This window comes from Eublepharis macularius, chromosome 1, assembly GCF_028583425.1.
Source record: "Eublepharis macularius isolate TG4126 chromosome 1, MPM_Emac_v1.0, whole genome shotgun sequence".
NCBI classification, from domain to species: Eukaryota; Metazoa; Chordata; class Lepidosauria; order Squamata; family Eublepharidae; genus Eublepharis; species Eublepharis macularius.
The window spans coordinates 150,864,692-150,974,560 of NC_072790.1; the positions used below are offsets into that span (position 1 = coordinate 150,864,692).

At 40.4% G+C, this 109,869-nt stretch overlaps 3 protein-coding genes across 4 annotated transcripts; 2 read left to right on the forward strand and 1 right to left on the reverse strand.

Moving 5' to 3' along the window:
- Positions 1-14,460: 14,460 nt before the first annotated feature.
- On the forward strand, positions 14,461-30,095 carry EDARADD (EDAR associated via death domain). 2 transcript variants are annotated; one of them, XM_054987345.1, is made up of 7 exons: positions 14,461-14,515; positions 17,433-17,562; positions 19,836-19,894; positions 21,103-21,142; positions 23,464-23,552; positions 27,762-27,813; positions 28,881-30,095. In XM_054987345.1, exons 2-7 carry the CDS (start codon positions 17,532-17,534, stop codon positions 29,255-29,257), a joined length of 648 nt encoding a protein of 215 aa, XP_054843320.1. In that variant the 5' UTR covers positions 14,461-14,515; positions 17,433-17,531; the 3' UTR covers positions 29,258-30,095. The 2 variants fall into 2 exon arrangements, 1 of the variants encoding a protein (XP_054843320.1); XR_008597545.1 differs by lacking the exon at positions 14,461-14,515 and having other exon boundaries at positions 17,443-17,562; positions 28,881-29,451; positions 29,731-30,095.
- A 4,538-nt stretch (positions 30,096-34,633) lies between these two features.
- On the forward strand, positions 34,634-52,147 carry LGALS8 (galectin 8). Its single transcript, XM_054975151.1, has 10 exons — positions 34,634-34,781; positions 37,158-37,243; positions 40,117-40,205; positions 41,035-41,245; positions 42,665-42,784; positions 43,373-43,429; positions 43,512-43,538; positions 45,598-45,686; positions 48,307-48,472; positions 51,245-52,147. Exons 2-10 carry the CDS (start codon positions 37,202-37,204, stop codon positions 51,392-51,394), a joined length of 951 nt encoding a protein of 316 aa, XP_054831126.1. The 5' UTR covers positions 34,634-34,781; positions 37,158-37,201; the 3' UTR covers positions 51,395-52,147.
- Positions 52,148-52,973: 826 nt separating this feature from the next.
- Positions 52,974-109,577, reverse strand: HEATR1 (HEAT repeat containing 1). The gene is made up of 45 exons (XM_054994363.1): positions 109,519-109,577; positions 107,248-107,400; positions 106,417-106,633; positions 105,906-106,047; positions 104,380-104,481; positions 103,709-103,849; positions 102,472-102,683; positions 101,394-101,527; positions 100,795-100,903; positions 100,301-100,411; positions 95,309-95,426; positions 93,803-93,910; positions 92,796-92,891; positions 92,017-92,111; positions 91,176-91,387; positions 90,390-90,511; positions 89,028-89,228; positions 86,950-87,133; positions 86,584-86,732; positions 86,184-86,376; positions 82,341-82,513; positions 81,345-81,512; positions 79,781-80,023; positions 78,436-78,567; positions 77,674-77,780; positions 75,970-76,113; positions 74,611-74,726; positions 73,875-73,996; positions 72,792-72,920; positions 71,829-72,062; positions 71,611-71,737; positions 70,473-70,639; positions 68,467-68,513; positions 65,940-66,063; positions 65,234-65,374; positions 64,515-64,807; positions 60,510-60,660; positions 59,641-59,799; positions 58,936-59,070; positions 58,547-58,651; positions 58,198-58,366; positions 56,419-56,573; positions 55,797-55,955; positions 55,336-55,444; positions 52,974-54,113 (listed from the first exon to the last, which is right to left on the reverse strand). The coding sequence occupies exons 2-45, from the start codon at positions 107,387-107,389 to the stop codon at positions 54,025-54,027; spliced, it is 6,486 nt and encodes a 2,161-aa protein (XP_054850338.1). The 5' UTR covers positions 107,390-107,400; positions 109,519-109,577; the 3' UTR covers positions 52,974-54,024.
- Between the last annotated feature and the right edge of the window lie 292 nt (positions 109,578-109,869).

Genomic DNA, 109,869 nt, shown 5'->3' on the forward strand with positions numbered 1-109,869 from the left:
CAGCCCCACCCACCTCACAGGGCGATTTTTGTGAGGATAACACACTTCATAAACCACTCTGAGTGGGCATTAAGTTGTCCTGAAGGTCAGTATATAAATTAAATGTTGTTGTTGTTGTTATGAACTACTGATTTTTAGGGCTACAGGCTAGAAAATAAAAAATAATCCAACTTGCTTCATGATAAGGAAGTCAAATTGTCTCCCATCTTTCTCCCACTTATCTCCATAAATGTGTGTTTCCCATCCTCAGAGCAACATTAAGACTTTATAGTAGGTTCCAGATGAGTGCGTGTTTCCCCTGATGCAAGTGGCCCCTCATTCTCTACTCATATCATATCTTAGTATAAATGCTAGGTTCTTTTTGCCACATTTTGATAATGATTGTGAGTTTTTTTTTATAATAGATTTTTATTGGATGGGTCAATATGTAATCAATTTCAAATACAAATACATTCCATTTCAATTCCCCTTTGTATATTTCCCCACCCCCTCCCCTCCCCCTTTTCAATAATGACTTCCAACAGCACTCCCATCCCCCGTTATTAATGATACCTTATTTCTATGCTAAAGTTGTTCTTTTCTTATTATTAGTAAAGATCTTATATCTTATTTTACTTAATTTTTTTAGAACCCCTCGAAAGACCATAATTGTCCCTTAACATCCCATTTCTTTTCCATATATTTTTTCAACTTTTTCCAATCTTCCAAGAATACTTCTGGATCTTGCTCCTTCACATTTCTTGTTAGTTTATCCATTTCAGCCATGTACAACAATTTCCTTGTCCATTCTTCAATTTCAGGTATTTCTTCTCTCTTCCAATACTGAGCATATATTATTCTAGCTGCTGGTATCATATAATATATCAATATCTTATCATTTCTATTAACATCTTCCAAATGCAATGATAATAACAACATTTCTGGATTTTTTGCAACATTATAACGAAGTATCAAAGACATCTCAGTACATATTTTGGTCCAAAAGTCTCTAGCCTTACAACAAGTCCACCACATATAAAATAGAGAACCTTCATGCTCCTTACATTTCCAACACTTATTAGATAGCTGTTTGTTGGCTATGGCTAATTTTTTCGGTGTTAAATACCATCTATATAACATTTTATAGCCATTCTCTCTAATACTGGTACATGTTGATATTTTTAAAGTATTTTTCCATAATTGTTCCCATGCTTCCATCATTATGTCATTATTACAATTTATAGCCCCCTTTACCATTTGCACCTTGACTGTCTCATCTTCTGTAAACCACTTCAATAACAATTTGTACATTTTAGAAATTATTTTACTATTATCTCCCAACAGTAATTCTTCTAGCTCTGAGTTGTTTTTGTTTCTGAGCCCCTCATTTATAAAACCATCTATTCTGGAACACCATCTGTATATAAGCTTCAGTTACTTGAATCTCCTTGTTATGCAGAACCATTGTAGTCCCCAACGCATAACCAATTACACTGAAAATTCCCTCAAGTGTAGATTTATACTTATATAACAATAGCACAATCTCAATTATCTACTTCACAGGAGAGGCTACAATAATGAAGGTTTGTTAAAGCTCTTTGAGCTTTAGATCTAAAACTGTATAATAGTATGAAATTATTCAAAGTTGAAGTAATATCTGCCTTTTATTGAGACAGATATGAAATACTGCTGAAATTAGAGATGCTAGGTGCCTGCCACTGGCGGGCAATCTCCTGGCAATTCCTGCCTTTGTCTGCCAATTACCAGCTGATTGGCAGGGAGAGGCAGGCCTGGGAAATTGAGGGAACGTGCTTCATGGTGTCTCATAGTGAGATCACTTTCAGTGTGACCTGGAAGCAACAGCATTGCTCAGGGGCCAATTCTTAAGGTAGTGGCTCCTAACATAGCAAAAACCCTTTTCATGGATAGACAATGCTATTTTTTCAACACTTGGGCCAAAATTGCCTCCCCCTGAGCTGGAAGCATGCAGCTGTTGGTCATCTTGTAGCCTCTGCAGATGTCTGGTACTGCACTTTCCTCCTTGATTTACTTTCAGCTGTTGCTTGTAAGCACTCTCTCCTTTGTATGATCTTAGGTTTCATAGTTAGGTTTTGTTATTCTTCCAGCTACACTTTTTAGTGTCTTATTTTCTTCAACATATTGGGTCCTGTGTAGCAGTATTCTGCATTGAGTTTTCATACTCTCTCTCGACTCAGAAAAAGATAATTAGCTGTGATACTTTTGCAAAGTTTTTTGTTGATAAAGTATAGAGAATACACTCTGATCCGGATGTCACTTGTAACATCAGCCTGCTAGAAGAAATACCCATACAACGTCTGGTCTGTTTATGGACCATTTTTATTCAGTTTCTACCATACATGTTGACAGATTCTCGGGATCTGTAAAGGCCACTATTTGTGTCCTGGATTCTTGCCCATCCTGGTTACAAAATCATGTAAGGACCACATAAATGAATCCTTAATAGCTATCATAAATCCCAATGAGAAAGGCAGTCTATAAAATAAACCAATAAATACACAAACAAGCAAAATTACAGGTTTGGAAATGCATGTTAAGTGTCCTTTCCTTGAAAATTTTAATAATACCGTTGCAGAGGAGGAGAATCTATATATCCTTCTGTCTAAATTATATGTGCATGAAGTGTCTAGTATGAACAGAATATGTTGCATAAGTTTTTTTAAAAAAAAAAATTAAGGGTCAGAAAAACTGTAATACACAAAGAATCTAATACAGACATATCTATAGATAGCTCTAGGCTTTCACTTTTTACAGGTATATTCAAACTGCATTTTCTGATTGAATTCACAGATGAATTTGCAGGAAACATATTGGTGAAAACTCAGTGGGGGAGGGACCCCCACCTGCTTCACTCTCCAATACCTGTTAATATTCTAAATGAAAACACATGCACCAAAATAAAATAAGCTATAGTATGTAAACCAATAGAGGTTAGCTCTGAAATAAATACGTTTTAGAGCTCATTGCAGTCTTTAGGAAGGGGGCAGCTGTATTCCAGGGTCACCTGGTTTTTATAATGTGTATTGCAGTCAGCCAGAAGAAAGTCAGCATGGGATAATGCAATCTTGGCAGATCTTGGAACCTAAGCAAGGTTGGTACTTGGATGGGGGACCACCAAAGAAAACTCTGCAGAGGAAGGCAATGGCAAACCATTTCTGCTTCTCTCTTGCTTTGAAAACATGGAGTGGGAAAAGGTAGGAGTCTTTATAATCCAGGGAGAGGGTGGGAGGGGTACTGCAAAATATAATATAGCTGTAAATATGAATATGTTCGGGTCACTATAAGTCCATTGCGACTTGAAGGCACTTTACCCAACCACAAACGGCTGTCAGCACTGCAAACAGTTTGAATAGCCCAACTGGAAAGTACAGCAAAAGACCACACTAATGGATTCTTGCTATGTCTTTTTAGAAGTAGAGTGTCTCAATGTTCTTTTGTAGTATTTGTGTTCTTTTACAATATTTGTATATGCTTTTATTCAAGGATTGCAGTTTATTGCTTAACATAGTACATTGTACATCTGACGAAGAGAACTGTGATTCTCGAAAGCTTATGCTACAATAAAGTTGGTTAGTCTTAAAGGTGCTACTGGACTCTTTTTGATTTTGCTACTACAAACACGGCTAACTCCTCTGCATCTAATTTAATACAAATCGATTGATGGACTATTTTTATCTTTATTAGGTTGGTAGAAAACCAGTCACTTGATACAGTTAAGTGCAGCTGCCAATGAACCAGTCTTCTTCAACTCTTTCTAGTCCCACCACTTGTGGGTCCCTCCAAAGAACTCTTGCTAGGAGCCTCTTCACCTCTCTACTCCATCTGGGGCATCTCTGATCCAGAGACACATAGGTAATTTCTACAGCACAGACCTGTGCTCCTGCTGCTCTTCTGCGCCACAACAGAGCATAGACAGAAGTTGTACCGTTAGAAGTTTGTGCACCTCTCTCTTCCTGGGATGCAACTCCCCAGCTGTTATTATCAAGTGCTCCAAACAACATGGAAATGTTAGATCCCTAATCTTAGTTCACCAGTACATAATTTATTCAAACCTGGAGATTCCCTCTCAAAATGTATGTACTTAGTAGCTTACCACTATGAGAGTATCAGAAAAATACTTGTCTTTTATGGCCTTATCAGAGGCCTTGGACTCAGTTTCTGATGCAAATAAGCTATTGATCTACTTCCATTTATTTGTCCATGTTTCGGTGTGTTTGACCTTGGTTCATTCATTGGTAGATAATGATATCTAATAACAAAGTAACTGGCTTCCTGTGCCTTTCATGGAAGCAGCAAAACCAGGCCACGCAGAGAAAAAATAGAAAGTTCTTGACAGTATGCAGGGAAAAATGATGAAAGGCTGCTGAAGATCAAATATGCTTCAAGTCAGGGAATCTTGAGAGCAGCTTAGTCAGTTAAAAATGAGCAGCTCAAGCCCTTGAGAGCTCACTGAATCCTGGATTCTCCAAACTCAGGTCCAGATTCCTTGCAGAATTCCAGACTCACTGTTTTCTCTTTAATGATCTTGTTTTTATTTTTCCCTCCCAAGAAACATTCCAAGCAGAAACTCTGTTTAACAGGATGCTGTTTAAAATTAATATATTGTTTCAAAGTATTTTCTTGCATTCATGCAGCATAGCTTCAGTAACTCAGTGAAGATTCTTGTACAATTGTTGCCAAAGCAACTTTTAAAAAATCTGTACAATCAGATCTCCAATGGTCAGTTAAAAGTCCTGCTACACAAAAACTCCACCCACTTTGTAAAAACATTTGGTAGGCACCAGGAAAGATGTCGGCAGGTACCAAGGCACTCACAGTTGCCATATTGGTGACCCCCAGGTTAGGCAGAGAAGATGACTGGCCCAAGGTCACCCAGTGGGTTGTTCATGGCAAGTAAGGATTTGAGCCTGGACCTCCCCAAGCCTAGTCCAATACTCTAATCAACACAATCTGTACATACATTGAATTATCTCCAACAATACACTAGTTAGCAGAATTTCCATGGCTATTTTACTCTGTTATGGGTAAATCTTACCAGATTATTTACAACATTTTTGGAGTTTGTATTATGTACTTGTGAATTCTATATATAAAAATGTATAGAATTCTGATGTAATTTTTAATAGTTTGTGATCTAATTCCATATTGTTTTATATACCTTTGAGATATTGGTTCATTAAGATTAGTGTAAGAGAAACAGGAATTTTTAGGATACAGCCCATTGTAACTAGATGTCAAACATACAAACACACGCACCATTTAAAAAGTGATTGGCATCCCAATCCTATGCATGCCTACTCAGAAGCAAGCACTACAGTTTCAAGTATTGCAACTGAACAGAGTGAGCCTAAACATGAGTACAGTATGATATACAGTGGATGTTTACTCAGTTGGCCTTATTTTTAGGTAAGCAAGTATAACATTGCAGCTTTAATCTCTTAGCACAACAGACATTGATCAAACTGGACTGGTGCCTGCCACTGTATACTCAGGTTTAATGACCTCATTAGACAAATTACCTGCATTGTTTAAAGACGTGCATTGCACAGTTAAATAACTTTCAAATGTTTATTTTGTAAGATACAATCAGATTAATAAATAGATCTGCCTCATAATGGCTGGTTTTGTTGACTTGTCAGTTAACAAATGATCAGCGATCTATACAGATAATAGTAAGCTGAAAAATGACACCTTACTTTTCCAAGTTTGCAAGTTTTGTATTTGAAATGTGGAGAGGATTTCTAGTTGATCTCTGTATGAATCTGGTTTATAACCCTACAGTTTACTATTTCTTTCAACAATGGGCAGAATCTAGACAAATTTAACCATTTTAAAACTTTTCCTGTTTTCAGCAAGGAAGTTAAAGATGTATTTATCTTCCTGCCATTAAAATGAATGGGGGTCTATTGCTGGCTGAATTGTATCCAGTTACTTTTAAAGATTCTTAATTGTATATAGATTGTTCAAGAAACTATAATACAATTTTAAATCCTCTATACCAGAATTGCCCACGTGAACAATTACTCATAGAATGCTGAATAAATTCATTTTAATGGCTAATTTTAGCAAATTCCATTCCTTTCTTTTAATAGTTAAATTCAGTGTTTCCTAATCTGTGGGTTGGACCCAAAAGTGGGCTAGCCATCCCTAACAGTGGCTCCTACTCTTTGCAACCTTCTTTTTCTCTCCTTTTTTTCTTTTCTAGCTTCTCACCATTTGGTACAATAATGAAGAGGGGAAAGCTGTCTGGCAACTAGTAACTTTATGATAGTAGGTGGAAGAAAGAGAGAGGCTGGAGAGTGGGCAGAGGCTGTTTAGCACATGGCCAAGTGAGACAGAAAGTGGCATGCATGAGCATAGGCTCTGCCTTGGTGCTGCTCCTTAGCAGCCCAACCTCTTGACCAGCCCCTTGCAGTGCTTCACTGCCTTCTAACTGCTGTGGGGGATGTACTGCACATAGGCATAAACTTTGGGGGGGATGAGGGGCTCAAGTCCCTGGATTTGGCCGGGGCAGCTCAGCCCCCTCTCCAGGCAACCAAGGACACACGAGGGACTCAATTATACAATGGCAGCTGAAGCACAAGACTGCCCACCCTTCCTGTTGTATCATATTACGATTCTGACGATTCTTTGGGGCTTTGTTCCTGTTTGTTAGTATTAAGAATTTATTATTAAGCATTTATAATAAAAAGGAGTCATGATTTATATAAACAATTTACAAATAAATATTACAGAAGAATTAAGAGACACTGCAGGAAGATACATGATTTTGAAACTCTTGTTCCTGGAAGGCAAGATTTACGCACTAGCAATCATTTATGCCCCAAACAATGCAAGAGAGAAATTTTATGAAAATGTTTTCCAATCCATTTTAGATTTTCAAGGAGAGATAACAACCTTCAGATACATGAATGGGGTATTGGATCTAAAAAAAGATGTGTAGAAAAAAAACAAAGAAGGCAAGCTCCCCCCAAATGTGTTTAATTGTATGAAAGTGTTATAATTGGATGATGCTTGGAGGATCAAAAATCCGAATACTAGAGACTGTACTTTCTTTTCTAAGAGACAGCAAACATATTCAAGGATTGATATGTGCTGAATATCAAAAACCTTAGTTATTAATCTAGAGAGTGCAAATATACAACCAAAAAACCTTTGCAGATCAAAATAAGTAGTTACTTGGTAACAAAACAGAGGCAGAAGGGGAAGATGGAGATCTTTTATTACAAGAAGACATAGTAAAATGGTTATTATAATTTTTACTGTTTACAATATCCTTGTTTGCTATATATTTATTCTTTCTTTTTTGATGTAATTATAATCGCGATATTTTATTTTTCTGTTCTATTTATATTTATAGAAATAAAATTTTACAAAAAGAAAGAATTTATACACTGTCTTAAAATACATGTGGCTATGGCCCACACAAAGTAGCTTACTCTTTAAAGCCATGGCTGTCTCCACCCACTTTCAATGTAGCAACAGTCAGATTGCAATGCTTCTGTTGGGCCCAGCACAGTTGCTTGGCTCCTATTTACATTTGGGGAATTTTAGAAGAGCAGGACAAACTAGAGAGTTAGAAAAATAAAAAAGTTAGAAAAATATCACAGTAGGAGTCTCAGGATACATGGACTCTATCCTCAGGCCCTATGCCACCAGCACACGCAGCTACTTACGGGACACCACTGACTTCCTCAGGAAAATACAGTCCATTGACAACCTACCAGATGACACCATCCTAGCAACCATGGATGTGGAAGCTTTATACACCAATATCCCACATGCAGATGGACTACAAACCATACAGAATATTATCCCGGACAAAACCACAGCACACCTCGCCACTGAACTTTGTCACTTCGTACTCACTCACAATTACTTCGAATTTGGTGACAACTTATATCTACAGATTAATGGCACAGCCATGGGCACACACATGGCACCACAATATGCTAACATATTCATGGCAGACTTGGAACAACGCTTCCTCAGCTCCCATCCACTGGAACCACTACTATACTTAAGATTCCTGGATGACATCTTCATCATTTGGACCCATGGGAAGGAAGCCCTTGAGAGATTTCATCAGGACTTCAACAACTTTCACCCTACTATCAACCTGAGCCTGGACCACTCTACACAACAGGTACACTTCCTGGACACCACTGTACAACTACATAATGGACAGATAAATACCACCTTATACTGGAAACCAACAGACCGATACTCATATCTACATGCCTCCAACTACCACCCTAAAAATACCACTCGGTCTATTGTCTACAGCCAAGCCTTACGTTACAACCGTATCTGCTCCAATGCTCTTGATCGAGACTCCCACTTAAGAGATTTACAACAAGCATTTTTGGAGCTACAGTACCCACCAAATGAAGTGAGGAAACAAATCAACAGGGCCAGACTAGTACCCAGAAACAGTCTGCTCCAGGACAAACCTAAAGGAACTAACAACAGAACACCGCTGGTTGTCACCTATAGCTCCCAGCTCAAACCCATCCAACGTATCATCACTGAGCTACAACCCATCCTGGAAAATGATACCTCTCAGAAGCCCTGGGTGGAAGACCTTTCCTTGCCTACAGACAGCCCCCCAACCTTAAACGACTTCTCACTCACAATCATGAATCTGCCAGCAGAGTCACCAGCACAGGTACCAGGCCCTGCAACAGACCCAGATGCCAGCTCTGCCCCTATATCTACCCAGGGAATACAATTACAGGACCCAATGGCATCAACTACACTGTCTCTGGCTCTTACAGCTGCTCATCCTCCAATCTGATATATGCCCTCATGTGCCAACAATGTCCTTCTGCTCTGTACATTGGACAAACCAGCCAACCTCTACGCAAAAGAATAAATGGACACAACTCTGACATTAGAAATGGCAACGTCCAGAAACCAGTGGGAGAACACTTCAATCTACCAGGACATTCCATCAAAGACTTAAAGGTCGCTGTAGTTCAACAGAAACCTTTCAAAAACAAAATCCAACGGGAAGCTGCTGAATTGGAATTCATATGCAAATTTGACTCTGTCAAGCTGGGACTGAATAGGGACTATGAATGGTTATTTCATTATCACAGGTAACTGATTTCCTTTACAGAGGCGGGGTCGGGGGGAGTCCAGTGGCACCTGGCGTGGGCTTTCGAGGACCACAGTTCTCTTTGTCAGATGCATCTGGTGGGGAGGGCTGTGGTTATCGAAGGCTTGTGCTGCAGTGGAATTGGATAGTCTAGGTGCTGCTGCTGAACTCTTTTTGATTTTGCTACTACAGACTAACACGGCCAACTCCTTTGAACCTTTACACAAGCAAACTGATCCCCACACCAAAAGGAGCTGTCTGCATCTCCATATCAAAGGAGTTGTTTACATTCCCCTCTCCCCCTCCCCCCTCCCCTCCTCTATATTTGACCAGTTTCCTTATGCCCTCCATGCATCTGAGGAAGAGAACGTGATTCTCGAAAGCTTATGCTACAATAAAATTGGTTAGTCTTGAAGGTGCTACTGGACTCTTTTAGAAAAATAAACAGATCAGAGCATCTGTTATCTGTTTACTCTTTTATTGCCCTGATCTGTCCTTTGATGTGTAGATAGCTAGTCTTACGATTTCCTCTATGTGACATTCTTCTCTTTCTTCCTTTGTCACACAACTACCTCTTCTCTCCTTATTGCACCATGGATGCAGGACTTCTGCCATCCATATCCATCTTTAGACTAGATAGGTAGATAAGAATCTATCTCTCCATTTTCCTATCAAAGTATGGAGTTCCTATAAGAACTCTTACTTCTTTTCTAAACCTAAGGCAAGTGTGTTCTTTTCTCTCTCACATACCTGCCAGCACAGTACAACCACCCATCACATTTTCTCTGCAATTGATGCTACTCTCTTAAAAGCCAGTTTCTGTTCCTTTTAAGGGGGAAAAGTGAGCCTCTATTTTATTTTACGGTTACATTATCATTACATTGTATTTTGGGAATGGAATACTGGGGGAGGGGAGGGGCTATGTTTCCTTGTTGAAATAGCTTTGTTTATTTGCTTGCTTGCTGCTGCTGTTTTTTGCTAGCTGTGTGATGGGTCTATATATCCTTGATTAAGAACAGTTATTTTTTTTTATGATGGTGGGGGCACTGCTTCAGCCACTCCTAAGCTTGCTTTCAATTTCCATTTCATTTTTAAATGGTGAGGTGATATCTATTGAATAAATGGACAATTCCTAAAATGGCAGCCTGAGTGCTATCTCTCTGAAGCAATGAGAAAACTCATCTGCATTAACAAGACCAACGGGGGGGGGGGGGTGTGTGCAGACCAGAGGCCTTTTAAAAATTTCCTTTTGCCCTGTGTGCAGCCCAGAGAGAAAATTGGCAACAAATGTGCACTCCGTACATGTTCATGCTCCTCATTTTGCTGTTACTTAAAATGGTGTGGTACAGTTTCAAAGGGGTATTCTAGCTAATGCTTAGAAAAAAATTTGAAAAACACAGTTGAGTAGCACTTTCAAAACTAGAGCAAATGTATTGCTATAGGATTTGGGGATTCTTTTGGTATATAGATATTTTGTGTCTTCTTCAAACCTGTGATTTTCTACATTTGCTGAAGTGGATACTGAACCAATTCCTTTTTTAAACCTGTTAAGCATTCTTTTTAAAATGTCTGCACTCTAAAGAGTTGGTCAAGTAGCCAGTAGGTGTATATTGGCAGTTGTTCACCACCTAGGCAGCTACTAACATGAACTGGCTTCATGCATATAATAGTATTATTGTACTGTTGCTTACTTTGCATGGTGGTTGTTTGGATAAAAAGCTATAAAACACTTTGGCAACTTTGAAATGCGATTACAAAAAGTTAGAAGCTGCAGGGATTACACCTTGCCTGCACAACCCAGGTAAGTCTGTCCCGGCAGACAATCGCACATATTTGCCAGGAACCTAAATATAACAACTATTGTATACAGGCCAGAACATTCAGACTACCTACAAGATTCCTTTTTATTTAATTTAAAAATAATAACAATCACATTTATTTCAAAATAAAATAATATAGTATATATATTATTTGTAGACGTGCTTGTAGTCACTTATAGAATATGAGTTTGAAGTAAGAAGAAGATTGCTACTACTCTGTACATTGCTCAGAAATTGAGTGCACAGCAACTGTTTGTATTCTGCCTTAACTCAGCAACTTCAACCATGCATTTACCAAATGAAGGCATCTGCGATGCCATAATTTAGTAAATTTCAGTACTAAGTCACCCTTATGAATAAGGCAGAAACAAGCCTCGTGTAAATGAATGTCCAGGAAAACTTAAAAAATGTTCCCCTACAGGCTTTTCTGTGTTGCCTTTCTTAGTGTCAAATTTATGACCATTAGTTTGTCCTTTGACATGGTATGTATATTTGCAGATCTTAAACTGACTATCCTAAAAGTGAATTTCAGAAACTGGACACAGCAGGAGATTGTTAAGATATCACTATAACCACTGGCCACCTTCTACCTTTTCCTAGGTTTGGCCCAGCCACGTTCTTAGGGGGTGGCCAGGGGTGCCCGGGCCCCGCAAAATTTCTGGGGAGCCCCTCCCTAAATCCCACATGGTCCTGCCTTCATAGATAGTGGCAATGGAGGCACCTTCCTGTGATGTCACTGGCTCCTCCCTATGATGTAACATAGATCTAGCATAGCAATGTCTTTGCCCCCCCCCTGGAAATTGGAAAGTCTACGCCCTTGGTACTGCACTGAGCTACTTGCCACCCACCTCTTTGCCAACATCTGCCATCTCCCCGCATCTCCCCAACTTGGTATCCCCTACCCACCCCCAGCACCTTATTGATCTCTTGGACTAGCCCAGGATGGCTCACTATACAAAGTAAATTTGGACTTGGGTGTCACCATACCAAAACAGTTGGAAACTGCTACGCTTTGACATTATGATGTGCAAACCACAAGAGGGCACTATTTCTTTTTCTTAGTCCATGAACTTTAAAGACAATCAGTGAAGAGATTTTGCTTTGTATTGGATTTGTAATAAAATTTCAGAATAAGATAAAACTATTTGATAGTCAGGTACAGAATATCCACCTGGAATTGGGGTCTGCTGAATGATACCTTTATGGTCAGTACGTTACCCACATTTAGTGACAAGTATGAACAGTATAAATAAAATGCAGTTACAATTCTATAATGCATATCACTATAGTTACCACCTGGGACCTGAGTGATAATCCAACTCCAAACCATGAACATCATTCTGTATTTAGCTGGAGCATCTTCTAGCAGAAATCTGGTAAATGTTAAGCAAGTACACTACATGGCAATACTTTGGCCCAGTCTACTCTCACTACTATTATCAAGGCAAGTATTTAGGAAGCCTGGAATCAGAGTTGGAGTTTGACTTCACAGAAAGCTCAGAATGATCCTAACTACTTGTTACTGAGAATATATTCTAACAAGCTTTATCTAATCTTTTATTCTTTAGTTTTGATTTTTTAAAAATGTGCTATCTCCAGATAACTGGTTGGATCTATTCGCGTATTTCCACAGGTAGAATGGTTCCCACCTATGCAGTGTGATTCTCTTGCCTCCTCACTCCCCAAATGCTCTCCTTCCCAGATGCTGAAGAAATAGAGGTCATGTGCCTTCCAACTGCAATGGCAAGTCTCTCTTGTTAAGATTAAAGACATAACAAAAGCAAGGCTCCTGCAACAGTTAGCTTGATTACAGCAAAAGCTAAGCACTTTTAAATCCTACTGAATTCAATGAAACATGCTTAACCATGTGGTTAAGGCTCCAGTTAAAACCATGAGCAAAGTTCTTAAGTTTGGTTGGATTCTGCCTTGTTTAATCTATCTAGTTAATTATATAGTTCTGCATGTACCCCTCAAGTTATCAGCAAGTTACCAACAGTTAAAAATAAACAAAACTCATACAATAAAACAAAATATGCAAACCTTATAAAGATGATGATGTTGGGAGATCTTTTTTGTCTTGTCTGAAATGTCTCAGAATAAGATTGTGTTGTTCACAATTATATACCATTTATTTCATTAAAAATGAAATCAGATACCCAGTTAAAACTAATTCATGCTTGCTTAACTCTGACCGTTGGATGTCAGCTGACCCCTCCCCCCCCCCCCCCCAGGTTTACAGCTCTTCCAGAAAGTATCCAAGCTCATATTGTGATAAACATCTTAGGAAGGGAATTCCACTATAGCTATAGGGTAGCTGCTAGGAACATGCACTTAATATGTGGATTTGGTATGCAGATGGCACAGGCAAGAAGGTGCTGTAATGTCTGTATTATCACAGCAGTCTCTGAAGTATTTAGAGTCCAAGTCAGTAAGGGTTTTATAGGTTAATACTGAACTATAAAGGCAAGCACCGAGTCATTACTGACCCATGAGGGGATGTCGCATCACAACGTTTTCTTGGTGCACTTTTGTTATGGGGTGGTTTGCTATTGCCTTGCCCAGTCATCTACACTTTACCCTCAGGAAACTGCGTAACGTAATAGCCCAGGGCAACTTCTGCACAAGCTAAGATCAATCCTGCATGGACAGGAAGGTTGAAAAGCAATAGTAAGTCAACCTTCCTGCATGTCCATCAAATGATTTAGAAAAACAACACAAGGCCATTTAAAACTGCCTGTTTTTCACCCTTCAGAAACGACGTATTTAGAACTGCTTTCCTGTGGGTCATGTGTGCACATCAACAGTAATGTTTTAGTAATGTTTTAAATGTGAATTCTGCTTAAGGCTTCTCGTGCTGGGTCTTGGATAGATATAAAGAACTGAAATGTTTCACAAGGTGGAGCTTTAGGAAAGGCACATCAGACACCAGTGATGGCTGGGCTTCCAAACTGAGCAGTGGGTATACTATAAGCTACACTACACTACACTATACTATAAGCAGAAACAGATGGCCATTTAACCATAAACATGTGCGTGATCCAGAGCACTTCCTGGAGGATGCTGATCTGTGAAGTGACAAAACCAGGCTGTTTGTTCCAGAGGACAACATTGCAAACAGCATCTTTTGGTTTTCGGAAGCTCTCAGAGCATCCATATTTTCTGCGCTGTCCCACCTCTACGAAAACCGGTACTCTCTTTCTACACACTATCATCAATCCCGAGAGTATCACAAAATTGCATGAGTTTCTAGAAAGAGCCTACTTCTTCAGGCGGCGTTTCTACAAATGAACCGATGCACACGGTGTTGCCTCTGAAGGTGCCCACCCCACACGCGGTTTGCAGGGGATTTTAAAAGTTCTTCTGCAAATCCGGTTTCGGATTAGCGTTATAAAAAATCCCGACCGACTCAGAGCAATCTGGCAGGCCCGGGGCTTGGGGGTGGGGTGGGGAGAGCATGCCTCCCCCGCTCTACGCAGGCTCCTTCCCTCCTTGGTTCGGGCTTTACCTGCAGCTTCCGCTCCCTCAAGAGCCGCTTCGCCAACAGGAGGGAGAGGCAGGAGGTGCTGCGATCCATTGGAACATAAGAACATAAGCATAAGAACATAAGCAAAGCCATGTTGGATCAGGCCAGTGGCCCATCCAGTCCAACATTCTGTCACACACAGTGGCTAGAAATCCAGTGCCATCTAAAGGACTGTCAGTGAGGCCAGGACACCAGAAGCCCTCCCACTGCCTTCCTTCCAGCACCAAGACAACAGAGCACCACCGCCCCACAAAGAGAATACCATCTATCTCCTGTGGCTAATAGCCACTGATGGACCTCTGCTCCATATATTTGTCCAGTCCCCTCTTGAAGCTGGCAATGCTTGTAGCTGCCACCACCTCCTGTGGCAACGAATTCCATGTGTTTATCACCCTTTGTGTAAAGTAGTATTTTCTTCTATCTGTTCTAACCCGACTGCTCAATAATTTCATAGAGTGCCCACGAGTTCTTGTATTGTGAGAAAGGGAGAAAAACACATCTTTCTCGACCTTCTCTAACCCGTGCATTATCTTGTAAACCTCTATCATGTCTCCCCTCAGTCGTCTTTTCTCCAGGCTAAAGAGCCCCAAGCGCCTCAATCTTTCCTCATAGGGAAAGTGTTCCAACCCTTTAATCATTTTAGTTGCCCTTCTCTGTACTTTTTCCAGTGCTATGATATCTTTTTTAAGGTGTGGCGACCAGAACTGTACACAGTACTCCAAATGAGGCCTCACCATCGATTTATACAGAGGCATTATGATACCGGCTGATTTGTTTTCAATCCCTTTCCTAATAACCCCTAGCATAGCATTAGCTTTTTTTATGGCAGTCGCACACTGTGCTGACGTTTTTAGTGAGTTATCTATCATGACTCCAAGATCTCTCTCTTGGTCAGTCTCCGCCAGTTCAGACCCCATCAACTTGTATTTATATTTTGGATTTTTGGTTCCAATGTGCATTACTTTGCACTTGGCTACATTGAACCTCATTTGCCACATGGATGCCCACTCTTCTAGCCTCGACAGATCCCTTTGGAGTGCCTCACAATCCTCCCTGGCTTTCACCACCCTGAACAATTTCGTGTCATCTGCAAATTTAGCCACTTCACTGCTTAATCCCAATTCCAAATCATTAATAAACAAGTTAAAAAGCATTGGACCCAATACCGACCCCTGTGGCACCCCACTGCTCACCACCCTCCACTGTGAGAAGTGCCCGTTTATGCTCACTCTCTGTTTCCTATTAATTAGCCAGTTTTCGATCCACAAGAGGACTTGGCCCTTTATCCCATAGCTACTGAGCTTACTTAGGAGCCTTTGATGAGGAACTTTGTCAAAAGCTTTCTGGAAGTCAAGATAAACAATATCTATCGGGTCTCCCTTGTCCACTTGTTTGTTCACTCCCTCAAAGAACTCTAACAGATTGGTGAGACAAGATCTTCCCTTACAGAACCCATGCTGAGTTTTCCTCATCAGCTTTTGGTCATCAATGTGCCCACTAATTTTATTTTTGATAATAGTTTCCACCAACTTACCCGGTATTGACGTCAGGCTGACTGGCCTGTAATTTCCCGGATCTCCCCTGGAACCTTTTTTAAAGATGGGGACAACATTAGCTACCTTCCAGTCCTCAGGAACAGATGCAGAGTTTAATGACAGATTACATATTTTTGTGAGGAGATCTACAAGTTCACACTTGAGTTCTTTCAGAACTCTTGGATGTATGCCATCTGGGCCCGGTGATTTATCAGTTTTTAAATTATCTAGCAGTCGCATAACCTCCTCTCTCGTCACCTCAATGTGACTCAGGTCTTTCAAAACCCCTCCCAAAGTCAGTGCTTCCGGAGTGGGCATGCACTTCTTATCTTCCACAGTGAAGACAGAAGCAAAGAACGCATTCAGCTTCTCGGCCATTTCCCTATCACCCTTTAGTAATCCTTTTACGCCTTGGTCATCCAAGGGCCCCACGGCCTCCCTAGCTGGTTTCCTACTTCTAATATATTTAAAGAATTGTTTATTGTTTTTCTTTATGTTCTTTGCAATATGCTCCTCATATTCCCTTTTTGCCTGTCTGATCACAGACTTGCACTTTTTTTGCCACAGCTTATGCTCCTTTTTATCAACCTCACTCCGACTAGTTTTCCACTGCCTAAAAGAATCCTTTTTACCTTTTACAGCTTCTATTACATTGCTTGTTAACCATGCTGGCCTTTTCCTAAACCTATTTGTGCCTTTCCTAACCAGCGGTATATATTTAATTTGAGCTTCCAGGATTGTAGTTTTAAATAGTCTCCAAGATTCCCCAAGTGTTTTGACCTTTTTTACTTTCCCTTTCAGTTTCTTCTTCACGTACCCCCTCATCTCAGAAAAGTTACCCCTTTTGAAGTTAAACATGGCTGTGTTGGTCTTATTTGGCAATTTCCTATTTATACATATGTTGTACTCAATAACATTATGGTCACTGTTCCCAAGTGGTGCAATCACATTTACATCTCTCACCAGGTCTTCAGCATTACTGAGGACCAAATCCAGGATCACCTCTCCCCTAGTAGGTTCGGTAACCATCTGTTCCATAGCACAGTCATTGAGACAGTCTAGAAACTCACTTTCTCTCCCCCGATTCGAACACCCATTGGCCCAGTCAATGTGTGGGTAGTTAAAATCACCCATTACAACACAGTTTTTTTGTTTAGCAGCCATCTTTAATCCTGTCATCATTTTATAATCCTCCTCTATTTTCTGATCTGGAGGGCGATAACAAACTCCCACAGTTAAGTTTCCATTTGGGCCCATAATTTCAACCCATAGCATTTCCAGAAGCGAATCTAATTCAGTTACCTTCTCAATCTTACTGGAATGTATACCTTCTCTGACATATAGAGCCACCCCACCACCAACCCTTCCCTCCCTATCCTTCCGATATAATTTATATCCAGGAATCACCGTGTCCCACTGATTTTCCTCATCCCACCAAGCAGCAGGAGGAGAGACAAGCCGAAGCAGCCGGACCGCAGAGCCTGGAGCGCCGAACCCGGCCGCTGCCCTTGGCTCGCCTCAGCCTCCCCCTCCCGATGGCTTCTCCCGGGGAGCCTCTGCCTGAAGGTAAGAGCCGCCTGTGCTGCGAGGGCGCCTGCCGCGCGTGGTGGGGGCGCAGGCGGCGCAGCGTCTCCGCGGCAGGCAGGGCTGTGGAGAGGCGGGAGCCGGGGCTGGCCGGGCTAGACGCGGATCCTCCCAAGCCCCGCCGCGGGCCGCCCTCGTTGCCCGCTTCGAGGCAGGAGGCGGGGCAGCCACGGCCCGGGGCTTTCTCTGGCTGTGCGTTCCTGGCGGCGGCGGCGGCCAACTTTGGGTCACGCTTCAGAGCGCCCGTCAGCCGTTGACGGCGAGTTCGTCCAGCTAGCGCGAAATATTCTTCAAACATACGATTTTGTGCAAGGTCGACCCTCCCACCTCCACGATTTGTGTTAGAAAAGAGATTTTTAAAAAGCCTTTCTGTTGCACCTCCCTCCCCCTTGAGGGTCTCGAAGCGCTTGATGAATCATTCACGTAAAACACTGAATAAATTAAGCCCTGCAGCATCCCTCTAAAGACAGCAAAATTGCTTATAAAAAATTGCCTGATCAAAAAACTTGTGAATTCCTCCGTGTCCTTCAACAAGACAAATTTCTACCTATAATATAATTGTACATGTCACATGATTTTGGCATGGGTGACCAGCATTCACTTAAAAAAATAAAAACAAAGTGTGAGAATCCAGCTTTAGACATGTGATAACAATGATACTTCTCTTTTGTAATAGGGCTTGGCAACTCTATTGTAAATCCTTTAGGATAACTCATTCGTAACTGGAAGTGGATGCCATCAATATGCAGATAACATCCAGTTCTATATTTCATTATCCAAGTCACCACGGGATGCAGTAGAGATCTTGGGTCACTGCCTGTCAGCTGTGGTCAAATGGCTGAAATCAATGGCTGAAATCAAACTGAAACTTAAACCAGACAAGATGGAAGTGATGCTGGTTGGGAGAGGCAGAGATCTTGAAGGACATTGTACTCCCCATCTTCAATGGAGTTCCTCTGACCCTTGCAGACTCCTTAAGAGCCTAGGGATTATACTGGATCCAGCACTACTGCTGGAAAAACAACTTAAGGCAGCTGCAAAAACTTTCTACAAACTCAGTCTAGCCTGGAAGTTGGGCCCTATTTTGACACAGTTGATCTGGCCACCTATATCCATGCCATGGTGACATTGAAACTTGACTACTGCAATGCACTGTACATAGGTCTTCCTTCTGTTAACTCAGAGACTCCACTTGGTGCAGAATGCTGCAGCTTGGTTATTATTGGGAGCTAGGAAAAGCAGGAATATTACTCCTATTCTGCAGTCGCTCCTATCAGCTACCAGGTTCAATTTAAAGTATTAGCTATCACATACAAAGCTCTTCATGGCCTTGTTCCATCTATGGGACTGCCTCTCTTCCTATGTTCCTCCATGGCAGCTTCGCTCATCTGAACAGGATTTTCTGCAGGTGCCACCTTGCACATGGGCAAAATCAATAGCTGCCCATACATGTGCATTCTCTGTGGTGGCCCCCACCTTATGGAATACTTGAAAAGTATTAGGAATGAGTATGTTGTGGCAACACAATAGCCCGGAAACATACACAAATTCTTACAACTTTTACATGATTTCTACTGGATTCCAATGTGAGATCACGTAACACAGCAATGTCCATAGGCTGCACCACAAAAAAGAAAAGGATCCAACACTTTATGATGCTGCAATAAATGTGAATGCATTTAAATACATGGCTGCTCGTGGATCTTCATAATTTTTGCATGGACTCCACCAAAATAAACTAAAATCACATATCACAAGAATCACAAATCATATATCACAAGAATTTCCAAGGACAAGACTACAAAAAGTACAGCTCTTTATGTCACTGCCATGGTACAAAAACATTGTTCTGATTCTTTATGGCAGAGTGTGGATATGCTTTCTTATTTGTCATTTAATTTTGGAATATTCCTTGCAGAAATCATAAGGATCCACAGGGTTTTTTTTTTACAAGTGTAAATATATGTGATGTGTTTTTTACCTAGATTTTGGTGGTTCCATGTAAAAACCATGAGGATTTGTGCCTCAGGTAAATATTTTTCCTCTATGGATCCATGTTTTCATGCCATAGTGATGCCACAAAGCATTGGATTCATGTTTTATCTGGGACAGTCCATGTACATTGTCCGGATGTGTGCGTTTACAGTGGGCTTTTGTGGAGTTTCTGTACAGATTATAAGGGTCCCTGCATGGTGTTAATGCATTTTTTGCACCATGGTGGCATCCCTCTTAAAGCCTTCATTTGTCTTTAACAGGTCTTGTAGCAAAAGAACCCGTGGAAGATACTGACCCTAGCACTTTATCTTTGGAAGAAGTAGGTAATGTTTGAAATTCTTGCAATGTAGGTGTAATAGTAATATTTGCTCATTTTAGAGGTTGGTTATCATTTTTTACCACAGAATAAGTTATAGTAATAATAGTGTGTTTATATACTGCTCTTCTAGACATATTAGTGCCCCACTTGAAGCGATAAACAAAATCAGTGTCATTATTATCCCTGCAATACAGCTAGGGAGCTGGGGCTGAGAGCAGTAGCTTACCCAAGGCCACCTGCTGAGCTCAGGACAGTAGTGGGATTTGAACCAGCAGAGTGCTGATTTGCAGCCTTGGATGTAATTGGTTCAAATTAGAAATGTGACCTTCTGGTAATTTTCACTAATATATATATGTAGATGATGTTATGACAATTGCTTCACTTTCACTTAAGATCATTGGCCAAAGAAACAATAGTATGCTTCAGATGTAACAAGACAGGGGAGTGGTCCTTAGGTTTACGTGAGTGTTTCCCAATCTCATTCCCTTGTGCACAACTCAGTAATTAAAGGCTTTCATGACAAAAGATAGTTTGTCATATATTTGAACTTTAAACTCTAGTTTGCTCTCTTCCCTACAAGCTAGGCTGCCCAACTCCAGTTAAATCCTGTTTTCTAGGAAGGACAGCAAACCATCGTATTTGGTTTGAGTGTAATGGAAAACTTTGATTTGCTGCAAAATTAGAAGTATTTCATTCCATGTAATGCTTGAGAGGAGAAGTGATGGAGAGGGATGGAAGCGTGTGAACTTGAGAGTGCTTGAAGCTTATTCCCATAACAGTAACCATGGATTGTTGTTATACGCAAAGCATACAAATATGCAAATATGTCACAGTGCTTTGGGGGAGAGGTAGGGGTTTGCATATGCAGTTCAGAAACTTAGGTGTAATTACTGCACTTTGGGCTCCAAGCTTTTAATGGAGTGATGTCTGTAGAATCGTTGTCGAAAGATATATTCCATTAACTTCCCATCAAACCCCCATGTTGTGTTGTATTCAGTGATGTAGACCTCTTTTATTCCTTTTTTGCCTGCAAAATAGGTGTATTGTTGAGTCACAGTGGATGGCTGGGGAGGGCTGTGATTTGACTTGGTGGACTACAAGTTGTACAGACCTCAAATAGAGGAATGAATTAAGGAGGCTTTACAGGGCTGTCAAATGTGTCTGCTGCAATGATATTGTTTAAATAAGTGTCTCTGTTTTCTGGACAGACAGAAAAATATCCTATTCAAGACACAGGGTTACCAAAAGGTAAGTACAGAAAATGGCAATGGCTATTACATGTGTCCTTTTGATGAAGTGCCAGAAGATTGGTTCTTGGAGAACAGGTGAGGTGCTAGAAGATTGGAGGTGGGCAAATGTTGTCCCCATCTTCAAGAATGGGGAAAAGGAGGATCCTGGTAAGGACCAAGCCATCAGCTTGACGTCTGTACCCGGAAAAGTTTTAGAACAAATCATCAAACAGTCAGTCCTTGAGCATTTAGAAAGGATGGCTGTGATTACTAAAAGTCACCATGGGTTTCTCAAGAACAAGTCATGTTAGACTAACCTTGTCTCTTTTTTTGAGAAAGTTACTATGTTGCTAGATCAAGGATATGCTGTAGATGCAGTTTATCTTGGTTTCAGAAAGGCTTTTGATAAGATTCCACATAATATCCTATTGACAAGTTAGTAAGATGTGGTTTGGATCCTGTTACTGTTAGGTGGATCTGTAACTGGTTTAAAGATTGCACCCAAAGAGTGCTTGTTAATGATTCCTCATCCTTTTGTAGAAGGGTGACAAGTGAGTGTCTCTGGTAGCAAATATGGTACAAGTCAGGATGCAGGATGATCTTGACAGGCTGGAAAACTGTTTAGCCTGGAGAGGAAATGACTGAGAGGTGATATGATAACCAAGTACTTGAAGGGCTGTCATATAAAGGATGGTGTGAAGTTGTTTTCCACTGCCCCAGACGTTCGGACCAGAACCAACAGCTTGAAATTAAATCAAAAGAGTTTTTGGCTAAACATTAGGAAGAACTTCCTGACAGTTAGAGTGGTCCCTCAGTAGAACAGGCTTCCTCAGAAGGTGGTGGGCTCTCCTTCTTTGGAGGTTTTTAAGCAGAGGTTAGATGGCCATCTGACAGCAATGCTTATTCTGTGAACCTAAGCAGACCATGAGAGAGATTCTATGTAATACAAGCGTGAATATCTTTTTAATGATGCTATATGTTGTATTTCTCTCAATTCTCTTGTAGAAAAGTTCTGTTTTGAAAAGCTAATTGGCCAGGGTCCAAACTGCTATATGTAGAAGGCCTTGCAGGTACTGGTTTCCTCTTCTGTCTGCAGCACTTTGCAGCACCCAAGAAGCTGCACAAAGTGATGCAACTGAAGTGAATATCAGCAACCCTTTTATGTGCAAGCAGACATGCTTTCTACTTGTACATGGGCTGTGGTGGAGGGACAGATAGATTCCAGCTATTATGTTTTTAGCTTGGTTATCTGTTAGCTAAACTCTTGTTATTAAAATATGAAACCATTTAAAAAGTATTTTTAATTTATTTAAAATATATTATGTCACCTTCCTACTCAACTTAAGAACCCCAAGGAAGCAAAAATAAAAAAATACTCCAATCTTTAAAAATATATATTTTTAAATTAAACCAGATAGATAAAAGGGAATGACAGTAAGCCAAACAAAACAGAAACGTCCTTCTCTGTTAGTGTAAGACAATGATAAATTTTGGTGGCATCAGCAATAGTTCTTTTGTCTTGCTTTGAAGTAAACGATAATGGACATATAAAAAGGAAAAATATGTAGTGTTCAGATTAAAGAGCGGTAATGATTTTTAGGAGGTCCCCAATTTGCCTGCAGCCAATTCACCTGGAAAACTTACAAAGCCCAGAAATGTCAAATGAAAATGAAATGAAATCCTGCCCTCAAGTCATAGTTGACGTATGGCAACCCCCTGGTGGGCCCATAAATGTCAAATGAAAATAGATAATGCTAATATATTAACAACTATACACGTCACCTTTCTTCTAAGATGGAATAATGTTTATACAAATTATGCTTTATTATAATATATTGATATATTATTTACTTGTGAGATTACTTGACATTTTCTTGGAATGAAGCACAATGCAGGTTTAGTTCAAAGGAAAAGTTACAAACATACAAATGGTGGGAATTCCTTTGACTTTATTAAATTTTTATCACATCCTTCCTCCTTGAAGATAGTTAGACTGAGAGAGAATGACTGGCCTATGGTCACACAATGAGCTTTCATGGCAGATGGGACACTTGAAACTAGGTCTCCATTTTCCTAGCCTAACACTAACCCCTACTCCACACTGACTACTTGCTCCTTATATGCATCCATAGGCCTTCATTTATGGCTCCCCAGTCTCATCTCTCTTATCAGGGCTCTATGCAAATCATCAGTGTTTGCCCTGTCCTGATTATTATACGTAAAACTGCATGGCTGTGTACAACTGCACAGCTTGTGCAGACAACATGATCTACCTAAATTTTAGATGACATTATCTTTTTTCCAAGAACATGGAATGCAATAATTTGTTTTCTCTTTTAGTTGAGAAATACCAAACTGAAAAAGTGACATTGGAAAAAGCATCTATTAACATTCGGAGCCTAACATCAGATTCAGGCCTGATACAACAGGTAAAGAAAACACTTTTAAGCTACCATTTTGGAGGATCTTTGATGCCTAAAACTCAAGGTGTCATGCACATTTTTTATTAGTCATATATGTTTCATGTAAAGGTAAAGGTAGTCCCCTGTGCAAGCACTGAGTCATTACTGACCCATGAGGGGACATTGCATCACAACATTTTCTTGGCAGACTTTTTGTTACGGGGTGGTTTGCCATTGCCTTCCCCAGTCATCTACACTTTACCCGTAGGAAACTGGGTACTCATTTTACCGACCTCGGAAGGATGGAAGGCTGAGTCAACCACTCTGCACCATGGGGCTACTGCAGCCCAAGCAGCCCAAGCTCTGCAGCCGAAGCTCTGCTCACCACCTGAGTTCGATCCTGGCAGAAGCCGGGTTCAGATAGCCGGCTCAAGGTTGATCCATCCTTCCATCCTTCCGAGGTCGATAAAATGAGTACCCAGTTTCCTGTGGGTAAAGTGTAGATGACTGGGGAAGGCAATGGCAAACCACCCTGTAAAAAGTCTGCCAAGAAAATGTCCTGATGCGACATCCCCCCATGGGTCAGTAATGACTCGGTGCTTGCACAGGGGACTACCTTTACCTATGTTTCATGTATGCTTTTAATTGATATTGGGTGTGATCATCATGGGGACAAGGCTGGTTAATGGATATAAAAAGGAAAAAATGTTGCTGTAAAAACTGGGCCAGGGAGGTGTTCTAGCCTTGGATATTGGGCTTGCATTTTCAGTCAGGGGAGGGAGTTGCTAATGAGGAACTGGATTCCTATACTAACAGTGCAACTCTAAGAACACTTCTGGGCGTGTAAGCCACATTGAATAGATCTGACTAAGATTTTGAGCAGACCTGTTTAGGATTACTTTCTCAGGCTCACAACTGCCAAATCAGGAGACTTTTAAGGAAGGAATGCTTTTGGTCAAGCACTGTATAATAAAAAAAAAAATAGAATTCTGCCTAAAAAAACAGTGAAATGTATTTCCCCAAACAAATGTTTCACTGTATTCAGAGTTTCAGAAACCACATTTTGCCTTTAGGATATACTGGTTTTTCTTGTCTTCCATCATATGCAAGACAAATGTATAATTTTGTCTGATCTTGCCATTTATCAGCAGGCAATACAAGAGACTTGTTAAATGGTTTGTTACATTACTTGAACCGTACGTACATTAGTGTGCTACAGAATGGACAATCTTATCTGTGAATAGATGTTTGAAAAGTATTTGCATGTTATACAGGGAAAATCTTTATTAATCTATAATGTTAAAGCTTGGGTGGCCAACATACTGCACAGGTGCTACAAGTGTCATGCACAGTGGGTATTTGTGGCATGCCTTGACACAAGCATGAGGGCTGGTGAGCCTGGCTATGGCATGCAATCAAGCTGACACTCCTGCCTGTCTCCTCAGCACTTCAGCATTGCTAGTTTCCTGGCTCCTGTTGTTTCCTAGAAGCAAAATTACCTCAAGACATAGTGATGTGTGTGTGTGTGTGCTGCACAGGTGCACTCAACTTGTGGGTCATTCATGGTAAAAGGGTGAGCTCCTCTGATTTAGAGAGAATGGTTTTCGGTATTCTGCCACATTTGGTATCAGAATATGAAACCAAACAAATCTTTTTGAAATTTGTTCTGAAATCCCCATCCAGCAAATAGAACAAAGGTTTATCTATCCCATTTATTACTTTCACTGACATGATTCAAGGATCACTTAGGTAGTTTCATATGGTGCATAAACAGATCTTATTTATTAAACAAATTGGAAACCATATTCATTAAACAAATTGAACCAGAAAACATATTACTTGGGAAAACTGTTAAAAAAATAAGTTAGATGATGCATGGGCAACTCCTCATCTAAAATAGGATTTCCCCCCCCAGGCTTCAGTCCTATGACACAGGGTAGGCACCTGGCTGCTGTGCCAAGAAAGTGGGAGTGTTTATCTGATGGGATATTCTTGAGTTCCTGGGTCCTGAGGGAGAGCTGCTCAACTTTGCTGCGTTCCAGAGGCATCTAGTAGCGTAAGAAAACAGATGATAGACCTTGGACTGATACAGCAAAGCAATTCGTAGGGAAGAATGGATATTGTTAAAAGCATTTTTTTTGGTACACAACTGATTCAAGTTCAGTCCATGGTATCTTCATGTAAGAGATCTCTGGTGGCAAGTACTTGGAAAGACTCAGAGTATCCATGGTTATTCAGATTAGATAATAATTGTTAGACTAATGGTATTACTTAATATAAACATAGAAACATAGAGCTGGAAGGGATCTCAGGGGTCATCTAGTCCAACCTCCTGCACAATGCAGGATATTCACAGCTACCTCCCTGCCACTCCCCCAGTAACCCTTGCTGTATGCCCAGAGGAAGGTAGAAAACTTCCAGCATCCCTGGGCCAAACTGCTCTGGAGGAAAATTGGCATTAACGATAGCTTCATATCCTAGCTGAGTGATATCTGAGTTCTATGGAAAAGCAACTGCAACAATATAATACCTTTATTAGGACCTATTGCAGTTTAATAATACAATATTATTAACATATTAATTGATCCTAATGATAAAACATTGTTACTGCTTTAACACTGGAAAAGTGTTAAAAAGAGGAGCCTGTTGTAAGAAATAGATGTAAACTTCTGTTTAGAATGTAATACTCAGGTTTTAGATGAACACCAGATAGAAGAATGGTCTTTAATCCAAACTAGACATTTTGCATCTGGGTTCCCCTGATCCAACACACATTACCTGCAGCTGGATGGAATCTGGGGGGAACTAATTGGCTAAGCACCTTAGGGGCCTGATTCAGATCAGGATCACAGCATGGGGGGAGTAGGGGCTTCAGCCTCCCCCCCCATGTCATTTTTCTGGACCCCAAATGGTCCTGGGGGTGTTTGTATTTAATACATATACAACTCCCCAATGGGGCACATAATGTCCTCCAATGCCATTTTGTGTTGGGAGAACAGCTTGGTGAAAGGTGGAAGCCCCTCCTTTCCCTATGCCATGGTCCCAAATTGGGCCCCTGTGGTACTTAGGCAGTTAGTTCCCCATAGCTGCCATGTGCCTGTAGAGAATATAGTTGGGTCAGAGAAACCCAGATATGACTCATTAAAAAATGTAACATCTAATCTGGCCATTATTTGGCATCATAGAATCATTGAGAACAAAGGCTGCCAGCCCAGCGCCAGTACCTAATTGCGGGGTTGGGGACCTACCTGATTGGTGTCTTGCCAATGCTGTGACATCACCTCTGGTGCAAATCAGAAGTGATGTCATTGCACTGGCACAATGCTCCAGGATTCAACTCAAAGTCTAGGTGAATCCCACAGCATTGCTCTGACACCATGACATCACTTTAAGTTCCTGCTGGAAATGACATTGTAGCCAAATTGTCCCTCCCTCTCTTTCCTCCTGCTGTCCTGTCAAGCAGTGGTGGAAAACAGTGGTCCAGGGTGAGAGGTTTCCCGCTGGATACCTGGCTGCCTTAATGTCTACAATGTGGTAAATGCTGGATATAAATTGAAATGGAGGTGTATGAAATTCTCCTTATTTCTTCTGTCAGGACTCTTATCTTCTGAGAATACAGATTAGATACTGTGTTCCTTTTTACCAAGACTATAATTCACAAATTGTGTAGTTTATTAGGAACTGATTTGCTGTTGCACTTAAGTGTAGGTGGTTAAAGGTGTCTGGTTACAGTGTTATTATATAACTGCATAGTTTACTTGTATTTGCATGCACAGCTTGTGATCTTCTCCAGACCTGATGATCTGAAAGACATTGGGGTGAATGATGTTATACAAAAGCCAACTGTACTTAACTGCAGCTATCTAAAGGGAAAATCCCTTCTGCTTTCATCTTTAAAGCTGTAATAAAAAGATACTTCAGCTGAGCTTACGGCCTCCTGACAAGAGCAAGAGCAGAAGCAAGAGTTTTTTTGAACCTCCTTGCCCTTCACCACATGCAGGTTTTCTGTGCCTCAGGAATTATGCACTTCCTTTTTGTGCTAGCATTTGCTCCCAGGAAATTGATCTTTTTTGCCTTATTGTTTAAAATGCTGCATAAAATGGTTCATTCTCCCAATCTCTCATTAAATAGTCCTATTGATCCAGCCCCTTCCTTGATTCCAGCCTTGGAGGTTGATATTAATTTAGATAATATTCTTTTAACATGCTTTTAATGCAAGATTACTTTTGGTTGCAGCCAGAAGAGGATGATGATGATAACCAAGGTAGTACTGGTGGATCATTCACAGGTAATCAGTGATACTATGATCTTTACAAATAACTGGTTCAAAAGTCACATTTTTCCTGGCCACAGTGCCCTTTTTGAGTGTTTTACAGAGATACTTGCAAGCTGTTCCAGGTAAAGCATAGGTCTTTGCTCATTATTACAATAAATGCATTGCCTTGTACTTGAAGATCACATCCTTCTTTATTCTTCAAGTGATGTTTAGAACTGTCATTGAGTTATGTTGATCTACAAAGAGTTATCTTGCATGGTTGTATTTTGAATTGTGCAGTTCCTGAGATGGGTTCTCTGAGCCACTCTGGTATAGTGGTTAAGAGTTTTGAACTAAGATATAGAAGACCCAGGTTTGAATCCTCACACTGCCATGGAAGCTTGCAGAGTGACCAGATATACACTCTCAGTCTAAGTGTCCTCACAGGGTTGCCATGAAGATAAAATGGAGAAGAGGAGAATGTTGTAAGCTGCTTTGGGTCCCCATTGGAGAGAAAAGTGGGATATAAATGAAGGAAATAAATAAACGAGTAGGTAGATGCAGAAAATTGACAAGGACTTGCTTGTCCACATTGTTTGGGGATCAGTCTATGGTCAGGATTTCATGATCCTGCTCCCGGCATTTTCCTGTAAGAATTATACAAATAGCTACTTTGGACCTAATTTGTCAAAAGCATTTGGTTACAAGAGCTGCTTCAAAAAGGCATCCTGTCATCCCTAAAGAGCAGAGTGGAGTCAGGCTTTGCTTGATTCTGTGGGATTCTCTCAGCAGTAGAGCACAAGCTTTGCGTGCATAATGTCCCAAGTTCAATACCTGGCATCTCCAGAACTAAGAGAGACCCTTACTTGAGATCTTGGTGATCTACTGCCAGCCAGTGTAGACAATACTGGGCTAGAAGGACTAATGATCTGACTCAGTAGACAGCAGCTTCATATGCGTCCTACGGTTTTTCTGTAGAGCATGAGAAAAATGTCTACTTCAGCAAATATTCCTGCAGCACACTAACCCTTTAGCATTGCAAATGTTTGGCTTTATGTGACAGGAAACAAAGCAATAACTCTATCTAACTGTAATTCTAGCTCTCAAGAAATCATACACAGAAAATGGCACCTGCTCCTTCTGTAACTCTCGCCAACCAATCATCAGTGATTTGCTCAATGATGAGGACTTGTTGTATATTTTGAGGATAAAGTTGGATCCCTCCCACCCAACAGTGAAAAACTGGAGAAATTTTGCAAACAAATGGGGAATGACCTATGATGAATTGTGCTTCCTGGAACAAAAACAACAGAGTCCCACCTTGGAATTTTTGCTGCGGAACAGTGACAGGACTGTGGAGCAGCTGATTGATCTATGTAAATTATACCGAAGAGCTGATGTTGAAAAAATGCTACTGAATTGGGTGGAGAAAGAATGGCCAAAGAGAGGCCATGGAACCTATCAGAATAACTTCTAAAGAAGAGAAAATGTCTAGTCCATATTATTCCTGTGGTGGAAAACTGAGAGAGCTGCAGGGTTTGATTTGCTGGTGAAAGGAACCACAAGATCATTTTTACAGCAGAACACGTTTAATATATCTTTGTGTACTTAGCCTTGTAACGAAAACTATAAAGTCTTTAAATGTGAACCAAAGACAAATGTCTTTTGCAGGTACTTTGAATCTAATGTTTGCTTCTTATAGGTTTTTTCCCCCAACACATTGAAAAATGAGTCTCACAGAATGCTATTCAGGCTGTTATTTAAATCTTAAACTGTTATCTAAATCTTATTACTGTTAAATGCCTGTACTGCTTTTATTGAGAGATGAATTAAAATGAGGAGGGGGAAGCAGAGTTAAGACTTCTCTGCAGTGAACAGTCTGAACCTTCCTTGCAATCTGTTGGTTTGTGTCAGTCATACTAAAGTAAGGCTTGTTCTGTTCCTTCCCAGGCTGCCACTGTACTACTTTATAACATGAAGAAAGCAAACCTGAGCAGCTTGCTGGGATATCCCTGTACGGTTTCCTTGTATCTGTTCATTCGTGCCTACAGATGTGCGTGTGTGAAATGTCATGTACTTCTGGATAGTCACTACAGGAGAACCTTGTTTGTGCTCTTTGCCTTTTTAAAATAGCTTTGATGCTTCAGTTTCACCACCTTCCTCTTAGAATGTCAATTTCATTCTGCCTTTGAAACTTCTGATTAGCAAGAAAGTTCCCTTGAAGGCTGGATTTTCTTTTGCTGTTGTCTAACTATTAGATACCATGTAGATCTTTCATGTTCTGACATGCTTAATGCAAATAAACTGTGCTCTGTATTAGGAATGTTTGGATTCGCTTAATATTTGGATATTCTACTTGGAGAAATTAATTCAGAGAAAGTATCATAAACAACATAGGTTAATTTGTACTATGTAAAACATTCCCTTGCAGGTACAGAGCCCTTTATTGTTAATGGAATAACATATTTAGCTCTCAGAGGATTTTTCAAATCACATTTTCATCTTTTTTTCAGAGTATCCAAATTTGCCAGTGGATCTAGTGCAGGTAATATATTAAAAACATTTTAAGAGTGATTACCTTAATTTGAAATTGCTCTTTCCCTGAAGCAATTTGAAGATAGGTTTGAACATGTTTTCTGAGACAGTTTCAGAACTTGCACTACAGCAAGTTGTTACAAATCACTTATCTTTACAGTGTTATAATCATAGTAATGAGAACCCTCTTAATAATCTTTAGCTTCACAAACAGATTTCAGTAGTACCACTAATGTTTAGATGAATTAGAGTCACAGTACAAAATATGCATTGGTTTATGTAACAAGACACATTAGTGTGCAAGGCACAATAGTGGGCAGAGCGCTGATTAAATGTTTTAAAAGATGCTGTTTGATTTACATTATGGATTGCCACAAATTTAAAGGGATTGCTACAAATCCAAATGGAGGTGAGAGAGGTTAATGAGGATCAATCTTGTCAAAGAGCTTCATACTCCAAGCTCCCATCACAGCTTCAACAAAGAAAGTGTTAGGAATTCTAAAATCCCCCAAGCATTTTGGAATCTCAAGAGATCCATGAGCCTCCATGAATGGACCATGTTAACTTGTACCCCTCTTTTGCAGGATGTTGGGGCCATATTCACCCTTGCCTTCAGTAGATACTGCTGAAAGCAGACCTCCTCTCTAAGTGCAACATATTAAGTCCAAGGTGTGACCTCTTTCATGTGTTGGTCTTGTCACTATTTGAGAGATGTCAAGGGCAGCCAAAGAAGCTATAAAATCCTGGGCTGGCCCTAACAAAGAGCATTCAGCATAGATGTTGAACACAGAATAATCACCATGTCTGACAGCACCTCTACCAACTCAGAACGGGTGCCAACTGGGCAACTAGATGGCTGGTAAACAAGCAGAATACCTGATGTATCCTGAGTTCCCAATAAGAGGAGCATACTGTCAGTGCCAGCTATAGTTTGTACTGGGAGTCTGCGGAAATTGAAAGATTCATGAATAATAGCAACCCCTCCTCCCCAGTCACCTGGGTGAAGTGGGTGGAGGACTACATAACCAGATGGAATTAGTTGGGACAGACACACCACATCATGTTCTTCCAACCATGTCTCTGTTATGCAAGCTAGGTCAACTCTCTTCCTGCAACAGCCCAGAGAGGTGCACAGTTTAGTGCCTCATTGATCTGGCATTGTACAATATGAGCAAGGAGGTGGGGGAAATGGGGGCCCTGCACTGTCAGCTCTCAGGATGCTATGGAGATTAGTTAGGCAGTGAGATGGCCTGATACTGGCCATCTTTGATAAATCCTGTCTCCATATCTACCAGCTCCCATCTGCACTGGAATAGTGCATTCACTATGCATCCTGCTCCAGGTGGAGATTGCCCACACCACCACAATGATATGGTACAAATACCTCACTATGCTCCCTTTAGCCTTCTTCTCTCTAGCCTAGGGTCTGAAAGTGGGACCACACCCATTGCCAGAGTCACCCAGGAGTCACAGGACACCCACTTGGGAACCTGTGGTGCCAGCATCAGGAAAGCCCACCAGGACAGTGGCAACAAGGAGGAATGCTGCAACAGTAATGCAGTATGGGCCCTAAGGCTCCACTTCAATTGCTACCAATAGCTGTAGGCAGTTTAGCCCAGCCAGAGCAATGGGAGAGGGAAAGAGGCTGCAGGTTCTCCCAAGACTTCAGGGGAACTGACTGAGCACATGCAGCCTCCTGCCTTAACCTCATAAGGGGCTTAGAAGTAGGTCAGTCAGGAGGTGGCTGGATTCTCTCTTTAGGTCAAGCCCCAGCCCCTACTCCTCCCCTTCTCCAGTTCTGAGGCTCTGCAAGCTCAAGCAGGTCAGAAAAGAGTGTGGTGGCTAAAGGAGCTGATAAGGGCAGGGGCATGGATGCCCCTGAGCTTCATAGTTAGAAAGGGAAAGGCTAAATGCAAGCAGTCCCCCAGATTTTTCTTACAACATATGCAATACACTTCAGCATTCTTTCTACTTTGTGCCTTAAGTACCTGGAAAGAAACACTGTGTTCAGTTAGGCTTTGCCTCTATTCCAGGACTCTCAGGGTTGTAGTCTGCTGATGTATGCATGAGGAAAAAGCATTGTCCATAGTCATGCCATTTTTCTCATAGAAAATCATACACTTCACACACTGAGGGCACCTTGTGGGACTGTGCCAAATTTTGTATGGATTTCTGCAAAGTTCAGATGTGGTCAGTGCAGTCAGCCAACATAACATTCCAAATGACAGATTGCCAAAGGACTAGAATACACATTCTGTGTAATCTTGTATCTCATTTTTGGGCATATTGGTCCCCACACTTCCAGCTTAGTGATAAACAGCACAGCCTTTCTCAAATATAACTAACCTCTGGAGGGTGGAATTATGTTCCTGTTATCAGACACATTTGCTACCAGCTTGCAATAAAAGCAGACCTATGTGTATTCTGTGACTGCAAAGGACAAGCTTGTCATTTACCTCAGGGTGCAGCATTCACCTTCTTAAGAATATCTACTTAGATTTTGTTTTAAAGTATCAATTGTCTAGCAGCTGTTGACAATAGATTTGAATGGATATGCAATTCCTGGTGAAACTTCAGAAGTTTTAGGGGAGTAGGAAAGTGCTAAAGAGGAATTCCGGTGGTCAGATGGTGGGATTTAGTTCCATGTACAGGCATTTTACATAACAATCCTATGCAGTTACTCCAGTCTAAGCTCATTGAAATCAATACTAGAATAACTCTGCATAGAATTACTGTTACTTTCCCAGGACACACTGTTGCTGATATAAAACTGATCATATTTTTAAAAAAGATTGTCAAAGGAAGATTTCACTGTGAAATGGCTGAATTAGACTTCAATAAATTTGACTGCATTTTCCAAGAAGAGCAGATATTTATTTTATTTACGTCATTTATAGTCCACCTTTCTCACTGAGACTCAAGGGGGATTTCTCACCACAAATATTGTTCGGCAAGTATTAGCGAAACTACAGAGCCCTGTAGCCCTTTCCAGATATTATGGTATGTCTGTGTGAATACACATGGGGGAGGGGGAAGAGTGGGATCAAAGCAGGAAGTTCTGCCCCAACCCACACACATGTATTGGAATGTCTGTGCAGAGCCCGAGCATCCTTTTTCACAGTTCTCAACTGATTATTGCGTACTTCAGTTACATGCGCTCTATAAGCATTCCAACGTGTACACATAGACCAAGGGTGGAGCTGGCTGCCACAAACCTGCTTCTTTCCCATGATGAGGTTTTGCTGAAAGGGAATAACCTGGCCATGATCTCTGTAGTCTGGAGATCAGTTGCAATTCTGGGAGATGTCCAGCTCCACCTGGAGGCTGGGAACTCTTATCTCTTGTTTATTTTCTGCATTACTTTTGGAAAACAAGCAAATAGTACTCATGTTAAAAAAAGTAGGGCAAATGAACAAGCTATAGACTGTTGTGCTCTAGAACAGTGGTTCCCAACCTTTTGGGGGTATGGTGGCCCACAAGTCCAAATTTACTTGGTATGGAGATCTACTTTTAAAAAACAGCATGTACAAATGAAGAAAACTGCAAAAGCCTGGGACCCTCTTTCACAGGCTTCATGACCTGCTTTTGGGTTGGGGCCCACAAGCTGGGAAACACTGCTTTAGAGCAGGTCTGCACCGGTTGTAACCCAAAGGCCACCTGCCATGTTCCTTCTTTTGGAAGCAGAAGGAGATATTGGGATTCTCATTACTTCCCCTGTTTCTGGCACTCTGTTGATCCTGCTTTGGGAACGCCTTTAGCTCTAGCCAACAGACTTAAGAGATAAGATGGGGGCTCTTCCCCATAAGGAAATCCATATTCAATCCTTTTTGTACTCAAAATAGTGACTCTGAACATACAGAGCACATTTCCATAACCACATCTCACACCTATGAGGACAGGGTGCAGAACTACATCACTAAGTACAAAATTCAGGCAACTGAGTGACATTAATATTTGGGCACAATCTAAAGGAGACTTTTACGACCTGAGGTTTACCATACGGGTCTTCTCATCTTCATTAAAACTGCGCTAACTAGTATGAAGCTACAAGAAATGAACTGGCCGGATCCTGCAGTTAGTAAAATTTCTTCAGGAAGATCATTTCACGTAGTTAGCCGTGTTGGTCTGCAGTAGACCAGCAGGAATTTAGTCTAGGGGCATCTTGGGAGACCAAGAAGGTTTTCAGGGTATGAGCTTCCGAGGGTCAAACCCTTCTAAAATTTCCTCAGACACTGTTCCTTTAAGAGAAGGGACTCCCCATTACCGGATGAGAAGGTTGGTCTGAGATGACGTCAGTACGCCTCTGCGTGTGAACCAGGAAACAAAAATATCGCGAGGAACCATTTTCAATAATACAAGTAGCGGTTGAAATAGTGTAATAAGTTCAAAGTAAGAGCCAAAGATGCCGAATGGCCCCTGAACCCTTTAAACGTGATTTCTGTTCGAAGGTGCCGTGTAATTAAAAGGTAAGACGAATATATTTGTTCGTTTAAAAATCTAGTCTAAGAAGAATCGGAGAAAGTTTGAAAATAAGTGAGTTTTGAGGATGAGAGTGAAATTTTTTTGGCTGTGAAGAGGAATAGGAATGGAATGCTTAAAAAGTAGCCGGCAAGTTTTAGCAGCATTTAATACACTTTAATGAATACTTTAAGAAGTTACTAAGGCGAAAATCGTATGCATCCTTACTTGGAAGTTAGCGGTACGGAACTCCGTGAGGCTTACTTCAGAGGAAGGATATATAGGCTTGTGCTATACTTTCACTTTGTGTCTGTCATTAAATCCAGTTTTGCGTTAGTACAAGATCTCAAAAATTAGCTTGCCTAGATGTACAGCCTGATCCTGCTGACAGTACAATCCTAAACAGACCTACTTCGGTCTAAGATCACTGATTTCAATGGGTTTAGACTGGAGTTCTGTTTAGGATTGCATTGTGTATAGCACCGTATACGATAGCTCTGTTTGGGTATTTATTATATTAAGCAGGATTTTAAAAAATGAAATTATTTTTGTGTGATTAGATTGAACTAACAGTATGTATTGAAGAATATTTAACTTCAAATTTAGATCAATAATCTGGGTTTCTGTGGCTTTCGAAGATTTCATAGTGTCAGATTGTCAGTGAAGTTAAATTTCAGTCTACTTCTTGGACAACAGCCATGGGCCGTTACCTGAATGCCTTTGTGGTAATTCAGTTTCTGGACTGCATTTAGTACTGTAATAAGATTGCAATCATATATATATAGAGAGAGAGAGAGATGCAAGCCTTACTGGAATTATTTAGAGTTACTTAGGAGTAAACAAGCTGTGATCCACAAACCACTTAAGCTGTTGTACTTCTGTCTGTAGGACACCCAGTAGCAGCTAAAGTGTTGAACTAGGGCCAGGGCTGAAATTTCCATTTAGTGATGAAGTTGTGTAGGTCACCTTGAGGTAGTCTCTCTCTCTCTCTCTCCCTAACCTATCTTATTGTTGTAGTAAGGGTAATGGGGGAGAATTAAACTTGGAGGAAGGGCAAAATGAAAATGAAACTGACCTTAAGTAAGTTTAGCTGACCCATTAGAAATACTTCTATTGTTTTATGCTGGAACCATCAGTTTTGGTCAGGCTGATAAGGCAGCTGATGATCTGGTCCTCAGATTGGGGCAGTAATAGAAATCAAGTGTAGAACCAGATAGACTGTTCAAAGAGCTGTAGTCAGATATGATTTCCCCTGTTGCCTCTTTTGCCTTATTCATAATTGTATTTCTGTACCTTATGAGCTCAGTCCTTGGAAAAAACAGGCTGAAGACAATCTCCTTCCCACAGAGCAGCTGGCCTCACAGAGCTAAGCTTGAGAGTCCATCTGGATTTTCCATTAGAAACTATAGTTTTTGGGTTAAGAGGCAATATACCTTTCAGTGTCAGATGCTGTGGCTTAGCAATGGGGGAAGCCCATTGCTTCCAAGCGGATCTAGTTGGTCACTGTTCCAACAAGACAGCTCTTACCTGATCTTACTAATAATTATGTATAACATTTGTATAGTGTTTTCAAGTGTTCAAAATGCTTTGGGTGTATGGAGTTCTTCTTACAGCCGTTCCAATATAGGTGAATATTTTTCATATATGTGCATAAGTAGAAGCGGAGAATGGGAGCCTTTATTTATAACAGTCTCCTAACTGCTATGTTACACCCCCTCTCACCTGAGCAATAAAATCCTGAACTATATGGCAGGCACAGTTAGCAACAACTTCCCCTATTAAGAAGATGATGCAAATGGTTTATATTTTATAACAGGGGTCACCGAGTCTTTTGAGCTTGTGAGTACTTTTGGAATTCTAAGAGGGGGTGGTGAGGTCCACCCCAAAATGGCAGGAGGTGGAGCCAAACCCCAAATAGATGCCACAGGATGCAGAGCCTCCATTCTAGTTTTGCAAAATAATCACAGAAGGGGAATAAAAAGAAATGAAGGGAAACCCAAGGAGGGGGGAGGAAGAGAGAAAGAGAAGGGAGTATAAAAATAAGGAGAATTTGAAGGGGGAATGGAATCACAGATCCAATTGCTTACCAGTCCTTCTTTTCATCCACTGACATTCAATTACAAGCTCTGTTTATAATGGCCCATCCACTTTTTGAAAAGTTTGGTGGGTTCCTGGGGAAGTGCGGGCAAGCACTATGTGGTGCCCGCGGGCATCAAGTTTTATAACATTGAAGAAAATGTAGCATTTGATAGTGTAGAAATACTGTGCCAAAGTGGTTTAACTTGGATTATTTCTCTTAGTTATTATTTCAGTTAGAGCCTAGCCTCTGGCTTAAGTTTTTTAGAGATTGTTTGCATTTTTATTACAAATGCACATGTTGTTAGTCATAGAGAACCAGAAGACCTTAATAGATAACAGAAGAAGGAAGATGATGTCATTGGACAAACTACAGAAGACGATAAACAACCCGGTAACTATTTGTCAATCATTTTGTTCCAAAAGTAACTAGTAACTACAACCAGGGAATCACCCTAAGAACCCACATACACTACTAGGTGTGTCTAATCATATTTAGTAATTAAAGTGCCAGTGCTCATACATATTATAATATTACATGATAATTACATCACTATTTCCGGACTCATTAATTATAAAGTGCTCAGTCCCATGTTACACTTTCAATCTTCAATATGTAGGAGTGTCCCGTATAAGTCCAAGGTTCACTGTGATGCAATGAAACTCATACACAAACAGCAGACAGCTCTTAGCTCAAAAATTCCGGGTAGTGATGAGAGCTCCCAGAAGCCAAGAGTCCCCCGTTGGTAGGCTGAATTCAAAGTGGCGGATAGCTCTCAGCTTGCAGTTCTGGGGGGCAATACAGGCTCCAAGAGGCTGAAAATCTTCTGTTAATTGGCTGAAATTCAAATGTAAGCAACAGCTAGTTCTCAGCTTGCAATTCTGGGGAGCAATGGAGGCTCGAAGGAGCCAAGAACCTCCCGTTGGTTGGCAACGAGCCTGCTAGCAATTAAATATGCTCGTTTCGATACCTCTTCATCTTGGCCAGCGCTCTGTGGAGATACAGAATACAACTAACTGGCAAAAATAGCACTTGATTAGGAGGACCCGAAGTCTGTGATTCAAAAAACTGGCCAAGATGAAGAGGTATCGAAACGATATTTGAATTCAGCCTACCCATTGAAGATTGAAAGTGTAACATGGGACTGAGCACTTTATAATTAATAAGTCCTGTAATTGTGCTGTAATTATCATGTAATATTATAATATGTATGAGCACTGGCACTTTAATTACTAAATATGATTAGACACACCTAGTAGTGTATGTGGGTTCTTAGGGTGATTCCCTGGTTGTAGTTACCAATAGATTTTTACCAATGGATTTCATCTTAAAAGTGCACTTGGACATGTTAGATTTGTGAAGCAATAACCTTGTCAAAAAACTGGATGTCTTTCCATTACCAGGTCCCTTTGATCTTTTTGGTTTGTTTGGACCTTTTCTTCTGTCTGACAATACCTTTTCAGTGGTGGCACCTCTCCTGTGGAATGCCCTCCCGCTTGAGGCTAGCCTGGGGCCTACCATCCTCTCTTTCTTGTACCAGGCCAAAACATTGTACCAAGCCAGATTGGTGTAGTCATTAAGAGCGGTAGGACTCTAATCTGGAGATCCGGGTTGATTCCCCACTCCTCTGCTTGAAGCCAGCTGGGTGACCTTGGGTCAGACACTGCTCCTCTCAAACTGAAATTTGAACTAAATACGAAAAATATGCTCTTAAATATTTTACCAATTAATGTGAGAAAAGAACAAGGAGACTTCTTCCGTTATATGGTGACGGCAGCGAGAGTTGCGGAAAAATGGAAAACTGATGCCAGTCCAAGTCTTCCAGAATGGAGAGATAAGATTCATGAATACACTTCAATGGCTAAATTGACTACCTATTTACATAATAGACTGTTAAATGAGTTCTGGAAAAAATGGAAGGATCTTTTTGATTGTTTAGGTATAATTAATTGATACAGAAACTTGGAAGGAGGGAGGGAAGGAGAAATGTTATGTATTCAGGCTAAGGGAAGTAAAATATGCAACGTTTTTCTTTATTAGATCAAAGAAGCTTAAGTGAATGAGCATCAAGTTGTCCGGAAGGGCAGTATATAAATAGAATATTATTATGTTATTATTATCCAAGCTTTTTTTAAGGGATTTGATATTTTAAAATTATTTTTACAGTCTGCTTCTAGCCTGAGGACTGTTTTATGAGGATAATTTTAGACTGCTGTTTTTATGTTATGGCTGGCTTTTCAATAGCTTATTAATTTTAATGTTTTTGGTGTTTTAATAACAACAACAACAACAACAACATTTGATTTATATACCTTCCTTCAGGACAACTTAACGCCCGCTCAGAGTGGTTTACAAAGTGTGTTATTATTATTCTCACAACAATCATCCTTTGAGGTGGGTGGAGCTGAGAGAGTTCTGGAGGAACTAGACCAAACTGGATAATGATTTTATCATGTTTTCCTTTGTGAGCCATCTTCAGCAAGTCTCGGGAAAGGCAGCAAATACATTTTCTAAATAAACACATAGTAAAATTAATGAGTTCATGCCTGCTACACAAAGACAGGCAGTGGCTAACCAACTCTGAAAATCTCTTGCCTTGAAAACCCTGTAAGCTGGTTGTGTCTTGAAGGCACTTTACACACACATATAGAATTAGGTATTTGAGTCTCTATTTGGCAATATATTGAGCAGAAATGGGCTGCATTTATAATATGTGTGTGAGTGTGTGCAGGTGTGCATACATACATGGAAAGCCATTCCTGTTTGTAAATACACAAATGGGTGAAGTCTTGCTGCCACCTCTGATGATTACAGGAGTGATAGGGCTCTTGATTAGTCTAATGATTCCTACCTTAAATTAGAGACTGAAATGTGAAATCAACTTGAGGGTTTGGAAAGGAGCAACCATGAGGAAGCATGAAGCAAAGACTTGTTTGTGTGGATGTCCTTTTGAAGAGGAAGAAATGCAGGTTGTGTCTCCTGTCCATATTGATTGGCAGTACACCACACAGAACTGCTCTAAGCCCCAATCCCTTGTTGTAGTGGGAGCAATGTGCAAATTCTTGACCTATTGCTACTCCAGTGCATGAATAGTGATATGCATACCTCATGGAGATCTATACCAAGGACTTTTTCTTCAGAGACTCATGTCACAAAAACAAGAAGCTATAAGCTGGCTATTTTAAAAGCAAATAAAAACAGAATGCAAATAAACACTTGTTCTTATGTGTCAGGCACAGTAACTCTTTCCCCCTTTACCTTTATAGGTTATTCCATATACTGGGACTATCCTTGGTGGCCTTCTTCCCCTAGATGTAGTGGTAGTGCGGGGATTTGTTCCAGAAGATGCAGATAGGTAAGGGTCAAAATTAGATATTTCCAGAGAATCCTCTTACAGTAGATGTTGCAGGCTAGCTGGTAAATAAATAACAGAAGTATATATTTGATTTTGCTTGGAATGCTTTTACAGGAAAAATATACTTCTTTGCTTTACAAAATTAAGACTTCTGGGAAGTGTTTATACTTGATTTGCCATTGCACTGAACCACAGGTTCTGTGAAGGAAGATAGTCCTGGTGTGAAATCAGTCCCCAGCCTTAATTTCAAATGCGTATGACTTGGAAGTGAAATAGGTTTTATCTTTTGTTTCATTCTACTTTCTGCTTAAAACGTGAACATGAAGATAACGATAAAATGAATGGCTATACAAGACTTTCATGGCGTTCTATTTGGATATATAAGGAGGTTTCGAAATGTTGACTAGAATTTCGAAAATGTGGGTTTTTGAGGAGGGGATGTTGTTGTAACTTGGATGAAATGTATATTCTTCTTTTAATAGCAATTCATTAGATCTCTGTCAGGGACAATGCATAGACTGTGGAAATCATTAATTTTGTTGTAACGAACAGTACCAGTACTTTTCATGCTCAGGAGTGGAAGCGGTAGAGTTTAAGTTTAATGTATCTGCAGCATATTTCCAGCTGTGGGTTCTGAGAATGCCCAGGCTATGCAGATGCAATGATATTATTAGCCAGGTGAAGGCTTGGGCCTCCTGTTGATCTGTACCACACATAGAAACTGGAGCAAGCATGGAAAGCAGTCATGAGACTGCTTGGGTAATGAGAATTGTTTTGCTGCTGTTGTCCAATAAGCTGAGTTGACTGCTGTGTTTCAATTTCTGCCAAGGTTCCAGGTAGACTTCCAGTGTGGGAATAGCGTGAAACCTCGTGCTGACGTTGCCTTTCATTTTAACCCCCGGTTCAAAAGGTCTGGTTGCATTGTTTGCAACACCCTGCTGCAAGAAAGATGGGGCTCGGAAGAGATTACGTATGCAATGCCTTTTGAAAAAGGAAAGTCATTTGAGATTGTTTTTATGGTGCTGCTTGATAAATTCCAGGTGAGCTGCTTGGGTTGATTAAAGGGTTAAGCAATCTATCGTGCCTTCAGGCTCAATTGTTGTGATGGATGTGAAGGCCTGTTGCTTTCAAAAGGAGAGGGAGGTAAGCATAGGCTTAATTTTTCCACTGAAATCAGTGTGACTTTTATCTGGATTGTACCATTTCAAACAACTTGTATATTTCTGAATCATTCTCTACATGCACTGCAGGTTAATTTGCTTTTACTGGAGCAGTGTTGATATGAATAAAACGTGTGCTTCAGGAGGTGATAGAGTTCTAAAACCTTATAGATGGCTCTTCCATTGTTCTTTGGCACTGATAATGAAGACCAGGAGTACAGCTTTCAATGTTCAGGGTGACCTGAGAAGGATCTGGGTGAACCTGTGGGTCAAACTGAATGGTACATCAAACTCGTGATTGTGACAGGTTCGCTGTCGCCATTTTAAAGTGAGCTCTTTCCCTCCCCATTCTGTGCCTTTTCAACTGTTGAAACAGCAGTGCGGTGGGACTGTTTCAGCACTTGAAAAGGTGGGGGGAGCACTGTGCCGTAGGGCTGAGCAGGATTGGACCTTTGCAGCATTTAAAAATCATTTTAAAATGGTGATGGCGAACCTGTGGCAACCGTGAGTTTGCCATTGTGTTTAGTTTGGCTCTGAGCTGGTATTCTATCTGTTTGTTCAAAGTACATGCAGCTAGGAGAGATAAGGGGTGGCTGGGGCTTTGCCAAACTTTAAACTGTACTCTCCCATCTTGTACTTTGAGACCTACTATATTATATCCTGTTATATGATTTTAATGTATAAGTTCCAGTAAACAGGGGAGACATGTGAGGCAGCGACGTCCTAATGGACAAACCTTTGCTGCTGAATGAGGGTACCCTTGGAGGCACAGTTAATTCTGTGGCTTTTATATGAGCAGAGAAAGATTTAACATGAAAGTTACCAATTTTTTTTTAAAGAATACAACACATCTCAGTTCAGAACTTGTCTGTTCACTTGGACTGTGTTCATACAACACACTATTCATTTATGTTTTATTTATCATTGTTGTTTAAGTAATTGTTGCTCTTTTCTCATGTACACACCCTGCCTCTTCTGGGAAGTGCATGTTTGGGCTTTTAATTTTGGATTAACAAATGCTGACTTTGTGCAATTACATCCATGACTTACATGCACAGTTCACCAAATCATCTGACCCCTCTGACCAAATACTCGGGAACTTTGATTGAATGGTTGCCTTTATTTTCAGAACTGTTTTTTAAAAAAGTAACTGCCAAGCTCTCTATTTACTTTCCATGTGACAAAAGCTTGTTTGAATCAGGTAGAAGTACAAAGTCTAAATACAAGTTTAAATACTAAGTTTAAATTGCTAATGTGGTGTAAAATTCCTGGTGTGTGTGTGTTTTTTTCCCCCAATAGGTTGCCATAAATGGAAAACATGTGTTGCTCTACAAGCATAGAATTGATCTTGGAAAAATAGACACGCTTGGGTTATATGGAAAAGTACAAGTCCAGATGATTGGTTTTATTTCAAATAATGTAAGTTATTAGTTTTAGAACAACATTTTCTTTTAAAAGTTGTTTTGACTTGTTAAAATGTACTGAATTGGAACATGAAGGGCTGGTTCACAGCAATGAACAAAATGAATCTAATATTCAAGAGGAGGGGGGTATTGGCCTGGAGCAGCAGCTTGCACTTTCAGTGGAGAAGTGTCCAGTGACTCTCTTGTCTCCCATGGCAAATTGCGAGCTGGAGAGATGTCCTCATGTTGTTACCAAAGACAAAGGAAATTCATTTTTTTTAAAGTAATTGGCTTTGGAAAAGTAATATGATATCTTGTTTCTCTTTGTAAATTAACAGATTAGAAAAGGCAAATGTCTTTGTAACTCATTAAGCATACCCGTCCAATTTATTTTACAACTATACTTCATAATTGACCTGTAGCCCACAAAGGATATCATTCCCACTATATTCTCACTGCATTGCTAATGAGCTTGAGGATTTTATTTGAAAGCAATGTAAAACAAATAACTGTTCCATTTAGCTTGTGAAATGTTAGCAGTTTGATACTTAAGGATTACAGATGTCCTGTGAATATTCATGTTCAATCTCTCTTTTCTTCTCAGTCTTTGCAAGGCTCTCAGCCATCCTTACTAGGGGCAACCAAGGAAAAGGCAGGAAATGTATGTATTTGTATTCTGTGGCTAGCTTCACAAGTGATGTTTGTCTTATGTTCTAATTAAATATTCTTTTTCTTTTTAACAGGAAAAAAGACCTGGGAGATCACAGTTTGTGAGTATATTTCTAACACTGCACTCAAACTTCACATCTAAACGAGGTTTGCCCACAGTAGGCATAAACACAACCTTTCGCCCTTCATGTCTTATCTTTCCTCCACCCCTGTGCCCATCACATACAGAGTGTGGTCGCAACTGAAGTTTGGGAAATAGTCAATTGAACTCAAGTTTGCTGATACTTACTAATGCAAGGGCAAATTGGAGCTTGTATCTTTCACACAAACTGGGAGTCCAAACTGGCATTAAACTACAGTTTGGGATCACATTTTTTTTTGTGGGGTTTGTGCGTGTGGTGACAAACTCCAATCCACCAGACACTCGTGGACACTATGGCAAACTGGAGTTTGAGTCAAGGCTTCCCAAATTCAAAAGCCTTCAGTCATGCTCTGTGCACCATCTAATATCCAAGAGGAGGGGTTTATTGGCCTGGAGCAGCAACTTGCACTTTCAGTGGAGAAGTGTCCAGTGACTCTCTTGTATCCCATGTCAAACTGCAAGCCAGAGAGATGTCCTCACATTGTTCACAAAGACACAGGAAATTCAATTTTTTAAAAGCAATTGGCTTTGGAGAAGTAATTTGATATCTTGAGAAGTGGAGGAGAAGTATGAGCATGGCAGTGAAATATGTTCATTTCTGTTGCAGACAAACTTCTGTTTAATGTAGTATCTGAATGTAGCCACAATGTAATTTACATTTGGAAATATAATACTAAAAGTATTAAGGGAATGCATGCTTATAATGTTGCATGAGTAAACATGTACCCATACAGAACTCCTCAGTTTAATGCTAACTCCCTCCCATTGCCTACTTAAAAAGGGGGAGTGGGGGAGACACAATATCAGCTTAAAGATCTCAGTGAATTTGTGGCTTGTCACCTGTGTTCAGACTGGCTGCACATAAGAATCTTTTCTCTTGCTGTTCTGTACAGCAGGGCAGTCCTTCTTTATACTCACTTATGGGTTCTGAACTGCTTTGAAAACTTGTAGTTAGAAGCAATTTAGTAAAATAATTACTGACTTAGAAGCTTTCCTGCCTTAGCCTGCACTAGATCTCTTATAGTTCTGTCTGAAATCTCTTACATGTGTTTAAAAATTGTGGAGCAGCAAGTAAGTGTCTGTCATTTTGGGGACTCTGAAATGTTAAAAAAAAGGTGTGAGATGCAGATATGAGACATAGTTTTCAAAGTGCTGGGATTTCCTGCTGGATTTGCTGACATCAGGGACCCTTACATTTCTCTGTAAAGCTATTACTCGCATCTCTCTAACACAGTTTTGAATTTATTCTCATGGGCTGTGTGGAGCTCTGGAGGAATAATGCAATTAAGATAATCGGGCATGGACTACCTATATCTGATTTACAAGCAGACAAATATTTGAACACATTTAAAGCTCAGCTGTAGGCATTTTATGACTGGAAATCTTGAAGGAAGCAGTACTTAGTGTAGAAGGCCACGCTTGTTTACAAGAGATATTCAAAACTTGTGATCTTGCGGCATTTGAGAAACATTCCTGGTCCCAATCCAGAGAAAGTTAGGTGCAGGAGTGGTTTTAGCTACCCTTCTTAAAATTGCCCAGGTTAATAAGCATGTGGATGTTTAGTAAATCAATTATGTGCACAAATAATGGTTTTATAAGGTAAGGTAACCACTGGTTTCCCCTCGTTTTCTGGATTTCACAGTAGGCTGAAGTTCTTTTAGCATTATCCAGTTGCAGGACACAACCACACTCAAAATGGTGGAAACCAATTAGAGCATCCAGCAAGGAACCACCAGTGCAGCAGAGGCAAAAACTACTGTTGTGTAACATGTGCATTGACAGGAAAGTACCTCTTCAAATACTCTTTCAAACATAAAAAAATGAAAGTGTGCTCAGGAATAGGTAAAACTAGGAAGGGTTGCTTGAAGTATTTCTGAAACTGCTTTGTTCTCGTGTAATTGAAAGAAGAGAATGAGGTGAGGATAAACGTTCATAATTTTCAACAATTTGTACATTCTGACAAAAGTTCAGCCCCTTAATTTCAGATTAGGGTTAACTGAAATTGATTGCATTTTCAGGTAATTCCTTACGTTGCACAACTTAATTCTGCGGTTGAGCCTGGGCAAACCATTGTCATTAAAGGAGAAGTTAATGAAAATCCAAATAGGTTAGTAAACTTGATCGGTGCTCGTAATTTTCATTAGACTTTGTAATGTATTGCTGTTTGTGTATCTGTTTGTTTTCATAAGACACTCTCAGTTAATTCTTAAGTACAGTTACACCTTCTAAGTTCATTAAAGTCAATCATCTTAGAAGGGCAAACTCTACATAGGATCGCACAATAAAACTTCAAGCACCTTCCTGGCCATCAGTGGTTTAAATGCAATAATGTTTGTGAATGTTCTGTAACTTGCATACTGCTAAAGAATAAAACTTGCAAGCGGTTTCATTTTTACAAGGGAAGAAATAGGTTAAAAAACTTGTTTGGTTAAAAACCTAACAAGTGGAGATGGGAGGACCTGCACAGGCAGGCAGGAAGCTAAAGGCTGGGAAAGTAAATGAGAAATGAGCTCCTGAAAGTAGGGAAGCTCAAAAATTGTGATCAAATACATGAACAGAAATAAAGAGACAAGGTTAACAAGGAGATTGAGAAACAAAGATCTAATGTAAAGAAAAGAGACTGCATCCTGTCAAAACAAAGTTTAATGTTGGTGAACAAAGGAAGTCTCACTGTGAAAGGGGGGCTGGGGGAAATGTTACTGATGATGGGGGTGAGGAGCTTTGGGCTGTGGGCAAGAAGGGAGTAGCCAAAGAGCTTTAGGTGGTGGGAATATGGGGCAGAGCAGCCAAAGAGGTGAGGGGAATGGGGGCGGGTGGGGGGGAGGCTGCATTTCATATTGATCAATTTAGCTATATTTGGCTGTGGGTCTCCAGGTTTCTTTTGTACACACACATTTAATCTTAATAATAATAACAACGTTCGATTTATATACTTCAGAACAACTTAATGCTCACTCAGAGCCGTTTACAAAGTATGTCATTATTATCCCCACAACAAAATACCCTGTGAGGTGGGTGGGGGCTGAGAGAGCGCCAGAGAGTCCCATCACTCTTAACCACTACACCAAACTGTCTCTGTCTTCTGACTGCAAGTTTCTAAGACACCTATACTTTCACAATCTGTATTCAATACTATGTAGAAAGTCATACGGATATCTTTGTATCAGTCTAGCTCCCCTTTCAGTTTTATGTATGAGAAGTCATAGGCTGAATCCTAGCTTATTCCAGTAAAAGAAGTTCAGAATGGTTCAGGGTTATGGATGCTTGGGGCAGGGTCATATCTTTTATACACCATGCTTTTGAATGGTAGCAAATGTTTGGAATAGGCCTTTGCAGGAACTGTTCAATTTTGTAATTGGATTTTAAAATAACTTCTATGGATGTCTTTGGAAAATAGTGGTCAGCAAGACAGCTTTCTAGTTACAGCTGCAATCAAGTCAATTCGGCTTTGTAAAGAAAAAACGTTATGTTTAAGAGTATGGGAAGCCCTTTTGAGAGTTGGTTTGGAGGCTTCCTTGGCTGGAGAAATTCCCTCCCCCCTTTTTGGAGAGGCTTTTCGCTTTTGTTAGCAGTAAGTTATATTTGCTCTGTCCTTGTGTCAAGATAAGCTGTTCTTGCTGGCTAATTGGTAATTAACTTCACACCTGTAGATTGGGGTCGTGTGCCAAGAGCTGCAGACACGTCCCTTTTTGCATTTGTCAGGTGATGTAGTCAAGCTAGGAATGGGTGTGGTCAGGCCTGCCTCACTGTGGTTCCAGCTTGAACCAATATAAACCGGCTGTTAACCAACATGGAGAAGCTTGTGGTGGGCATCTATCTCAGACCTCTGCCCGTGCCCTTTTGCTTTGCTTCTGGCTCTATCTGATGAGAAGGACTGAAGCTCCATCTTTTGCTTTGGCTATTTTGTGGACCCTGCACTAGGGATTTTTGCTTGCTATGCTTGAGAAACCAACTTGCTTTGCCTCCTAAGAATTCAGTGTGATATGTAGAGCATACTGCTGTAGGGTTTTTTGTTTGTGCTCACTTTGTGTCTTATGTGCGATAACCTTGCACCTTGAATTAATAAATCATTCTATTTTTACCTTGTGTGGGTTATTAAGACTCTGAAGCCTCACTGCTATAAAACCTTTGTTGAACTCACCCTGTGTGTGCTTGAGATCCACCTACCAAACAATTATTCTTTTGCTGTGAACTATGCCTGCAAGCTTACCCTTATAAGGTAGACTTTGCTGTGGCTAATTCCCTAATGGGCTCTGGAGCTTTGCTCCCTAACTCCTTAGCCTAAAGATAGACTGGGGAGCTGGTGGCAGCTTATCTGGTTTTCTGTTTGCAACAGGACCTTCCAGACAGTCTGTGTCCTTTCCCCTTAGCTGGGCTGGGCCCCAGGGGTCTGGAACTCCTTGACAGGCTTAAAGAAGTTCCACTAGTGATTTCAGGATAGAGGCAGCATCTTAAGAAATCACATCCACAGTAATAGATTGTATCCACAGGAATTGTTTAAAAATCCACTTTGGAAATAATAATAAAAATTCAGTCGACAATTTCTAACCAGAACTTTTGTAGCAGTTGATACTTGTAAACCTTAATGTTGATACTTGCTAATTTTCAAAAAACTGAGCCTGTCCACTGTTTCTCCTTACTATTTAGCAAATTCCTTTTCCTGCCCCCAGCTAGCTGGCTGATAGTCCGATTGCTGTACATTAACATTGATTTTTTTTTATTTGCAGTTTTGCCATAAACCTTAAACCCAGTGAGACATCAGATATTGCTCTGCATCTGAATCCTCGAATAAAAGCTAAAGTTTTTGTGAGGAATTCCTACCTGCATGATAGTTGGGGAGAAGAAGAAAAGAGCATCAGTCACTTCCCTTTCTGTCCAGGAATGTATTTTGAGGTAACTAATTAAACAAGGCCAGTGATCTACACAGTATATTTATTGTAGATGCTCACACCAATTGTACAATTCATACTTTTCTAAAAATTAAACTATTAATAATACATTCATAACATGATAAGAACAGGAACAAGAATGAGAACATTAACAACTAAGGTGATGTGCTATAGCCATTAACAATCATACATCTGATAACTGCTTTCTTAAGAAGAGTCAAACTAAGATCCATAAAGTAGGTATTCAGGGTAGCACCTATGAATTATCTAAAGAAAGCCTGATCAAGAAGAATTAAAAGTCCAGGTTAATAATCATTTGGTGTGGAAGCTTTGGTAATAACAATTCATTATTTGACGGAAAGTCCAGAAACGGTTTCCATTTTGCATAGAAATTCGTTGTGCAGTGTGGCCTTTCCCTTTGTTGCAATCTATCAGTTATTTTCTCCATAATTAGTTGCTCCCAGATTTTGTTATACCAAGTATTCAAACTAGGAGACTTCCAGTTAAGAGCTATAGAGGTTTTTGCCACAACCAGCAACGATGAGATTAACTGTCTAATAGTGGGAAGTTCTCTCTCTTTCCAAATATCTAAGAATATTAATTCTGGCTTTAATGGTATATTGTATGATAAGAACATAAGAACATAAGCAAAGCCATGTTGGATCAGGCCAGTGGCCCATCCAGTCCAACATTCTGTCACACACAGTGGCTAGAAATCCAGTGCCATCTAAAGGACTGTCAGTGAGGCCAGGACACCAGAAGCCCTCCCACTGCCTTCCTTGATGTAATGAGTACAATTTGTCGCTGAATTGTGTTCACCACCAGCGCCAAGGTTTCTGGTGCCTGCGGCGATCCCCACATGCGCGCGCGCCCCGGACTGCGTGATGACATCATCGCACAGCAAAAGCCAGGCCCATTGGCTGGCGGGTGGCGGCTGCACGCCGCCCCAGCGGCAGGCTTGCTGTAGCAGGCACACCAGCTCTGGCGCCCGCCCTGATTGTGGTGGTGCCAGCCCTGATTGTGTCCCAAAGGTCTGCTATTCGTGGACTTTGCCACCAGCAATGTAAGAAGGTACCAATCTGTCCGTATTCTTTCCAGCATAGGGGAGAGCTGGTGGAATATATTTTAGACAGCCTATGTGGAGTGAGATACCAATGATTTATAATTTTATGCGATTGAAGTCTTATGTTTATGACTGGTTTACTATGCTTGATTTCCAAACCTGTTGCCCCTCTTCATCAGAAATGCATATCTCGCAATCCTGTTGCCATTTTAAGTGAGTGGCGTCAGTTTTCAGTGTCACATCCTGCACCAGTCTCTCACATATTTTTGAAAGCAGCCCCTTTTGAGTAAATACAGGAGTTTCTAGCAATAATTCCAGTTCCATCTTGGGTTTTTTCATTATATCTCATGGTTTGATATCTTTACAAAAATGAGAAAGTTATAAATATAGGTACCAAGGAATGGAACAAGAATATTTTGCTATACAATTCATACTTAAAACTACAATGTGATTTGGATGGGGTGGGGTGGGGGGAATGTTTCATTATCTAGTTTCAGGAAAACTTGTGTGAAATCATATATTTCTAAGCAGCATGTGGTAGTGTGCTCTAGATAGCAGAAACACAGTAGGCACACATCATCTGACACGTTCATGGCCTCCGGACCGGAAGTAGCTGTAATGTACAGAATTAGCCAACTATCACAGTAGAGGTACATTCATGTGATGTGCTTTTCAAGTGACAGAATCAATCTTTCTAACAGTAAAGTGGCTGGCCCTGGGCCTGTTATGATCAAAAGTAGCAAAACTGGAACAGTTGCAGAAGCTAGAGGCTTCTATATATTTTGGGACTCTGTAAATTAATCAGAAACCGGGCATGGAATGCTGAGAGTGAGTTGTAGGAGGGCAGATTACCTGCTGAAGATCCTAACTGCTTATAGGATCCTGGAGGGAGGACTCTTTTAGTTGAGAAATTTCCAAATTGTCTCTGTCCCCACAATTCCGCTGGCCCCCAAGCTTGTGACTCTACAATAAAAGTTTGTCTCATTGTCTTAGTAGCTCAAACAAAGCAAGGATAATCCAGATTGTCAACCTATCACTTTTAATATGTTCATTGGAATTACCAGAGAATTGCCCTGTAATGCAATAAAAAGGAATCTACTTATGGGCTCCGATATTATGCAGCAGCTTTATTTAAAAGTCGCTGTTTGTATCATAGTGGTTAAAGACACATGCTATTTGTGGTGAATGGTACACTTCTCCTTCCTGTTCTTGGCCGCAAGGCTGATAAAACAATTCAGAGGGTGTGGTTTAACAAGGTCAGTTTTGGCCTTAGTACAGCTACCTATAAGATTTTGCTGTAAAGCACATAAAACTAGCTGGCAGCTGTGGAGTGGATCCTACCCATGAGCTACCACTGAACAAAGTGGTAAGCCTGCAAGGCCTGCTTTTCCATTGGACATAGAGCCACTTAAATTGTAGTACAGTTAAATTCACCCCGGTGCCTGACAGGATTTCATTGTACTATACTCATTTAAACCTGTGAAGTTAAGACATATTCAGAAATATTTCAGAGTGTATGTTTTAATAACAGGAATTAAAATTGTAGCCTCATTCATTCCTGCTTCCCTCTGTAGGTTAACTTACAGAACATTTTACAAACTAGGTTGACCAATCTTAGTTTCTGAATGGGATGATGTTTTTCCCCCTACACTCTGTCCAAATACTGAATGTTTTTTGCTTGACTAAGGGTACCAATGTTTCTTTAACTTTCAGCTGATAATATTCTGTGATGCTGTTCAGTACAAAGTTGCTGTGAATGGTGTGCATACTCTGGAGTACAAGCATCGATTCAAACAACTTGACAAGATTAACATATTGGAAATCTGTGGAGATATTCAACTGCTGGATGTGAGGAGCTGGTAGCCAAGATGCATGCTTGCAGTGGGGAAAACCTTCTGTAACCAGGGAAGAAAGGAGTAATAATTTGGTTTTAAAGCACTGAGTATCACAAATCTTCTATATCTTTTTTTTTAAAAAATGCTGTAGTCACTCCCTAACTGTCTGTATACTTACCCATAGAAATAAGTTTTACAGCTAAAGCATAGCTGTATAGGACTAATGTAAACTGTATCCATTCTCAATATTCTGCTTTGCTCATATTACCAGTGCTCAATTCACATCAGTAACCTGTATATTAACACTGTTTTTCATGAATGTAACTGATTATTTTAACACCAGCCCTCACCATTTTAGAATATGGGGGAAAGTATTACAAATTACCAAAAGCATTTAGATGTATATGTTTAACAGACTGAACTATATTACAAGGACATCAGTATTCCATTGGGGTCCTGTCTTGGATCTCACCATTTAGTTCTTCGGTGACTGTCTTCCTCTGATGTAAGATGCCTTTCCGCTGATGTTTACTAAAATGGTAGGATGTAATCTACCATTATCAGTCTCTCCCTGCTTGTTACCATAGCTATAGAATTCTTATTTCACAAGAACGTGGAAAAACTGTTATGTCTAGTTCAGCTGAAACCTATTTGGATTTTTGGACAGTTCATAGGCAATTAAAGTCTTAATACAGCTTTGGAGAGTTCAGAACTGAATTTTGACTTCTGTGAAGTTATGCAAGAAACTCATGACTTTAAAAATAAAAGTAAAATTCTGTAAGTTCAAGGTGATTTTGTGTGTGTGTGGGGGGGGTTAAAGGAACTGCAGTAATCTGCTTGATTTCCTTATATTTTGACCAGTTTAGATTTTAATATCATTCACTGTTTTTACAGAAAATATTTTACCTCTAACAAGTTGCTATTGGAAAGGTGCTACTTCATTCAGACAAAAAAAATCTGTGTTCTCATAATTCATATAAGCAGGAGTTTTGTATTCAGAAGTGAAAAGGGGAGGCTGCATATGGGGGATTATGAGGAAAGAAATTGAAAATATAACCGCCACTATAATGTTTCTGTATAAATCTATGTTGAGGCCTCCAGCATACTACATGTATTTAGGGTCACTACCACTATATCTAAAAAAGGATATTGCAAAGTTGGAAAAAGTACAGAATAGAACAACCAAGGAATTGGAGCACCTTTCCTATGAGGAAAGCCTAGATGGGAGACATGATTGAGGTTTATAAAACTATGTATAGGGTAGAGAAAGTATAGAGAACTTTTGAGGAGGTCTGTCAGTGGCCATTTGCCATGGGGACAAAAGCGAAATTCTATAGTCTGAGGCAGCAAACTTCTGAATACCAGTTTCAAGGGGGCAACATTAGGGGATTGCCTTGTCCTCTATGCCACATTTGTTGGTCCACCAAGGTAACCAGTCAGCAACTGCATTAAACAGGTTGCTGAAGTAGATGGACCACTGGTCTAATCCAGCAGGGTTTTTACATTCATGTAGTCTTCTAGAAAACTATCTGCACATTGAGCTAGCTTATGATGGAAGAGAATATGGATCTGACAGAAGAAGTTTAGAAGTTTACTTTCAACCATTTTCTATAGAAGTTTACTTTCAACCATTTTCTGTAGGGAGGTGTTCAGCAATCTCAGAATGCAAGTACATTCTTTCAGAGAAAGCACTGAACATGAGAAATGTTGCTGTTTCTGCTTTCAAAAAGCTTCCATAGCACTGCAGTTCCTGTCAGCAAGGCTGTGCACAGAGACATTAACCCAATCCTATGTGGAGTGAGAGCAATAGTAGTGGGACAATATGCTTGTCTGCTGCTTCTGTCATCCATTCTTCCCTTCTTTCTGCCCCCCTAAAACTAAAACAGTAAGGCTACAAAATATAGATTTGCATCTTTCCTTTATATCTGATTGTTCTTAATTTTGCAATTTGGGTCAGTTATAGCTACTTTATATTTGGAACAGGGTATACTGCGTGCATGTGTACTGAGATTTTGATTAGTTCATCTGAATGCATATCTATACTGTGTTCCTTCAGTGTTGAATCATATTAGTTATCAGGGTGTGTTCAAATCTTAAGACCAATGCAGAGCTTGGGGGGTGGGGGTTAATTCAGTAGGCTTCCCATGTGATTTACCTACATAGCATGCTATGATTAGTACATAAAATCTGAGGCTATCCTCTTTCCCAGCAATGAGCTCCCTCTTTACAATAAGAGAAGGACATCTGCCTCACTCTTGCTTTGTAGCTGAATACCGACAACTACTTTACCATATGTACATTTAACAGGATGTGGTGCCTTCCCAATGATGCAAGATCCTTGTTTCCTTTTGTAAACCACCCTTCTGCTCTGCAATTTTCAAGTTTAATTATTTCTGAAGCCTCTCAAAACAGAAAGAACGACTCCCCACAAACACAACACTTTCCAAGAGTATGGAAAATATTATTTGTAAAAACAAAGTCCTTTGTTTAAACTTGTTCACAGTTACTAATGTTCATAAACAGGTAAGTAAGACCTCTGAAAGGTAGGAAGAATATAGCAATATGGTTTAAATTTGTGGCCTTGGGTGCAACAGGTATGCTTCTTAGTCCTGATGCTGAGGAGTTCATTGTCCCTGAATTGTGCAATTGTTCATGGTGTCAGAAGTAGCTTTGCAGCGGTTCTCCGAGAATAACTTCAAGCTGTTGAATTGTCTTTTGGCACTGATGCTCGACTTCTTCACATTCATCTTTTAAAAAAGGCAAGAGCAACACAATCACTAAAAAGTAGCTGCACATTCTGAAGTGCTTATTCCCCCTCCCTCAGTCACATTCTTCATCTTATATACTAATAGCGAAGTGGTCCTGATCTGTGGATACTTAAATCTGGAGATTAGAGCCATGCCAGATCCTCCTACACACCTGAAAAATGTCCCAGGTTTGCAGAAAAATACAATGGAGGTTTTAAAAAAAATGATAAAAGGAGAGCCTGTAGCTAGGCAGCTGTAACAGTTTAGCCAGCATTCCAAGCTTGGTTGCTGTCAGGAAAAGGCAGAGGGCCACTTCTCAGGGCTATTTTGACCTCTGTATGCCACAGTAGCTGCAGTGTCACGGGCTGCCATTAAACAAGAACCTGCCACTTCAAAATTTCAGTAGGAGTATAGTTTTCAGCATGACTCACATTTAAAGGAAAACTATTTCAATCTGAAACATGCTAATCAGAACTGTTTAAGTAGCACCTGTTTAAGTAGAATATCACTCTGGCAAAGGAACTACAAAATAACACTATAATCACTGCTTGAACGCTGTGCGAGTCAAGAACATATTACTATTAATCCATAGAACACTGCATGTTGATTTGAGAAACCTTGGATTCGATTTTAAAACAATAATATATTACTCTAGCTGCATTTTAGGAATTAACTATACTGTTTCCTATTAATGTGTGGCAGCTTCTCAACAGAAAGGGTGCAATATATATGATATATAAGTACCCCCTATTAGGCCCTGACCTGGATAGCCCAGGTGAGCTTGATCTTGTCAAATCTCAGAAACTAAGCAGGGTTGGTCTTGGTTAGTAATTGGATGGGAGACTTCCAATGAAGACCAGGGTTGCAAAGGCTGGCAATAGCAAACCACCCCTGTTCGTCTCTTGCCATGAAAACCCCACTAGGGGTCGCCATAAGTCAACTCTGACTTGAGGGCTCGCTCTACTACCACCCCATATTGGACACATTACACATAATGTGCAGAAATCTTAATGGAACCTCTGAATGCTTTCAATAAGAACCCTCGAATCCATATGGGGATTTCCCCAAGAGTAGGCTGCTCACACGCTTTCCTGAGCTCTGTGTACGAATGACGGGATGTAACCATGACAGTCAATTCTAGCAGCAGGCCCCTGATATAATCTAAAGAGGAGACAAAGTAAAAAATTCTGGCTGCAGAGAAGATGACCATGTGATCTCTTACCTTCCATAAGCTCAGCTAAGAAGGGAATAGCCTCTGGAAGTAGCACCATATAGTTCTCTCTTATTTTTTCTGCAAGCTCCTGCAAAGCTAACAAGGCGGCAAATCGAACCTAGAAAAAAGAACACCCAACACTGCAGCAGGGTTTCTTTGCACCACACCACCATGTCTAAAAAAATTAAATTGCAGTTTGATGTCCATAGATACCCATTCTCTAGCAGAAATGGTAAACTCCATGTCTCTGTACACAGACTAAAAGTTACAACTTTGTTAAATGCAATATGCAAGACTGAACAGGGTTATTAATAGACTTTCAGGTAACACCCATAACTTACTCCATTACCAACTAAAGTGTATCACATTTTAAATTACTGCTGTGACATCTCGAAGACATAGTAAGTTCAATTAGCCATCCTAATTATAACATAAATGGAATATTCTCAGAATCCATCCCTACCACATACCTTAGGTGATGCATGCCGCATCTTTAGCAAAATCTGATAGTTTAGTGGCTTCCACAGAGAATCATCTGCCATTGCAACAGCAAATTGAGCTATACATGGGATTAGATATGTTGTTGCTCGTTCTTGGAACCTCTCTTCTCCGCCAATCATGTTTTCCAGCTATTTTAAGAAAGAAATTCATGCGCCAGTGGAAAAGATTTAATATTCTAGCCTCTCACAATGTGATTGCTACTTAATTCTCCCATAAGTCCTTGTCCATTAGCAAATCAGTGTTGGATTCCAATCTTTTAGAACCAGAATGTTTTAATGCTGCCTCTTTTTGCAGTGGTTGCATTTAACTGGAAGGCACTTTTACATGCAATGGGGCTACTTCCAAGTATATATACAAGAATCACAGTTTCAACTGGGAAGTCCTTTGAGCATAACAAAAATAAGAAAACAGCAACAAGACACTTGATATTCAAGTCTATACCCCTGGCTTATATAAATTTAACATAACATTCAAAATGATTTATGTCCTTTTTAACATTCATTAAAGGAAGTAAAATAAAAGAAGGAATTCAGTCAGGGAGGCTAACAATGTTTTCACTATTTAACTATTAAGTGGAAATCTGGACAATACCTGATCAACTAAAGGCTTCATCAAACTTTCTGTCCTCGCTTTGCTCACAAAATGATGGGAATCAAAAAGAAATATTTTGTGGAAACAACCAAGGATGAACTGTAGCAATAAGCAGCTCTTTGCTGTGTTTTCTTCTGAGTCAAAGAAAGCTTCGTCTGCAAACAAAAAAGCACAACAGAGAAAGGAATGAGGCACTTTGCAGTGCACAGCAACCAAAAAAGACATACCATTTGCAGCGGATGCAAGTTGTACCTGCATCAAGTGTGTGGATAATATCTAAACAACCAATACTGTGACATTATCTTTGAACACACTGAGGATAAAGAAGCTTTTTGTACCTTTCTTTGGATATGAGCAGCACTCAAACTATGACTGCTGTTTGTTGAAATGCGCACCATAAATCATGATAGCTGGCTTGCAGCAGGGTATCCAATGTAACCAGTTGCTAGCAAGTATGGTATACCAAGTTAATAGATAAAATCACTCTATATAAGAAAATTCAAGAAGGGAAAAGCAGGATTCAAGAGAAATTCATTGAGAAGTGGTACCCCTTCATAGTATACTAGAATAGAAAAACCTAATAAACAGGCAAAAGAGACCATTTTAAAATCTGACTACAGCATTCTTACTTATAGCAGTATAGTGTAGTAGGGAGTATGGTGTGACTTGTAAATACTTTTAATAATTATTGATTGATGGTTGTTGTGGGTTTTCCGGGCTGTATTGCCGTGGTCTTGGCATTGTAGTTCCTGACGTTTCGCCAGCAGCTGTGGCTGGCATCTTCAGAGGTGTAGCACCGAAAGACAGGGATCTCAGTTAGACACTGAGAGATCCCTGTCTTTCGGTGCTACACCTCTGAAGATGCCAGTCACAGCTGCTGGCGAAACGTCAGGAACTACAATGCCAAGACCACGGCAATACAGCCCGGAAAACCCACAACAACCATCGTTCTCCGGCCGTGAAAGCCTTCGACAATATAATTGATTGGTTTTGGCCAAACTATGTATGGTATGAATTTATAATTAATTGCTTCTGTCATGACTGAAATTGGTGATATTTGTAATGTGTCCTTTTTTGCATTAAAGAAGTTGCTAACAATCCAGCTTTCTTTAGAACCCATGAATCTTGACACAGGCTTTGAAGGCAAAGAAGAAAATCTCCTATATTATTTAATAATTATTTTATCTTATTTCATTTACAGCCTGCCCTTTTCCCAAGCGGGGACATAAAGTGACTTACATAGTTCTCCTCTCCTCTAATTAATCCTCACAACAACCCTGTGAGGTAGGTGAGTGAGTGTGACTGGCCCACAGTCACCTAGTGAGCTTCCCTGGCAGGGAGTGTGTGTGTGGTGGTGGGGAGACGTCTCCCGGGCCTCCTATGTCAAGTTTGACACTTTAGTCGCTACCTCTTGCTAGCTATAGACTCAGCAGGGTTGGGTGGGCCAAGAAAGGAGCATTTCTTGTTCTCCCCAACGCTCCTTACTGATCCTTGTTTCAAAATCATCTGCCGGGGACCGACTGGTAACATATCATGAGTTCCATTTCTCTTCTGTGATATTTTGAGAGAATGCAGGAGTATCTAAACTACCACTGCCTCAAATAATGACAATTAAGTAATTGAAACAATTTTTGTAATATTTATGATTTGTTCTACTTGTGATAAACTTGCAGAACTTGATTCTCTGGGTTGATGATTCTGGGTTTTTTATTTGTAGTGAACTAGTAAAATGAGTATAGGGAAAAGAGGAAAATATTACAAAGACTATTGGAAACCTACCTGTTTTGGAAATATTGATCTGGTTCAGAATGTCTGCAAAAGGCTTCACTAAATGACCAGCAAAGAGAGTGAACAGCCCTTTGAGCTGGTCAGCAATGCAATCTGCCAATCGGCAGAAAGTTAACAGCCTATCCTTTGAGGCACTTTCAGTTTTGGCCCAATCAAAGAGCTGAAAAAGAAAGGAAATTTAATTGTTTACAAGACAGTGGGAAGCAAATATTAATTGCTACGTATGTAAATAGAAATTGTAATATAAATATATGATATTTATATACAGACACACACACACACACCTAATACACACGGCATATACATAAATAATTTGTGAGGGAGGTATCATAGATCTCACCTTGAAGAAAAGGGGTCTGAAAGATATTTCAGAAAGCTTCATAATCATGCTAATTAAGCAAGTAATAATATGTAATTCTACTTTCCCAACTTCCTCCAGATCATCCTGGAATAAAACAGATTCTATCAATTAAAGGATACACAGCAACATCTTGCCATTAAGGATGCCTTTGATACTTGGATAAAATAATCTCTCAGTACCTGGTCAATGTCTCTGAAAATGGAGAAACCAGAGATGCAACCATGTGTACAGTTGGGCTACTTGATTTAAGCAGCCCATGTGCAGCACTGCAGCCAATGTCTTTAGTGAGAGTGATTAAAATTATCTGACACATCATGCAAAGAACATGTACACCCATGCTTGCTCCACAAAGATCTGCCATATACTACCTGAGAGTGCTCAGCTCTGAAGTCCAGGGCCTTCATAAAAAATGCCATTAGCTCAGACTGATGGGCAGTGAGCTGATCTTTTTCCAAAACTACAATATGCTTCTTCAGAATGTCCATCAGTATACCTAGATAGTTCTATAAAAGGAAACAAGAACAAAATCAAGCAACTGAAAACCCCATTTTAAATATATAATATCAGGGGAGTTCCCGATAGTTTTATAAATAATTATTTCTCTTCGTGGATAAATGACCACATATTGTTCTTCCTAAAATAAGAAATCAAGTTTTTTTGCTTATGCAAAACAGAGAAAGAGAAGGGAAAGCATAAAATGTCTTCTGAAGTCGGAGAAAGGTGGGTTTCCTTAAATTTAGGTCAGGACATCATGCTTTCTAGCTTCTTGTCACACCATCTCTCTTAGACCCAAGTTCTTTAATTCTGGGAGGAAGGCAAGGGGTAGAAACTTTCTAGGTAGAAAGTCGCAGCCTGGTTTTGGTGTTAGGTTGGTACTGTCACATCTTAGGTAGCATCAGTGTTTTGCCTGACTCAGGAAGGCCCAGTATAAGAGCTGATGACCATGTTTGACATTACTGGTAATCTATGAAATGATTACATTTGTTTAAGACAATGGTGATCTCCCTCCTTTCACTTTTCTCTAATAAACATTTTTATAATTTGCTTGCATGAAGAACTGTAACACATCTAACCTTCCAAGCATTTGAAATTGCATCATAACATTTTGTTACTACTGGAAGAAGAACCCTTGGTGGGAGTTTAGTTGCTAGGGTGGTGATCAGAGATGTCACACGTATATTCAGGTGGGATGAAGGACCCATTTCAGCTCCAATTCTTTCCAAAAAGATCACCTAACAGTGTTAGAACAACAAAAAAAAGAGAGACATTGGTCAGAACATAAGCTGTAACTAATAACTGATGTCAGATAAAGGAAACTTTTGAAGCATGTTAAAAGCAAAAAAGGACAAAGATACAATGGGACTAAAATACTGGGAAGCTGTCATATACCAATACAGGTTATCCATCTAGCCCAGAATATATTCTGTTTAGCACTCGTTTCCAAAACTGAAGATGGTGTCCAGCCCCACCCTCCATATTACCTAGAGATGTTAAGGACTCGACCTGAAGCCTTAAATACACAGAACATGCTTTACTATTGAGCTGTCTCCTTTCCTGTTGCTATTTGTTGTGGTATGTTGAAAGAAAGACGGAGTAAGATGGGATAAAGACACAGGATCTCAAAAACCACATTAAGACCTAATCTGGACACATTCAAGTCATTCTTAGTATATCCCATTAATAACTGCATAAGAAGCAATTCATTTCAATTGCAGGAAGACAGATTATGATTCTCATGATGTAGCATTACCCATTAACAGGTATGCCAAGACTTCTGGATCAGTAGAAGAAAGCACGAAACACATCACTTCCTTATGTATATTACAAATCACAGATCAAATGTACAAATTGAATTATGGTAGTCCACAGAGAAACTATATGCATTTACTGGGAGATCTGACTCATAATTCCCCATATCAACCTTAAGACGGATATAACTTGCCTGCTGCAAAGTGTCCAGCAGATATGGACTCAGGAAGTGTGGCAGCGTTTCCACAACTTTCAAAAGAGCCGTCACTGCACTGAGCAAGTAGATTTCACCAGCAACAAACTCCTCTTTGTTTTTCAGCACCTTTAGCAATGCTGGCATAAGTCTACATGTAAGGCAAGAAGATTAATTCAGTGTTATTTCCAGACAGACACCATTTCGGTCAAATATATTTCACTACAGAGTGTTTTAAAAAACAATAAATCCAAGTAACTCAAATCAAATGTTCCTGAAAATGCAGAGAGTGTCAACAGAATTTCAGGAGGAGTTATATCCTGGGAAAACTAACATGGGCAAATTATAGCTTGGTACTAATTCTAGATGGGTAATCTGTTGTAGCAAAATTAAATAGTCCAGTAGTATCATAATGACTTAACAAAATTTATTCTATCTTATGCTGTGAATCAGAACTCTCTCCATCAGAAGGCTGAAGTGTCCATCAATAGCAACTAAATTTAGACTGAAAGCTAGAAGCAACAGAAAAGAGAGGGAGTAAAGAGATGTTACAAGAAGAGGCCAATGCACTGAGAGTGTCCCGACTGCTGAGAGTTAGACAGGGTAAGAGTAACATAAAATCTAATTATGGAAAATACAGTATGAATTGTAATAGCAGATCTAATTCTGAATATAAGTTTACTCGCTTGGATAGACAATCCTATGCATCTGAAGAAGTCTGACTCACAAAAACTTATACAGCAATAAATACTGCTAGTCTTTAAAATGCCACTAGACTCCTGTTTCATATTGCTAAATACTGTCAGTCCAGAAAAGCACAATGATACAATAGAATTCTTTTACCCATTTCTATAGACTGAATTCAATGAAAATTCCTAATACAGCTAAGGAAAACACCAGGGTTCTTAAGGTACACAAACTGGCTCAGTGAAGTGGCTGTTACCTCCTCAGTTCAAATCTCACCTCATCTATGGAGCAGTGGAACTCATTCCGTGGCTCACAGCTACATTGCAACTGCCATCAACCGAAAAAGTCATATTTACTTCCATCCCTGCCATAAAGTCTGCTCCTCAAGGCAGCAGGCTCCTGCTCCTGCTCCTGCTCCTGTGGTGGCAGCTGTTTCAAGGTAGGGAACTCTTGCCAACCACAAGCCCCACCAGGTAAGGGCCTTCTTCACTTTCCTCAATGTGGCAGGAGCCACATTGGGAAACAGTGCTCAGAAGAGACACAGGCAGCTCCCAAGCCACTGAGCGAGTATCTCTGTAATAAAGGTATCATCAGGTGAGCCACTCCTGCATGTATGACATGCAGATAATGCCATCACTTGCAGGCTTGCTGCCTCCACGATGCCTAGAATAAGCTGGCACAGATGGACTTTGGTAAGATCAACCAGCTTTGGAACCAACTCAGAGAATGCTTAGTCGGATAACCAGTAGTATTTTAGCTAGTTAAAACATACTTAGATCAGCAAGCTGTTATTTGTTTCATGCCTTGCCTAAATGCTTCTTAAGAGCATTTTCTGCCTGATACATGCACCTATGCTCTTTCCTTAATAAACACCAACAATATATTTTACCAGCCTGTGTCCAGTGCTGCTTGCCAAGGAGGTACACACACTCAAAAGAACCCAGGAAGCCAGGGCCTTCAAACAAATGACCAGAGCTCTTAAGAGGCTCCTGGGGGGTCCTGAGTGGCTAGGAAAGCCGTCATGGACGGGGGATGAGTCTCTGGGTTGATACAATGTTCATCATTCAAGTTTATGCCCCAACTATAGATACTGAAGAGGAAGAATCTGAAAATTTTTATGCAAGCATCCAAGAAGAAATTGATCATATACCTAAATAAGATGCACTGATAATCACAGGTGGCTGGAAAGAAAAGTAGGAGACAAAGCAGAACCACACATTGTCAGAAAATTTGGACTAGCATTAAGAAATGAAGCAGGAGAGTGACTTATGGAATTTTGTGAAGTCAACAATTTGTTCATTGCAAAAACATGCTTCAGGCAATATGTGGAAATCACCAGATGGCCAATACAGGAATTAAATAGATTACATAACTGGAAGCAGAAGATGGAGAAGCTCTATTCTCTCTGCTAAAATAAGACAAAGAGCTAATTCTGGTACAGATAACCAAACCTTACTATTAAAAGCAGAATAATGCTGAATATAAATATTAAAAGACAGTGTCAAAATATAATCCAAATAACATTCCTGAAGAATTTAATGACCATGTAAAAAACAGATTTGTATTACTAAGTTTAATTGATCAGGAACCGGAAGAGCTGTGGGGTGAAATCAGAGACATTAAAGAATAATGTGCAAAGACTATTTCTGTATCCAAAAGAAAGAAGAAACCTAGATAGATGACAGATGAAACTCTTGAAATTGCTAGACAGATGAGAAGCAAAAGTAAAAGGTAGCAGAAAAAAGGTCAGAATTCTAAATGCAGCTTTTCAGCTACTTGCACAGAGGCAAAGAACTATTGTAATAACCAGTGCAGAGAGAGAAAAAAGAACAACAAAAAAGGAAGAACAAGAGAACTGTCCCACAAGATCCAGGAAATCAAAAGAACATTCAAACTACAGCTAGGGATTCTGAAAGATCAATATGGAAATACAGTATGCAATCAAGATAAAATAAAGATGGAAACAATATACTGAAGAACTATACAGAAGAAAAGATGACAGACTTCTTCAAAGAACAATTTTTTGATGAAGAGCCTATAATTTTAGAAAGTGAAGTGAAAGCTGCACTCAAAGCAATTGGGAGAAACAAAGCACCTGGAGTAGATGGGATATCAATAGAGCTATTTCAAGCTACAGAACATGAGTCCATCAAAATCTTAACAAGAACATGTCAACAAATATGAAAACTAAACAATGGCCCTAGACTGGAAACGCTCAATCTACATTCCAATTCTAAAAAAGGAAATGCCAAAGATTGCAGCAACTATCAGACCATTGCATTAATTTCCCCTGTAAGCAAAGTGATACTCAAAATTCTACGACAAAGGGTCTCACCATATATGGAACGAGAAATGCCAGATATTCAAGCTGGATTCAGAAAAGGAAGAGGCACCAGATATCATCTTGCAAATTTATGATGGTTAATGGAGGACACCAGAGAATTTCAGAAGAAAATTAGCCTCTGTTATATATATTACAGCAAAGCTTTCAATACCGGGGACCATGAAAAGTTATGGATGGTATTAAAGGAAATTGGTGTGCCACAACATCTGATTGTGTTGATGCACAACTTGTACTCTGGACATGAAGCTATTGTTAGGACAGAATATGAAGAAAGAGAACGGTTTTCAGTTGGCAAAGACGTCAGGACAAGGATAGATATTATCCCACCATCTGTTCAACCTACATGCTGAACTTCATAAGGAAAGTTGGACTGAGATAGTAGAAGCAGGAGTGAAAATTGATGGAAGGGACATTAACAATTTGAGATATGCAGGTGACTTCACAGTACTGGCAAAAAAATATCATTACTGATGAAAGTTAAGGGAGAAAGTGCTAAAGCAGGATTACAGCTGAACATCAAAAAGACAAAAGTAATGATTACCAAGGCTGACACAATGAAGAAACTGAAACTTAAAGATTTTCAATTCCTTGGCTGAGTCATCAACCAAATGGGAGACTGCAACCAAGAAATCAGAAGAAGACTGAGGCTTGGAAGGGCAGCCATGAAGGAACTAGAAAAGAACCTTAAGGATAAGGATATGTTGCTAAAGATCAAGTTAATTCATACTGTGGTATTCCCCATTACTATATATGGATGTGAAAGTTGAACAGTGAAGAAAGCTGACAGGAAGAAAATTGATTCATTTGAAATGTGGTGCTGGAGGAGAGTCTTGCGGATACCATGGACGGTCAAAAAAGACAACTAAGAGGATTCTAGATCAAACTGATGGCACATAATGCAAACACACATGGAACACACTGAAGTGCTCTACAAATAGTAAACATCATTACTGCTTAGTGCTTCAAAGTGATACCTTGGTAGCTGAGGTATTGCCAGTGCTTTCAGCACACAGGTGACCTCAGCTGCACAGAGCAAAGCACTTCCTATGACGTTTCTTTCTTCCTTCTCATCAGAAGAAATCACATCAACAGCAGCAGTGAGCAAAGGAACAAAGGGTACATGGTTTTCAGAGCCGAAACACTTGCACAGCAGCTTCAGGCTGAACAAGGCTGTCTGCCTGTTGATTGCCTGTTCCTCCTCAGCCTCCTTTGCGTTACGCTGCACAACAGCAATGAGCTGAGGAACCATGTCCAACAGCAGTTCAGCCTGAAAACACAAAGCCAGATACAGCCATGAACATTTTATTAAGGCTTCAGTTCTAAGTTAAGAAAGTAGGATCTCACTGTGCAAAAGGTACATTACAGCGGGTTTGCAAATAATTGAAGTACAGTTTGCCTATATGCTCATTCTCTAGTTGGAAATTTTCCATCTCTCCTCTGTAACTTTAATCAAGAAAAAGCCAGGATTGTCAGTGTAATCTCTCCCTACGACACCTTCCAAGCCAAAACAACAAGAGACAAGCTATGCCAGATGCATGCTTGTCTCTTTCCTTTGCCTTACAGTAGCCCAATTAAATGTTATTGTCCCCGCATTTGGGTCCTCCTCCCGTCATGTTACCTTTAACTATACCTTATGATGAGACAACAAATTACTGTGGCAGCAGAAACAGAGGCCATCTGAAGGATAGCTTACTTGTTCTTTCTGCCAACGTGTGCGTTGTTGCAACTTATTGTTCAGTAGGTCCATCGCTTTACGTCTCACAGAAGGCAGCTGGTTGATCATCAGGCCCCTGATGACAGGAATAAAGACTTCCGTTGGCAGTAAAGAGTTAACCTGGAAAGAAGAAAAGTAGCAGAAAAGTGTACATGTTAAAGGAATAGGTTTGTACTGCTTCCATTAGATGCTCTGGCTTATATGCTATATTGCCACTGCCATTAAAGGGTTCTCTAGGTCTGCTCACTTAACTAGAGCGTGCAACACAATGTTCTGCTCCAGGGTTTGATGATATTGCTTACATGCTATGAAAGCAAAGTTGACAAAATGCCTACAGGTGTTAGCGCTGAAATTAGAAACATCAGGCAAATCCACTGAACACAGATGGTCTAATTTCTAAACTCTTTACCCAACAGCGTTTTCCATACAATTGACATTCCTGCTCAGAATTAATACTCATAGTAAGATTTTTTTAATAGGAATGAGAAGATGATTATTTTCCTCTCCTTTGGCAATATATTAATGTCAACTGGAAATTGGATGGCAATATAAAGGCTCCTAAACAAATGAACAATCTACATAACATGAAACTACCATAATAAAATGTCAATGGCACAGACAGAGAAATGCAACTGTCACTCATGCTGTTAAGAAAATATCTATGGCAGACAGAAAAGGTACTTACTTTATCCAGCACATCATAGGACTTACTGAGAAGAGCCCTCCAAAACTTGGCAGTCGGAGCATCAGCATTTCCTTCCACTGAGTGTGCCACAGCATTGATGTAGCAAAGAACTTCTTCTAACAATCTGGGTAAACAGTTCTGATGAGTGAACTGAACTCCACAAAGAAATATAGCTCCTCTTAGGTTTTAAGAGTCATTTTCTCTTATTACACGAGGGAGTGCAAAACTTTCTGACAAAGCCATGGCCTGAGGCATGAGGACTGCAGCCTCAGCTGCCAATCTTCAGGACAGTCTGACCCACCATCTTACAGAGAATATTATCATTCAATAGCTGAGACTTAAGAGTTGAAGTTTAACACATCTAAAGGAGTTCTATATGATTGTCTATACCAGAAATCTTTCTTTAAGCTTCAGGAAATCTCAGTTCTACTCTTAAACCCTCCTGTAGTAGTTTTATCAATCTGTCAAAAATACTTCCATTCACAAGACAGCTGAGAGCAGTAGAATACTAAGAACATTTTTTTACATGACTTCAGCATGGCAGAGACATGGCTATGGAAAATACTGAACTAGTATTATACATGGTTTGGGGTCTCAAATGAAGACATTGTTAATTTCTGCTACACTATAAGCACTTTGGCAGGAGCCTTCTATACTCAGATAGGAAACCAGCTTCCTGGTTTACTATGGCACTGGCAGAATTGAAAAGGGCTGGAAAGTTCTGAGGAAAAACAGACTGAACATGACATAAGAAAGCTATAAACCACAGTAGACAGAAGAAGCAGGGACAGTGGCAAAGAAAAAAGAATGTAATCCGCCCTGAGCCTGCCAGTTTGGGGAGGGCAGAATAGAAATAGAAGGCAAATAAATAAATGAATAAATAAATAGTGCCAGTTGACTCACATTCAACTCAATTATTTAAGATAATATGGCATTTGATGACCCCAAGAATAGTCCCATAATAATAGAGAATTCACTATTAGCTGTGATACTTTTGCGTGGTTCTTTGCTGAAAAAATCTTTCTGATTCGCTTCAACTTGGGGGATGCTAAATTGTGAACATATCAGGCAGTAGAGTGTTTCTTTAACTAGCCTCCAGAAGCAGCCATCTTTGCTCTAGGCCAGTGTGTGTCAGTTGTGGCTGAGAAACCAAGGGAGGGCAAATTAAACTGAAGCCAGACAAGACAGACATGATGCTGGTTGGCAAGGCCAATGACATGAAGAATTTGATACTATTCTGATTCAGTTAAAAATTTGGATGGTGGGCTTTGTATGACAGCTAAACCCACTTTTTCTCAATTTTATCTAGTGCAGAAGTTAGCCACTGATCTAGCTATGCTGATCCATGCTACAGTATTCTAGCCTTGAGGCTAGAATTTGTCACACACTGTACATGGGACTGCCCTAGAAGAGAACTTGGACACTTCAGTTAGTGTAAAATGCTGCAGCTCAATCACTGCCAAGAACATACCATTACACACAGTACACCTATTCTGAAAACTTTATGCTGGTTGCCTATTTGTTTCTGTTTTCTATACAAGGTGCTGGTTCTTACAGTTAAAGTCCTTCACATCATGGAGCCCACATACCTGAAGGACTGGCTCTGAGCAGTTCCAATTCCCTAACTAGGCCTGCTGTTTAGGCTCTTTAACAGTTACCTCCTTCTAAGGTCATTGAATTAAATAGATTTAGAAGGGCATAACTCTGCTTAGGATCACACTCTAAGTCTGCCACTGCTTTTTCAGTAGGAGCTCCACATTCTCAATAGCCTTCTTGAACGCATCAGAAAGGCACCCACTCTCTAAGTTTTAGGAAACAGTGCAACACAGAATGTTTAGATCTCTTGTATCTTTTCTAGCAATGAACAGGATTTTATCATTGTTATTGTCATTGAGTCTTTTAAAGGAAGAAGGCATGCAAAAATATCTTGAATAAAAATAAATATATTTATAAGCCATCACTTTACCTCAAAAGCATTCAAGTCAGCTATGACATTTAGAACTTTAAAAATTATAATATAGTTCAACCGCATATCAACAACATCTAATAAACTTTATCATCATAATCAAACATCAGATCATCACCAAATCAAACATATTAAATCATTCGTATGTCCACAAAACAATAAAATCCAAAACCCAAAAACAATAGGGTTGGATTCAATGCACTTCTGGTGGAAGACTCCTTCCGCAGGACAAAGGTTCCGCCATTAGTGGAACAGAACATTTGATTCCAACCACAGTTTATAAAAATATAGAGTAATACCATAATGCTTACATGAAGAGGATGAAACATTTCTGGTAGAATTTCTAAAAAATATTTGTGAACAAGATGTTCTCTGCATTCCTGAAAAACAGCCTGGCATAACAAAAAATTAAAAAACCCTTTCCATTTGTTTAGGAAATTTTTATCTCTTTATTTTCATCTTTGTCTTCATCTTAGACAAAAATTTACATTTGGCATTTAAGACTGCCTTAGCGCATTTTAAAAATTCAACAGAAAATGTTAATAAAACTTTTTTTTTTACCTCTGCTCAAGCTGCTGTAACTCTTCAGCGTGTTCACATTCCACTACCTAATGGAGGTGAGAGTGAGAAAAACAGTTGCATGGACAATAGCACAATTAATGACCAAAAGAATAACTTCAAGCAATGTGGACAACTCACTAGGCCCTTAGCTAACATTTAACATTTGATATTTACATTGCATTTAGATTATTATTCATCATTAGATTTCAAATTAACTACTAGTATACAGGACTTGAGTACAGTGGCACTTTAGAGACCAACAAGATTTTCAGGGAATAAACTAATGAATATAGGGATAGATATGCAACATTCCTATTGATGAAACATCACACGGCTACTTCCTGTCAAGTAAAATAGTCTGCAAGAGGTTATTTAACTGACAAATACCTGTGCTGAAGGGGGTTAAACAAGGCTGTGTGTTGGCCCCCCATCTTTTTAACCTCTTTCTAAATGATATGGCACAATCTCTTAATCCCATAAATGGTCATCCACCTAGATGAGGAGGGCTGGCTGTCCCTCTGCTTCTTTATGCAGACGCTACAGCCATCCTTTCCTGTACAAGAGTGAGCCTACAAAGATATCTGAATGCATTTTGTAGTTATTGTCAATGCAATCTACTCTCTGTTAACTACTCTAAAGTAGTAGGTTTTTCTAAAAGCTGGCACCCACAGAAATGGTTCATTGGTAACTTGGAAATCAAGCCAATTAAGTGCTTTAGATGTTGGTACCACTTTCAATCATAACCTCAAATGGGTGATGCATCACAATGGGACAATAAACTAGATGTTCTTCATCTCAAATTAAACAATTTTACTTTACGAGGGGTAACCAATGTGCCTCTGCTTTTGAGTCTTTAAAAAGCTTATACCATGAAAATCTTGTTGGCCTCTAATGTGCTACTGGACTCAAAGCCTGTTGTTCTACTGCAGACCAATGCAGTTAGCCATCTAAAACTATCATAATCTATACAGCAGATGAAAACATCTGCATGCCTCCAATTTGCCATGGAAGCTAACTTTATACTACAAAATCTGGTAGTTTTCAGAATCCAGACAAAAAACAAAAAACCTATAGAATTCATTATTACAAAATTAAATTGAACACACAGTGATGGGAATGAACCATCAAACCTGTACTTAGCAGGGACTCTGCACAACTTGGTACTGCCTGCTCTTCCGGTGTAGTCTCAACTTCTACTTGATCACTTTCTCATTAGTACCTCATTTAGCTCACACCCAACGGATATGGATGGTGGTTGTTTTTTAGTCATGCACCATATCCTACTTATGACTGAAGTTCCTGTTCCTCTTCCTGATTTTTCAGCACACTCTTTAACAAAGGCATGCTTATATGGCAAATGTCCTGTGTTCCTTTCATTTTTCAGACTGGGGCCATCACAGAATTGGGATGTTTATGGTTATCACCAAATATATAGTCCTAACCTTGGCCCTGACATGTGTGTGATGTGAGTCACAGGCAAGGCATTTACACATGTAAGCATTCTACATTTGCCCCATCACATTAAAATGCATCTGCCACAACTTACTGGCATGGTATCACTACATGCAAACAGACTACATATGTAGTAAGAAAGGCCTGCAGATGTTAAGTCCCTGATCCATTGTATAAATGGTACTTCAGACTTCTTCTGAAGTAAGCAACCAGAAAAAACATTCTATATGCCTTATTTGAATCCCTGATCCCCCCTTCCTCAGAAATCTAGTTAAGAGTACCCTTGTCATTGCTGTGATCTCTTGACATTCACAGCAAATAACGTGCAACTCTAATTCACTTCACCCACAGTTTGATCCAATGTTTACAAAATCAGGTACCTTTCTAGTCACTACCAACCAGCACAGAATTTAAAATTGTGGACAAAAGGAAAAAGTATTACTCTAAGTCACACACAGTTCCACCAAAACCCAAGTTAATTAAATACAAAGTTCCAGCTGGGGAAGAAAGGCAATCATATCAAGTCCTTCCTTAGAAAGATTAAATTGTCTCACCGTTTTCACAAAACTGTGTGAAGCCAGAAGATGTGACATGAAAGAGACTGACAGGAATTTGAAATGCCTCAGCTGTTTACCGGAGTGAGTCTCCACATTAAAGAGCTCAGGTTCTTGGCTCTGTGATTTTGTCCTGTGTAATCTTGATTTTTTTTGTTGCGGATCATCTGCAAAAAAACAACCCCAAGCAATATTTTCTGAAGAAAAAACTACATAAATAAAATAAACAATTTTATCCAGTGTAAAGAGGTGTTCAGTAAGTGCACATGCAAGTACAATGCTTTGCATTATTTTTACCTTTCTTGAGGAATCTTTAATGGTAATGTAAGAAATATTACTAAAACCCTCAATATATGTGGCTAAAATCTGTAGGAAAACTTTAAATTGCCTCCATGAGGGCTGCTCCCTGCAGCTTATCAATCTCTCCCATACTGGCTCCAAGCTTGCAGCAGTATGGAGAAAAATTATCAGAACCAAGCAATGAACTATCTTGTAGACCAATTTATGCCATTTTGAGTGTATAGAGCTTAAATTACCCAGGCACTAATTCTAAGGCTGCATTCAAATGTCATGACTCATGATGACAAATCTGTGTGCATCCACAACAGGTATTCTCTTTTCAGACCCCTTCCACACAGAACGCAACTGAAGACTTTATTTTCAGACACCTTCAAACTACAGTTCGACATTCAAGTACAGATGCATGTGTTTGTTTTCTACACACAAACCAGGACTCTAAACCACAATTTAACATCGTTTAGAAGCCTGATTTGTGGGGAGGAAACAAACTTGGATGCGGTTAAGGCAAACTGGAGTTTGATTCAAGGTTTACGAAACCAGGTAGCCTTAAACTGTGCTTCACACACAAGGAGAGAAATGAGGGAATACACAGGGTAACAAGCTATATTCGTGCATATTATGAAAAAACAGGTATGTTATAATTTCTGAGCACAGTCTAAGTCAGCAATTATAAGTCTCTGAACCAGAAATACATACACTTATCAATTTAATCCTACCAAAGTGGCTTTAATAGGCTATAGGTGGATAAAATGCAAATGTAGCTGTCTGATTCATTTCTACTGATGCATTTAGACTGCAGACACCAAGTCATAGCCAAGGCAAATTAATATTTGTTTACCTTCTTTGTTCTCTGGCAACTTCGTTAAATAGTGCAGTAATTTCATTAAAGTTTGTAGCTGTTCTTTTACACTAAACTCACAGCACACAGAAATCCAGAATTCAGTATCAGTCTCCAATACAGCATCCTGCATTTGTAACAGGAGGAGGGAAAAGCATGTCATGAGGAAAATTAGTCAGCTTTTAAAGAAAGAATACACTACTGGATGTTGCTCTTACCTTCTCTCCACTGGCTACAGAAGTCACTGATTTCGTCACGTGCTGTTCAAACAGTAGCACCAGAAGAATCCAAAGAAATCGCTCTCCTTCCAAAGTGCTTATCAGCTGCACTAAGATCGGGAGGCGTCGATGCTCAGGCACGTGCGGCAAAGCATCCACAAACACACGGATTATTTTAATAGCCACTCCTTCTACATTTCCCATTGTTTCAGAAAAGCCATTGTCCTCCTCAGCCTATCAAGCAAACAGGCCAACACTTAGTAAGTACATATAAATACTACCAGAACAGGATTTGTTTCATGCTAAGCAATTTGAAAAAAAAAACTATTGGATGCTCCCCTAAATCATGGAGGAGAAACCAAAGTGATTCCCAAGATCCATTTTTGCTATTTAGGCTAATTAGTTCTGTTGACATAATTTAGTACTTGTTGGAAAGTTAAAATACAAAAACTGCTGCAAACAACTTCCATGCTCCCCTCCCCTTCTATTTTATCATAATGACCAACAGTTCCTCTTCTCCTTTACCACATAGGTTGTTCTGAATTCATTACCACCAATCTTATTTCAACTGTTTGAAGCTGCCTTGTACTAGACTACTTGTCTATCAAAGATTGCCTACTTTTATTGGCAGCTGCTCTTTAGGGGTGCAGGTCTTTCACATCACCTATTCTTTGAAGAATCATGTTGCAGTCTGAACATGGGACATTCTGGATGTGAGGCAGATGTTTTACCACTGAGCCTGTACTTTGCCACTAACACAAATTCAGCAAGTTCCTTTATACATGTTATAGGAAATGAAAAATCTACAGTTTACACCTTATTAATCAGACAGAGAGGCCAAAAGATAAAATTGAATTTTAAATCCATTAAAAGCAATAGTACGTTACTCTGGAAAGCTGAAAATGTAACGGAAGGCCTGTTCTGTTTGGATGTAGTCCTAAACCTGGATTCAAAATATCTTACCTGTATGAGAGCAGGAATGACCATCTTCACAGTCTTATTAATTACTTGGAAACTGTAAGCATCATCCAAACGCATGACATTTGCTCCCATGAATGTAAAAATGGGCATGATATTGTGTAGCACTTTGCCCTGAAAAGAGAAAACAATCCCCATATGGATTAATGTTTTCTTTCTGGAATACATATTCCTACAATGCACTTTGCTTTACCAAGCAAACAGTCTTACAGAAATTAAACCAGTAATCCTCAAAGCAGAGCAAACATCACATGAGCCTAATTAGGCGGGGACGGCCACAGCATCAGGCTTTTGTTATATTCAGTTGCCTTTCTGTTTTTGCTCCTGCAGCAACCATCTAATAAAAAAGACACGTCATGCTTTTTCTTGCTTGGAGGGTACAGATTTGTCTGCAGTTGGGGGTTAAAGCTGTTTTCAAATACAAATTTATTTATTTTTATTCTTTATTTTATTTATGTTATTTATAGTCCACCTTTCTTGCTGAGTTTCAAGGAGGATTACATAGTCAGTCAGTACAGTCAATTCCAAGGACATTTCAATAAACAATGTAATATGGTATATAAATGCAAATTTGTAACAATTTGAAACTAGGAAGAATCCAAAACAGAGTTGAAGAAATGCTAAAACAGAGCCTAAGCAATTCTAAGACTGATAATTGTACTTACAGCAACAGACAATACATAGTAGAAAAATTTATAGTTCCTATCCTTTTACTTATGCATCTTTCTGAGACTACTTCCTTACAGTACAGCCTTCCTATCTGAGTAAAAAGCCCTCTTTAGTAGTTCAGTTTTGCATAGCTGTAGGAAGCCAGGAGAATGGGAGCTTTCCAGACCTCTTCAGGCAGGCTGTTCCATAAGGTGGGGACCATCACAGAAGGTCAGAAGGAAACAACTAGAAGACTTAGGGTCACCTGACAATCAAATGCTTTACAGCACCAAACATCATAACAGACACAGAACACAAATATCTACCAGCATTTTAAAATACTGGGTTCAATTCCAACTTATTATTTAATATTTCAACTTAATATTTTCCCCTCTTCGTAAAAAAATAGCGAGTACTCACAGGAAACATTCCAGCAGCAGCACCCAACAAGAGCAAAGCATGGTGGTGAGTCTGAGGCATTTCTGAAACCCTGACACACTGAACTATCAGCTCCACGTTGAATTTCTCTTCATCAAGAATATCTCAAAGAGGAAAAAATATCTATCAAGGTTTAAGTTTCCTAGTAAGACCAAGCATCGGTGCATGGATGCAAATACAATAATCTCAGTGCTGTCCTAAGGAGAATCACACCCTTCTGTTCATTGAAGTCAATAGGCTTAGAAGGGTGAGGTTCTACTTAACATAGTGCTGAAAATGCCATTTTTCACTTATTTATTTATTTGATGTCATTTATAGTCCGCCTTTCTCACTGAGACTCAAGGCGGATTACACAGTATAAGATTAGTATAATCAGTATCAAGTACATTTCAATACAGTATCAAGGACATTTCATAAACAATACCATAGGGTAAATAGATACAAGTTTAAAGGACATAGTATTAGCAAGAATCCAATACAGAGTAGAAAAAATGCTGAAGCAGAACATAATCAAGTCTAGGACTAACATTAGCCACATGGAGCACTGGTGGTACATAGGAGTACATATTTAAAGCAGCAGATAATATATAAGGCAATATAGTGATGAAGTCTATGGTTCCTAACTCATTAGCGATACCTGACACATTAACACAAAAGGAATTCATGAACATAAAAGCCAGTTGTATAATTGATCCCAAACTAGAAGATTTTGTCCTACCTGCTCCTATCCTGCTGCCATCTGGGGACAGTTTCTGGCAAATGTTTAATAGACAGCCAAGTATTAGCTGCTTTGTGTATTCCAGGTTCTCCAGTTCCAAAGAGGGTTCCAGGCACCTGGAAATCCAAAAGACAAACTAGATAGTAACTTGGAGTAAAATAATCATATCTTATCATGTACTTAAATATCCCACCAATAGAATTTTACTTGAGCAACACCTGACTGTTGGCACATCTCTTTGGGTAGATACAACTCTGTATGGAAAGAAGGACTTTAGGGATAATGTTGTAGGTTTTCTTTAATCAGTTGCAACACGGTGGAGGGAGAATAAGATTAACATGTACCAAAGTGCTGAGGACACTTAGAGCAAACAAGTGGAATGTCTACCTAATTTTATTTTTATATATATATTTTACACAGACACAGACACACACACACAGGTGGGTTGCCATTACCTGCCTCTGCTGGAGGTTTCCCATCCAATTACTAAGGCTGACCCTGCTTAACTTGAGTAATCTGATGAGATCAGGCTCACTTGGGCTATCCAGGTCAGGGCATATAATAAATGTACAATATTATAATAAATTGGTAGCAAAGGGATACTTTATGATTTAAACCAGAAGGAGGACTTCTGGAAAACATTCCAGTTCCTAGGAAACCCAAATCTTTAAGACCAAAATGGACTTCCCAAAGCAAAAATAGTACAAATTGCCGTTTTTAATATATAATGTTGTACCACCTTACAGAAGAACAAGAGGCAATGGCTTAAAAGAACTAATGCTTCCCTTTTCTGTCATCTACTGAAGTGTTCAGGAATTTCTGTTGCCCAGTATCTTATGTGAGGTAGACAGAACATGTTCCTTGGAGAAACGCCGTAAGAATGATGCAGTCCACTGTTTGCATGTATGGAGGACAATGGGCAGAGGCCTCGCTAAGTGCAAACAAGCCCCAGAGGCAAGAGCATGTAACATCACTGCTACCTCCCATGCACCTGACAATAAGGCAATCATCATTACTATGCACCTAGTTGCCAGGCAGCAACGGGGGCTTTCTGCTCCAACAGGCAAGCATCCAGACCCACTGCTTCAGCTGGCTAGGCTCACAGCCCGCTTGTGCCTCAATCATACAGTGAATCTAGTTGCTGCCAGTCTACAGTGGGTGTACAGGAGGAAAGGGCACCTCTTACGGCACCCTTTTTGAGCATCTGGCCCAGCAAGCATTGTAGATGCTATGGTCTGAACTAGTCCTGGTGCTGTATCTGCGCCACAAGACTTCCACGCAAAAAGGCGAGAATGATCCCTTTGCACGCCTGTACTGAAGGATGATCCCAACAGCTGTTCTCTAAAGAACCACCTTTACCTGGCCAGTAAACTGAAAAGGACAGGTATCAATGCCTGAGGCTGTCTGAGCTTTTTCTTGTGTTGCAGCAGTTCCAGGATAACAGTGACTCTCTGCCAGTTCACACTGCTCTCTTCTTGTGCACTCTCTTGATCTTGCACTTTTCTAAGGGATGCAAACAGAAAGAATTAACACATTTACAAATGTTTATTCCAACATTTTTCAAAGAAACTATCATTCTCCTCCCCCTCCCAGTTTACTCAGCACCTGCATGGAACTACAGCCTAGGCACTCTTCACGAACTGCAAGACCTTCACAAGCAAAAATACTTGCTCCTTCCTATCTGCCTTTTAATAACATAAGCTGCGAGTATAAATAAGATCCTGCAAACCTGTGACATCTTTGCTCTGCTCTTTTCTTTCATAACCCTTGTCTGTACAATCATGACCCTCGTGTATGTAGGAGGACAAAGCCTTTTCTCCCACATTCTTTCTAATGAACTCTGTTACATTTTCTACATCCATGCTAAATACACAAAGGTGTCACAATACCTTTGCTCTTAACCATACCAAAGTAATCAGGTAAAACTGGATGAACTTCGGTGTTGAAGAATGTTGTCTCTATTGCATCCAAGCACCACCCCAACAGAATATAGAGTATAAAACAATCAGCAATTTGAAGCAGGGCTCTGACTTCTTCCTTAGGTTCTGCTGGGATGATCCTTGGACAGGTAGCTATGAAGTTATTATCTATATTGTTCTTTAATAAACCAGTACAATTCATTCCAGTTATGTTACTAAGCCTGTGTTCTCTTAAGTGTTAATTGAAGTGATAAAGGATCTCGATTTATAGTCAGGATATAGATTGTGTAAATAATAGTGCTATCTAATTCCAAACAAGGCTGTAGAGTGGGGATTAACAGATCCACAAAATGGAGGTAGGGACTGATGAGGGGATTTTTCTATAAACCCGAAGGAAGTAAAAAATTTACAGAAAAATCTGAATTCTTAATTTTTTTTTTTAGAGAATTAAACTCCCCCAAGTAACAGAAACAGCTGTAGTTTTAACAAAACAAAAATGCCTACCGAGCTCCTCACTGCCATTTGTGTGCTTAGAAGCCACAACAATATTACTGAGCCTTCCAAGCCTTCATTTCTGTAAAGCAAAGCCTGGAGTGGTGGTGAGGAGCACTCAGCAGGGACAGGACCATCAGCAGCTACTGCACAACTGGGTTCAACTCCAGCCACTATGCAACTCAGCCTGGTTTGGCCCCAGACATGGTTCAGCTGGCCCAGACTTTTCCAAGGGAGAAGCTGCCGGGGGGAGGGAAGGACGGAAAGCTGAAGACATGGGAGCAGATAAAAGGTAGGATGGCTGGTAAGTGGAGTTGAGAAAGGAGCAGGAAAAGGGGAGAGGCTATAAGGGCTGCCAGGGAAGGGAAAGAAGAAATTATGGAGGGAATACAGAGATAAATGAAATGCCCTCCTTGCAAGTCCCCCCACTTGTTCCAGTCTAAGGCCATTGATTTCAGTGGGCTTAAACTGGATTAACTCTGTACAGGATTGCACTGTAACCAGCCTAAAAATCTACATTAGCACCATCTCAAAAGTTCCACAAATCTGGGCTCAACATCTACTGTAGTAGTTCACTATTACACACACACACACACACACACACACACACACAGAGTGAACACTGCGCATTTGCTTTTCCGATCTACTTTACCTCTGCTGCTGCATCTTTTGCCTTCTAGTTTGGTGAACAGTAGCCACATTCTTAGCTTTTGGCAAAGGTTCCAGTTCCATGCCAACCTGCTCAGCATCAACTGAAATCTAGACAGTATATAAATAAGTAACATTTATTCTAAAGGTACACAGCACAAATAAAGTAATCTGTCTACACCTTGCCATACAAGCTATGACTGAATTGTTTATCTCCAGGTTTTCTGATACGGCTGAAGGCAGTATTGTATAACCTATCAATCTACATGCATCCAGAGCTGAGAGCATATTGTCAACTATCTTTATGGACACCATAAAAATGCCACTAGCTGCTTGGGTAGGAGTAGAAAGGTTCATTTGTGCATTTCCTTCTCAACCTATGGAACCCACTGACACTTGTGGGTAAAGCAACATTGTTGTCCTACTGAAAACACAATTGCATTTACTTGCTTTGTATGTGGAGCAGTTCTTTATTTCAAGAAAAATAAATTCAGTAAGGAATGCATAAAACTTTCCCTCTTCTTCATGCAACTTTCTATATATTGAACTACACAGACATAGGTAGGCAAACACACAATCTGTTTTCTCAGATATTGGTGTAATGCTTGTATCAAGCTTGTCTTACCTTAGCATACATATTTTATCTGGTAATACTGTCATCATACAGCTTAATAGAAGTTATTTGTAAAAACTGATATCCTATAACAATGACAGAATTCAGTTCTGCATATATTATTATGATCTTGGAAGATTAAGACATTCTTACCCCTTTAAAAACACTGCTAATCGTCTGTGCGCAAAGTGGATTTTTGCAATCAAGCAGTAAATCAAACAAGACTCCCAGTATCTTCTGCTGAACTTTCCCATCCGGCACAGCAGCAAAGAATGGTTTAGTGATCTAGAAATGACATTGTATCTTTGGACATTTCATTGTTCATTGGAAATTTTTAGTGTGCATTCTGAGAGGAAAACACATTTTATTTATTTATTTATTTAATTTTTACCCCGCCCTCCCCACAAGCAGGCTCAGGGTGAGGTACAACATTGGTTAAAATACAATTTAAAATCAATTAAAAACAGATAAAATACTGTGCCCCTTTCGGGGCAACCAGTGGGAGTGGACTCTCCATACCCCTTGTACAGGGTGGAAGGCTCAGCAATGATGGGCTAAAAATTAGCCTCCACCATATTCCTGGCGGAACATCTCTGTCTTACAGGCCCGCCTAAATGATACAAGATCCTGGCAGGCCCGAGTGTCCTCAGACAGAGAGTTCCACCAGGTTGGGGCCAGGACCGAAAAGGCCCTGGCAGAATAAAGTTGGAATTATTATTCCAACTTTACAAAACTGATGAGGAGAAAAACTTGCCAATACCACCTTGTGAGGTCAAAGGTCCAACAATAAAAATGTTTACTCACACAACATTTGTACATTTATTTAAAATGTTTGTACCCTGCCACACTACAATACATATGACGACTGTCTTCAAAATCTTTCAAAATTCTGGACTACAAGTGTTGCCGCAGAAAGCCTCTCTCTTACTTTCAGGATTTCTTACTGTGGAGAGACAGAGCTGGAAATTTGGGGGATTGGGGAGGGGGTGGGCAGGAGGGGGAGGATTACAGCTTGAAATGAGAGCCAGTTTGGTGTAGTGGTTAAGAGCACAGGACTCTAATCTGGAGAACTAGGTTTGATTCCCGGCTCCTCCACTTGAAGCCAGCTGGGTGATCTTGGGTCAGTCACAACTCGGAGCTCTTTCAGCCCCACCCACCTCACAGGGTGTTTTGTTGTGGGTATAACAACAACATACTTTATAAACCAATCTGAATAGGCATTAAGTTGTCCTGAAGGGCGGTATATAAATGGAATGTTGTTGTTGTTGTTATTTAAAAGTCCTGGATGGTTTCCCCTCCCTCTCCCTCCTTTACTATCTCACACGCACAATTCTGGGCCTTCTTTCCTGAACATGAACTCTGAGGACAGATTTGCAGAGGATTTTGCTCACTGGAGTTCTGTAGCAAGTTTGGTGTAGTGGTAAAGAGCAGAAGGACTCTAATCTGGAGAACTGGGTTTGATTCCCCATTTCTCCACTTGAAGTTCTCTCTTACTTACCTGCTCAAGTGCTCTGATCTGGAAAACAGAAAGTCCTTGGTAAATTGTTTGTGAGGTGTTCAAAGATTTGATAAACAAATCTAGACACTGTTGACTGGTGCATAAGAGTGCAGCTGCGTGCTCATTATACTTTCCAAGAATGAGATATAAAAGAAGAGCTTCGTCTTTTAGCAATCCATCTGATCTGCTAAGAGCTTTCTCCAGGAGCCGATCAAGGACAGGCAGCAGGTGAGAGAGCACCACCTGAAGGTAGAAGACAGAAGTGATTTGTTTTCAAAACCAAGGAGCATTTTTAAAAGAAAGCAAGTAAACACCTGAAACAGTAAGCTTATTGTGTACATTGAATTCTCCACTGCCATGGGAAGCTGCTGAATGATCTTAGGTCAATCACACACTGTTAGCCTAACCTCACAGAGTTGTTATGAGGATAAAATGGAGAAGAGGACAATGATGTAAGCTGCTCTGGGTCTACATTTGGGAAAAAGGCGAGGGTAGAATGAATGAAATAAATACATTAGGGAGGCCTGTCACAGATTTGACAAACAAGCAAAAAAGATAAAAGAAAAACAAATACTGATGCCTCTGGATGTATACTTTGGAATTTTTCTGCCCATACAACACTTTAAAAAGCCCTGTCACTACCCTAGTTTTCTATACAACAATTTGATATAATGCACAGCAGCTGCACAGACAGAGCTCATCTTAATTTTTTTAGTCTGTTTACATTCAAATCCAGAATATAAAGTACATTAATTTGAAAACTATAAATCCAAAAGGATCATTTGTTCCATGTAACCAGAAGTGTCACTAAGTTTAAGAATGATGTCCGAATATGACAGCCCACCTGCCTAGTGCTTACCTACACCAGGGAAACCTCTAGCAGGGGCCAGCCTCATCCAAGCACCACAAAGACAGGCAATTCAACCACAGCTGTGGGGAAGGAAGCAAGGGCAGTGCTATGCACAGATGTACCCCAACAGCAGCAGTCCCAGAGCCTTGCGGGCCTTGTGCATCACTCAGTAGAGAGGCAGGGCTCAGGCAATAGGCTACAGCTGGGATCAGGCCAGAGAAGGAGGCCAGCAGCATCTGCAGCTTGTTGGGGCCTGAGCAGGCAGGCACAGCAGTCTCTTAAAACCTCTGGGGAGGGGCAGCAGGAGAAAATAAAGCCCATCCAGGGAGGCTACTGTCCCAGATTGCCTTCACTCACTTTGGACCCACCTCTGAAGAGAGGGCATTGGGGGAGTCCAGGGTCAGCCCACCCCCAGGCAATCCTTTATTAGGCTGGCCCAGGGAGACGCAGTGGGGAAGGGCCAGACTGCTCCCAAGAAGTCCGTGGACAGCAGGAGAGCTTGAGAGAGGGGAACCAGGGTACAACAGAAATGCCCCTCTTCTTTCTGTATCCTGAGGTTCATGTGCTGCTGGGGCTCGGAAAAGAGACACTGGAGAGTGCTGCAGCCCCAGACTCTGCCCCCATTGGGGAACAATCTGACAAATGGCAAGGGGGGGGGGGGAGATGTTGGAGGGCCCAGCATGTTTTCCATACACTCTAATGCACATCACTTACCTCACCATTGACTGCTTGAAGAATTCTCATCATGTTTCTTGCAATGTATGATGGATACCTGATGCCTTGTACGCACTCCAGTAATGCTTCCAGTGCTTCTGACAACTTCTGTTGCTGAATCTTATGTTTATGTTGAGTATGCAGTTCCCCAAACAAACTTCCCAGACTCTGGGATCAAGGAAAAAGAAAAGCCACAGAGGAGATATTCATCATTTTGTCATTTGTTTCATAAAATTTTCTTTATTTTTAACTGAGATTACAATAAGTGTAATCCAACTAAGATATTACTCTGAATACCGGAACTCCGCATACTATACAAAGAAAGATGTAAGAGAACTTCCACAGATATGGCCAACACACCCTACTCTCCAAGGACCAAGTGGCCCCTGCCCTTACCAGCAAATTCATACCCGGCATTATATCAATAATATCCTTTTCTGTTGTGGCCATATGCTCCCCCCAGCTCTAAAAATACAACCTTTGTTACCCAGGCCTTCCTTATCCACACTGAGCCACAAAGGAACTGCTTCTCAATCATGTTCTGATATGCATCATTGCACACTTGTGAACGCCACAACCTCTTGGGCAAAGCAGCTCACTTGCGACTTTCACATTCACCTGGGTGAGAAAAAAACCCTGCAGCTGGCCCCTACTCAAGGGGCTGCAATATCTACATGCACACCACAGCCACATTGGAAAGAGCACAGGGAAACAGCTTAAGAGGCTGTCATCAGCAATTCTTGACTACTAGAATGTAGGCAAAACTTTCTTCAGGCTGGATTGTAAAAGAAAGCCTAGGCCAAGAGCCAAGAAACAGGCCAAATTCTTGAACCTACAACCTACTTTACAGAAGAAATAGGGAGAACACTGTCCTGGCCAAACCATGCTTCAAAGAACCTGCCTCCTAGTGGATGGAAGATAGCAGCCAGCATCTGAATCACCCAGAAGCATAAGATATTCAACACGGCCATGACAAAATTGTTTTCCAAGTATTACCTGGATCACATAAGTTTGGTCAGATATTATCTCTTCTGCTTTCTGCACTAAATTATGCATAATGGGATGAAATATAGATTCCTTTATTCCACTAATGGCATGTAGGCAGCTAAGAGCAGCTCTTCGGACTTCGCTCACTGGACTTGCCAAATTGATCAGCAATGATATAGTCACTGGAAGACAACAAAAAGGGAGGAACAACTTATTTTTAAAAACCACATTTGTTATCATTGATGCAGAGGAGTTGGCCGTGTTAGTCTGTAGTAGCAAAATAAAAAAGAGTCCAATAGCACCTTTAAGACTAACCAACTTTATTGTAGCATAAGCTTTCGAGAATCACAGTTCTCTTTGTCAGATGCATCTGACGAAGAGAACTGTGATTCTCAAAAGCTTATGCTACAATAACATTTGTTATCACTGTTACACAGTATAACCTATAAGGAAAGTAATCTGAATCCTATGCACCTTGCAGATAAGATAAACAAATTACTGTTTTACTTCAAAAATTGCAAGTCCTTTCTTTCTGTAAAGGCAAGACTGCTGGGGATTGCTGTCTTTGTTCAGGATTTGCTGGTTAGGATTTTTCTTGAAGCCTCACTGCTGGGCCCATGCACTTCAAGATCAGCTCAACAGTTTTCTTTTGAGAACTCCTCCTACGGCCTAACCAAACATGCAGCTATGAAAAACAGAGGATGGATCCAAGCACTGAGCTCAGCTAAGATGGAAGCCTTCTCCATCCTAAGGAGCCACTGAGGTTGGAGGCATGCTTCAAATGCTACTGAACAGAGGGGATGGATCCACTTCAGGGGCTTTTCAGTGGTTAAACCTGCCTTACGGAATCAGTTCCCCATAGGTTTTAGGTAGGCCACTTGATGCTTTTGCTTTTGTAGAAGTCATCAAGATCTTTCTTTTTAAGTGAGTAAACCTGTGAAGGAAGTGATGTAAAGGTTATGGCGGGTGTTTCTGGGCTGCTGCTGCTGAGTTGCTTTTGAAAACACTGATAGTTTCTGCTTGATTCTGAATTGTACTTTTATAAGAGTGCAACTTTGATTAACTTGCAAGCCACCTTAAGCTCAAGGAAAGGAAAGATACAGATCCTTAAATAAAAGAAAAACAGTAAAAGCTTTGTTTTCTGGCATTCAAGTGGAAAGGGTGTCGCTGGTTAATGGTATGTGCCAGATAATCAAGCTTATTGTTCTGCCCCACCCCTACCCAAAGGATTCTGCAGCGACCAACCCCCACTCCACTGGGAACACCACAGTGACAGTCCCCACACCTGACACAATGCTTCCAAACCACAGAGTCTCCCGTGCAGCCAGCTGCCCAGGAGCTCTCCAGCAGAACTGGTTCCTGACAGCTCAGGAAAGATACACCCAAAGATGACATCAGCATCCCTGTGTTCTCTCAGTTCAGCCCACTGAAAGACCAGTCAAGAGATCCTCAGGGATAGTGTGAGATTCAGTGTAGAGTAGCAGGAATGGGGAAACTACAAAAATCTTGCCACAACCATCCCCTTCACAGGCTGGTGTTCTGTTCATGGAGGAGTGAGGGAAGGGCAATTTCAGCAAATATTCCACCCCCCCCATCACACATGAACACACATAAAGCTGTCTAATACTGAATTCAGACCATAGGTCCATCAATATTAGTACCGTCTACTCAGACTTACAGTGGCTCTCCAGGGTGTCAGGTCAAGGTCTTTCACATCACCTACTACACAATTCTTTTTTAGCTGGTGATGCCAGGGATTGAACCTAGGACCTTCTGTATGCAAAATATGGGCTCTTTCACTGAGCCACAGCCCCTCCTCATGCTAATCTCATGATGTCTCATCCCACTCTAATCCTAAGGGTACCCCAACCCTCAGGAGAAGCTTGACCACCCCAGGGGACTGCAATAAGTGGAAAGCAGCACAGATTCCTTCTGAGCACTTGTTTAGTTTGTGGTATATATAATCCAAGCTAGTTAGTTCTGTAATTACATAATATTTGGCTGAATTTATCGACTGGTATAAAATTAGATAATTTTAGATAATTAAGCTGATAAATTAGATAATAGATTAGATAATAAAGCTGATCAGGACTGCTGGTATTTAGAGGTGCATGGCATATTTCATAAACATCACGAAATGGTATAATAATTCATCCTGGTCACAGTATTTGAGGTTTCAGCATGATAAGATCTTGTTTCCCTTTTGGCAAAAGGTTGTATTTTTGGTAAAGAATTCCACAGGACTGTTTTCTGGCATTAAAATGCCCACCTTTATTCCATGCAGAGTGCAATCACAGAGTAAAGTACACTTGTCAAAATTAGTCCTTCTCTCAAAGGCAACAGCATGCCTGAGGTGGTAAGAAAGGCTCCTATGCTTTTGGTGTTCCACTAACTAGGTAAAACAGAACTGTTGGGGGGGCATTCTTATAAAGGAATAGGGCTGCTATTCAGAATGATTCAGGAAGAAATTTCAATAGAGAATGGGACTGTAGACTATACTACCAATATGTTGAGCCAGTTTGGTGTACTGGTTAAGAGCGTGGGACTCTAACCTGGAGAGCGGGGTTTGATTCCTTACTCCTCCTCTTGAATGGAGATGGGCATGAACAGAAAACAAACAAACTTAATGTTCGTTTTTCATTGCCATCCATGAACAGGGACTCATGAACAACCACGAACATGGCCCTGTTCACGAACATGTTTGTGGTGGCCAGCAGGCTCTCCTCCAGCCATCATTCAAATCAAGATCCCTACTGCACCACTCCCAGAAACCTGACCTGAGCAGGCACCAGGAAAGGTACCAATAATAAATAATAGCTTGGCCCCAGAGCCTGGCAGCAGCCGTGGAATTTGAAGGGAAGATCCCTATCGCACCACACACAAAGAAAATTCAAGCTCCAATGCACTCTACCAAAATGCCAACAGCAACTGTCTCTCCCTCTCCACTGCCTGCAAACTAAGCCAGAGCTGAGATCCCCCCCTCCCCCCTGGTCTTTGCTCCCTTGTTGTAACAAATTTGGAGCTCCACACTTGAAAGGAAGACCTGCCTATCAAGCTAAATTGGGCTTAGATTGGGGTTTCCAGGGCAACATCAGGAGTTCAGACAGAGTTCAGACAATCCTCGCCTAAGTTGCCAAGGGAATTGATAGCAGGTGTCAGACTGTCTGGCTTGACAAACAGCAAGGAACAGCAACAAACGAGGCTTGCAACAACCACCTGTTCATTTAGAATGGAGCCTCATGAACAGCTTGCTCGCGAACAGCAGTTTGGGCTGTTCGTGGCTTTTTTTTCATATTGCTGTTCTTGCCCATCTCTACTCTTGAAGCCAGCTGGGTGACCTTGGGTCAGTCACAGTTCTATGGAGCTCTCTCAGCCCCACCCACCTCACAGGGTGTTTTGTTGTGGGGATAATAACAACATACTTTGTAAACCGCTCTGAATGGGCATTAAGTTGTCCTGAAGGGCGGTATATAAACCACTACCACTTCTTCTTCTTCTTATCTGTTTTTCTTTTGCTCTCACAGAATAATATTTCTGTCTACATATTACCATGTCTTGCACTGGTTAACATGTCAGGTTTAATACTTATGCCTTGTTTCAGATTTTTCCAATCTTAGCCCTATTACATTGTTTATTAGATGTCTCCTCATCCTATTGAGTGTACTGACTTACATTATGTAATTTGCCTTGAGTCTCAGTGAGAAAGGTGAACAAGAAAATATAATACAATAACATAAGCACAACAAATGGGATTTCTTTCCTATAAAGACTGTCAAAAACCTACAGTCCTTCCACTGACTCCATAGGTCAGAACTGTCCTTGGAAAGTATGGCAAACATGAATGGACTGTACCTGGAGAAGGTGCTGATGCTAGCTGCCTTTTCTTTTGTGTAGTTTGTGATGTGAGCATCGCACACCCTATATACAAAGCCCGAGTCTGTAACACAGCATCCATCACAAAGCTGAGTTGGTTGGAGAGATTGTAATTGTAAGTCCATAAGACTGAAAGAAATCCAAACTGATTTTCTGGCTCTTTCAAGTGTACCTTTACATTTAAAAGAGAGAGAAGTGTTTAATGTATACATTACTATTGGTTTTGTCATACCCTTGGCTTTGAATGTACATTCACTGAAGCTTAGGATCATTAATACCCAGTGAAATGACAACAAATGATTGTTTTTTAAAGTGCCAGAAGCAAACTTTTAAATTTAAAATATTTTAAACTTTTCCTTTAAGGAAAAAAAAAGAATACCTCAAACAGAAGTCTCATTATTGCGCGAAATGGATCAGCATAGATTCCTTCACTGGCTCTGAGGACTAGAACATCAAAGAGCCCCAACAACAGGTGTAAGTAGTCTTTGCTCTTGCCACTTAGCATTTCAGGATTCCACCAAACCTCATCTATAGGAATGCACAAAAGTGCAAGAAACAGTCATCAGGGGCTGCACCAAACCAACAAACAAGACCTTCTGCAGCCCACAAGTCTATGAACGCTGACTTCTTCCAAGTTGAAGAATATTACAAAATTCAGAAAAGAAAAATATACCACTACCAAGAGATTGCAAGATCAATTTTTCAAGGTAGTTTCTCCATTGCAATTAAAGGTTTGAAAACTTGCCTGTCTCAAAGGAATCAGGAGGCTGCAGACCTTCAATAAAGATTCTTAACAAAATGATAAGTAGGACAGTATGTTCTACGTCCACATCCTTCCCAGAGTTCAGCTTTTCTATGTATGTGGTTAAGGTCTCCAATAGCATTTCGCTCCCAGAGGTCATTTCAATAGAGAACGTACTGAGAAATGCCTGAGAATGAAAACACAGGAATCCAACCATAGCAACTTTTTCTCTGCCTCTACTTGGTAATTGAAAAGCAACACAGGAGCATGCCCAAAAATAACATCTGCATTTAATGTTAAAAGCTTCCTGCCATTAATGCTGTTTAAAATAAAACAGGCCTTTGAGTTTCCTATGGATAAAAAACTGTTGTTTTGGGGAACAAGGTGAGCTGGAGCTCTGTGGAAAGCCACAGGGTTCAAACAGCACTACTGGCTCTTTGCCTTGCTCCATCCATTCCTACTGTAATTGGCCACAGTTATTCTTGACCCTGTATGGGTGGTATGCTGCTCGCAGGCTCTGCCCCTTGTCCTACCCTAGTGCTATTCTACTTTGCTTCCTAGCTCCTTGGGCCTTTTGTTGGGAAGGCTGCCTCCCTTCCTCCTAATTCTGAATGCTGATCACAGCCACTTTAGCAATCAGGCAGGTGGAACACGTTCCCTTTTGTTTGTGAGTCTGAAAGCTTTTCCTTTCCCAAAGGCCTTGGCTTTCCAATCTCTGGGTTTGTTCTGGGTTTACCCACACCCAAGTCATGAATTCCAGATTCAGCATAAATGTTAGATATATTAGCTTAAGGAGCATTTACAAAAATCATAAAGCATTCTTACACGGGGAAAAATAGAGCCCCATGGCGCAGAATGGTAAGCTGCAGCACTGCAGCCCAAGCTCTGCTCACAACCTGAGTTTGATCCCTGCGGAAGCCAGGTTCAGGTAGCTGTCTCAAGGTTGACTCAGCCTTCCATCCTTCAGAGGTCAGTAAAATGAGTACCCAGTTTCCTGGGGGTAAAGTACAGAAGACTGGGGAAGGCAATGGCAAACCACCCTGTAACAAATGTCTGCCAAGAAAACGTTGTGATGCGATGTCCCCTCATGGGCCAGTAATGACTTGGTGCTTGCACAGGGGACTACCTTTACACAGATAATAGACATTAAAGTAAGAAAACCTTACTGTTGCTACATAATAAAATCTGCCTATCTTAAAACCTGAGAGCTAGCTACCTAGCATATCTGCTTGGCATCCATTTGTTGCTTATCTCACCCATCTATTAGAATGCGAGCCCGCTCCCATACGTAACTGGTTTGGCATAGGGACATGATGAAGTGATGAATAGCATGCAGTTTTCAGCTTCTCTCTGGCATAGTTGCATCATGGTCTGAGCTTGGTTGAAGAAAGCTACTGGGGGAAACCGGGTGAGCTGAGAAGCCATCTTTTCAGGACTCAGTGAATCACCTGGCAACTCAAGAGCCCATCAGGGCTGAGCTGTTAATTAGCATTTCAGCTGTGTGAAAATCTAGGGAGTAAACATAGAGCCTCTATGATATGATATGAGACTATTAGAACAGTCTCCAAGGTTGAATCTCCAGGGAACGCAGAAACTGCTCCACAGATATTAATCAGCCCAGCAACCACATATCTGAGCTAGGCTACAACCTGACAACACTTACAATTCTAAACCTAAGTCCAGCTATTTTTTACTAAAGTCCTGGTTTGGGGCTGACAATTTCCTTACATCTTCCAGTTTCACTGCATGAGTCTCTCCTTGCCCAGATGGCTGCCTGTACTGCCTTTACCCCTGGCCCTTAGTCAGGCTGAGTGAAGATTTAGGTCCTCTTAAACCATGAGGCCTGTATGTCTTGGAATGTCCTCCCAAGCATGGCATGAACTGGTTGTTTCAATGCAGCCTCAAGCAACAATACTGTGCCTGTACAAAAGTTTAAGGATGCTGTACTGGAAAGGTGAAATAGCCTCTGGGGCTTAATTAGCAGCTGTTAAGACAAATGTGATTCGAACAGATTTCTAGACGCTAGCCAGAAAGTAAGGTCTGTCACTTCTCTTTCCAGGTTGCAAAAGCAGAGCACTCACCTCTACATAGTAGTGGCCTTCCAGTTTTCTCACTTTTTCATTCAAAAGATGGAAGACCTTCAATGCCAGAGGCATGTGGCACTCTTCCACTTGCGAGCTGCTGCAGCAGGACCGGACAAGGACAGAGCTAATTATATGAGCAGTTATTTTTTGCTTTGGTGTGTGAGGATCCTGTCCAGCAATACTGATGAGACCGTCCACCTTCAATGAATATCAGTGAAAATAAAGCATTCTCAGTGTTAGATTTGCAAGGATCACTACTTCCCTATGAACCTGCTTGCACCTAAAACCTACTATGGATGTGCACTAAAAAAAACCCCAAATCGCCAGTATTTTCCAGATTCAGATATTAGGCAGGACATAAATATTGGTATTCCTGATATTCAAGTCCTTCAATAGCCCTTTTGTATTTGGATCTGGGGTTCTCCCCCCAGGATCCCAAAATTAACTAGGTTCATTATTCCTTATGGGGAAAATCTTCTGGAGGGCTGGAAGGACCATTTTTGGAGCAAATGGGACTAAAATGACAGAATGTGGGTTGGCTGTCCTCTAAAGACCTCCCAACTGAATCAAACCAAGGAGTCCAGTTCTACAAGTCCACAAACAAGATGCCCCCAGCTATTCTCTATTGTTTCCTATGGGTGGGGAATCCAATGCTTTCTTCGGAGCATAATAACCTTAGCCAAACACACAAAAGCAACCGCTGACCAATGCAAACAGAACCAACAAAGCCTACCAGAACCAATGCCAAACCAGAGAATCCCGGCAGAACCAGTATGGTAGCAGAAGGAACACCCTCCAAAAAATTCTCTGGCTTGGCAGCTGGTAGCACCAGTGTGGTTTCTCTTGCTTTGCAGCCTTCCTGGGCATAATAATAGAGGCAACTCTCACAAGTGAATGGAATAGCATATTAAGGAGAGCAAAACTGTCTGTCCAATCACAACAATTCTCTCATAAAGCAAATGAGAGAATCATCATGACTGGACAGACCTCTCCCTAACATGAGATTCCATTCAGCTGTGAGAGTTGTCTCCCTCCCCCTCCCTCCTTTTGTCCATGAAACCTCCAAAAGCGAGGGGGAAAGCTGCTGCAACTTTTAAATTGCCAGCCCCAATTATTGTCAAATATTTTCAGGATTACTTGCGGCCACTAATACTGATATATCTGAGAATCCCAATATTGATCAGGATTCCCAAATATACCCTAAAAATACCAATATTTGTGGGTATATTTTTGGACTGGATATACCAAAATCCCACACCCCCACGTACTTTAAAAGTACTGCTCTGCAGTAGTGTATCAAGCATCTGCAATTTAAAGCACAATCTTTCATAAAAATAGTATTATAAACTGAACACATACCATCTGTAACATTAAGGAAGGAGCTTCGGAAATTAGGTTCCCTGACAAAAGCTGAATCAGTTTTTCATTGGCTGTGCCTACCAAGCGTTCTGATTTAGTTGCTTTGATCACTTTTTTGAAAGCTATTCAGCAAGAAAACAAAAAAGAAATCAGACAAAACATGAAAACAGTAAACAGCCTTGGGTGATGAAAATGGGAGTGCTGTGGCTACAGTCTTCAACCCACTTGTTTCACAGCAAGTTCTACCCATTTCATTAAGAGTTAATTTGAAAAGTTTCAAAAGCATACAACGATTCATAGGAATTGTGAATTTATGACTATTTTACAATAAGCTGTACATCCAAAGTCTGCATATATCTAACCAGAACAAGTGCCTTCAGTGGCTGCGGTTTGCAGAAATTGACTGCTGCCCTACTGCAATGGGTCCTCTGCTGCAATGCATAAAATTGAAGAGATTATCTAGGAAAAGACTATGCATTTTATTCAAACACATAAAAATCTTTCCCCAAGTTCTTTGAAGGGTAATTTGTTCTATAGTATTAACTTATTTTGATTATAAACCAATTTTTCATTGTCTCTGCAGATGTTAGCTGGAGAAAAATGCTGTCTACAAATGCTGTCTACTAAAATTATTCTATTGTATACAATAGCTTTAGAATGTTTTATTAACTAAGAGGGTGCAGCTTAAGTTATTTTCATTGTCTAGTAATTTCAGTTACCCGAAAAACTTCAGAACAATCCTAACCTTCCCCCCTCCCCCGTCCACTGCAGTTTCTTAAGACCTACCTTCAGGCCACCCTTTCAACAAAGGATGCAGTGAGCAAAGACCAGACTCTGCTACACAAAGTGCCACTTTCCATTCAGAGGATTTTGAATTATTGGTGGTGATGACGATAAATGGTAACAGCTGCAGGATTAATCGGTTTAAGAGAACTTTATTCTCTTTAAGAATCTTTTCTTTGATGAACAGATGTATTGCAGCTACCAAGATCTTGTACCTAGTACATACAATGAAACAGGAAGGATGAGTCTTTCTAGATCACCTCTGCCAAATCATGTTTGATTTCAAGGAGCTGAAACTACAGGCTTCATTCCATTAACAAGGGAGTCTTTTGCCAGCACAAGGGACCCTGTGAAAGAGGCAAGTTCCACTAGAGGATGGCTTCTTGCACTGGCACAGCTAACAATCTCTGTATCCAAACTATGGTTATCTCCTCCTTCTTTTCCTTTTTAAAGGAAATCTAGTTTCTCATGCAAGAGTGTGTGTGTGTGTGTGTGTGTGTGTGTTGACTGTATTGCTGTAAAACATCTGTTAGCAGAATGGGAACAAACAAACACCAGTTTGAAACACACAATCTGAGCCCGCATGAGGTATGTATGTATAATACAGATGTGGAAAATACCATGTATTTAAATAAAGCTGCTCTATTTAATGCCCTTTCATGCTACAAAACCTCTTTTTGCATATTTTTAAATAACTGAACCCACTGGTTATATATAGCAAGAGCCTCAAAGTCCTTGCACTAAAATTCCATATTAAGGAACTGAAGCCAGCTACTAGAATAGAGAAAAACAAAAACCTATTCATGAGAAAAGCTTAGTGGAAATGTATAAACTAAGAACTTACCATTTTTCATCCTTGGAGAGGTCAGCTCTCTCAAAGACACTCAGCAGACTGAAACCAATGTCTTCATCCATTGTCTTGAGGGTAGCCAGCATTGTCTAGAATAAAGCAGCCAGAATGAACATTCATGATATTACAGGGACCAAAAAAACAACAACCCTTAAAGCATAATTATACCTAAATTAGTGCAGATCGAATGCCGTCTTACAGAAATGTTGTAATTCTCAAAAAGTAAAATTTATACTGAAAGAAAACCTGTGTCACTGAAAATAAAATGACATGGTGATGAGAAATTCTGGATTACTCTCTGAATTATTATTAAATTCACTCCTTAGATTTATATTTATTAAATAGCTGGGTAATTTCATTGAAGACTGATGCTCAAACCCAATAATGCAAAAAGCCACACTAGCATATTGTAATCATTAATACAATTTAAGAGGTTTAAGATATATTAGTAATTGCCCCATGCATAAATATTTCCAAATATTTCCAAAATCATCAGAAAGTCATATTCCCCATTATCAATATTAAATTTGTTAGTGAGTCACCCCCAAATTTACGTTTGTACAGCCTCTCTTATACAGAGATATATGAACATTCTGACTCATGCAATACTCCTAACTTCCAAAGAATCACATACTAAATCCTTTCAGCACACAGTGATTGGATGAAGTACTTGAGATTCTTTCCCCAGAAATGTATACTAATATAAACCACCCACCTGATTTTCTCTACATACCAAGATTTCTTTTTTGGCTCTTCGGGAGATAAACACTTACCTCTAACGTGCTGAGAGTGGACCTAACCACTTCTAGATTATCATCCTTAAGGCGCATCAAAACTGCTTCTTCGATAAAAGAGTAATCAAAACCCTCCTAAAGAGAAAGAAAGGGAAAACTGGCTTTTTAAAATTACTAAGAGAGCAGTCCTAATCAAGCATACTCAGAATCCTATTCAGATCTACACAGCTTACTTCCAGGAAAGTATTGTGAGCTGTGCAACTGTCCTATTTTCAGTGAAACGTCAAACATAATACAGTTTAGATAATTACAAAGTGCCCTGACCTGAATGGCCCAAGCTAGCCTCACTTCATCAGATCTTGGAAGCTAAACAGTGTTAGCCCTGATTAGTAGTTGGATGAGAGACCACTAAGAAAGTCCAGGGTTGTTATGCAGATACAGGCAATGGCCAACCATCTCTAAAATCTCTTGCCTTGAAAATACTACAGGGTTGTCTTATGTCGTCTACAACTTGATGGCACTTTCAACCACCAATTATGAACTAATTGTGTTTCTGCAGAGGGTCAGGCCACCTAACAAATCACAGGCATACCCTCAAATGGCAACAAGCTAATAGCTGTGGGTATTTCACAACACCATCACAAACTGGAGTTAGCCATTCTTTTGCTGCATTCCCATCCACAGTTTTCACTGGAGATGTGACACAATGAACACTATCATAGCCTTGGGCATTGGAAAGAGGGTAGTGGAAACCCACTCCCATCTCTCACCCCTGACATACCAGTGAAGCACAAACTAAACTACAGTGGCTCTCCCCAATAGTTAATTCAATACTGCCTACCTCAGTTCTAGTTCACATTTAGAACTCAAGTTACTATATTATCAGTAAGAAGGAAGTGGAAATATGACTTTGTCCTACAAATAACTGTGGGCTGCAATGGAGATTAAACAATAACAGACTTAAACATTGAGAATTATAAAGATGCATATTTCTGTTATGCTGCTAACTTGTTAAGATTAAAAAACAAAGGGGCAGGAGAACCAACCTTTGATGTTTCAATTATTTCTTTTAAATGCTGAACGGCAAGAACTCTGACTGCTGACTGAGGATGATTGAGACTAAGTAGCAGAGATGTATCAGAATCCTCCAGGAACTAGGATTATAGATTACAATTATTCAGAAGCTTATTAGGTATATATATAGTCACAACAGAACAACTGCTTTTAAGATACACCACTGAATAGCTGATCTCCATCATGCAGTCATGGGGTTGGATACGAATTTTCCTTGAAAGTCAGGGCATGGTTAGAAACAGAACAGGGTGCTGCAGTGGGAAGCGGGAATCAACCAAAATTCACAAACACTACTTTTGCACTAACTTCTGACATCCTCTTTCCACTATAACCCTCTGTGATTAATCCCACACTGTGCACAAGGATCCAACTCTCAACCTTCAGGAGTACCTTGCTGTGGGATGCTGAATGCTAGAGGAAGAAGGTGAAGACAGGAAAAAGCTCGATTCATGGAAGTTTGGATCCATCCCACTGGATAATATCCCACTGGTGTTCTGCTAGAGGAAGAGGCATCCAAGCTTGATTTCTCCCTCCTCATTGCAGTCTCTTGACCACCATGACTTTTTATCTTTGACTCCCAGCATCATCGCTTTGATGATTGCACTACTCTAGGTAAGGTGAAGACTGATCTGCTTCCTCTAGTGGAAAGTAGGTGAAATCTAACCCAGTATTTTTATGAGTCAATTTTATTAATGCAATGGGAAACACACCCATTACAAAACAATATACCAGGGACATACTAGCTGTGTTTTTCAGCTCTCATTCAAAACGAAAGGTCCACAAACTAACTAAAAACAGACAGTTAATGAAGGAAATAAACCTGAAAGCAATGACAAAAGACACAATAAACAGCATTTTCAAACTGCCTACTTTAACAAATTGATTACTGTCAAAGAACTCCTGTATACGGTACAGATTTCTTGACCATGTCCTAAATTATTTATGCAGGGACCTTCAGTGTTCTACTTAATCTGAAAATGTGTCTTGAAACACACTCAGTACTCCATTCTATTTACATGTAGCAGGGCTGTATACTGGTGGGCCCACTATCGTTAGCAGTTTATCCCCCATTTCGGATCTTCTAACTGATTAAGCGGGGTTTCTTGGAAACTTATTGCGAGTTCAAGTTTCCAAGGAACACCAAAATATCATGGAACACAATATGAAAACCACTGATGTAAATGAATGTCATGTTGACTGTGAGCTAGAGTGCCTATGGACATCCAATAATCTCCACAATTTCAGCTGGAACAATGCATAGAAATGAATGCTAGAATTCATTCCAATGCAATAACCAAGCACACAGTTTGAGATCAAATTGCTAAACCTGTAGCAATCCTAGAAGAAAGGGGTTTGTGTCTCAAATATTGACATGATGAAATCACAGCAACTCACACTGTATCAACCTCTCATCAATTCAACAGTGAAAGAACAAACAAGTAGTAGTCTCAAATAATCCAGAAAGTACTTTGATTTACCTGATATTTACCACCACTCAATGAAAGGGAAATAAACTGGTGGAAGACGTCTTGCTCTTTCTGATTTCTAATAATTTTCAGATGTTCTTCCAATACCATATCAAGTGTCTGAGAGTATCTGCCATGTGCAAAAGAAAATATTAGCTGATAGGGAACATTCTAAGGCCCTCTGATTCTTGAGATTTCAGGCTGACAAGAATATTTTACAATCATTAATAGACACTAAAATGTATCCAATACTTAATATAAAGAATTTTAACAGGTAAAAGAATAACAGTAATTAATGCTTATCCAGTTCTTCCTACAAGGACCACAGAGTGGTATATGTATTTGTCTGTTCCATATATCTCAAAGACTGGAAATTGTATTTCATTTATGCCAAGAACCTGGCATGAAGTTATGTTTGAAGGCTACCTTGAGGGTACTGCAGATCAAGCAATGTGCTGCCTCACAGGGATAGCCTACTAGGATCACATAACTCACAAGCAGAATTTGTGGGGCTTGTTTTTACTATAAAGCTCTTAATTGCTTGAATCCTAAAGACTACATTTTACCCATGTCCCACTATAGCTATTAAGTGTTGGGGACAGAGGGTGGCACTAGGGGAGAAGTTGTCATCCCGCCACCCATTGGTGTGTGGTGTCCCTCAAGGGGCAACACTCTCCCCCCTGCTATTTAACATATATATGTGCCTCCTTGCCCAGCTGGTATGGAGTTTCGGACTTGGATACCATCGATATGCAGATGACACCCATTTGTATCTGATGATGGATGGCCAGCCCGACTCTGCCCCAGATGTCCTGGAACGTGCCTTCGAAGCTGTGACTGGATGGTTGAAGCAGAGTCAGCTGAGACTGAATCCCTTGAAGACGGAGGTCCTGCATGTGGGTCTAGGGTCCATGGGTGCAGGACTCTGGCTCCCCGCTCTCGATGGAGCGCCACTTACGCCGGTGTCAAGAGTGAGGAGCCTGGGGGTGGTCCTGGATGCTTCCTTGTCTATGGAGGCACAGGTCGCAGTGGTTGTTCGATCCTCATCTTTCTATCTAAGACAGTCTCGACAACTTGTCTCTTATTTATCGACCCATGACCTTACGACAGTGATCCAGGCAACAGTCACCTCCAGATTAGACTACTGTAACTCGCTCTATGCAGGGCTTCCCTTGGGCTTGATCCAGAAATTGCAGCTGGTTCAGAATGCAGCTGCACGAGTGGTTGCCAGAGCTCCAATCATGGCACGTATAACACCCATCCTCCGTCAGCTGCAGGTCCGGTTCAAGGTTCTGGTGTTGACCTATAAAGCCCTATGCGGACTGGGCAGGGCATACCTTCAGGATCGCCTCTCCCCATATGTTCCCCGGAGATCGCTTCAATCAGCTAATAAGCAGTTGCTGATGGTCCCTGGCTCCAGGGAGGTCCGTCTGACCTCTACCAGAGCCAGGGCCTTTTCGGTCCTGGCTCCGACCTGGTGGAACTCTGTCTGAGGAAACTAGGGCCCGGTGGGATTTGTTATCTTTCTGCCGGGGGCTAGACTGTCCTCTCGCCGGCCATACCACTGAAGACCGTCCACCACCCATGCAGGAGCTCATAAGTGTGACACAGGGCTTGATGTAAGAGCCAAGCCCTGCGCCTAAAATGCTGAATTTTAATATTTATACCCACCATTTGAGAATTTTTATTGTATATGGAATAGTGTTTTAATGTTTATTTATAACATTTTTATTGTTTTTAAACTGTATGTTATTAATTGTATGTTGTCACACCGCCCTGAGCCCGTCTGATGGGGAGGGTGGTCTAGAAATGTAATAAATAAATAAATAAATAGAGATCCCAAGATCTGTGTGGGAAGAGAAAGTCAAGGTATAACAAACAGTAGAGCCTCCTTAGTTATTTACTTAGAAAATTTATACCTTGCCTATCCAAAGACCTCCTTGAAGCCATTCATAATGTAAAAATAATACAATTAAATGAACCCCCATAAAATTATCAATATTAAAACAAGCAATAAAATTAACATTAAAGAAGCCTAAAATTCTCTCATGAAAGAGCCCTCAGGCTACAAGCAGAGCATAAAAACAGCACTGGAACTGAAAATGTCCTGTCCCTGATTGCCACCCTCACCAACTTTGGAATGAGGGACATGGAGAACAGGGCTTGGGAAGAGGCTGTACAGTACGGGATGGAGTGGTTTTCACACACCTAGGCCCCACACTGTTCTGAGAAAACCTATCTTGGAAGAGGGATCATACAGCCTGCTGTGGTCCATTTTTGCTGAGACTTCCTTGCTGGTTTCCCTCTTTTTGTTTTAGTTTGACAATGGTATTATCATGAACCATGGGTTAGCTTGGGAGGATGAGTTTTCACTGGAGGAGGAGGATCTGCCCCCAAGCTCTGCCTAGGTAGACACTCTCAGTGAAGTGGATTCCACAGTCCCTCCCCAAAGGGAACCTTCACCAGCACTGGCACTGCCCCTGAGCCAGAAGAGCCCTTAAGCCAGGAGGCCTGAGCATGGACCAGCCCACTGCAGACCTGGAGCTATCTCCTCCAGGGCCTCAGGAACCCAGAAGGAGATGAGCTGTGACTGAGGCCATGTACAGGCACAGAAGTGTGCACTTGGCAGCCCAAAGCCTCCCCTCTCCTGAGGAACCACCAGGAGACTAATGAGTCACTGCAGGATCTAGGTCCTGGTACTCATTGTGAATAGAGGAGCTGACCCAGCTTGTTAGAAGAGTCTACTGCTGAACCCAGCATCACCAGTAGAAAACTCTCCAAGTGAGACTGGAGACAGAGTGGGATCAATTTGTCTGTGACCTTGCTGACAAGCCTAAGAGTTGCTTGAGCCCTCTGGAACCTGCCAGCCAGGTACTGTTACTGAGAAACTCTGTAGTTGTCCAGAACCTTATTGCTCCTCCTGGATCTATCTGTAGCTTTTGATACAGTAGACCATGCTATCCTGTTGAGGCATTTAGAAACTGAAGTGGGCATCAAAGGATGTGCCCTGGACTGGTTTAAATAGTTTCTCTTGGAGTGGACTCAAAGGGTGGTCGTTGGAGATCAACTATCTCCAGAATGGGAACTACCTTGCGGGGTTCCACAGGGCACAATCTTCTCTCCCATGTTATTCAACCTCTACATAAAACCTTTAGGAGAACTCATTTGTAACTACGGAGTTGGATGTCATCAATATGCAGATGACACCCAACTCTACATCTCGCTATCTGGGTCCCCATAGGATTCAGCAGAAATCTTAGATTGCTGCCTGACAGCTGTGGTGAAATGGCTGAAAAACAACAAATTGAAATTGAACTCAGACAAGACTGAAGTAATGCTTGTTGGGAAAGCAGAGATCTTGAAGAACATTGTACTCCCCACTTTCGATGGAGTTCGTCTGACCCTTGCAGACTCAGTTAAGAGCCTAGGGGTTATACTGGATCCAGCGTTATTACTAGAAAAACAAGTTAAGGCAGTAGCAAAAAATACTTACTGCAACCTCACTCTAGCCTGGAAGATGGCTTCTTATCTTGACATGGCTGACCTGGCCACCTGGATCCATGCTATGGTAACATCAAGGCTTGACTATTTTAATGCTCTATACGTAGGTCTCCCATCTAAGTTAACTACGAGGTTCCAACTGGTGCAAAATTCTGCAGCTCGACTGTTATCAGGAGCGAGCAGGAGCATGAACATCCATCCTACAGTCACTCGACTGGCTACTCATCAGTTTCTGTGCTCAGTTCAAGGTATTAGTTATTACATACAAAGTTCTTCACGGCTTTGGTCCGGCATACCTACGGGACCGCCTCCCTCCCTATGTTCCTCCATAGCAGCTTTGATCATCTGAACAGGGTCTCCTTCAGGTGGCAGGCTGCACACAGGTGAGGTCAGCAAAAGCCCATACACGCGTTTTCTCTGTGGTGGCCCCTATCCTGTGGAATGACCTGCTTGAAGAAATCAAAAGAGCCCCCACTCTCCTGGCTTTCTGTAAACGATGCAAAACTGAACTATTCAAAAACGCTTTTTAACTCAAATGAGAGGGCTATATTGTAGGAGGGGGTCTCAGATGCTTCACTAATGAGTTAGGGACCATAGACGTCATCACTATATTGCCTTACATATTATCTGCTGCTTTTAATATGTATTCCTATGTACCACCAGTGCTCCATGTTGTCTAATGTTAGTCCTAGAATTATATTCTGCTTCAGTATTTTTTCTACTCTGTATTGGATTCTTGCTAATACTATGTCTTTTAAACTTGTATCTATTTATCCTATGGTATTGTTTATGAAATGTCCTTGACACTGTATTGAAATGTACTTGATACTGATTGTACTAATCTCATACTGTGTAATCCACCTTGAGTCTCAGTGAGAAAGGCGGACTATAAATGACAAATAAATAAAATAAATAAAAAAATAAATAAACCTTGCCTCCAGTGTGGTGAGCAGGACAGGTATCCAGACAGAACCTCCATTTGACGTCCCTCACGTTACAGCTCCAAGACTTGCAGACTTGAGTCTGACAGCCCTCTATTAACACTACTATCCATGGCCCATGCCCAAACAGTCTTCTCCCACCTTGCAGTGTTCTCAATATTCTTCAGAGAATATATATCACACATAACATAGTGTCAGAACTCACTTCAGTGTAAAGCTTACCAAAGCCTGAGTATTTTCAGGAAACAGCACAAGTACTGTACATCTGAGAGCTAAGGAATAGAGTCTTACAAGAATTGTTTTAATCATTTAACTTTTTGGATACCTGGTTTTAAACTTAACAAGACTCATATTTCATTTCTTGTGCTTGTTTCTAAATTCCATGTTCACCACGAGCCCTTTGGACTGGGTAGGATAAAATTCACTTTAATTTTAAAAAATCTATTTACGTTTATTAACATACATAGCCCTTTACAGAAAACATACAATAGACATTAGGTGGCCTAGGACAAGCGATAGCAACCAGCAGGCATACTGGCCATATACATCGGAAGTCACTTACTTTCTTTCAAAAAGTCTGATGATAGGAAGCAGCTCTTTGTTAATCTCTTCCATTGTGGTGGGATCAGAGTCACTCAACACACCACAGGAGACATAGTCCTCCAGAAACGTACTGAAATGGTAAGGAAAGGAATAAATTATCTCTTTACAGAAAGAAGATCAGCAGTTTTCTTAACTGGATAAATTGGTAAAGAGATTTTCTTTTTTGCTTTTTCTAAAAAAACCCTTCTTGATTCAAAATAACTTTTTCTTCAAGCACAAAATGTTTTTCCTTCAAATCTGACAGCACAGATCTTTATTCACAGATCATCTAAAGGAAATAACGTTTGCAGTTTCAAACTGATAAATCTTGGCAAAAATAGAGGGCGGAAAATCAAATTGATACAATGTAATATTCCACCAAGCCAAGCACTGGAAGTGAGTTAAAGTCCACCTAATGGTATCTAGTCCAATAAGTACATGAAACAAAATGGTTTGATAGAAAGGATAGCTTACCAGGCCAATAAACGATCCAAATCTTTTTCTAGTGGTATATTTGTAATTATAGCTTCTAGAAGCTTTATAGAGATTTGATTGTTCCCCAAGTTGGATTCTTCTTGCATTTCTGAAAACAGATTTTATAAAGAAACAGTAACATTTATCTGAAATAATAAATGCATTTATGGTAAAGGTTTCGAATAATAGAGGACTAATCAGGATCTACAATAATGTTTGCTGGCCTGTGTGGAATGATACAGAGCTGCCAGGACTCTGAAGGCAACATCCTACTTGGCTCTACTTTTAGCCCGTTCTTCCTCCCAAGAGCTGATTGTGGTGTGCATCCTTTCCCCCTTCCTCCATTTTGTAAGCCTGAAAGAGTGTGGTTGGCCCAAGGTAACACAGCAAGCTTCCATGGCAGAATGGGCATATGAACCAATTTTCTCAGATCCCAGTTGGCCATTCAAACTGCTACATCACATGAGGTCTCTCTATTGCTGACATCTGAAGGATCCTGTTTCCAACAGGAAAGGATCCAAGAGGATCCTGCTTCCAAGGGAAGAAGGAACTAGTTCCAACCTGGCAAATAAGTTGAACTATGAAGCAAATTAACATACCTCTCTTTCCATAAATAACCGAGTGAACTAGGTATGGTAACATGTAATGCAAAACTGGACTGACATCGTAAGTGGCTGAAATTTCATGAAGGGTAGTAACCAAGTCAGGAATATTACACAGATGGGTAAACGGCCTGCACAAGAAAACATTGAAAGCATTCATAAACACCTTAAAGATGTCTCAGCTGACATCATCAAGTTATGACATTCAGCTTCTATCAAGAAGCAAGATTTTAAGGCTCAGTTCTTATTAAATCAATATGAAAAGTATGTTATTGTAACATTTAAAGACAAGAGATGGATCACAATACAGACACGCATCCTTTCACAGGATAAATCCCTTATCAAGCTGATGAAGGCTATATGATTTATGGCCAGTCAGGATGTTCCTGGGTTGCCCACTCATAAGGGCCTTATAGTTTAGGTAGCATTCTCTCTCTCAAAGCCTGCTGCAGACCCCAGTACTTTGGAGGAAAAAGCTCGTCCAAGGCCTTTTCAATCTAGCACGCCTTCTGGTGAACAGATGCCACTCTTGAGAGTAAAACTCTCAGCATTTACAGGTCCGTGTGTTTGTTTACGGATGTTGAATGGCAACCTTCCCTGGAGGGGAAATACTAGGCCGTTACAATATGTTCTTAAACTTTTAAATACATTCTAAAGTAAGCTTGTTCTTACAGAAATATACTAATGAAAGTGCATTTGTACAAAAGCATCAGCTGGAACAAAAACTGAAAAGGTAGAAGTTCATTGACGAGAGGAAAAAATATAATAAAATGAAAGTTTAACAAAAGCTAAATTTCTTTATTATTTAACACAGGTCTTCAAAATTCTGCTTATTCAATTGATCTCAAATTCAGACTTTTCTCCAACATCATCCTCAAGCCACACCGTAATGGTAAACCAAGACTTGTATGCAGCTATTTCAAGAAAAGAACAATCTAAATGAAAGCTCTTTAAAACTGAAAGTAAGTGCCGCAAAATCAATTCATTTAAAAGCTGCTTCATTGACACATGACTGAAGAGGCATATTGTTCCACCACAACTCATGATTTTTTAAAAATTATTTACGTATACTAACTTTTTTCCAAGACCTTCTTCCTTTTGACTCTGTAAGAGGACGATCAAACAGCCAAGTCCCTCTTTAATAAGGGAGGAATATTTGGTCAAAGTCTTGCTGATCTGGAATGCCAATGCATGCACTAAAGTCACTTCCATTGTCATCTTCACTGCCAACTGCCCAACTATCATGTAAGTTGCAGCTCGATAATCTGCCAACGAGGATTTCAAACCCTGCAGTTACAAAAAAATTATATATGAGTCCAGAGCAGTATTACACAGCTTATTTTGGAAGACACAAGCATACCAAAATACTTGTCTTGATTTAAAACACTATGTGTATGCGTGCTACACTGAGGACAAGGGCCTCCCAGGAAAGCAGTCTCTCTCCTTCAACAGGCCTTCCTGGAGCAACCACTGAAATGAACAGAGAAGCTTAGCAGATAAAGGAGCATCTGTATCTGAAAGTAAGCAATTGCCAATGTACATAGTGGGTCCCCTCCCTGCAATTCTAATGGGTACCATGTTAAATTTACACCTATACAACCAATGGTCAAGTTCCCCTTGAGCCATGGACAAACCAAGTAGTCAACAGGGATATTACTGAGATAAGGATGAGGAAGAGTCCTGTACTCTGAACAAAGATAAGACATCCTTACATTGCTAGGAAATCGATTTTAATGTACCACCCTAAATACAGTAAATGACAGAGTTAAGGGGAAGAAGCAATATCTTAGAGAGAAGGTATGACTCTGGGAATAATAGCACAGTTCTAAATGAGCTACCCCTCTCAAAGGTCACTGACATCTGTGAGCTCTTGTGTTCCTTTCTTATATGCTCATGGTAATGCTGATTTCCACTTTGAATTCAGGAAGGTATTTTCCTCCAGGCCAGATTGGCTGGGGATCCTAGAAGTTTTCTGCCTTCCTCTGGGCATAGAGCAGGGGTCACTGGGGGAGGTGAAGCTGTGAATTTTCTGCATTATGCAGGGTGTTGGACTAGACAAGCCATCCAGCTTTAGGACTGCAATGTGATTATCTGACAGAGCCAGTCTGTCACTTTCATAAACTGCTGGTATAAATGCAACCTGTAGCAATGACAACAGTGTCTCTCCCTACAACTTTTGTGTAATCCAAAAATTGAAAACAGTGTTTATAGTAGCTCCAGTTGACCTAGTACAAAACACCTCCTCAAAAGCTGATGTCTGTAATCTAAAGAACAAAATAAATCATTCTGAGGAAAAGAGTGCCATCAGGTACCTTTTGGATGTAAGGAAGCAACTTGGAGACTATAGTGTCGGTTATTGATTCTGCAGCCCCAACAGCAGACACAATTGTGGAAGCATAGAAAGTAAATAGGACTCTCATCTGTGATAAACTTCCAGGATACAGAGAAAAAGCCTACAAAAAATGCTTAGAATAATAATCTCACACACAAAATCCCATAAATTGCTCATTTCACAACATTCCTTTTACTAAGTGCAATTTTCTTTTCAGTGGGATTAAGAAAACTTTTACTAGTTCACAAATTTAGTACTCAGAAATACTGTAGATGTGGCAGGGAAACTGGCATACATATAACTTGTTCAATTCATACACAACGTCACAACATACAGCACTTAGTTGTGACTGGGGGCGGGGGCAGAGGATTATGAAAATTAAGGATATGCATTGCTCATATGTTACTGTGTACATGCAGTAGGGATAGCAGCACACACAATGCCCACATTTTAATGCAAATAATAAGGTGTTGTACAAATCTGCCCACTATAAGTGAGCACAGGAACAATAATTTCAATGTAATTTGGTACCTGTAAGTTCCCAATTTCTTGTTTCCTTTCAGTGTTTAGCAGATTTGTTTTGCTTACTCTAAATATTTAAATGCACAAATGACACTCCACTTTGACATTAAATCACAACAGTATACCAACCTTTACAGACCGTGTGACTAGATTGCATAAGAAATCCATGAAACCCAGGTCTTTGTAGCAGTGCGTAATCAAAGTTCCTCTTGCCAGAGGAACTCCTGGTTTCTGTCATTGAAGAGGCCAAAGAAAAAGAATTAAGAAAGCTACCATAAATTGGAATATCTTAACATAAAAATATGCAGAAAAATCTGTAAACCAAATTTTACTATTGCAACAGGTATCAAAAAACGCACAACTGACTGCAGAAAGTAGTTTTCATCCACATAGATTTCAATACACTTGGAAGCATATACATTTTGTATGTGGACGTTGAAGTTATCCATGCTACCACGAATAATGATCTCCTTTGATGTTATTGTCAATTGTTTTTCTATGTTATATGAAAATAACCCAGTTATGTGAACTTATGCTCCATTAATCTCAGAAGTAGTTTACATGTAACAGCAACACATGGTAATAGCTATGTGACTCAATCATACATATGCACACATAGAAGAACGCCCAACTGAATTTAATGGGAGTAAGTGCTTATACACTGAGCTCTTATGCACATTTTTATGCTGAAAGTAGTCCATAATTGTATGTATCTTTATGCAAGCATACGCAGAAATGTCCTAGTGAATTCAGTAGGGTTTATTTTCAAGTAAGTGTGTTCAGAATTGAAGCCTGTCTATGAACTTCCAAATGAGTATATGCAAGACTGGATTAGTGTTCTTATTAACATCAAAAATATATTTTGAATAAAAACTGAACATAAATAATTACAATAAAGTCTTCACCCATTTATTTTACTGAAAGGAGTTGATTATGCAATCCATAATTATAACATGCTGGAAAAACAAAATTTAAAAGTGGTAAATGGTCGCCAGAGGCAACCATAACATGGTCCCAAAACGTTTAATCTTTCACAAAAAAGCCATACCAAATAGTAAGTATAATGGCTTAGATCCAATGATTTATCAGCACAAGGTACAAGAAAATGTGGAATTTTGCTGCATTCCTCACCTTCCAAGTAGTCCCTTCTGACACTTGGAATGATGATTCGTGGATTTTGGGGTGTACATGGAGAAACAGCCTTACAGGAGGGCAGATCAGAGAGGAAAGGGATGAAATTGTCCGTTCCTCCCTTTTTTGTCAGCACAGCTGCTCTTGCAGAAAGGGGGAGGGTGATTTTGCCCCCTTCCATCTGCTCATTGCAGCCTTCTGATGTCTATGACTCTCTCCATGTATATCCCAAGAGTCTGGAAATCAACTTTCCAGGGATTCGAAGGGACTGCTAGGAGGAGAGAAGCATAACAAGGACCTATGCTTCTTCCACCAACAGATCACTGAATCTACCCATCTTGACCAAACACAAAGTTTTCCTTTGAAATAGCCAACAGATAAAACATAACTTCTTTGTAGAGTTTTAAGCATGCATGCGCACACACACACACAAACATGCACAGAAGACGTAGTACTCAAGTGTTTGCAACAATAATAGATCAACACCTTAAAGATACAAATTCTCAGATTTTTCCGTACTTCACCTGAATTGGATGCAACCAATGCCACTTGTGGGTTGGGTCACTAATTTTTAGAAGCTGAATAACTCGTACAAACAATTTAGTCTCATGGTAAGGCAATACGCAGCCAACCAAACTATCCTGGTTGTAAAGATGGATATGAAACCTAATCAAAAAAGTAAAATATGTGCATGAATAAACATAGGAATTTCTGAGCCTAAAGAGCCACTTACAACTGTTGTAACAGCACTGTCCACCATAATACAGCACCTGAATTGTCAATATGAGGGCCATGACTTGATTATTCAAAAGGCTGAACACAAGCTTGATCCCTCCTCCGTAACAAGAGAATGGTATAGACATCTGGAAGGAAACCCGATGCTGTACAAACCACCAACACCCCAGAAGACTACCTCCTTTTTTCTGTGGGGGTAGGAACAATTCAGAGGATCCAAATGAGAAGTTCTTGATTTAAGGAAACTCAATGGAAACAATGCTTGAGAATCCCTGATTCAAACAGACATGAATGGATTACCTGTGAATCAGCCACTCAAGGCACTTCTGCGCTGGTTTAAGCATGAAGTAAGGAGACACATGAATTAGGAACAATGAAATATTTTCATCCAGTTGCTGGTTTACTGCTTTAGTTTGGACACTGCGCTCCAAACCTTTAGACATCTGACTGAAAAGCGTTGCCTGAAACATCTCAAAGGATGGATCAATGCCAGTCAGCTCTTCAAGGCCAGTACACCCTGTCAAAAATAGAGTTGTTTCAATACTCAATTTTTTGCAGAACTCCTATGTTAAGCAGCCCTAGAGGCTGCTTAACATCTGATCCAGCAACAAAGATTAGGTATCCTATGATCCACATGAGCACAGCCCTGCTACCAAGCCAGGTGTTACATCTAAACTGAAAAAGCTGTGAAGGCAAGCTTCGGGGGCGGGGGTTGCAAGAATTCTTTACACATACATCAGCACACTTTTATAAGGTATCAGACCAGATTAAACAGAAACATGTTCACCCATGACCTTAATTTGAAGCTGAAAATGCACTCACAGGAGAACAGCTGATCCCTTCTTTACTATGCCACATTTATCTCAGTCTTACTAATATGCTCACCAGTTTGCAAGAACACTGTTATTTTAACAAGGATTCACAGAACTTATCCTAGTCCTAACTAAGAAATTGAAACGGATTGATTCACAAGACTTCAGGAGGCAGTCTGAAGCCAAAAACAATTTTTAATGCCTCCAAAATTCAGCCCAATGTCATAGACAGAACCTGATTTCCCAAGTCAAAGAGGAGAGAAAAAGCCACTGGCAATGACAAAGGACATCGGCCTAGGTTCTTAAGAACTCTACTTACCTATCGCAAAAAAGGTTTCCCTGTCAATATTGGCAGCTTCCTTGCAATCAAACAGCAGTGAAGCCACATCTTTTCGAGTCAAGAGACTGGGATCATTCTGAGGGAGTGCAAGGCGCTTCAGCTGGTGAGCGAGGGATGTCATTTTTTTCACTTCTGTGGGGAAGAGAAAATCGTCACAGATCAAACAGTATTAAGTAAACCAAAATCAAAAGAATTTCTTTCCGGTTTCATACAAGTCTAGAAATTAATGAAACTGAAAACTAAGTGAAATCTTAAACTACTTTACCTATAAGGTCTAGAAAGACTAGAATCCTACAATTATCTAGCAGTGGAACAGAACAGTGGTAAAGCTCATGTGCTAGGAAACCGGATTGAAATTGCCTCTCTCTGTCATCTATATTAATACTGACCTGCTTTGCAACATTGCTGAAAAACTACTACTCAGAATATATGCTACATTCTTTGAATGCACATGAAAAACTCTAAACAGCACAACTGTTCCATTTTATAGTTATGCATACTGTTACCTCATGCATGTCATAAGCACCCTTGATCTCATTTAAGTGCAATGCGACCAAGACAAAAGGTCTTTCTTGCCCATGAGACTTCGTTTCATTTAAACTGGACTACCTCTCATATAAAGCAGCTACACATGCTTCGTTAGCAGTGATTCATAGGCCTTTTACTCAAAGTATTATGCTGTCCTTTTACTCAAGGCTACAAGAAAACTAGGAAGAACATAACACAACTGGGTCCCACTGAAGCTTGTGGGTTCTACTTAAGCACTATTCTGACTACATTTCATCATATAAGCAGAGTCCCTAAAATCCCCCTCTTGCCCAAATCAATTGTGGCAATGCACAACTATGAATGTACATTTGCATACTAAATAGCTGAGGATGGAGTCACCTTATAAAGTATTTTAGCATAATTCCAACTAAGTGGATGCAAATAAACACATAACGTCCAGGAATTTTAACTAGCAGATTTAGCTAGGGTCCTCACAGATTCTTTAAACTTTACCCAAACACTAAGGTTGGCTTTGTGTGGAACAGAGGATTACTATCCTAATTAAAGAGATTACAAGTTAGGAAGCCTCTGTGCCTGTTACTTTGTATTTTTAGAGCAACATGCTTGAACCCACAATTTGTGGGACATTGTACAATAATCATACACTTAGATGTTCCTGCCAGTCAATAATAATAGATGTTTTAAATAAATAAATTATAAATAAATCCAGGAGGTAAATGATTACAATAGTGCAACAAAGTGTGGATCCAGTCCCCTTCCCCCCAAAATGCAACCTTTGGATCCTGCCTACATATGCAATAAGTATGTATCTGCCACCAGGGCTGAATTCACCAATTACCCAATGATAAGCGATATGCATGAAACTGCCATTACAGATGAAAATGACAAACATCTCTAATACAATCATTTTAATGGAAAATGTGTACAATTGATGATGCAAGTCATCAATTGATGAAATATTATATGGCAAGAATTTATGAGTGAATTGGGACTTCTAGTTATTAGTAGGGAGCAAACTCTATTGAGCATGTTCTACCATGGCAACAGCTCATAAGTTCTAGAACTAGAGGCTCAGAAATGCTTGCAGTTACTGTACACTGACAGACAGGGAGAATATTCTTCATTTATGTAGGCTATACCAGAAAAAAATGGCGTAGGTCTGGAGAGAGGTTATTGATTCTTCTTTAGTACTAGAAAACATTTCTAAAAACAAACTGTTTAAATTAAGGGGCATCACTAAATACGGTCAGCATTTCCCTACGAGTCTCCTTATTTTCACAGATTACAAGAAAGCTCAATGAAGTTCTTAAGAATTGTAGAACGATCCAGCGCATGCATCCGTTTGGAAGTTAGCAGCATTTAACTTGGTAAAGCATATCACCGTAAACGCTGACTGGATCGGGCTACGACTTCTATTTACAGAGTGTCAACCGTGTACCAGGCGATGAATATTACATCAAAGATAGTCACCAACCAAAGATCTTACAACTTCATCCCCAGGCTCCTCTTGCCCCAAATGGGTCGGGGTTGGAGGCACTATGAAGCAAGCCTGAAATAAGGAATTTTAAGTACACAAAAGTAAAATAGGGAGCGAACGATCCTAGAATTTCCCCCCACCAGAGAAGGAATACGAGAGCTGCTTTCGTCCGAGAACTGCGCCCCTCTCGCAAATGGTACTGACACCCTCACCCTCACCCCTCCCCGTAGGAAAGGGAAAGACAACGTGCAAAAAGGACCCACCTGACAGCGGCACGCGCCCGGCTCCCAACCGATTTCTACTTCCCACGTGGATGGGGATCACCCGGTGTTTCTCCTTTAACTCGGAAGCGCTTTGTACTTCCGCTTTGGCCTGCGGAGGATGAGAGGCAGGGTCACGGAGTCGCTCTCTGCTGCCCCGGGGAGGCTTCTGGCGGCGTGGGAAGTAAAAGTTGGGACGGGGAGGCTGTTCGGCGAAGGGAGGAATTGCTTCTGTCGTTTGTTTAACAAGCATTCGTGCTTGGGGGTTAGGAGGTACCTTTTTAAAAATTACAAGAATGAACGCAGAGATAGTGGAACAAGCGAACGAATTTAAAATAGCCATTCATAAAATGA

Coding starts and splice junctions, on each gene's coding strand:
- HEATR1 (XM_054994363.1), bottom strand. CDS start 107,389: ATGACATCCCTCGCTCACCAGCTGAAGCGCCTTGCACTCCCTCAGAAT. Junction 80,024..81,344: donor TTCAAGCAGTCAATGGTGAG/GTAAGTGATGTG, acceptor TTCTACCTTCAG/GTGGTGCTCTCTCACCTGCT. Junction 73,997..74,610: donor TGGCAGCAGGATAGGAGCAG/GTAGGACAAAAT, acceptor TTCCTCTTTGAG/ATATTCTTGATGAAGAGAAA.
- EDARADD (XM_054987345.1), top strand. CDS start 17,532: ATGGCTTCTCCCGGGGAGCCTCTGCCTGAAG. Junction 19,895..21,102: donor GCACTTTATCTTTGGAAGAA/GTAGGTAATGTT, acceptor TTTTCTGGACAG/ACAGAAAAATATCCTATTCA. Junction 27,814..28,880: donor TACTGGTGGATCATTCACAG/GTAATCAGTGAT, acceptor CTGTAATTCTAG/CTCTCAAGAAATCATACACA.
- LGALS8 (XM_054975151.1), top strand. CDS start 37,202: ATGATGTCATTGGACAAACTACAGAAGACGATAAACAACCCG. Junction 37,244..40,116: donor AGAAGACGATAAACAACCCG/GTAACTATTTGT, acceptor TTACCTTTATAG/GTTATTCCATATACTGGGAC. Junction 45,687..48,306: donor GTTAATGAAAATCCAAATAG/GTTAGTAAACTT, acceptor TTTTATTTGCAG/TTTTGCCATAAACCTTAAAC.